At 35.9% G+C, this 144,179-nt stretch overlaps 5 protein-coding genes and 2 long non-coding RNA genes across 8 annotated transcripts in view; 2 read left to right on the forward strand and 5 right to left on the reverse strand.

Moving 5' to 3' along the window:
- Positions 1–9,789: 9,789 nt before the first annotated feature.
- Positions 9,790–45,517, reverse strand: LOC129256675 (dual serine/threonine and tyrosine protein kinase). Its single transcript, XM_054894839.2, has 7 exons — positions 45,512–45,517; positions 38,640–38,765; positions 35,002–35,185; positions 34,370–34,526; positions 26,940–27,189; positions 24,200–24,449; positions 9,790–21,016 (listed from the first exon to the last, which is right to left on the reverse strand). The coding sequence occupies exons 1-7, from the start codon at positions 45,515–45,517 to the stop codon at positions 20,805–20,807; spliced, it is 1,185 nt and encodes a 394-aa protein (XP_054750814.2). The 3' UTR covers positions 9,790–20,804.
- A 7,438-nt stretch (positions 45,518–52,955) lies between these two features.
- On the reverse strand, positions 52,956–62,342 carry LOC135153700 (uncharacterized). Its single transcript, XM_064097746.1, has one exon. The coding sequence runs from the start codon at positions 60,102–60,104 to the stop codon at positions 57,507–57,509; it is 2,598 nt and encodes an 865-aa protein (XP_063953816.1). The 5' UTR covers positions 60,105–62,342; the 3' UTR covers positions 52,956–57,506.
- A 46,597-nt stretch (positions 62,343–108,939) lies between these two features.
- Positions 108,940–114,669, forward strand: LOC135153701 (uncharacterized). Its single transcript, XM_064097747.1, has 2 exons — positions 108,940–110,257; positions 110,663–114,669. The coding sequence occupies exon 2, from the start codon at positions 110,928–110,930 to the stop codon at positions 111,705–111,707; it is 780 nt and encodes a 259-aa protein (XP_063953817.1). The 5' UTR covers positions 108,940–110,257; positions 110,663–110,927; the 3' UTR covers positions 111,708–114,669.
- Positions 114,670–115,144: 475 nt separating this feature from the next.
- LOC135153783 (uncharacterized) lies at positions 115,145–119,103 on the reverse strand. Its single transcript, XR_010293290.1, has 3 exons — positions 118,692–119,103; positions 118,173–118,282; positions 115,145–116,820 (listed from the first exon to the last, which is right to left on the reverse strand). It is a non-coding gene; the product is annotated as an uncharacterized LOC135153783 (long non-coding RNA).
- A 3,978-nt stretch (positions 119,104–123,081) lies between these two features.
- On the forward strand, positions 123,082–128,351 carry LOC135153702 (trichohyalin-like). Of its 2 annotated transcripts, XM_064097749.1 has the most exons (4): positions 123,085–123,396; positions 125,067–125,559; positions 125,927–125,995; positions 126,331–128,351. In XM_064097749.1, the coding sequence occupies exons 2-4, from the start codon at positions 125,073–125,075 to the stop codon at positions 126,726–126,728; spliced, it is 954 nt and encodes a 317-aa protein (XP_063953819.1). In that variant the 5' UTR covers positions 123,085–123,396; positions 125,067–125,072; the 3' UTR covers positions 126,729–128,351. The 2 variants fall into 2 exon arrangements, with proteins under 2 accessions (XP_063953820.1, XP_063953819.1); XM_064097750.1 differs by having other exon boundaries at positions 123,082–125,559.
- Positions 128,352–129,306: 955 nt separating this feature from the next.
- On the reverse strand, positions 129,307–132,692 carry LOC135153703 (uncharacterized). Its single transcript, XR_010293213.1, has 2 exons — positions 131,818–132,692; positions 129,307–131,185 (listed from the first exon to the last, which is right to left on the reverse strand). It is a non-coding gene; the product is annotated as an uncharacterized LOC135153703 (long non-coding RNA).
- Positions 132,693–142,620: 9,928 nt separating this feature from the next.
- The window catches only part of LOC129258040 (dual serine/threonine and tyrosine protein kinase-like), a 15,130-nt gene continuing 13,571 nt past the window's right edge, over positions 142,621–144,179 (reverse strand). The window contains exon 2 of the mRNA XM_054896494.1: positions 142,621–142,625. Coding sequence (XP_054752469.1) covers positions 142,621–142,625 — 5 coding nt within the window. The remainder of the gene's footprint in view (positions 142,626–144,179) is intronic.

Here is a 144,179-nt window from a genome sequence, read left to right on the forward strand (position 1 = left end):
ACTTAGCCATGAAGGCGTTACATATTTCAACAATAAAAAAATGCGAGTGCGAAGCGCGAGCTGAAAAATTTAGAACTTTCTAAAGAAAGAATGGAAAATTTTAATAATCAGTTTTTGTAATCGTGAACAGGATAGCTATATAATTTAATAATTGATGCGAGCGCGAAGCGCGAGCAGAACAAAATCGAGATTTAGACCTAAAAATGGGCCACTCTGTTCATGAAAAGGATGAGTAATATGAGGTCTTCCTACATTAATAATGCGAGCAGAAAAATGTTGATATTGTGATCTGAAACTGGATAATGATTTAAATAGAGAACAAGTCGAGTATCTGAATAAACATGCGCGCGCGTGTTTCATATTTAGACCTAGAATCTAGGCATTCTAAATACATCTTTAATCATGAAATCATGAAACTTTTATATTCCGTTCTGAAAAGAGTCAATTTCAAGCACTTTGTAGAAAAATTGTAAGGTGGATATGGATCGCGCTTAAAAGAGCTGATATTTTCATTATTATTACTCTGAGTTTTGACATTGGACCGACATGTCATCATATGAAAATGATGACTATCTTCCTTGCTAAGCGAAATGAAACAAAAGGGAAAATTTGATTATTAAATTAATATATTTATTAATGCCTAATAAGGGCGCGAAATATGATGATATTATAGCATGAAAACTGGACATTTCACTTTGTAATTATGAGTAGGATGCATCAGTTAATATATTTTTAACCATTAATGCGAGCGCAAATCGCGAGCTAAAATTTTTGATAAACTGTCATGAAAAGGGGATTTTAAGTAGTTCGTTGTATAATCAATATTGAAAAATAAACAACTCGCCAATCAAAATGCGAGCGTGCAGTGCGCTAGCTGATACGTCTTAACAATCAGACCTGAAAAGGGATATTTTGAAAACTTGAAATACACGAAAATAATAGGTACCTGATAAATCAAAATTTGCGAGCGCACAGCGCAAGCAGCAAATGTTAATATTCAGACCATAAAACTGACATTTTTACAGAGCACTTTTAAAAATATATTTGTTAATTAATCTATTTAATCTATTCATGTTTCGCTACCAAGATGCTTCATTTTAATCACGTAGTCTTGGAATGTATGCCCAAAAATGATCAAGAAGTTTTCTGCTACAACACACGTTGCCCATAAACAAAACGATTACAATTCTGCACGCTATCACGTTTTGCTTCAAAACTTTACTTTTTTCCCCATACACACACTCATGATTGTTCTTCCAAAATTCATGCAATATTTTATAAAAGGCATTTGTTTCAAAACTAATTTTTCAGCACTAAAACAAATTGGACTCCTTGATAATTTACAGTGGCCATGTCCGCACTCCATCAGTCCGAAAGCTTCATGCTGATGTATCATAATTTAAACAAGAATGCAAATCAAGCTTTCCTGAAACGACTTATTATTTTTCTTTTATGAAGGAAACTTTCGTCGATCCAGGGAATTTCGAAAACAACAATTTCCTCCAAGTCCCTTCCGATATATTTCTGCAATATTGACGATGGTGATGACGATCCTGGATAATGATACATGATGATGTTGGTGTGATGATGATGATACATGATGATGTTGGTGTGATGATGATGATACATGATGATGTTGGTGTGATGATGGTGATACATGATGATGTTGGTGTGATGATGATGATACATGATGTTGGTGTGATGATGATGATACATGATGATGTTGGTGTGATGATGATGATACATGATGATGTTGGTGTGATGATGATGATACATGATGATGTTGGTGTGATGATGATACATGATGATGTTGGTGTGATGATGATGATACATGATGATGTTGGTGTGATGATGATGATACATGATGATGTTGGTGTGATGATGATGATACATGATGATGTTGGTGTGATGATGATGATACATGATGATGTTGGTGTGATGATGATGATACATGATGATGTTGGTGTGATGATGATGATACATGATGATGTTGGTGTGATGATGATGATACATGATGATGTTGGTGTGATGATGATGATACATGATGATGTTGGTGTGATGATGATGATGATGATACATGATGATGTTGGTGTGGTGATGATGATACATGATGATGTTGGTGTGATGATGATACATGATGATGTTGGTGTGATGATGATGATACATGATGATGTTGGTATGATGATGATGATACATGATGATGTTGGTGTGATGATGATACATGATGATGTTGGTGTGATGATGATGATACATGATGATGTTGGTGTGATGATGATGATACATGATGATGTTGGTGTGATGATGATGATACATGATGATGTTGGTGTGATGATGATGATACATGATGATGTTGGTGTGATGATGATACATGATGATGTTGGTGTGATGATGATGATACATGATGATGTTGGTGTGATGATGATGATACATGATGATGTTGGTGTGATGATGATGATACATGATGATGTTGGTGTGATGATGATACATGATGATGTTGGTGTGATGATGATGATACATGATGATGTTGGTGTGATGATGATGATACATGATGATGTTGGTGTGATGATGATGATACATGATGATGTTGGTGTGATGATGATACATGATGATGTTGGTGTGATGATGATGATACATGATGATGTTGGTGTGATGATGATGATACATGATGATGTTGGTGTGATGATGATGATACAATACATGATGATGTTGGTGTGATGATGATGATACATGATGATGTTGGTGTGATGATGATGATACATGATGATGTTGGTGTGATGATGATGATACATGATGATGTTGGTGTGGTGATGATGATACATGATGATGTTGGTGTGATGATGATACATGATGATGTTGGTGTGATGATGATGATACATGATGATGTTGGTGTGATGATGATGATACATGATGATGTTGGTGTGATGATGATACATGATAATGTTGGTGTGATGATGATACATGATGATGTTGGTGTGATGATGATGATACATGATGATGTTGGTGTGATGATGATGATACATGATGATGTTGGTGTGATGATGATGATACATGATGATGTTGGTGTGATGATGATGATACATGATGATGTTGGTGTGATGATGATGATACATGATGATGTTGGTGTGGTGATGATGATACATGATGATGTTGGTGTGATGATGATACATGATGATGTTGGTGTGATGATGATGATACATGATGATGTTGGTATGATGATGATGATACATGATGATGTTGGTGTGATGATGATACATGATGATGTTGGTGTGATGATGATGATACATGATGATGTTGGTGTGATGATGATGATACATGATGATGTTGGTGTGATGATGATGATACATGATGATGTTGGTGTGATGATGATGATACATGATGATGTTGGTGTGATGATGATGATACATGATGATGTTGGTGTGATGATGATGATACATGATGATGTTGGTGTGATGATGATGATACATGATGATGTTGGTGTGATGATGATGATACATGATGATGTTGGTGTGATGATGATGATACATGATGATGTTGGTGTGATGATGATACATGATGATGTTGGTGTGATGATGATGATACATGATGATGTTGGTGTGATGATGATGATACATGATGATGTTGGTGTGATGATGATGATACATGATGATGTTGGTGTGATGATGATACATGATGATGTTGGTGTGATGATGATGATACATGATGATGTTGGTGTGATGATGATGATACATGATGATGTTGGTGTGATGATGATGATACATGATGATGTTGGTGTGATGATGATACATGATGATGTTGGTGTGATGATGATGATACATGATGATGTTGGTGTGATGATGATGATACATGATGATGTTGGTGTGATGATGATACATGATGATGTTGGTGTGATGATGATGATACATGATGATGTTGGTGTGATGATGATGATACATGATGATGTTGGTGTGATGATGATGATACATGATGATGTTGGTGTGATGATGATGATACATGATGATGTTGGTGTGATGATGATACATGATGATGTTGGTGTGATGATGATGATACCTGATGATGTTGGTGTGATGATGATGATACATGATGATGTTGGTGTGATGATGATACATGATGATGTTGGTGTGATGATGATGATACATGATGATGTTGGTGTGATGATGATGATACATGATGATGTTGGTGTGATGATGATGATACATGATGATGTTGGTGTGATGATGATGATACATGATGATGTTGGTGTGATGATGATGATACATGATGATGTTGGTGTGATGATGATGATACATGATGATGTTGGTGTGATGATGATACATGATGATGTTGGTGTGATGATGATGATGATACAGATACGTAATGCAGTATAGAGTCATTAACACAATGCTGACTGTATAAATGTTATCTTTTAAAATTAGTTCTCAATATGCAAACAAAATTAATGTTTAAATATCATGTGATAATCTTGAATATTGAAACTCGATACAATAGGCCTAAAAAGTCATGTTACAGTCATAAAGTAATGTAGATTTAGCAACTATGTATCATCAACAAAAATCAACGATACAAATGCTAATATGATGATGATGATGATGATAATAATTACTCCATTTTTATATAGCGCAAATTAAAGTCAAGTTACTTGGTGCTCTAAAAGTGGAATGAGAAAGAACGAAAAACAATATTGAAACTAAATACCTCATTATCTGATTATACAAAAATTAAGACCGAATTCGGAGAATTTGGAACTATATACATTGTAATGCATCAGTATGAGGAAAAAATAAATTTATCTTTAGAAAAGCTAACATTGACAGAGACTTAAATAGATAAAGAGGAGGACATAGTATAAGTTAACAATGCAATTATACTGTTGATGATAAAAATTCACAACAAAAATAATCGAAATACTTACCTCCTCCCCCGAGACCAGCATCAGCAGAATAAGAAGAGACAACAATTTGACTGATTTATTGCCAAACCATTCCTAAAAATAAAAACCTAATCAAGTCATACAATGAATAACCACTGAGGAGCAATTCCGAAATCTTCAAATGTAAAAAAAAAGAGAGTAGATCTTTTTATAGCGAGTCACGAATCGACGAGGATAACTGATAGATTAGCAAATTTTGACACGTAGCACGCCATGAGTTGAGAATGCAGTCATCGTGACAGTGATGATACTCGTCTAAAGGGTATGAGACATGAAGATTCGAGACGTTGAACAACCATCGTCTGGGTAAGTCTTTATTGGATGAGAGTTTATTTTCCCGCCATCAGACATGGGCAGATGGTTCGCGCGGGATGGTCCGGCGAACACACAGATCTATTCGTCTGGCTTATTATGGAGCGAAGCAGAAGCGAGAGATAACTTCAGATAAGGCAGTTTTCTGGGATAGATCTAATTATTATCAGGAGATGAGATGGGGCATCGCCATAGTGAGAAAGGTACAATGCATTGTCCGAAATAACAAAGCAAAACGAAACACACTGAAAACAATTGTGTAAGGTTGATACCTTTGATTTGTTATAGAATCGGTTGTATCTTACCGTGAATAAAAATTCTTTTACTTTAAGAACTTTTATTTTCCTTCTCTTTCCGACAGTGAAAATCAACATGTTCGTAGGTATCACAGGCCTAATTCATTTCCCATAGACTCGTGTGATAAAGTGGTACTTAAAAAGAATTCATAAAAAATAAGGAGGAAATTCGAGGGTTGAATGTTTACTACCAGTGGATTGGATAAATGTCTGACATTCCATATCTGACCAGAAAAGGGTACCTCGACAGGCTCATTTAAAAATAAATCAGCATTTATGAAGACTACATCTGACGGGATAAAATTCATCACTTGAGAGAGTAAATGGCCCTAAATCTTCTGCCAGTAAAAATATAGTTCCATAGTGGTGATATATCTTTCCAATTTGGAAAAAGTTCAGTAGGTACCCTCCCTAGAATCAGTGTTAGATTGTCAGTCATATTCATTCACTTTTGTCAATCAGCAATATCAAATTTAAAAATTGAGCTATGTTGGGTAGGCTCGAATGAATATATTTTGCCTGCCAGTAATGTAGTTAGGCCCATGTAACCCATACTGTATATATCTACACAATTCCTTCTAATTACTAGTTTGAGAAATCAATTTTACTGCTTTATCCATTTTCAAGAATTATTTTCATCTTATCTTTCAAGTAGCTTAAAGGAGAATGAAACCCTTGAAACCAGCTGAATCCATATCAAAGAGAAAAATCAAAGAAACATATTGTTGAAAGTTTGAGGAAGATTGAATGAATAATAAGAAAGTTATGAGCATTCGAATATTGAGATCACTAGTGCCATGTAGATCCTCCCAACGGCAATGCGACCAAGATCTGTGATATCACACACGTACAACTCCCTCATTACTTTAGTACTTATTTCACTTATATTCTCACTTTTATAGAGTCTATCACAAGGTGAGGTGTTCTCTCTATGAGATGACAAGTACAGAGGTTTCACAACATTATATCATTGATGAATCGTTTGTCATATGATTAGAATGAGCAAAAAGATATGTTTTGGGGTATATTTTCAGTGTCCAAATGGGAGAGTTGTACGTGTGTGACATCACAGATCTTGGTCGCATTGCCAATGGGAGGATCTCCATAGCATTAGTGATCTCGACATTCAAATGCTCATAACTCTTTTATTGCTAGTCCTATTTTTCTCAAAGTTTTGTTGATCTTATTCTTTGATTTTTCTGCTTTCACAAAAGCTAACTTGCTCCAAGAGTTTCATTCTCCTTTAATAAAAAGTAAATAGTCATGCCTTAAATAGTCTGACCTGTATTGGGATATCCGCATTAGAGCAGGTTGGCCTTCCCAATTTTTTCCCCTTTTCAACGACAATCAAAGATTATATTCATCAGCCTGCAGCACAGACAATATACTATAATAAAATCTTCAGTATGTTGCGCGAAGACTTTTCATTATTATCAAGAAGAGTTTAACAAGCCGTTGTAGATTCACAAAATCCTCTTAAAATTAGAAAGGTAGAATTGAAGAGGTCAGAAAGATGTCATTAGAATGGAGAGAAACCAAGCGACTGTTAAATCCGATATTATTAATTTCAAGAAGACAAATAATGACCAATTATAAATGAAAAGGGCAGCTCACCTCTGCCTCAATTAAACTTCTATTATATAAAAGAACTAAATAGGCATATACACTGGTAGATTATCTTACCCCCTTCTCCCTCCCTGCCGTGTTTCGTTTAATTCAATTTTTTATTTAGTAGGCACCTTTTTATATCATATTTTCCCATTCATTTCTCTTTAAAAAGTTTTGTTGGGTTTTCATGATTTTGTGTAACAAACAACATGTAATCAATACAAATATTTGAGAAAAAATAAGAGAAAATAAAGAAAAAGAAAAGCAGCATACACATTATTAGCATACATGTACATTGGAAACAATACATAATATATGTTTCTGTATCATTAAGTCAGCAAAATACCAAGATTGGCACATAACTTGAAGAGCTCACTCCATGTGGAATGGATCGAAGTATTAATAAAATATGTAATTTATTTTTGAAAGAGTCCAAGGATAATGAATTTACTATGTCTGCAGGGCGTTAATTCCAGTCGAGTATCATGGTTGATAGTTGAAGAGTACTGGAAGGCACTTGCTTTGTGACGGATCCGTTTGACTTTTTTGGCATTGTGTCTTGTAAAGTCTAGAAGTGCTACATCAACCATCTTATTATCATTATTTAACCCTTTTTTTATACTGATTTCATGAATTGTGAGAATTAGCCGAGTTTCAGTAGATTTCTGAACTCTAAAGCCATGTTGGTAGTCAGACAAAATATTTTGGTTCTCGAAGTGCTTCATAACGTGACTATATGTTCATAACAGATAACGTCAGGGAGACTGGTCTGTAATTAGCTGCATCTTTTCTACTGCCTTTTTTTAAGATAGCGGCTAATTGTCGTTCTTCCAATCCATAGGAACATTAACTAGAGTCAATGAAAGATTGAAACAGGTCTTGCAAGGGTGATACTAGTTCCTTCGGACCTATCTTTATGAACCAGGGAGGAATACCATCGGGCCTCTGTGACTTATCTCTTTAAGTTTCTTATTAGCTTCTCAATGCCTTCTTTGGTTATGGAGAGTTTACTAATCTGCTGGTGTGGACTCTGTCCACTGGTTGGGATTTCAGCTGGTTCTACTGTCAACACACTTTGAAATTGTTTATTTTATATATCCGCCTTAAGTTTGTCGTCTCCAAGGTAATTTGGCTATGGTAATTCAAAATGGCTTACACCATTATTTTCTTTGTTTAATTGCTTTATAAATGTCCAAAATATCTTAGGTGATTCCACTATTGCTGTCCCAAGATAAGAGCAAGCTTTGAGAATTTTGTGTGTGTGTTTCTTAAAAACAAGTGGAATGCCTCTGGCCGTCTCACCTGCATCACGCGATTCAATATAGCAGCAGTGCTGATTTTGAAAACTACTATAACTCGCACAAGATGTTCAGTGATACTTGGTTACTCTTATTTCCACGTTTTATGAACTAGACCAATACACTTATAGAGATATGATGGCAATTCAACAAATACCCCCAACGTGGCCAAAGTTCTTTGACCTTACATGACCTTTGACCTTGATCATGTGACCTGAAACTCGCACAGGATGTTCAGTGATACTTGATTACTATTATGTCCAAGTTTTATGAACAAGACCAACACACTTTCAAATTTATGGCTGTAATTCAACAAATACCCCAATTTGGCCAAAGTTCATTGACCCTAAATGACCTTTGACCTTGATCATGTGACCTGAAACTTGCACAGGATGTTCAGTAATACTTGATTACTATTATGTCCAAGTTTCATGAATCAGATCCAAAAACTTTCAAAGTTATGATGGTAATTCAACAGATACCCCCAATTCGGCCAAAGTTCATTGACCCTAAATGACCTTTGACCTTGGTCATGTGACGTGAAACTCATGCAGGATGTTCAGTGATACTTGATTAACCTTATGTATAAGTTTCATGAACTAGGTCCATATATTTTCTAAGTTATGATGACATTTCAAAAACTTAACCTTAGGTTAAGATTTTGATGTTGATTCCCCCAACATGGTCTAAGTTCATTGACCCTAAATGACCTTTGACCTTGGTCATGTGACATGAAACTCAGGCAGGATGTTCAGTAATACTTGATTAACCTTATGGCCAAGTTTCATGAACTAGGTCCATATACTTTCTAAGTTATGCTGTCATTTCAAAAACTTAACCTCAGGTTAAGATTTGGTGTTGACGCCGCCGTCGCCGCCGCCGCCGTCGCCGTCGGAAAAGCGGCGCCTATAGTCTCACTCTGCTATGCAGGTGAGACAAAAACCCTGAACGATTCCCAATCTGCAGGTTTCCTTGTGAAGAGAGCCTTGTTGTACAGCCTCTATTTCCTCTTCACTATCCTGTGAAGGGACCGATCAAACCATGGGAGGTTGAAGCAGCTTGAAGTGAGCTTGTGTGGTACAAATTCATCCATGACCTCTAAGATTTTAGTTTTTATTAGATCCCACTTTTCATCAACAGATTTATTTGATGCAATTTGATTAATAATCAAATTAGCTCTTTCTCAGTACACACTATGGATGTTTTCTCTGTAGAATTTCTATGCATCCATTGACTACTATAGGATCTCACATTATTACGAAAAGATAACCCTTCAAATAAAATAATCAAGAATCCAAATAACATCAATTTATAACAACACATTCACCACTTTATAACACACAAGAAATATTGCATAATATTTTATTACTGACAAAGATTGCTGGCTTGACCATTGACAATTAGAGATGGCTATACAGTCTTGCATTTCCAGATGAATCATTGACATTTGAATATAACATAACATCTTGAAATTTATATATTAGGAAATTGATGGAAATATCATATTCCACTTGATAGGTAAAATAAATGAAAAAATGAATAAAAAAAGACAAAATCAATAATAAAAATAATAAAGGTAATAATAATAATAATTAATATAATAATGATACTAATAATGATAATGATTATTATGATACTGATGTCAACAAATTTAAAAACTGAAACAAAAAATAAGTTTGGGTTCCATCAACAATACAAGATGAACATTTTGTAATTAGTAATCATGTTACCCTACTTAACATAACTATTTACTAGTTGCATTTAAGTGAAGAGATAATAATAATAATAAAGGTATATTTACCCAGGGTAGCCACTTCAGTTCCGAAAACTGTTCTCCCAGCGGGCCCTGCTATTATTACCCGGCTAAGCTAGGCTACCTATTCGGTGTACACAGCTTTTTTGAGGAATTACTTCCTGCCGGTAGCCATTTACCTCACCTGGGTCGAGTGCAGCACTGTGGATGAATTCCTTGCTGAAGGAAATTACCCATGGCTGGGATTTGAAACCACGACCCTCCGTTTCAAAGTCCTCAGTTATACAGTTATACAGAGATACAGTTATGAATCCAATATCAATGGGGTCAAGCATGAAAACAATTATTAGAGTTAGTATTGAATGAGGATTAATGCCAAATTGAAAGGGATACCATGAAATCAACTGTTTATTGCTCACCATAGCCTACGCATCATAACTGGATGACAATTGATCACACATAGAAAGGAGATACAAGTAAAAAATAAAACAACAAAGATACACATTAATCTCCTAATACTGCACCCAACAGCCATAAAGGAATTCAATCATGCTGGTATCCAATTTACACCTGGGTGAAGAGTGGTCAATTGAGATTAGTACAGATTGAAACAATTAAATGCTTTTATCTATGCAAGGAAATTTTAGAAAAAAAATCAAATTCTTCAAAAGGGAAGTGTTAAATGCCCCATGGGTATTAAAACAAATTCATTTAGTCAATGCCAAGCTATTCAACAAACACAAATGACAAACCAAAAGAAAATAAAACAATACTATTCACATATGAATTACAATGGTATATAGATGATTTCTTAACATGATTTTAGAAATAAAAAAAAAATAGTAATTTTCTGTATACACCATCTCATGTAGAGATTCTAATAAATATTCAAAAGTCCACATCAAAAGTAGAAATATGTGCTTGGACTAGCACCTTAATGCATTTGGTATTTTGCAATATATATATACATACATACATTATTTAACACCATTTTACAACAAGATAGAGTCTCATGCACATTGCTTTAAATTTATAAGGCAAACATTTTGGACAAAAATTCGAGAGTGCTAGAGCAAGAGCGAGAGAAAGAGAAAGATGGAAAAATAATGTAACCCTATCTAGCCTGGGTACATGGTTACAAAGTTACCGTACGCAACATTTCGTAAATGCATCTCAGACCCAAAATTGCTCAGAAGAGTGATTTCGTGTACAAATTCTCTATTTAGCCAAAATTTATAGATGTGTATTGTTATTTTTACTTTTACTGATCAATTTTTCAACAATTCTTTAGATAAAGAAATGTTGATATCACCATCTTTCAATTATACATTTGATAATAATCATACAAAGAGTATCCAGACCACAATTTACCAGTATTGGAGCTATATTTAAAAATATAGAGCCAAATTAAGATTTCATGCATTAATTAGCATAATTGATAAATTAAAAATAATTTAAATCATTTTGGTAAAATCAACTATTCAATTTGGAGATTATGTCCTAAGTGATGTGCATGCCAATTTTTTTCACGATCAACAACCAATATCTCGGAGGGGGTTCAAAAAGCCCCCCCCCCCCCCGCTATGAGTTTTTAAATAGCCATATTGTCATATATATAGAGTCAAATATAGAGATAAACAATAAAAGTTTTATTACTGAAACATGTATAACAAAAAAGAGAGTGTATTGAAAAAAAAGTGGAGCTGTGGCAGTTATAGTGGCATAAAGAGTACAACTAAATTTATATCTAACAAGAGAAAAATATTGCATCTACAGTGAAAACAACATATGTTACCATTTCAAAATTGAAACAATGTTTTTTGAGTTACTAATTTACATTGCCAGTGCAAAGGAGAGTGAGATAAATATAAGATAATGAAACAATCAATAAGTTAGAAATGGGATATTAGTAGAAAAAAAAATATATACATATAAATAGGCCAAAAGAGAATGGAAGATACTGTATATTCTACAATACATCATTTATTTCAATATATATTGCCATATGAAGATTGGGCATACACAGCCACAGCCAAATGAATTTCAAGCTCAAGTTTATATCTACAATATCTATTGTATACACAACAAAAAAAGTAAGTCCCCCCTAAATCAAATTGCTGTAACTTTTGAACAGAATTATTTTGAGATATGATATTCCGTAGGTGGTTTTCTACACTCATTAAGCAACTCCTGGGGAAAAATAAGATTGATCGGCTGAGTCATGCATGAGTAATTAAAGATTGAATTAAAAATGACAATTTTTTAAAGTAACATGAGTCGTTTTTCAGATTGTGCAAATACAAAGTTGGGCAAATGTTGTCTTTAGGTGAATTTTATGGTATTATGCTGTTTTACTATCCATCATTTAGCCACTCCACACACAATTTTGATATCAATGTTCATGGTTGAGTGAGCACAATGTATTGCAGGGGCCGCGGAAGCGGGGGGGGGGGGGGGGGGGGCGGGGGGTGGGGGCTGGGAGCTTCAGTCCCCCCCACTTTTTTTCAAAAGCATGTAAAAAATGTAAAAATAACCATACGATTGTGATTTTTTGCATGGTCAGCCCCCCCCCCCCCACTTTGAAAACCCTTCCCCGGCGCTTGTATTGTGACGTATCATCATAGGGGTTTATGGTAGTATCCTCTGCAACTTGTTAGATCATGTTAGAATTTGAAAATGTTGGTGGCTCCCCCGATTATAGGCCCCTCCCCCATTTTAAAATTCTGGACCCACCACTGATTTGTCCATAAATTAAACTGATCATGAGAAATTGTTAGGAAAAGAATACATTTATGCAGTATAAAGAGTATTCATTCCTAAGTTTTCGAATGTGCTCGCTCAACCATGAAAATGTTTAAAGTTCGGAAAGTGTGTGTTGATAGAAATGATGGATGATAAAAACAATAGCAATTAAAGTCTTATTTGAAACCGAATTTGCCCCCAATATTCACTTTATTACCCTTTAAATTGAGTCTGTGACATTGAAAATACAAATTTTCCCACTTTGATGTGTGCTCACTCATCCATAAATAAACAAATCGATTTCATTTTTGCACAGAATTCTGCCCATAGGTTGATAAACATTACTGCCAAATGACATTGCTAAAGACAGCCGTGAAAAAAAGTTCCACCATATTGAATAAGGGGTTACTTATTCTTAAACATGTGCACCCATAATGTACACAAGTCTATGAGAGACGAAGTCAAAATTTTAACAAATATGAAATGAGGGTTTGTTTCATGGACGGTTTTTGCTACTTCTGCCAATAGTTATTTCATGAAACTTCGTACATGGCTTCAGAGTAACACTATCCAAAAGGCGCGCACACCAAAATAACCATTCGATACTACACAGAGTGGGGCCAAGGCCTTGAACTTTCTTCTCATTTGCATAATTTTCGAATATTGTGTGCTCAATGATGCATTAAACATTGGGATTTTCATAAAAATCAAATCAAATGAACTATGCAAGGAGGTTTGTGACAGATATCCATAGTAACAAATTGCATTTTTTCCAATAACGTAAAAAAGAGCTAATCGCATTCCACATGTTCATTCAAGCGTGGATATTTAATTAAACGCCTTTGAATCATTGAAGCATGTTAATTGGTCATGAACATAGCGAAAAAGTTGAGAAAAGATCATTTTCAGTTCCCAATATGAACCAATACTTGCCTATTATATTTGAAAATCGTATTTTTGTTTTCAATAAATGTTCATTGAACCGTGAAACGATGAATATTGTTGAAAAAACTCTTCCAAAAATAACTGTCATCATATTCTATCATTTTTATTGAAATAAATGTGTAAAAAATCCAATTATAGCAAATTTGAACTTGTGTTTATTCAACCGTGAAATTTAGCCAAAAAAGTTGTATCGTCTTTTAGAGAGTACCTTTTACAAGCCTTCTGACTATTTTTTATGATGAGAATGTGGAATTAGTTCCAATAAAATGGAATCAAAGTCATGATATTTGGCTTGTGACTTTTGAAAAGTGACATTTTTGCCTTCTGACGGTGCTCACTGAAGCATGAAGTGAAATACGTCCATAACGTTTACTCAGAGGGTAGCTTATAAAATTACCTACAGGCTCATGTAAAAATATATTAAAAACTTGCATTGGTTCGGAAATTATTGATGTTTGTTTAAGGGGGGACTTACTTTTTTTGTTGTGTATAGATCCACAAACATGAAAAACTATTAAAATCTGGATAAAATGTCAGGAATCTCATGATCTGATTCAGCTATGCATGTATTTCAAAATATTTATATGGGCGATTCCAATAATCTTAATTATTTTATGTTTGAGAAAATTTATGTATATATATGTTTACTCAAATATCTGAAAAGTTTTGATTGAAAATCTATTAAAACTCAACAATTGTAGAATTCATGCAAAAATGAAATTCATAATAGGGTACAACCTTTCTCAGTCATGACAACAAGTGGAGCGCCTCTGGGACTCTCACCTGCATCACGCGGTTCAATATAGCAGCAGTGCTGACTATGAAAACTCTATAAATAATTATTCACAAAAAACACCATTCATATGATACAATACTACGTTCATTGACAATAAATGACATTTGACCTTGATCATGCGACCTAAGACTTGTCAGTGATACTTAATTACCCCTATATCCACATTTTATAAACTATATCTATAAACTTTGAAAGTTATGACAGCAATCTAATAATTACCTCTAAATTGGCCAAAGTTCAATGACCTTAAATGACCTTTGACTTTGGTCATGTGACCTGAAACTTGCATGAGATGTTCAGTGATACTTGATTACTCTTATGTCCAAATTTTATGAACTAGATCCATACATTTTCAGAGTTATGATGGTTATTCAACAAATACCCCCAACATGGCCAAAGTCCATTGACCTTTGTCATGTGACCTGACACTTGCACAGGATGTTCAGTGATACTTGATTACTCTTACATTGTATGTCCAAGTTTTATGAACTAGACCAATAAACTTTCATAGATATGATGGTAATTCAACAGATACCCCCATCTTGGCCAAAGTTCATTGACCCTAAATGGCCTTTGACCTTGGTCATATGACTTGAAACTCAGGCAGGATGTTCAGTAATATTTGATTAACCTTATGTCCAAGTTTTATGAAGCATGTCCATATATATTTCTAAGTTATGATGACATTTCAAACTTAACCTTAGGTTAAGATTTTGATGTTGATTCCCAACATGGTCTAAGTTCATTGACCCTAAATGACCTTTGACCTTGGTCATGTGACTTGAAACTCAGGCAAGATGTTCAGTAATACTTGATTAAAGTTATTTTCCAAGTTTCATGAACTAGGTCCACATACTCTGTAAGTTATGCTGTCATTTCAAAAACTTAACCTTCGTTAACAAAAAGTTGATTTGAATAAAAAGAGAAAAATCCAACAAGCATGACACTAAAAATTTCATCAAAATCGGTTGTAAAATAAGAAAGTTATGACATTTTAAAGTTTTGCTTAATTTCACAAAACAGTTATATGCACATCCTGGTCGGTATGCAAATGAGGAGACTGATGACGTCATTCACTCACTATTTCTTTTTTATTTTATTATATGAAATATTATAATTTTCTCCTTATTGTCAAGTGAAACAACGATTGATTTCTCCCTGAACATGTGGAATTAGCATTGTTTAATACAATATTGTTCAGTCAAGTTGGTCCTTATTGTCAAATCTGTAAAAATTTGAATATTGTATAATTCAAACAACTAAAAACGAAAGAAATAGTGAGTGATAGACATCATCGACTGTCTCATTTGCATGTCACTGAGTTGTGCATATCACTCTTTTTTGAAAAAATAAGCGAAACTTTAAAATGTCACAACTTTCTTATTTTACATCCAATTTTGATGAAATTTTCAGTGTTATGCTAGTTTGATTTTTCTCTATTTATTAAAATAAACATTATCTTGGGGTGGACTTGACCTTTAAGATTTGGTGTTGACGCTGCCGTTGCCGTCGGAAAAGCGGCGCCTATAGTCTCACTCTGCTATGCAGGTGAGACAAAAAGGGTTCAGGGATTTAATATTATCGGAAGCGCAAGACAGATGAAAAATCTATGAAAAGAAGTTACACAAATAAGGTTGGAAAATTAAACATTATCACACATATGAACTTCAATGGCAGCCTTGATCCATACACACCTTTGCATCATGTAATAAAATCATATAAATTGTTTCATTATGCTATGATAAAATATGTCATTGTTGTAAGTACACTGTGTGTCTCAAAATTCATGTACATTATTATTTCACTTATTGCCACTTCACGTTTTCTCACATGCCATTCTTTAATTCTTGGCAATGAGGCAATGAGGCAATGAAACAAAAATAACAACCTTTACTCAAATTCACCATAAAAATAAAAGAAATGTAGAAATCACTTCTTCATTACTCCGAAAATGAAAAGTTAATAATAATTTGCTTTTACTAGATATCAAATATTTGAAAAAGAAACCTGCAATCATAATTTCGTCCTTGATTAACATTGCATCTTTTTCAAGGGATTTTATTTATTTCATTCTGCATTTCAATAAAAGGCACATACTAGCAGTATGCATGAAATAACATATGAGCATGATCGGTTAAGGGTTAGCATTGAGGTGAAATTTTTTTTTATAAATATTTCTATCAAAATTGCTTTTAAGACAATCTTTGATATCTCAGGTTTCAAAGAACTCAGTTTCATGAAGATTGATAAATCCGAAAGTACTGGAATAGTCCATTTTATTTGTGGGGGTGCTATTACCTCTCATCACGGACGGACATTTTTACTCAAATTAATTTCTCTCTAGTTTTATTGTTTTTCAAGTTATTCTAATTTGGTTTGGATGTTCTTGCACTCTGAACATTAATCTATTATCAAACATAAATTAGTAGAAAAAAAATATTGGGAACTAATTCTTTTTGGTAGGTGTGAACATTTCCATTTTGAAATTTCCGTCCGTGATGAAAAAAAATATAAAAAGTTTTTTTACTTTTTATCAGAATAGAAATAAAAAATAAAAAGGTGTAGAGGTATCTCACTAAACACTGTACATCATTTTATTTGAACATAGCTGAAATCCATACATTTTATTCATATCATAAACTCGATCAAAAATGATCACGGACGGACATTAATTTCATCACGGACGGACAATGTAAATTCACTCAAATTCAATTCACTCTAGTTTTATTGTTTTCAAAGTTACTCCAATTTGGTTTGGATTTTCTTGCACTCTGAACATTAATCTATCATCAAACATAAATTAGTAGAAAAAATATGGGAAGTAAATTTTTCTGCTAGATGTTAACATTCCATTTTGAAATTTCCGTCCGTGATGAAATTAATGTCCGTCCGTAATTATTTTTATTGAGTTTATGATATGGATAATATGTATGGATTCAGCTTTTTATTCTTTATCAGAATAGAAACAAAAATAAAAGTGTGTAGAAGCATCTCACTAGACTCTGTACATCATTTCATTTGAAAATAGCTAAAATCCATACATTTTATCCATATCATAAATCAATCAAAATAATCGCAGACGGACATTAATTTCATCACGGACAGACAATGAGCAAATACTGAGCAGATTATGAATTTAATTTTAGTTCCAATTTGCAGTGAAAATGGCACTGAGAATTATTCAGAACTCAAATGGATGGAAACCTACAACTCTTCACAATTTTTTGTGAAATCTTTCTTTGGCTGTTATTGGGGTTTAATTGTTGTCAGGAATTTTTTAAAATCATAATTGGAATGCAGATAGAGTTGGAAGCTACATGTATGCCAAAAAGCAGGAAATGAAATATAGCAAGAATAAGTCAAAAGCTGTATATTTCATCAATTGAAGCTTGCAGAAAGTGATGGAAAAGAAGAAAGGAGAATGCATATTCTGATAAGCAGAGGCTTGTGAAAAGTACAAGAATTCCTTTTTTTTAAAGTCCATTTTGGAGCTAATTTTGAGCAAATTGCTGATCTAGAAATCTGTGAAAATGCATACAATTCATATAAAGCTTGCACTGCAGTGTTTAGAAGTTTAATTGGTATCTGATTTCAATTTTGGATTCAGTCAGGGCCTAAATACATGAGGGCTGTTGATGTGAAGGGGTGTCTCCACTTTCGCATACATTCGTAATTCCGAAGCTTCGTTATTCCAAAGGTTCAGTTATTCCGAAGGTTCGTTATTCCGAAGGTTCGTATTTCCGAAGGTTCGTAATTCCGAAAGTTCGTTAGTCCGAAAAAGAAATGAAGTACGTAATTCCGAAGGTTCGTTAGTCTGAAAACGAAGTGAGGTTCGTAATTCCGAAGGTTCGTTAATCCGAAAAAGAAATGAGGTTCGTTAGTCCGAAAACTAAATGATTAACTAACCTTATTTCGTTTTCGGAATGACGAACCTTCAGAACAACGAACCTTATTTCGTTTTCGGATTAAGGAACCTTCAGAACATCGAACCTTATTTCGTTTTCGGATTATCGAACCTTCGGAATAACGCCACAAATGTTCGGACTAACGAACCCTTTTACGTTTTCGGATTAACAAACATCGAGGTATAGGCAATTTGCGTGTTTTGAAATTACGAACCTTCGGAATCAAGAACCTTCGGAATTACGAAGTGTAACCCTCCACTTTAATATGGACAAAAGATGAATTTGAAGAGAGCCTAGACAAGTGTCGTGGTCATACTTGATCCACCAAACAAGCATAATGATAAGCAACCTGTGAATCTTCTGGATTTAGTTACTGGACATAAAAAAATCTGTGCTCTTCAAAAATTAATGCCTAAAAATGTATGAACATGTATCATCATGATATATCATGAAAAGTATCAACATGATCATTGATCCACTGGATGCTGATTTGGTACCAACTACAGTATTCTCTAAATTGAAAAGAAGACAATGTGCATTAGGATATTTGATTTTGAAAAGAACTGTGTTTAAAAGCAATCATATGGCTAGATTATTTTGTGTGTCTAGCATAGAAATCATGTTGCTACAACTTAAATCAAGTTGTAGCAACTTGATTGAAGTTGTAGAAACTTGATTGTGCAACTAATATTGTTTAATCATATAAAGAATGTACAAATCATCAATACAATAGCATTTGTTCCCCCAAACAAGTAATAAGAACTTCTTACAAGGTACTTCCAATGTATTTTAATTGTGTCCGTCCGAGATGTCCGTCCGTGATGGAAAATATTTGCAATTCTCTCGGAAGTTTGATATTGGTTAAGAATTCAATATGCTAAACATAGAAGCTAACATACCCGAGTGTAAGTTGCATTAACAATTATTGGTCAAAGTTAAGCTATTTAGATAGAAACAATAAAAATGTTCAAAAATTCTGAAAACCACATTTCTATCATGTCCGTCCGTGATATGGCACATTTAGTGGCTACCTATGTTTGTAGGTAACCATGGCAACAAATTTTTTTCATCATTCAACATACTTTGCCCTACCCTTCACTACATGTATAAAACACAAAGGAACCATGTTCATCTTATTCCTAATTTGTTACAAGCCTTCAAAGTTTTCAAAATCTATCAAATGTCCGTCCGTGATGAACCGATCACGCTCACATACATTTATAGCACATTGATTGGTAAAATGAACTTAACACTTAGCCTAGTAAGAGATCTCTCTTCATAGTGAACAAATGAAACCACCACCTATTAGCTCCATCAACATTGTAATGGTAACACTTAACCTTGGTAATAGATCTCCTTCAGAGTGACTAAGTGAAATCAATACCTATTAGCTCTATCAACCTTGTAATAGTAACACTTAACCTTGGTAATAACACTTAACCTTGGTAATAGATCTCCCTTCATAGTGACTAAGTGAAACCACTACCTACATGTATCAACTCCATCAAACTTGTCATGATAACCATATAGTGACAATGAAAAGCTTTGAGTGGTGCTCTTTTACAAGAAAAAAGAAGAAGAAATATTGACTTTCTTTCATGTCTTGAGCTTCAACTTGGTGTTTGAAGAGTTGTCTAGCTTATAGTTCTTATTAGAGGATGTAACTTTTTGGCTTCTATCTGAAGACTAGCCCTCATCAAACACACTGAATTGGATTTTTGAACGATTCTTACTTCATACACTTCACACTAAAGTAACATAGCTGGTTTGATAAGCAAACCCTTTTGCTAGATGAAAGTGGTCTGAATTTGCAACCTAAAGGCCTTAACTGGAACTTGTGTTTGAAATTGAAACAAGTTCTACTTCTGTTTATAGTCTTGTCTCAAGAACCACTTGTTGATTAGACTTTCAATCATGGTCTAAGCTTTGAGACTAGGCAATAGCAAGGATCATCCCGGTTACAATCTTCTGTTCAATGCAATAGGTTTACAGTCAAACACGATGTCTCTCCATAGCCTTTCTTTCAAGAGTTTATCAGACCTATGACTCTGCTGTGTTGGTCTTCCTCCCTCAGTGTCTGCCCATATCCTTTCTTTCTAGAGTGAATGAGACATTCCCCCCTCAGCGTCTCTTTTAGCCTTTCTTTCTAGAGTGTATCAGACCTATGATTCTGCTGTGTTGGCCCCCCCCCCCCCCTCAGCGTCTCTTCTTAGCCTTTCTTTCTAGAGTGTATCAGACCTACATGTATGATTCTGCTGTGTTGGTCCTCCTCCCTCAGCGTCTCTCTTAACCTTTGCTTTGGTATAAATATCTTGTAGTTTAGATTGCACCTCTCCTAGTAGAGGTCTCTCACATGGTTCTCCTGCCCAACATGATTTCATTAGATTCCAGCTAGCATCATCAAACTGAGGGCGCAGCCTCTCTGGTCTCACACCTGACAAATAATAAAGTAAAAACATTTTTAAATGGCACTTTTGCCCATTTTTACCATTTCATTCTAAAGCTATGTTATTGCACAGCACTACGAATCCCATGTAATAGATTATAGATACCAACATGCACCAATTCAATTTTTTTGCCTATGTCAGATCTGCTATATATTACACAATAAACTTCTCAGATTTGTAGATATTTGGACCCCCCCCATAAAAGAAAAACTATTTTTTTTTGCAATAGTTTTTTTTTAATGTGTTATGTGTCATTGGCATAATTTTGTTTGCCAGAGTTTTTTTTATGGCAATAGTTTTACACAATAGGTCCCAGGTTGTCACTCCCATGAACAAAGCTTGAATTCTATTGATTGATCTAATTAAAAATGCTGGGAATCAGAGTTCCTCTCAATCATAAAATGTCTGATTGCTGGAAAATTTTGGAATGACATTAAAGCAGCTGAAAAGATTGTTGCTCTGTCATTTTGTATTTCATTACATTATGCCAATGAGATACATGTATTTCCATTTACTTATTTCCATCACATTAGGTGTTTTGATGCCAAATCTTTTGCCAAAAATTGGTGGAAAGCATTTCAAGAATTACCGTTTATGAAAAAAAATGTCAAATGGGTTACTATTTATTTTGTTTTTTGGGGGTCAATTTATAATGTATTTTACTGTTTATGCTTTTATTAATCTATAACATATTTTACTGTTTTTTAAATCAATTTATGACATATTTTGCACTTTTTATGTAAAGTCCTATATAATTTGTTTTTTATGACAGGAAGTGTTCCAGAATTTATTTTTTTATTAACTTTACATGGAAAGTATCATTCACATAACTTAGCATGCAAATGAACAGGCAGGCAATTTGATTACATAATGAACAATGTCGATATGACCCTCCAACTACCTACCCCATCCCCTAAGGGTTAAGATAGTATCTAAAAGAATACGGATAAACTACTCTATAATCATTATCTTTCTTAATTTTCTATAACAAGTGGAATGCCTTTGGCAGTCTCACCTGCATTATGCGATTCAATATAACAGGGCTGACTTTAAAAACAAGTGGAATACCTCTGGCGGTCTCACCTGCATCACACGATTCAATATAGTAGCAGTGCTGACTTTGAAAACTACTATAACTCGCACAAGATGTTCAATGGTACTCTTATGTCTACTTTTATGAACTAGACCAATACACTTACAGAGATATGATGGTAATTCAACAAATACCCCCAACATGGCCAAAGTTCATTGACCTTACATGACCTTTGACCTTGAGCATGTGACCTAAAACTCGCACAGGATTTTCAGTGATACTTAATTACTCTTATGTCCAAGTTTCATGAGTCAGATCCATAAACTTTCAAAGTTATGATGGTAATTCAACAGATACCCCCATTATGGCCAAAGTTCATTGACCTTTGACCTTGGTCATGTGACCTGAAATGTGCATAGGATGTTCAGTGATACTTGATTACTCTTTTCTCCAAGTTTTATGAACTAGACTAATACACTTTCAAAGTTATGATGGTAATTCAACAAATACCCCCAATTTGGCCAAAGTTCATTGACCCTAAATGACCTTTGACCTTAATCATGTGACCTGAAACTTGCACAGGATGTTCAGTGATATTTGATTACTATTATGTCCAGGTTTCATGAATCAGATCCATAAACTATCAAAGTTATGATGGTAATTCAACAGATACCCCCATTCGACCAAAGTTCATTGACCCTAAATGACCTTTTACCTTGGTCATGTGACGTGAAACTCATGCAGGATGTTCAGTGATACTTGATTAACCTTATGTCCAAGTTTCATGAACTAGGTCCATATATTTTCTAAGTTATGATGACATTATAAAAACTTAACCTTAGGTTAAGATTTTGATGTTGATTCCCCCAATATGGTCTAAGTTCATTGACCCTAAATGACCTTTGACCTTGGTCATGTGACATGAAACTCAGGCAGGATGTTCAGTAATACTTGACTAACCTTATGGCCAAGTTTCATGAACTAGGTCCATATACTTTCTAAGTTATGCTGTCATTTTAAAAACTTAACCTTCGGTTAAGATTTGGTGTTGACGCCGCCGCCGCCGTCGGAAAAGCGGCGCCTATAGTCTCACTCTGCTATGCAGGTGAGACAAAAACTACCAGTATTGATTAATTATTCACAAAAACACCATTCATATGATAATAAAATATGTTCACTGACTTGTAATGACCTTGATCATGCAACCTGAAACTCATGCAAGATGTTCAATGATGCTTGATTACTCTTATGTCTTAAGTTTCATGAGCAAGATCTATGAACTATCAAATCTATGATGACAATTCAACAAATATACCCCCAACATGGCAAATGTTTGTTGACCATAAAGGACCTTTGACCTTGGTGGTTGACCTGAATTTTGCATGGGATGTTTAGTGATACGTGACACTTAATTACTCTTATGTCTAATTTTCATACACTAGATCCATAAACTTTCAAAGTTATGATGGCAATTCAACGAATTCCCCCAACATGGCCTTAGTTTGATGACACTAAATGACCTTTGACCCTGGTCATGTGACCTTAATCTTTCACAGGGTGTGCAGTGATACTTGATTGCTCTTAAGTCTAAGTTTCATGAACTAGATTGAAAACATTTCAAACTTATCAGGGCAATTCAACAAACATGGCATAAGTTCGTTTACCCTAGATGACTTTGACCTTGGTAATGTGACCTGAAACTCAGGCGGGATCTTAAGTGATACATCAATACCTTTATGTCAAAGATTAATGAGCTAGATCCATAAACAATGAAGGTTATGACGATATTTCAAAAAATTGAACCTTGGTTAAGATTTGGATGTCGATTACCCCAGCATGTTCTAAGTTCATTGACCCTAAATGACCTTTGACCTTGATCATATGACCTCAAACTCAGGCAAGATATATTTAGTGATACTTGATTACCCTTACATGTATGTCCAAGTTTCATGAACTAGGGCTGCATACTTACTAAGTTATGACATTTCAAAACTTAACCTTGGTTCAGATTTTAATTTTGACGCTGCCGCTGTCAGAAAAGTGGCGCCTCTAGCCTCGCTCTGCTATGCAGGTGAGACAAAAATGCATAAAAAAGAAAGCATCCCTAAAGATTAAATGGCTATCATGATCACTTTACCTTTCTTGACAGATGTCCATAGATGATCTTTATTGGCACACTGTTCAAAGGCCTGAGGAAGCTTGACATGACCTGCACACACATACCACAGTAAGATACCAAATGCATATGTATCTACACTGTTGTCATATTTGCCAGAAAAGAGTTCTGGAGCCATGTGAATGGGTGTTCCAACGATACTACCGCTCATCATTGCTTCAGGCTTGCAGAATCCAAGATCTGTGATCTTTCCTCTATCATGCTTGTCCAACTGAAAGGGATGGAATAGAAATACAAGTAGAAATATTCATCTCTCATTATAATGGAATAATACAGTAGCATGGCGTATCAGAGGTCATTAATGCAAACCAACAGCATAAACTGACGGTACTTCACATATCTTTGATTAAAAATACAACATATATCAAAATGTTCTGACAAGCACACCATTAATCTTGGTTGCAAGGAATCAAAAGTCCTCCTAAGCTAAAGAAAAATAGATCATCCAAATGGTCTCATGTCATAAGGTGGTCCAATATCGCGAACAGGATAAAAATGGTCAAATTTTTTTTTTTTCCATGTTATAGGTATTACCATTCTTCAAATAATGGAGGAGGATTTTATCCTAAAATACCTTTATTTTTTCTTAAGATTACTAATTCATATCTAATTAATACATTGATGTCAATGTAGATTTTGATTTTCAAATGCGTTTTTCTCAAATTGGACCTTTTGCACATAAAATGGTGTAAAAAATTAATGCTACATTGAATCACCCTTGTATTTTGCATTTGTATTATTTGAACATCAATGCACATCCATAAAAAAAAAATGGTAATCTGTTATTGCATGCATATTAATTACATCTAATTTTAATGATGTTTAATATCGCAATTTTTTCCAAAAAAGTGACTCTCAGCTTTAAATGCCTTGCAAATTCACTACACCATGAATATAAAAAAGGTTTTTTTTTGCAATGATACAAGACATAGTATAAATGAAGTTTACAAATTAAATAATTAACAATTATTTTCCTAAAATTTACTACTTAGATAGGTTGCAGAATAGAGCTAACATGCACATGTAGCTAATTCTTGAATATTTTCGAGGTTGTCAAATTTGAATAAAACTATTTACTTAGTTGTTCTTTGCATTTAAGCTGACTAGAAATATGAGACTGACAGTCAGTATACATGTACATGTACATATTATGACATAATAATACATGTTTTAATTGTTATTTAAGTTAATTAACTTTACATAATTTACCTGCATGCCTATATCTTTTTTATGAATGTACATCAACTTAAACAAGGCACAAGCGATTTTGTGTCTCGCCCACTTATGAATATAACCAGAAATATCATGATTTGCGAGGGCATGCAACAGAATTGTATAAAAACTTCATTGTGAAATGACTGGGATGGAATAAACACTTGTCATAAGAGCCTTGCACGTAAACTTTAATGTTGACCTAACAATAACCTTTGACCTTACCGTGTGACCTCCGACTGCAGCATAACATGCATGTCACGTAAGTACATCTACCATCCAAGTTTTGTTGAAAAGTGACTTACGGTTGCGGAGTTAGGTGTCATAAGAGAGTCTTGCATGTAAATTATAACATTGACCTGAAAATGACCTTTGACCTTACCATGTGACCTCCGAGTGCAGCATAACATGCAGATCCCCAAGTCCATCTACCATCCAAGTTTGGTTGAAAAGCGACTTACGGTTGCGGAGTTAGGTGTCATAAGAGAGTCTTGCATGTAAACTTTAACGTTGACCTGAAAATGACCTTTGACCTTACCATGTGACCTCTGACTGTAGCATAATATGCAGGTCCCCCAAGTCCATCTACCATCCAAGTTTGGTTGAAAAGCAACTTACGGTTGCGGAGTTAGGTGTCATAAGAGATTCTTGCATGTAAACTTTAACGTTGACCTGAAAATGTCCTTTGACCTTATCATGTGACCTCTGACTGCAGCATAACATGCAGGTCCCCCAAGTCCATCTACCATCCAAGTTTAGTTGAAAAGCGACTTACGGTTGTGGAGTTACATGTATGTGTCATTAGGTTTGTGACGGACGGACGCCGGACGACATTTGGATCCCTAAGTCTCGCCTTCACCTCTGGTGGGTGAGACAAAAAGTGATGCCTACATTGTAGAGTCTTTAAATAATTCTATTAAAGTGAAATTAGACCCAATCTATATTGAAATTTAAAGAATTTTGAAAAAAAAGTTGTTGAATGTGTGTATTGGCTAACCTTTTCCTACTTAATCGAGTATATCAATTAGGTAGATAATTAATAATTTAACTGTATAGGGACATTGCAATAGTTTCAAAAGTTTGTTTTTGACAACAAATGAACTTCATTTTGTTTAAGTAGTGAAATTTAACTCAACAAATGCTTTAAATGAACAAAAATCATGAGTTAAGCATCACATTTCAACATTTTTTCATTTTCTGCTTCAAACTGAATGTGCTGTAGTTTTTGTTGCTGATATTGTATTTATCTAATTTATAGTAATATATATAGCCTATAGTTCTAGCTTCAAAATGAGACCTTATACAACAAATTTGGCCATGGGGCTGTGATGTAGCTACAATTTATCCACAGCACTGTGTGGAAATTTGTTCATACGCCACCCTTTTTGCATACCCAACTTATGAAATGCGACCAAATACCCTTGGTAAAGACAGAGTTCAGTAGCAAAAGGCTCATAAGAACATGGCTAACATAAAGGATATTCCTTACCAATACATTCTTGAGCTTGATATCCCTATGAACCAGACCAAGACTATGAAGATACCGTACACCCTCAGCTACATCTAAAGCTACTTGTAATCTCTCAGGTAGTTCCATATTTGCCTTGATAGCAGTATGAAGATCTCGCTGCATTCGCTCCATCAGAAGTAATACTGCTGGAGAACAGCCCATTCCACCGTATCCATGATCAATCACAGAACCAATCAATGCCACGATACGATCATGTTCAGCAATGGATCTAGTTAGAAACAAGTACACTTTATTAGTAAGGAGTGCTAATTAATACAATTCATGTTATTCACATTGATCTTATAGTTCCTTAGAACAGATGACATATATTATTGTATATAATTCTTAATAAAGTGTAGAATTCTACAATGAAAGCAATCATGAAAAAATCCTGAATGAGGAGATTAGGGTACCTGTACCCTAATGAGGACTTTTTTTTGCTTTTCAAATTTTACATGGACGAAATAACATTTTTCCTTGGGAAAATGTGCCCCCCCCCCTTTTGGAAAATCCTTGATCCGCCCCTGCTATAACATATACATGTATATGCTGAGCTCATTTTGCAATGTTTTTCATCTTATAAATTTTGAACTTGAACAAAGGATTATTGCACGTTATATGAAAGATGCGTGTAAAGAGTGAATATGATTTTGTGCAAATTACTGTATTCTAAATACCTGATTTCCATATTTCAAATGAATTCTACATGTACATTGGCCAACATACTTCTTTTACTGTAGTGACAAACAAGTGGAGAGCCTCTGGCAGTCTTGCCTGCCGTACACCATTCAATAGAGCAGCAGTGCTGACTTTGAAAAAACTATTAATATAGTTATTTAAAAAACACAATTTATATGATAATAAAATACTAGGTACATTGACCCTAGATGACCTTTGACATTGGTCATGCGACCTGATCTCAAGCAGGATCGATGTTCAATGATACTAGATTACTCTAATGTCTAAGTTTCATGAACTACATGTAGATCTATAAACTTTCAAATTTACACGTATGATGGCAATTCAGCAAATACCTCCAACATGCCTGGCCAAAGTTTGTTGACCCTTAATGACCTTTGACCTTAGTCATGTGACCTGAAACTTGCACAGGATGTTTGCTGATACTTGATTGCTCTTATATCCAAGTTTCAATAACTCGATCTATAAACTTTCAAAGTTATGATGGCAATTCAACAAATACCCCCAATATATAATCTAAATTCATTGACCCTAAAATGACCTTTGACCTTGGTTATGTGACCTGAAACTCACAAAGGATATTCAGTGATACTTGATTACTCTTATGTCCAAGTTTCATGAACCAGATCCATAAACTTTCAAAGTTATGATGGAAATCAACAAATACCCCCAACATGGCCAAAGTACATGTATGTTGACCCTAAATGACCTTTGACTTTGGTCATGTGACTTAAAACTCAGGCAGGGTGTTCAGTAATACTTGATAACCATTAGGTCCAAGTTTCATGAACTATGCCCACACACTTTCCAAGTTATGACATTTCAAAAACTTAACCTTCGATTAAGATTTGGTTTTGACGACGCCGCCGCCGCTGCCGTCGGAAAAGCGGCGCCTATAGTCTCGCTCTGCTATGCATGTATATAAAGACAAAAAACTAACCTCCAAATACACATTTATGATTTAATTTCACTTTCACTTGTACAAAAAATAATTCAATTATTTGTATAAACCTACATGTAAGTTGTACATAAAAAGGTACAAAATAAAGCACACTTAAAAAGCTTTAAAAAACTCAAATATTAAAAAGGGATTATCTCAGGTATTAACAGCAATTATTTGTTTTTCCAGTCTCCTTGCGAGGCTAAAAAATAAAAGTAATATGTTAAACATAGTTAAAAGAAACCTGCATTAATTTATCTTGATACCCTCAAATAATTTTATGTCTATTGATATACCTCTAGTTTTTTTTACAACTTCTTGTTTAGGTTCAGATACAGTCATAAATTACATATTAATCAGGATATGTTTCTGTACATGAAATGTCTGTAATGGAGATGACAGCAGTGTTTATATTAAGCGAAGGGCATATAATTTTGTTGCCTTTCATAGAATAGGCTCAATGCCAAACACATGGACTTTAAACCAACAATCATATTGTCCTCTGTTCTTTCTGAGCATATATGTGTTGCTTGTTGTCATTGTCAGAAGAATTTACAGTACTGACTGACTAATGTAATTTTAATAATAACATCAATATGAAGAAATATTACTTTATCAAAGCTCATGTCAAAATAATTTTTTAAGTATTTCTCAAAGTATAGTTAACTGACTTTTTAATGAAAATTTTGAACAAAAGAAAAATTTATATCAACATAACAAGTGGAACGCCTCTGGCAGTCTCGCCTGCATTACGCAATTCAATATAGCAGCAGTGCGGCCTTTGAAAACAGCTAATGAATAATTATTCACACAAGAAAACACTGATATGATGATACAATATTATGTCCATTGACCCAAAATGGCCTGTGACCATGATCATGTGACCTAAGACATGTGCAAAACAATCATTCATACTTGTTTTATGTCGATGTTTCATGAGCTAGATGCATAAACTTTCTAAGATATGATGCCAATTCAACACATGCTCCCAACACGGCCAGAGTTCATTGACATTTAAATGACTTTTGATCTTGGTCATGTTCCTGAAACACGCACAGGGTATTCAGGGATACATTGCTGCTCTTGTGTCCAAGTTTCATGAACTACATGTAGATCCATAAACTTTTAAAGTTATGATGACAGTTCCACGAATACATGTATCCACAACATTACAAAAGTTTGTTGACCCTAAATGACATTTGACCTTGGTCATGTGACCTGACACTCCCACAGGATGTTCAAGGATACTTGATTGGTCATATGTCCAAGTTTCATGAACTACATGTAGATCCATAAAATTTTTAAGTTATGACAATTCCTCAACTACCCCCAACATGGTCAAAGTTTGCTGACCATAGGCATAAGTGACCTTTGACCTTGGTCACGTGACCTGAAACTCGCACATGATATTCACTGATGCATGGTTGCTCTTATGTCCATGTTTCATAAACTAGATCAATAAACTTTTAAAGTTATGACGATTCTTCAAATAACCCCAACATGGACAAAGTTCGTTAACCCTGAGTGACCTCTCACATTAATCACGTGACCCGAAACTCAGGCAGACTGTTCAGTAATATTGATTACTCTAATATGTCCAAGTGTCATGAACTCGGTCCATATACTCTCAAAGTTATGACGACATTTCAAAAACTTAACCTTGGTTAAGATTTCAATGTTGATGATGCCGCTGCCGTTAACCCCAATAAAGCCAAGTTATTTGGAGGGGGGGGGGGGGGGTTGAATGGTTCCATCCCAAAGATCTCGGCCGCCGACCATGCGAGCGCCACAAAAATTTGCACAGGGGTAGTGTGCGATGAAATCTACAGGGCTGTATGGTTAATTTGTCCTTAATGATAAAATTGATAGGATTTTTTTTAATGAATTAATGTATGCTAGTCATATCTAAGCGTAGAAAGCATTTTTGTAATTTTTAAAATAAATTTTGTATAAATTAGAATAATTAATTTTCTATAATAATTAAATTCTGTGTAGAACCTTGGTGAACCTCATGTAGCTCTCAGAAGAAGAAAAAAAAATCTAAATCAGTCAACAAATAAATATTTTTTGTGAGTTTTGAAAAATATGCATAAATTAGCATAGTTAATGAGTTTCAAAATTCTGTGTTGAAATTTTGTATCCCCACCTAGATCTATCATATATAGCAAACAAAATTAAAATTGGTCAACAAATAAAGAAGAAGCATTTTTTTTGTGTGATTATGGACAAATATTGCATAAATTAGCATTTATAATTTTCTAGTCAATGTGTCAAAATTCTGTGTTAGTGTTTGGTGAACCTCATGCAGCTCTACCAGATGGTAGAAATAAACTAGAAATTTGACGTGTCCAAAGGACACAGATGCCCCCGCTTAACACGATCAGAAATTCATTCAATATGATTAAACTTAATATTGTGCAGAAACCAATAATGAACAAATTTAGACCTTTGAACCAACTCGCATATATAATGAGCTGTGATCTTAGACCTTTGACCTGCGGACTCCAAATTCAAACTTAGTCTGTATTTTGGTGTCATCTACCTAAACACCCCAATTTTTTTAATCTGTTGAATATTTCATAAGTTATCATGCAGAAACCAACTCGCATATTCAATGAGCTGTGACCTTTGACCAGCGGACTACGAATTCGAACATAGCCTGTATTTTGGTGCCATCTACCTACACACCCACATTTTTGTAAATCTGTTGAACATTTTATAAGTTATAATGTGGAAACCAACTCGCATATTTAATGAGCTGTGACCTTTGACTTTTGGACTCCGAATTCAAACTCAGCCTGTATTTTTGTGTCATCTACCTACACACCAAAAAGTTTTAAAATCCATTAAGTATTTTTTGAGTTATTGTGCGGAAACCAACTCGCATATTCAATGTGCTGTGACCTTTGACATGCGGACTCCAAATTCAAACTCAGCCTGTATTTTTGTGTCATCTACCTACACACCAAAAAGTTTTAAAATCCATTAAATATTTTTTGAGTTATTGTGCGGAAACCAACTCGCATATTCAATGTGCTGTGACCTTTGACATGCGGACTCCAAATTCAAACTCAGCCTGTATTTTGGTGTCATCTACCTACACACCAAAAAGTTTTAAAATCCATTAAATATTTTTTGAGTTATTGTGCGGAAACCAACTCGCATATTCAATGTGCTGTGACCTTTGACCTGCGGACTCCAAATTCGAAATTAGCCTGTATTTTGGTGTCATCTACCTACACACCAAAATTTTTAAAATCTTTTAAATATTTTTTCGAGTTATTGCGCGGAAACCAAGTGGGGGGACGGACGAACAGGGGCAACGCTTAATGCCCCCTCCGGACTTCGTCTGCAAGGGGGCATAAAAATCAAAATCGGTCAACAAATAAAGAAGAATCATTTTGAAAATTTTGAAAAATAAGCATAAATTAATTTGCATAAATTAGCATAACAATATTTCTACTCAAATTCTGTGTAGATGTTTTGAATCCCCTACCTAGTGCTATCATATAAAGGAAACAGAACTGAAATGACGAAGAAGAAGCATTTTGAAATTGTGGACGGATGAAGGACGCCACACTCTGCTATGCAGGCGAGACAAAAATTGGTATTGCAATTTTTTCCTCATGTCTTTTGGTTTTTTTAATTTCTTAAGTATGTTATTTGACTTTTTTTCGATTTTAAGGCGAGACAAAAAAAAAACCTACATTTTTATACAAATTTCACTTTCATCACTTCTTTCACTAAAAATAAACATAACTGTCTTATATTATCATTATTAATATTGTCATCTCTTCGTCATTCTCTTTTTGATTTTTTGGGTTTTTACATGAATTCCCTTCTATTTGTTTCCTCAAAGGCAAAAGAACTAGAGTAAGAGCATGCAGGTACCAGGGTAATTTCACATTAATCAGAATAATTTTTTTTAGCAAAATGTACATATACTGAACCTATAAAAAGCAAACATTGAATGATATCAATATGACATAGCAATGGTGCAACCACAGGATAGCTATAAATTGAGTAACCCTTCATAATTTATTGAACCACATTGTAAACCAGATATCATTTCCTATATATCTCATGGTAGACTACTTCACTGGACAGATTACTCATCAGTAGTCAGTTCCAAAAATAGAAAGAGACAAAATAGTTTATGCCACCTGATATTCTAGAGATATAGACATCGTTCTCACTACCTTCCTAAAACTAATACTGGAAACTAGTTTAGTTTAACGTGTAATGAGAACGGTCGAAGCGATCTTGGAAGCGATCTTCCAAACCGGTTCATAAAATCACCTCGCGATGTAGTTTTCAAGATAGCTTTGCCTCGTTTAACTGGTTTTAGCGAAAGTGAGGACACAACTATTCTTTAGGAAGTGATCTTCGCACATTTTGAGCGCACTTCACACGACAGGTGTAGAATGCCTATGGTGTGGTGTCGATTATCGCCAAAAACGTGGCACCCCACTAAAAGCGTTTTCATAGCAACAAGATCGCTTTACGTGAAGTGATTTTGAAAACCACTCTCGTGTGATCAAATGGGAACGCTAGCAAAGTAGGGACAGTGATTTTCCGCGATCGTGGAAAACGGACGGAATTCACGGAAATGGCCTTTTGAAACGGAAAGTGGCATTTCAAATGGAAAATCACGGAAAACATATTTTTCCTCAAAATACACAGAACAGCAACATAAATTACTCTAAAATCTCAACAAATATGAATATTAAATGGCCACAAAACACGATCTCACTTCACTACAAAGTATGACAATCCACACATCGTGACTGCTCTTGACTCCATCACTCTCGATCGTACCCCGCGCCGCGCCCCGGCCTGTGGCCAGCGGCGGGGTCGGCTGTATCGAAAACATTCACATGCACACATCGTTTGATTTAACAACACGGCCGTGTGTTGCTGCCCTCTACGTTTGAAGATGTGACAGCACGATCTTCCGGTCTTGAAATCCAAAATGGCGGATAGGCTGAAGTCGTTGAATGCTCAAAACGATGTCCAAAACCCCCCAAAATTAACGATAACATTTCATTCAACCGTATAATAATGCTAATAATGTGAAAGGTGAGGATGTATTCATGTTAAATGGTTTGTCAAAATATTTTGTGTACCTGCATAGATCCGATTAGAGCAGATTCTACTGCGTTGTTGGTACAGTGGCAGATACAAATTTTGACCAGCGCGAGTGATGTGATATTGCTACTGTATGGGTAGACGGAATTGTCAATTTTCCGTGTACACAAAGTCTATGGGGAAACGGAATTTCCGTTTTCTGACAAGCTGAAATGGAATTTACAATTTTCTGAAACGGAAAAGGCAATTTTTTAAAACGGAAAATCACTGTCCCTAGCAAAGCGATCTTCTAAACTGGTTTCCTGAACCGGTTTCCACTAAACTAGTTTTAGAAAACGTAATGAGAATGGTGTCATATTCACCCTTTCCTGACTGAAATGGCAAAAACATTGCTCACAGGAAATGAATCCTAAATACAGATAATCATAACATTTAACGAAAACACCCTTCTCCCTCTCAAGATAGGAATATTGAGCATTTTAAATGTCTCCACTTTGGGTATAAAGAATAAAATAATATGTGACATGTTGATTCAAATGGCAGATGAACTTAATGGTCATATTAGAAAGAAAACAATGTATTACAACAAATAATACTGACAATTATATGAATCAGTGGATGAAATTATTGAACATCTAGCATAAAACTATTATAAAAGCAAAAGACCTGAACAAAGATTTACCTTGTGTAGTGGAACTCCATGGCCAAGTCATTCCAATGTTTATCATCTGGAGGTACAACAGATTTGACAGCACAGTGGGTCACACCACCCCAAGAACGACATGAGTATACCACCCCATATTGACCACGCCCAATCTCTCGCTCAAGTTTTGGCATTCCTGTCAAAAACAAAGTAATCATGGATATCATCTGTCAAGAAATAAATGTCAATATAAGTATATAATATTTGTACCATGTAACTGATATTAATACTATTTATGTATTCTGTTATTCCTGTTATCAAAGCTAAATGTAGCACTCAGCAAACAATGGTTTCATGGGAAATTCTTTAATATCAAGTTAATTGTCAGTATACAATTGTAGATCAGGTACATTTACATCAACTCAACTTTGTGAAATCATGACATCTTAACTGGCCAACACAGATAATCACATATGGGAAATTGTCATGCTCATTTTTCTCATATTTCTCAACTACTAGAACTTTTTCCATAATTATTTGGCTCATATTCCTCATTCACAAATAAAACACTGAAGTGGTTATTGGATTCTGTTTGAAATCATTTGGATGTCTATCATTAATACAACTGGCATTCATTTTCAACATGCTACATTGAAGGAATAACACCTTACCATAGAGCACCATATCCCTGAGTGAAGTACTCTCTAGAGCAAGACGGGCTAACCGAGGAGCATAGACCTTCCTTACTTTCATTCTCTGTTCTTCAGTTTTCTCTAACCTACCAGAATGCTTTTGTTCAAGTTGACGAAGAGACGTTGAGAAAGACTCATGAGAGTTGTTGAGTCGAGCTCGAAACTGCATATGAACAGATAATAAAATGAGTTATTAATATGAAATAAAAACAAGTGGAACGCCTCTGGCAGTCTCGCCTGCATTACGCGATTTAATATAGCAGCAGTGCTAACTTTGAAAACTACAATAAAATAATCATTCACAAAAACACCATTCATATAATGACATAATACCACGTTCATTGACCATGAATGACATTTGAACGGTGACTTAAGACTTGTCAACTACACCCATGTCCATATTTCATTCACTCTATCCATAAACTTTCAAAGTTATGATGGCAATTCAACACTTACCCCAGAGCTGCCAAGTTGTATTTTGCATTTTCAGTATTCTTATCTCCCAAAATCAGTATTTTGACAAAAAAATCAGTATTTTTACCGTGTGAGATAAATATTTTGTATTTTTCCCCAAAAAAGTGTATTTCATAATAAAATGCTTGGCGCACTCGCCCATCACGGCACTCAAGCTGCATGCAAGCTAAACTGTGCACTACTCTTGAAGATGAAAAAAAAAAAACATTGAAACTTGTGTATATCTCACCCTGGTTTTTACAAAATGATTGAAAAAAAACAAGTTACCTGAAATTACATTGATCTAATAACCATATTTGTGTACGTTTCATGAAATAGAGACATATAGAGATGATTTTTCTCAATAAATTTCGATTTTGTAAAAAAAAAAAAAAAAAAAAAAAAAATGATTTTTTTTTTTTTTTTTTTTTTTTTTTTAAATACAAAAAACGTATTTTTTAAAGAAAAAACGTACTGCCGTATTTTGGTTGCAAAAACGTACTAAATACGGAAAAATCGTACTACTTGGCAGCTCTGTTACCCCAACATGGCCTAAGTTTATTGACCTTAACTGACCTTTGACCTTGGTTTTGTGACCTGAAACTCACAGGGGATGTTCAGTGATACTTGATTACTCTTATATCCCAAGTTTTGTGAACTAGATCTATAAATTTTCAAAGTTATGATGGTAATTCAACAAATACCCCCAACTTGGCCAAAGTTCATTGACCCTAAATGACCTTTGACCTTGGTCATGTGACCTGATACTCAGGCAGGATGTTCACTCATACTTGATTAACCTTATGTCCAAGTATCATGAACTAGATCTATAAATTTTCAAAGTTATGATAGTAATTTAACAAATACACCCAACTTGACCAAAGTTCATTGACCCTAAATGACCTTTGACCTTGGTCACGTGACCTGAAACTCGAGCAGGATGTTCACTAATACTTGATTAACCTTATGCCCAAGTTTCATGAACTAGGTCCATATACTTTCTAAGTTATGATGTCATTTCAAAAACTTAACCTTCGGTTAAGATTTTGAAAATAATTCTCCAAACATGGTCTGAGTTCATTGACCCTAAATGACCTTTGACCTTGGTCATGTGACCTGAAACTCAGGTAGGATGTTCAGTAATACTTGATTATCCTTATGGCCAAGTTTTATGAACTAGGTCAATATACTTTCTAAGTTATGATGTTGACGCCGCCGCCGCCGTCGGAAAAGCGGCGCCTATAGTCTCGCTCTGCAATGCAGGCGAGACAAAAAACCATATCTTTGTTTAAATAACATACCTACGCATTAAATATTTATTAAATATCTTGAGTACAGCATGGCAACATTTGTAAATATTTTCGCTCAGTAGTCACAAAAATAAATCATTGTTTTATGTATTTTGTGGTAAAAATATGAATATCACAATTTTATTCGAAAACTTTAAATCATGACTTGTTATTGTTGTCTCAGTATTAAAGGGTTTAAATCTGATGTTATATTTTATCTCTTAGTGGGCTATATTTTTCATGAATTCTGTAATCTAATTGGTTGATTTGTTAGTGAGACAAGCCCGTATAAATAACCCATTTTACTTGGGCACAATGATCAAACAGGTAATATGAGCCCGTATTACCTGTTGGGAGTCTGGTTTTGTCGTTTTAAATTTGTTTACATTGTAACGCTCATGCCCAGTGCAGATTTCAACCACGTAATATGAGCCTGTATTACGTGCCTATTCGAGCATCCCGCTGCGCACTACTATTTGCGCATCAATTTCAATGGCAAAATGTGCATTCTTTTTAATAGTGTGATCATTGTGATGTCATGAATGACTTTCTTTCCAAAACAACTCTCAAAATGCAGGGTTTCTCTTTTTTTTAGTTCTATTCTATTCATTTTCCCTATTCTGCAATAACATAAGGATACACTTAAAGAGATAAAATCGCTACACCCTGCTTGTTCTTATGAAATATCTATGTGAACAAGCAGGGTGTAACTAATACTATTACATCAGATTTTGGTTTGATGAATATGAAGAAGTGTAATCCCAACCAATACCAAGGGACCAAATCAACATCACATGTTTAACTACTAGTTTAATAGCTTATTTTCATTTTCTCAATGTTTTTGATACCTTGAACTTTGATCTTAAAAACATCATAAATTTAAGAAAAGGCTGAGAAATTTCTCAAATTTCTGCATGGCTATGAATTTAGCCAATACATGGAAGTTTGCACAGAGTTTTACATAAGGCACATGTAAGATGTGCCCCATTGTTATTAATTCAATCATTGTATTTGGACAGTTTTTCAGACTTCTAAATGGTTCATTCAAGAATGAGTGGTTTGGACAAAATTTTGTGCTTTATATGAGACTATAGGAGCAGATGATGTCCTAAAATAAACCACATAGTACACTTTATTGCACTTTCCCTTTCAAAACTTGAGCATTGACAGGAAGTTATGTTGTGATTGCCTCATTAATTTCTAATTCAAAAGAGTAGCAGCTTTTTTCATCACATTTCAATTTCATAATTTAATATTTATAAACTAGATAAATGATTACTTTTGTGGGCAAAATGATTTCTTCATTCAATTCCAACTCTATAAAAAGTATAGGAGTACTTTAAAGCAGTTGTTGTTAAACATGGTCTCTGTGTGTAACAGGTTAAAATAACTTGGTACTAAATAATTTTGAAGATATCTAGTAAGTAGTAAACAGGCCTTTAGTAGAATGCCTTTTTTGTTCTACATTTCAGCAATTGCTTTGGATTACCAAAACTTAATACTACTTCAAAGTGTATTATTTAAAAAGGAACATATTTACAATGATAACAATATGATTAAAAGAATGACTGAATAAAATTTGCCCTAAAGGAAAGTGTTGAAAATTGCCAACTGTTTATGCAAAGAGGTTCAAACGAACATGGGTTAGGGAAATGTGATACATCACTTCCTTGGAAATGGGAGTAAAAATAATGTAGCCGTTGCCTGTGAAACTAATGGCTCCAAACTCAAGATAAATTTGTTGTCAGTCTTAGAACCACTGTTGGAAGTCTGGAGTTTTTAGGGCAGCAAGGTAGTGGCGCACGGCACACCAACTCATGCAGATATTTTGCATTGATCCGCTTCGTTCAAGAGTAAACCTTTGTTATAATTTACCTGAGAGCAGATGCTTTTAGCAAGCTTGGATTCATCAAGATTGTTAATCATAGTCTGTGCAACCTTCCTCTTCCATTCTGTATCAACCCTTGTAGGTGTCTTGAAAGGTTTGATAGACTGAAAGAACTAGAAAGCAGAGGGTAGAAAAAAAGATACAAAGATACATCAATGCAATAGTTTCTCATATTTCTTATACATGTACAGTCTGCATGAAAGTAAATGAAATAAGGTAGTCCATATGTGGGATCAATAATAACACTAGAAATGTGACGGACACAGATGCCCCCACTTAACGTGATCAGAAATTCATTCAATATGATTGAACTTAACCACTTGACTGCGTAGCACGTAATATTACATGCTTGGCGAGCGTGCGGGGCATGTAATATTACGTGCTTGACCTATCTTCTGTTTGAAGCGTCAGCACCGCGCTGCGCTGTTAATACCCCTACGATGAAAACAGCACATGTATATAAAATTTCAGACTATGGACACCAGATGGTGCTATTCCACAAGTTTTCTAAACCTTTGCAGTGATTTATAAATGTTTGTATTCACTTTTCCATAGTGAAAGTGTACTGCGCTCAGTTCAAAATGGCGACTCGCAGTGGAGAAGTGAATCGGAAGGATTTTGACAAAACTTTTGATGATAGGAGTGATAAATTTAGTGAAAGATCCGAGTCAGAAGGGGAGGATAATGTTTTTGTATGGATATTGGAAATAGTGATGAGGAAAGTGATGTGATTATTTATAATTTTTCCCCCAAGTTGCTGTCGGTTGTAGTCCCAGATAGAGCTAAGTTGTTAGTCCCATTCAGTAGCACCAGGGGGTCAGTGCGCATTACAGTCTATAGCTGTCAAGTGGTTAATATCGTGCAGAAACCAATATGCATATACAATGAACAAATTTAGACCTTTAAACCAACTCACATATATAATGAGCTGTAACCTTAGACCTTTGACCTGCGGACTCCAAATTCAAACTTAGCCTGTATTTTGGTGTCATCTACATACACACCAACAAATTTTAAAATCAATTAAATATTTTTTGAGTTATTGCACGGAAACCAACTCTCATATTTAATGAGCTGAGACCTTTGACCTGCAGACTCCGAATTCAAACTTAGCCTGTATTTTGGTGTCATCTACCTACACACCCAATTTTTTTAAAAATCCATTCCATATTTTTTTAGTTATTGAGCGGAAACCAACTCGCATATCTAATGAGCTGCGACCTTTGACCTTTGAAGGGCGGAGACAGAATTCAAACGTAGCCTGTATTTTGGTGTCATCTACCTACACATAAAATTTTTCTTAAATCCATTAAATATTTTTTGAGTTATTGCGTGGAAACCAAGGCTGCGTTTATGCGACCTCAAGCCAGAATCATGATTTGAATCATGATTCAAAACACAAACATGAATCACAATATCACAGAATCAGCGTTTAGACGACCTTCATTCCAATGCTGTTTCTCCTCAAATTCGGGCCAATCCAGTGCGCATCACTAGTGCGCAGTTTGACAGAGGAAGTTTTTCGCACGTGTTTCGGCTCTCAAAAAATCTTTTGCTTCCAGAATTCAGTTTATACCTCACTTTGTTTACTTCTATCATATAGGGTACATATGCTTCTATTCATCTTGTTAGTTTATCCAAAATGGTGTTCGGAAGTGAATTTCAGCGTAGATCCAATTTAATATTGATACTGTATACTCAACAACAACTGAGATCATTGTCTGTCCAGTTAATTCATTTACTAGAACTTGAAGTTGAAGACGTGACCAAAAAATGAAAAGTAGTGGACGATGCGATGACCAACGCAGAACTTGAACATGACAAGAAATGCATGCGTAGTACATAATCATGTACATGTACAATGAGCATATAGAGCGCCTTGAGCTTGGCAAGAGTCAAACCGAAAGTAGCCCGACACAACAGTGAGGTCATAGAATCATGATTGTAATCACGATATCATTTATTCAAACATTTTCGTACGTGATTCTGCAGAAACGTCTTTCCAAACACCCCTTTTTTCGTGTTTCATGTTTGTGATTCTAATCATGATTATATTCAATTTCGACTAAACGCAATCGTGATTCTGCAGAATCATGATTTGAATCATGATTCAGATCATGATTCTAGGGTAAAAAAGTGGCGGATAAACGCACCCCAAGTGGGGGGACGGACAGAAGGACAGGGGTTTAAGGGTTTAATGCCCCCTCCGGACTTGGTCTGCGGGGGCATAAAAATAAGTTTGACATGTTCATGCTTTATTCCAATACATAAGTTAATTTGATGCACAATAAACTTACTAGTATATGTTGGAATAAAGTGTGAACCTGTCTATCTATATATATATATATGCATACATCCTACGTAAGGGCGAAGTCTATGAATGGGTTTATTCCGTTATAATACCCATCGTTTATTATTTATTTTAGGCGCATTTCGAACAATGAAAGAAGACAAAAAAAATTTCCTCAAATGCAGATGTACAGGTAGAAAGATATATAGATAAATATATATATATATATGAAGAGCTCACTTGCAAAAGGGGTTAGGTCCATTTTTCATCAAATTTGATTTTTTTTTTGTCTCAATGTGTAGATTTTTAGTAGCTCTATAAGATGATACCAAAGAAAAGTTGGAATTCCCATTCCCATTAAAATTGAACTAAAATGGCAAAAAAATATCACTTTTTTTCAAAAGGGGTTAGGTCCATTTCAGTTTGGTTGCAAAAGGGGTTAGGTTCACACATAATTTTTTTTTAAAGAATATTTAAAAAAAATATGAAGACAGGTAGATTTCTTTTATACCAAATTTTAAGTTCTCATGATAGAGTATCATGAAAATTTACTTTCGCATAAGAATATTGCAATATGGGAGAAATTGAAAAATGAACCCCTTTGGCAACCAAACTCTTCTGAAGAGCTCATTTGTCAAAAGAGGTTAGGTCCATTTTTCATTAATTTTATTGTTTTCTGTCTCAAAAACTCTAAATTTTTAGTTGCTCTGATGATCATATACCAAATAAAATTTGAACTTCAAATGAAAACGTGAATAAAAGTGGCAAAGAAAAAAAATCACTTTTTTAATCAAAAGAGATTGGATTCATTTCATTTTGTTAGCAAAAGGGGTTAGGTCCACAATAATAATTTTTTTTAAATACATAGAAAAAATGAAAACAGGTAGACTCTTTCATACCCAATTTTATGTTCAGTTTCTCATAAGAATATTGCAATAAGTGAGAATAAAAAACATGGTTTTTCTCAGAATGGTCCAAAGTGGATCTTACCCCTTTTCGAACTACTCTTAATATATATACATATACATACATACATACATATATTAAGCCCGAGTCGAATCGATTTTAAAATCAGGGTTCAAGGAAGTCATCGAGCGCCAGTGTAGATTTTGCAAAATCGGTGCATCGAAGAAAAAAAAAAAAATTAGTCGGCTGGCCAATTCGTTTGGTTCACACAATCATCAAAATAAACAGTAATGTCCAACTTGACTACTACTCACTTGATTTACCGTATTCCCCCAAAATGAAACCGATTGTGCAATTATGATGCCTATATAGTCACCATTAATTTGAAGTTTATTTCGATGATTTCAATCATAGTTTGACTCTTACTCGTCTGCTCGTGCAGAGATAATTTATGCACGATGAATTCATGAATGGAAGTCATCGCCATCGATCGTGCATGCGCAGTACTGTGCTATGATCAAACCAGAAAAATTGCCGGGAAATTGACGCGATCAACATAAATATACCTTGCATTCATGAACAATATTAATATGACCATAGAATATTATCTAATCGTAATATTTAACAATAATTTGCATGATAATCATTAATATGCATTTAGAGCTTGATATGAAACGTTTGTATTTTGTTTCAATTTTCAATGATGGACATCACATGACGATCTAATTGAGTGAGTGCACTTGTCTAAAAAAAATTATCACGTCAGGATTGATTCTCGAACATTGTCAACATGCAGAAACTTTTTCAAGATCGTAATATCACCATATAATAACATTTTACATGACAAAACAGAGAAAATTGCGTATGATATTTTTTTTCCATCAATTCGAAGCTAGTTTGTGCCCAACTTTGGGATCTGATTTCATGAATGGAAAATATGTCATACAGTACGTCATCGAACGCATGCGCATTGTGCTTTTCTCGGAGACGTCTTGATGACAGTTTTGATATTTCCATATGAACATAACATACTTTGCTGACATTGTCAATATTTTTAGTATGGCCATAAAATCTTATTAAATCGTAATTATTTAACATCCAATAATAATTTATATGAATTCAGAGCTCGATCAGAGACATTCGTATTTATGTCGATCGCATGCTCTTGTGTCTAAAATAAAAAATGGATTATCATATCAGGATTAATTCTCGAACATCGTCATAACTCATATTCCACAATCTTTCCTCACAATCGTTATATCAGCATTAAATTTACGTATTATATTTATTCTCATCAATTTGGAGCTCATTTTGGATCCAACTACACGATCTTGGTGACAGCCCGCGAGACCGATTTTTTTTCCCTTCATTGGTTGCCGCGGTCGAGTGGTATAAGGCGCCTCGTTGCAGCGGCGTAACAGGTGCCTGTTATATCAGGGGGGGAGGGGGGGGGGGGGGCAGAGCCAAATATTACGGGAAGCGCGTTCCGGGGGGAGAGTGTACTTACCCCCCCCGCGAGAAGCGTGGAAGGTCCGACGTTCCTTTGAATTGTTCCTTATCTGTTCTCGCTCATCTTGATACGTCCTCTGCCTGTTATCGGAGGGGGGGGGCAGAGCTAAAAAAATTACCGGTAACTAAATCCAGAATCGGTGGCTTTGCTAGGATTTCATTTAGGGGGCGGTGGTGAACACGCAAAGCGTGTGAAACACTTGATGAGCGCGCAAAACGCGTTGCCGGGGGAAATCATGCATGGAGGGAGAAGCTGTGACGATCCCTTGAACTATTCCTTGTCTGCTCTTTGCGTCTTACGTTCTCCTATATCTTTTTATTTTCTCGCTCACGTTTCTCCCTTTTTTGGGGGGGGTTAGCATTTTTTTTTTTTTTTTTGCTACGAGGGTGTAATCAATTAATAGATATAATTGTTCATTTTTTTATTTATTCATTCAACTATTCATCAATAGATTCCTTTTTTAATATCAATTTTTTAGATAACATTTCAGCTTCTGCCGGAGTATTATTAGACTGGGAATGCTTTTCATAATACTACGAAATCGGACACCCCATCCCTCTCTCACTTCATCGTCTAACGAAATCATACCATACAGTCAGGGGGGGGGGGGGGCAAGTGACAAGGATGAGCAAGGGGGGGGGGGTGTAGGCATAGACATATATAGGCACAATTTTTTCAAGGGGGGGCTGCTGATAATCATTGCCCAAATATCAATTTCACAGTTTTTAATTTTCGAGCGAGCGAAGCGAGTGAACATTTTTTCAATTATTATTTAGCCTTTTCACATGATGTGAAACGTTCAGAAATTATACATTCAGTCATAAAATTACCAATACACGAGGATATTTGGGCACCTCGCAGTCCTCGTTGCCCTGCATTTTGCAGCCCACCCCCTTACACGTTTGGATGTGTAGGTCTGGCAGTGGCACTGAAGATGGGAAAGGTTACCCAGGGGGTGCCCAATAAAACAGTTGGGATCTTGCTACTACTGATATTTGCTATTGGGCGATTGCAGTTTATTGTCGAAATTAATTCTTTTTTTTTGTATATCATTCCAGAAATGAAATGTATTGGATCGTGATCGATATATTTCTAATCAAGTGGTAATTGCAATGTTTATACACTCCGCAAAACAAGTTCTTGCGGAGTTAGGTGCCATAAGAGAGTCTTGCATGTAAACTTTAACGTTGACCTGAAAATGACCTTTGACCTTACCATGTGACCTCTGACTGCAGCATAACATGCAGGTCCCCCAAGTCCATCTACCATCCAAGTTTGGTTGAAAAGCGACTTACGGTTGCGGAGTTAGGTGTCATAAGACAGTCTTGCATGTAAACTTTAACGTTGACCTGAAAATGACCTTTGACCTTACCATGTGAACTCTGACTGCAGCATAACATGCAGGTCCCCCAAGTTCATCTACCATCCAAGTTTGGTTGAAAAGCGACTTACGGTTGCGGAGTTAGGTGTCATAAGAGAGTCTTGCATGTAAACTTTAACGTTGACCTGAAAATGACCTTTGACCTTACCATGTGACCTCCGACTGCAGCATAACATGCAAGTCCCCCAAGTCCATCTACCATCCAAGTTTGGTTGAAAAGCGACTTACGGTTGCGGAGTTAGGTGTCATAAGAGAGTCTTGCATGTAAACTTTAACGTTGACCTGAAAATGACCTTTGACCTTAGAATGTGACCTCCGACTGCAGCATAACATGCAGGTCCTCCAAGTCCATCTACCATCCAAGTTTGGTTGAAAATCGACTTACGGTTGTGGAGTTATGTGTCATTAGGTTTGTGACAGACGGACGACGGACGGACGACATTTGGATCCCTAAGTCTCGCCTTCACCTCCGGTGGGCGAGACAAAAATGAGACAAAATGAAACAAAGCAAAACAAAAATGCCGAATAATGTTAACGACTTAAATGATAGTATTTTTATGATTCAATTCAATTCATTTATTTCCATATTCAAATGATGATAAAAACAACCATAATAATATATTACTACTACTACTACTACTACGACTACTACTACAACAACTACTACTACTACTACGACTTCTAATTCTACTACTGCTGCAGCTGCTGATATCATGATAACAAAAATAGTAACAACAACAATAAACAAGTGGAATGCCTCTGGCTGTCTCACCTGCATCACGAGATTCAATATAGCAGCAGTGCTGACTTTGAAAACTACTATAAAATAATTTTTCACAAAAAACACCATTTATATATGATACAATACTACGTTCATTGACATTTGACCTTGATCATGTGACCTAAAACTTGTCAGTGATACTTGATTACCCCTATATCCACATTTTATGCACTATACAGTGCGTCCCACAAAAAACGAAACCGAGATTTATCGATGATTTATAATAATTTAATCACAAATACAATAGACAAATGACCTACCATTGTAAAGCTTAGAATCTCCTCTTTCATCTGAAATTACTTAGATTATTTCTCATTCACGCATGAGTGAGCAAAAACAATTTGAAGAGGGGATACCAAAAAGTCATTTGGCGGGCTGTATCTGGGTTTCAAAAAGAAAACCACATTTCTAAAAAGTTCAATATCTGCTCTTTAATTTGATACCTCAATTACAGAAAACGGTCAAGAAATAAGAAAGTTCTGGTTATTTGAAATAAGGCTTGAATTTCAATAATTTCATAAAATGAAGAGGTTTTACAGGCTTGCGTTCAAACTCACTCGACACCCCGTTTTGTTGACGATCAGCCAGGCATGAAGTCTTTTGTTAACCATGCGATAACTTCTGTGGGAAACCGGTGAAAACATGTTTATTTAATGAAATGATGGAAATACAAGCATTGTTTCGAGGGAACGTAACTTTTTTACTTCTTGACCATTTTTTGTGATTAAGGTATCAAATTAAAGAGCAGATATTGAACTTTTTAGGCATGTGATTTTCTTTTTAAAATTCAGATACCCCCCGCCAAATGAGTTTTTGGTATCCTTTCTTCAAATGTTTTTTGCTCACTCATGCGTGAATGAGGAATAATCTAAGTCATATTCAATTCAAATAAACATTTATTTTCTTCCATTTCAAAACATTTTTCATAAACATTAGTTCATACAAAAATCAAATTGTTATGAGGAATATAAATATGTACATGTTTGGTATAAAGAAGAAGGCGTATACCCTAAAAGCCGAGGCTTGTGACGGGATACGCCTATAGACAGAAATACAATACAAAAGAAAGGGCAGAGAAAAGAAGAGAAGGAAAGGGAACGAGAGAGGGAGACGTGAGCGGGAGGCGGGCATGAATTACTGTATAAAATAAAATGCTCAACAAATGTATCAGTGGGGGCAAAATATAAATGCCGCAACAACAATTGTCCATGGTTCATGTTAACTTAAAGTCAAAAGGAAACGTATTACCCTTTTTACACAGGATTTTCTTAACCCCGGACTATCGCTAACCCCGTACTATCCTTAACCCCGTACTATTTTTTTTCCTTTTTACACATGCCAAATTGTTATTGCTAACCCCGGATAAGGAATGCTTGCTTTTCACACACGAAACTCGCTAACCCCGGACTAGTGGTTTTTGTCGATCATTCGTAGTACAAGTACTTCACTCGTACCATTTTACACACGCTACAATTTCCTTAACCCCGTACTATAGGTGGGGCCAAATTGCCATTTAGCCCCACCTATAGTACGGGGTTAAGCTTAGCCCACTTTCGTTTTACACTAGCGATCTTAACCCCGTACTATCGCTCTTAGCACCGCAATTGCTGGGATAACCCTGCTTTTTTGCAGGGCCAAATAATCCCGTACTAAAGGTGGGGTTATCCCACTTTGCAAAAATGCTGTGTAAAAAGAAAGTGGGCTAAGCTTAACCCCGTACTATAGGTGGGGCTAAATGGCAATTTAGCCCCACCTATAGTACGGGGTTAAGGACATTTTAGCGTGTGTAAAAAGGGTATAAGTTGGAAAATATTCATATATAAAATGACAGAAGTTTTTTCATTTTATACTTAAAGCTAGTTGACGATAGAGATTGTTTTATGTAATCCGGTATTTTGTTCCATATTTTGGGGCCAGTATAACGAATGTTGTGTTGAAAGATTATTTTTCTATGTTTGGGAATGAATATTTGATTATTTGAGCGGGTATCAAAATTATGTATGTTGGAAACATGCGTAAACAAATCACGAAATTTGTGTGGAATTTGAGAATTTAAACACCTGTAGAGAAACTGACATTGTTGAAGTTTATTGATGTCGTCTAATTTCAACTATTTTAGGGAATGAAACAAATTTTTAGTATTTGCTAGTGGTATATTGTAATCTGGAGAAATAATACGCACAATGTTATTTTGAAGGGAACATAATTTCTTAAGATGGGTTTGGTATGTGTTCGCCCAGACCAAATTACAGTAATAAAAATATGGCAAGATTAAAGAGCAATATAATGTACGCAATACAGTTTTAGGCAAGTAAAAACTTAGGCGATGTATTATTCCAATATTTTTTGCAACTTTGTTCTCAATTTCATTTATGTGATGTATCCATGTTAAATTACTATCAATAATAACGCCAAGAAACCTTGTATTTTCAACTCTGGGAATAATTTGGTTGTTAAGTTTCACCACTACATGATTAAAATCAATACGCCTTGTGGAGTTACGGAATATAATGTAATTGCATTTTTTATAGTTAATGGTAAGCTTGTTTGCACAAAACCATTTACAAACATTTGTTAGTTCAGTATTTACAGTTTCACACAAGTGATGAAGATTTCTATCAGAATAAACAAAATTGGTATCGTCGGCGTACATGATAAAGGAAAGGAGATTTGACGAACGATAAATGTCATTAATAAATAGAATAAACAAAAGTGGGCCAAGCAATGACCCTTGTGGTACTCCACATTTAATTGTCTTAAATTCAGACTGAACGGAGTTATAAACGGTGCATTGTTTACAATTTGAGAGGTAACTAGAAAAAAGGTCGAGGGCAGTTCCACGAATACCATACCATGCTAAAAAAGGATCAAAATGTAAATGAGAAATTCTATCAAAATTGTCTTCTAAGGGTTCATCAGCCGATATTACATCATCGAGCTCGTTATCATTCAACTGGTTGAAAGGAAATAAGTGTTCAAGACAGTGATTACAACAAGAAAAATATTTGTTCCAGTCATGGTTCCGACACATTTGCTTACACAATATATGCGATTTAGGTCACTGAATTCTTGTATAGGTTCACTCGTCATCAAAGAAAAAATTTGTCGCTTTATCATGTAGGAATTTCAATCCAGACTGATACCTAATTTGACAAATGTCTTTAAAATATATTAGGTTACATACTATGTGTATTGTAGCTTTGGCTTTGGAAAAGATAACAAAACCTATGCAAATTGTTGTTGCAAATTGAATGAGTGCGAACAAAATAAATACATATTGAACGTTAATTGCACATCGTTTGGTATACACGGTAAAGTCATGCCCACAAGAAGGTTGGAGGAAGAGAATAAAGTTAGTAGAAAAGGAAATATGTGAAGAAGAAGAAGAATTTGCCCTTATAATTAAGCTAATTTGGTACAAAATTATAAACATCGTGGATATAAAATCGGTAGAAAAATTCATCGTATAACCACTAATAACCACTATAAGGAGCCAATTATAAGGCAAAAGAATGATTAAGTGGATGCGTCTGCATCAAAAAGTAATATGCATTACGACATGAATTATTCAAAATCAATTGCTATGAATGCTATCATATCTCTTTCCTTATACACATTTTGTGAGTAAAAATAAATACCATAAATCTGATTTTTTTTTTTTTTTTTAAATACATTTTTCGTGGTCTTGTCATAGATAAAGACATGAGTTCTTCTTGAGAAATTAAGAATAGTTGGACAAGATAAACTTCAGACAATCAAAACTATAAAAATAGATTGAATCAAAAGACGAGACTACCTGCATACACCATACTTTGATGATTTTTTTATATATAAAGACAATGAGACAAGTATAAAATGCAAATACATGCAGTTACCTTTCCATCCATATCTTTTTTACATATGTGTATCTATATTCTGTAATCAAGTAAATTTCCTAAAATCTTGACAGTGCAATGTTGCAATATAAAATTAAATACTTCATATTCTTCAAAATTGTGATAAAGAAACTTCGTCTAACAGTAAAATGACCCTTCAGCAGATTCTCGTTTTATCTTATTCTTTTTGTTTACAAGCTATAGGTACATCAATTTGTTTACAATAGTTTTGTTTCATAGATCAAAGTTGCACATCTGAGCAGAAAAAAGAAAATCATTAAACTCTGTTTAGTCAGGTGTGTTTACATAAGCCTTTATATATATATATATATATACATAATTATGTAAATCATTCAAAAACTCATTAGGCCTGAATATTGCTCAAAAACAATATTAGAATACATGGGCATTAAATATCAGTCAGTACAGTCAATTAAATATCATTATTAAAGTGGATTGATATGTATTTACAAAAAATGAACCTATAGAAACCATGATAAGGGATGCGCATGCCCAATAAAATCTTGAACATGGGAATGCATATAGGCCTTTTTATAATAATGTAAATATTTTCATTCAGAGTGATGTAACAAAATTTCTTACATCTAAAAGACAGGGCACACATTGTACATACAATATCTCACTATCTGAGATCAAAGCCAACATCATGATTCGAGACACCCTCAATCTCAATCCTGACATAATAACAAATAGAGGCCAATGTTCATCACTCGCCAGAATGGAAAGGATACTCCAAGTGTCCAAGGTTTACTTAGATGATGTTGTTATGATTATTATCAGCAAGAAATAAATAAACATTGTACAAAGAGGCAGAACCATGGGTACAATTACTGATCACCGTGATTACTTAACCCTTTGCGTGCGACGGGCTTCCACAGAAGCCCAGCGAGTCGTTCACTTAGCTACGACGGGCTTCTACAGAAGCCGAGAAATGTTTGGTTTAATTCAATTAAGTTTTTCAGCTTTTTCGTAATTGTTATGTACTAAAACCTCTGCCACTATTTCGTTCATAAACCTATTTCGATAACAGATTGAAAAAAATATACAGCTACGTGGGGAAAAATCCCGAAAATAGGAAATCATTTCAACTTTACACGATTTTGTGACGAGCACGTACGCACGCGCATAAGGCCTGATCACATGATTTGATCCATATTGTTGTTCTGATAGATATACCCTAACATCTTTTCTGCAAGATCGACACGTAATAAGCTACGCGTTTATTCACCATTTTCGTTTTATTTGTTTAATCAAGAAGATATCACTCTAGATAGAATGATATCTCCTTGGTTTCATCGATCGATTGCATTTTCAGAAAAGCAAAAAGCTTGTAATGTCTTAGTACTTTGAGCTGATCTCGGTGCACTTTTGAACTTTTTCCCTCCCCATCATCCCTCTTCTTCTCATTATTTTTGTCTACTATTCTGAAAAAAGGAGAAAAGAAAGCAGTTTAGCACACCATTCATCTTCTGCTCTTTTCAAAAGGGGAACGTCCATGTAGTTCATGATATCGGCACTACCCGAACAAAAGAATGTCTGGGCGGCCACTCAAACGAATTCCTTCCGAAAAGAGCAGGATACAGATGGTCAACGCCCCGAACAAAAGGAAGATTACTGTTTATCGGCAGGATGACCCATCGAACGCTTTTCGTACTTAGCAATACAAAAAGCTTTTATGAATCCTTTTTTTCGACCAACATACCGTATCTAGTGTAGTAGGTTTCACGGTACACCATGTATCTTTCTTGGGCATATGTTGGTCCTGAAAAGGACCACCCAATCTCGACGTTTCGACAAGTGTGTTCTTGTCGTCATCAGGAGAATGAGCAAAGTTTGTAAAAGCAGGCCTTATATACTCTGTCGAAGTGCCGTATGCACGGTATCTCGCAGGGTACATGTCTCTGATAGGCTAGATAGGTCACATGACATCCACATATGCGGACGTGGGTGACAACACACAAATTGGGCGTGCAAAACCAGCGACGACCGGAAATTGCTGTCAGTTATCATTCCCGCTAGGATTAGCATGAATGACAAAAGTCACCACTTCCGCCCATACACTGCAGTGCTCACACGTGTGTGGAACGTCCGGGTAGGCTAATTAGGCAAATTAGCCTCTTTGTCTAGAACGGTAAGCCAGATATTGCTGAGTTGGAGGCCGCTGTCTTGAGGAACAGTGTTATGTTCCTCAATCTCCAACGCTTCTCTGACTCTCCGTTGATACCAGTAGGGGACACGGGTGACCAGTCTACTCTCATCCCAAATGATCACCGGATTCTTTGGGATGAGAGTAGACTGGTCACCCGTGTCCCCTACTGGTATCAACGGAGAGTCAGAGAAGCGTTAGCATCTAAACCAAAATGTTTGGGAAAAGATGTTATACAGGGACAGCAATGTTTTTTATGGTGCAGGTGTTGAGCTGTGGGACGGGGATGAAGCGGCTAAAAAAATACAATTTGTTAATTCATGTTATTTTACAGAATGAATTTATAATAGGTTAGGTTTTAGAAGCTCTTCATCTTATTTCCTTTTCTCACCCAGATGAAAACTTTTGCATTGAAAAGTTGACGGAAACATAATTACTTCAAATGATAAAACCAATAATGAACTAAAAGTTTCCTCGCGCGAAATGGATTGATTGATTGATAAAAATTTAACGACACTATCAACACATGCGTGTCATATAAGTGTCGGTCAGTTAATCTGGAAAGGTTACTATAATACAGTACAAATTACCCTAATGCAACTTTACAAAGGAACAGGATTATAAATAAGTGATTATCAGTAATAAATTAATACGTTAACTACTTCCCCGGGATAACTTCCCTACTCTTTACGAAAAGAGGAGTAGGTTTTTTAACGTGCAAATGGTGTGACTCTCCCTTACACGGGACCGACGGCTTAGAGTCTCCTCCGAAAGACTAGACAATTGGAATAAAATACCTTGCCCAAGGGTATACCTGTTGTGATTGGGCGCGAAATGGAGGAAATAGAATGATACAGGATGATAAATTACGCTATAAGGCACCCCCTATAAAGAAAACACGTTTGTATAGCGTGTCACCCGATAGAATCCTCTCAATCCTACAAACTTTTATTCATGTGTAACCTACACCCCCCCCCCAAAAAAAAAAAAAAAATGTTGATACAGACCCAAATTTTATTGATTTTCCTACTTTTTTGCCAATTTCTTTCTCATTTTTTTAACTGGCAAATAGCGTGGTAGAAAAGATTCATAGAGGAAAAAAATTGTTTCCGTGACTGAATGTGGGAGGGAGTGGACCGGCCGAAAAAAAAATCAGAAATTTATATAGACTTCGTATTTTTTGTACATGTTTGCTGAAAGGGGTGAGGACGGTGATGACTGAAACTTCCTACCAACTCCGCCGCCTCTGTACTATTAGATTGAACGATTAAAACGATAGAGACAATAATGAATTCTAACTATTGTGAATGTTTTTTTAATGATATATTATCGGTTGTGAAATGAAGGAGACGACAGAACAAAACGAAAGAACAAATAAAAAAAAACACTTATGATTGCGGATGCTATAATTTATTCAAGAAAAAATACTTTCTTTTACTTTCAGTAATTGCTTTGCTCTTTTTGAGGGAATAGTAAGATAAAGAAACGTAGAAAGTGACAAGAAGAGAGTTGGGAGGTATGATTTCAGACTTACAATTTTAGTCACTTTTATTCGTTTAACTCTTTGAAATAATTTCAGGATATTACAAATCGAATACCGATGCGCAAACTTCAGGAACAAAATTATTTTATTACTATAATGTCTGCGTGGGAAATCAAATTAAATGAAACATATAATTTATGAAAAAATCTAAAAAAGAAAATTACTTTTAGTGAAAGATTGAGGCCTCTGTCTTGCCATAACCCTAAGCCCCAGGTTCACAAAAAAATAGTTTAGTCGTGCATTTTTATACGATGATGATGATGATCATCATCATATTGTCTTTTGCGAAAGACATCTACCCACGTTATCAATATAGAAAATGGAAGATGATATAGAATTTATTGTGAAATGACAGTTACAATAGTAATTTTAGAAGGATTTTCGGGACATTATTTGAGAAACGGGGAAAAAACCCCAAAATTTTTGACATGATGACCACGATGCAATAGGACGAGAGGCCCACAAATGCAACCATCTCCGATCAATACAAGTTGGCAAAAACGAGGCATTCTCTCGGAACGGTTACCGATGAAAAGAGAGGGGGGGGAGATGTTAGATGTAATATAAAATGACAGGTACTGAGAAGAAAAAATCAGAAAGAAAGGATTGAGGGGGGGGGGGGGGTGGGGGCGGGTATATACCTCGTAATCCAAATCGGGAAGAAAGAAGACGATACAGATATAATTCAAATGAGAAGAACTCAGAGAAAAAAGGTGTAGAAGGGAGGGGATATAGAAAGACGATAGATATAAGGGAATGAAAGCAGTAGATAATACATTCAGTTACAGGTTAGAAACCAGAGAAAGGGAAAACGAGGAAATCCCTAATTGGTACCGTTTTATAAATACATTATACATGCACATGTTATATTGAAAAATGCGCAATAATTTAAACAAATTTACCATCAGCCAGTCAAATAGAATGATATAGCTTTCAAGTGTTATTGAAAATTTGTAAACAAATTTTATATAAAACGGGCCACTGGAAAACTTTTGAACCCCCCCCCCTTTCTCTCGTTCTCTCATCCGATATTGCTCTTATTTTTGTCTTCTATTTCAAAGGAAACAAACAGAAAATAAAGGAATTAAGAACACCGTTTATCCTCTGCTCTTTTAAAAATGAACAAAAGAAAGTCATGGCGGACGCTCAAACAAATTCCTTATAAAAAAAGAGCAGGGGACTAATAGCCAACGCCCTGAATAAAAGGAAGATTAGTGTATTTCGTCAGGATGACCTAGTAAATGCTTCTCGTATTTAGCGATACAAAAAGCTCTTAGGAATACTGCTTTTCATATTACGACAGTAACAATAAAAAAAGTAAATGTTTACTTATTTAAAACATGCAGGCGCTTAACCCTAAATCTCCCGGGGTATTTTGATTCAAATAAAACACTTAGATGCTAAAATTTCAATAGATAAAAATAATTTACTTTTTCTCTCATTGTGACGAACAGTAATCGGTAGCATGGTTATTTTGGAGGGAAAAGGGAGATAGAAAAATGAAACATAGAACGAGACGAGGAGAGCGTTGGGAGGTATGATTTCAGATTTGAGTCACATTTACCCCCTTCGCTCTTTGAAATTGCAACAGGAAAACAAATCGAACACTGGTATGCAATCTTCAGCAACAAAATTATTTTTTATTACAAACTGTAATTTAAGAAAAGAAGAAACCAAAGGCGATTTTTAGTGAAACATTGAGGCCACCGTCTTGAAGCCCAGAAGCCAAAAATCAAAAAATAGTTTCGGACTTTCGTTGCGCAGCATCATCATCGTACTTGCAAGGGAATATATTCACCCTTTTTTATTCATTCTGGAAAATAAAGGTATTTGGTATGCTGTGATTTCACCCAAAACGGATTATCGTCGTAATTATGGCGCATTCTCCACAAAAGTGCACCAACAGGATTGGACAAACTTTCAAATTTCGACATAAGAAAATTAATTAAACTCATTTGAATTCAGAAACTTTAATACTTCGAGAACACATAACAACAAACGGGTGATTTTTGACCCCAACATATTTTTCAAGAAATAGCATTGAACTTGAACACCTTTTTACATAGTTTTTACCACCCGTCAGATACGTTACCATTAGGCCTTAGACAAGAAAATCGCTAGGGATGTATCATTTGTGGACCAATAGTATCAGTAAATATTTCAAAGTAAACGTAACTAATATACAAACATGATTAAAAAGTAATTCTTGAAATTTGATTGGTCGAGATGTATCAAAATGATAGATGTTTGAAGTCTGTAAGTCAAAATCAGCGCGAAAAAATAGTATATTTTCAGATAAAATACATAACCTAAATTGCAATTCATATATCTAATACAATTTGATCTTATATTGCTTTGAAACATTAATAAAAATCATACATAAATACTGAAATTATTAAAGATATTTCATTGTAAGCACACTTTACAGCAGATTTCATACATTCTGAATTACAAGAAAAGAGAAAATTGGTAACGTATCTGACATACTTCCACAAAATTTCGTTTACTGTGGTTTATATCTCAAGATAACGATAAACTCAATCGTGCAATATATTTTACATCCAAACGAATTATTTTTATTTATTTATTTATTTATTTGGTATTATTATGAAATACGAACATTCAGATTTATAATCCCGATTAAACACTGCTCAGTAATGCAAAGTCATGTATTCATCTATAGCATACGTGCATACAAATAAACAAAATTTACGCAATAACATAATTATGTTCTGTTTGAAATGTATGACCTAAACTTTTGATTTAAAGTGCACGATGTAGTCCATTTCCATCTATAAACTCATTGATAAGATATCTAACATTATTAAGATGGAACAATATCATCAAATGTATTACCTGCAAGTGCAAGGCAAATATATAACTGTAATATGTCAATATGGTAACGTATCTTACAGACATCTATACTACAAAATGTTGTTACTGTGACTTATAATAGTAACATGCAGAAACTCACTCTTGCATTTTGTCTTTCATCAAAATGTTATATCCACCTCGAACATAATTATTATTTAGGATAATCACCTTGACATAGTTCAGTAAATAAAATTATGCATCAATAAACAAACACAGACAAAATTAACCCAAGACATAATTAAAATACTGTTTCAAATATATGACCAAAGCTTTTGATTTCTAATGTGTACAGTCTATTATGTAGCTTTGTTAACTTTTAATGAAATATGTAACATCATGCAGTTTGGAAAAACATGATAAATTTGATTACATCCGAGTGTTTAGACAAATATATAACTGCAACGTAGTGTAACGTATTTGACTGTTGATAATGTAAACTTATAAGTATACAACGTTATTTCACTTGGGCTATACTTGGTGTTTCGGCTCTGCTCCTAAAAAAAAGAACCTTCTTAAATTGTATGAAAGATCTCATTCTTAACAATTAATCACGCTGAATAGTATAAAAAGATTTGTATAAGTTAATGTATTTCCACATGTTCTGTCATAAAATTTGTTTTTAAAATTTAAAAAGAGCCAAGGAGGTATACGGTAGATAATGGTGGTAACGTAGCAGACACAACTCTCAAGTAATTAAAATGTCTTTGTAGCACATCTGATTCATCATCCACTCAAATATTTCGGTATATTAAAGCTTACACTATGTTGACGGATTCTACTTTTTCATATTTTTTGTACATTCAGAGAGAGAGCCAAGACAAAACAATTAGACTACGGAATCGAAATATTCTCCTTCCACGTATCAGTTGACAATAAGTGTAACATTATGTTGCCGCTTGTACGTAATGTGGCAAGTATTAAAGCGAAAATCCGGGTAAAAAAATATTAGCATGATTTAAGAAGGAAGGAAAATACATACCGGATAACAACGGACAACTAGTAAGGAAATATTATAATTCAAAATTTCACATTTTCAGAAAACATATTCTAATGAGCAAGTTGTTAATGTCATCCCCTCATAATTTGTCACGTTGTAATGACATTTTGGATAGTTTTGGCCAGCATAGAGGCAACCATACCCCTTCAAGATATGTCAGAACAAATATTTCAGAACAAATAGCATCTCTCATTCATTTTGTATTAATTTGGGGTTAGTTGAATAGGAAAACTTTACTGTATCATACTTGATAAATGGATTTATTAAAAGGATTTCTGTAAATTAAAAGTGGAGAAAAATTGTAAGGGAATTACATCATTAACTTGCTCATAAAAAAAGAAATGTTTTCCAGAAAAAAATTAATAACGTCATTATTTTCCTTTTTATTAAAATATGCCATTTTCATCATTCTTGCATTACAGGGAAATGATTCCTTTTCTTCGTAAATTGTTGGGAGGATATGGAAAGTGCATAAATACAAGTAATGCTGTCCAAGTATTTGTCACCTGCAAATTCTAATATTGATCCTTTTACTTAATTTGTGCTTCTTTATATTTTTTGGCCAAATCTTCGATTAGTGTGAACTGTTCGATGGTTAACTCAAATTTTCTCTCTGACTTTCCAAGCCCTGTTGGCTGAGCTGTTGTGGTGAGTATATCATCGAATGGAATCCAGATTTTATCTGCTGGATCTGGCCACTTAAAGGTCATGAGGGTTGAGACCTTCTTTGATGTCACGCGAGTCATGAATGTTATCTTGGCATCACGGTCTTCGAGGTCCACTTCTAAGACTTTTCCCAAGTACCACTGACCCGAGTATACGGCAGCCACATACTCATCAACAGCTGGTAGAACTGGTGTATGATTAACCTCTACAGCCTCAACTGTCTGCGCGGCTTCAACGGTCTTCACAGCCTCAACTGACTCCGTGGCTTCAACAGTCTTCACGGCCTCAACTGTCTCCGCGGCTTCAACGGTCTTCACGGCCTCAACTGTCTCCACGGCCTTCACAACCGCTTTTACGACTTCAGCATCACTGGGTTTTGCTCGTTTAGGCTTTAGTGTTCTAATCATCCATCCGTCACACCTATCTTGTCCCTTTACGCAGTTCTCGCAGTAGCAAGAAGTGTGTCTCACAAGCATCTTTGTTTGACTTGTTGGATGCACAGAATGAATTTTCATTGTTCCAGGAATAGGTTGGCAATCAGTGGAAGAGAGCTGCTCTGTCGCTCTGTCGTAGTCCACCTTTGAGTACATAACGTACGTGATTTCTTTCTCATGAGAAGACGCCCACGCGAAGAAATCAGTAGCATCTTGTATGACAGCCTTGCCTTGCTTCACAGCATCAGAAGCTTGTCTCTTTGCTGTCCCGCCAATGCCATCGCAAACACTTTTGCCATGACCACACTCGAAGTAGTCCCAGCTCGCTTTTACACCAAATAAGTCGTTGTGTTGGCAGAGAGTACTGAAGATAAACCGATTCCGATACTGTGAGGATGGACTATCGGTCCAGTAGTGGATCTTTCGCAAATCAGGAATGTGCGTCTTGAGGATTGGGACAAGTTTGTTGAGAATAGCCATCACCGCCTTCGAATTGTGATCACCAAGATCCGAAACAAACACAATGCTTTTGTGTTGCAGTTTCCCATCTTCATCTCTGTAGTATGTCACAGTTGGATGTAGTGTTGTACTCGTTGAATTCCAGTATGCACTCTGTATCTCTTGGGCACTCTGACACACAAAATTCTCGGCAAAATCCATTTGGACTATTGCTTCGCTTTGTGGCAACCTATCCTTTAGCTCGAGAATGGCCTTGTATTGGGCTCGCACCCTGCCAACGTGCTCAAGAAATGAGATGTATTCATTTTGCATTAGTGTGATGAAATCAGCACGGCTTTTCTTTACGTTGTCGATTCTCATTTTCTTCATTCCGTTGACTTCAACCTTCATCCATGCCTCAAAATCTACCTCTTCAGTATCTACTTGAGAGAGAAGTTGTTTCATTTCATCAGCGTTGACAATCTTGGCAGCTGTCTCAGGATTCAACGAAATATCTAAACCCAAATTACGCAAGGCCTTGAGTTTAAAAGCCATGTTCTGATGGCTTGTGCACAGACACGTCGCTCTGGAAAGAAGAGATGTAAGTTTAACATGTGACGGTCTGAGCTTACAAAACTTTGAAAGTGAAACTTGAACATCGGGATTGTCGGAACAAAACTTTGCATGCGTATTTTGGAGGTAATCAGTTAGCACCCGATTCTGAAGCTTCTGAGATCCGGCCTTGGTTGCATCTCGCTTCCCTGGCATGCAGCGACTTACGTCGTCTCTTTCATAGAAAGAGATGATCCTTTTCTGAAGCTCAGATATCTGTCTTGATCGCAGATACCAAGTCTTGACATGGGCTCTTCGGTCGATTCCAGTTTGCCGGTTCATAAGTCTAGCACATTTATATTTCTTGATAACTTTACCGGATACAGTTACCCTCAAACTCTGTTTCTGTTGGGCAGAACCATGTTTTCGCTTCACTGATATATGATGCGTCAGGACATTGGCAAAAAGCAACTTCTTATGCACTGATGGCGGCAAATCCTGCAGATCGAGACCTGCTTCTTGTAGTTCAGCCGACGTCTTACTTTTGGGGGTCATATCTGCTGACAAACGACGAGGAGACGATCTCTTGCGCTTCTTATCAAGCCTCTGGATTCGCTTCTGTACTTTTTTCACTTCTTTATTTAGCTTTTTGTTTTTGGTTTCGAGCTCTTTGATCTTGTTGTTGGCACTTCTCAGAGCTTTTGACCTCTTTCGTGCTGTGTTTTTTTTAGGAAAGGAAAACTGAACTAGCAGTGGCGACGTCGAACGCGAATTTCGTCTTTCGGCAAGAACGGCGGGTTTGGAAGACGGAGATGTCCCATTTCCCGGCGGTTGTTCATTATCCTTTTTCCTCTGTCTGAATTTGCGTTGGTACATTCGATTCTTCTTCCGGATTTTTTTCAGAGCCGACGTCTTTTGGTCAGAAACAGGAACGCGATAATTGATTTGTCTTTTCCGCTCCTTCGCTAGAAACATGGGGTCACTATTTTTCTTTCTCTCTCTGTAGGCCTTCTGGATCTCAGCACGTGTTTTACCCATGTCTTTTTTTTCTATGAAATAAACGAGAGACAGACAGAGAGGAAAAATATCAGCATGGGAGTTTTATATGCACATTATTTAATAATTAATAACAAATAAATATAAAATATTGAGTCGTCGTGTATGTAAAAACATGACATTAATATCTAATAAGATACGTTACCAGTCGGGTAAGATACGTTACCGTGCCTATCTGGTAACATTCTAATGTTCATGCGAGCTATCACACACACTAAACAATCGCATGCATTCGTGTTAGATGTCTTAAGCCTATAACTGTTCCATCAACTTCAAATAACTCTCAAATGTATCATAGTACTCAAACAGATAAATGAACTATATTCTGTCAATATTCAAAAAATGTAAATTCTTACCGACCACGTAGCTGGGATGAATAACAAACGGCGAGAAGCCTTACATCTCCCTCAGACTCTCAGCACGTATAACGCTCGACGTTGCCGCCATGTTTTGAAGGGTGGAGAAGCGCTAAAAGCGTGTGCAAAATTAGAGAATGCGCGGTGAAAAGCGCTTTGTGCCTATCAACGCGCAATGCGGTAACGTATTTGACGGTAACGTATTTGACGGCCTTTAGGGTCAACCTTGTGTTTTCACAAAATAACAACCTTTTCTTTTCGTAACTACCATGTATTACCGTAAGCAATGTAGAGTGCTCTAAAACAAAACACATTATAACTTTGTTAACCAAGTTATTTTTCTGTAATATAGCAAAGTTTCAGTAACGTATCTTATTTTACCTTATCGTAACATACACAATTGAAAACTTTGTGTCTGAATATATTCATTATTATAGAGATTCAGTATACACTATTTGTATTTATATAGTCTTGAAATGGACTTCATTCACTACACCGAAATACAGATCACTGCATTATTGTCTTCGTTCTTTTTAGGGCGTCATACAAAAAGTCACGTATCTTATCCCGATTTGGAGACACCTTCGCTAAGACCGTAGGAAAAAATATACAAAAGTTTTTTCGCTAAGCAATATGCTTTCTTATTTAGGCACCGAAGGCACTATAAATTAGTGGACAAAACATAAAGTTCCGATATTACGGTAAAGAGCGGGAGCATGAAACATAATCACACAGTTCGCTGGAGACATGGGTAAAATGAGCATATATATATTTTGTGCTGTCGTATATAATTTTTTCATGAGGTGGTGTGACCTCAGTTGATTTTAAATTTACTCAACATATTCTGTAATATAAATAAAAGTAAAAAAATTGGTTTCCTGATGAATTAAATTATGGTTTATAGCCTAGAGAAGGTTGGAGACACGAAAATGTCCTTTGGAGCCCCTTTTCGGAGAATGGCCCTTATACACTTTGCAAATGATCTTAATACAAGGGGGTAAAGAGACCATTCATGAGTAGCGTTACAATAGGCAATGAAAAAAGCACTAGAGCAGACAACAAAGCGGTATCGATCGAACCCGACTTGTCGGCGCGTGCTGATTGCCCTTACGCATTTTTGTACACAGTGCCTATTGACTTGGGAAAAAGCGAAGATTTGACAAAATAACACGACTTTTTCCTCGTAAATTTCTTAACTATTCAGTTGATTTGAGAAGCGAGACCTTTAATTCTAGAAAGAAAAATGTCTGATCTTTCATCTTTACATTTACTAAAAATCCTGAAAATACTTCAGTTTGGCGCAATTAGCAATAGATTAGGAAAACACCGCCACAGATCCAAAAACCAGCAATGTACAAAAACGGCTCCGCCGCAGGGAGAGGTATCTGGTTTCGCGAGCCCGCACGCAAAGGATTAATTGACTTAATCAAACAATGGCTTAAGTTATACTTTTTTTGGAGCTATATATTCCTCACAATTGTTAATTAAAAGGTCATTTTACTATATATACAATATAAATCTTACAGGTCAACAATCATGAGAAATAATCACCATATAGCAACGGCCATAGCTGTACAAGTAGTAAGATTCTGTTCAGATATGTGTATAACATGGAGTTCTACCTGAGATGTAGCCTACAGTCTTAGCACAAAAGAAAAATGTTCATCCTTATTTCATATAGATGTGATAAATACTGTAATGGTGGTGATCTCTTTTCCTCTTTAAAAAAAAATCAGAGGTAATTATCAAGATACAGAAGAGTCATGTCAAGGATTGATCTCAATACCAGGTATTATTCAATGTAAATGCCCATGGACAGGATGGAGCTAACGTATCAATCAATAAAAAAGATCTTAGTTAAAAAAAATACTTATTGAAAGACAGTAAAGAGAGCATATAGGCAATGACCTTACATGGTACTTGTTCTATCTTTTCTTGATTATCATATAGAGTCATTAATACAAGACTAAGTAAATATGCGTATTATTATAAAGGTATCATAATATAGGGCAGAGCCCACGCTCTCTGTGCACTTATCTTATTTTTTATTATTTTTAATATAATACTGTGCATTATCGGATCTTACTGAGTAAAGGTTAGAATAAAAATATATCAAAATTGCAAATAGGCAAGTGACAGCCTGACTGATATTGATATGATGAATTACTAGAATGCATTTACTAGCAACAGACTATAGAGATGATAAAGTTAGTAAATTGCATTAGGACAAGTATTCAACATGTTCAATGTAAGGAATATTTGGACGCCAACGTCAGTAACATGGCCAAAGGGGGGGGGGGAATCAATATTGGGATCAAGTTTTAGGCCTATGCTAAAAAGGTACACCTACTGAAGTGAATCAATTGGAAGAAATTGAGTTCTCACTCATTTGTATAAAATAGATTGGTTTAAGGCAAGCTTCATAGAATGTTGAATAATTATGATAGTCATAAAAGCAAAGCCAGTGAGATGTGGTGTAGCTTTTAAATGAAAGAATCTCAATTTGATATACCATTTCACATGCTCAAATGAAAACAAATATTATTGACAACTAAAGTCTAGTTGGTGATGCATAATAATTTTAAAAAGCAAAGGTCTAGTGTATATTAAGGATGTAGGTTTACCCAGCAAAATGTTGAAGTATCAAAAGTTCCAAAATACAAGAGTGATACATAATTATCATAAGTTAGTGACCAACATCCAAAAAAGGCATGGTCACTGGCGGGGTTGTCACGTACGGTATGTGGTGGGCTAAGAGGTAGAAAATGTACATTTTCATATGCCGTTACATTGATTAGTGCGTAAATCTACCTTATTAGCAAATTTCATGTAATAACAAGCTGTAAACATGAATGAGACCATTACTACTCCTGAGTCTAAGGTATATTTAATATAATTGTTTAAAGATGCCTATATAAAGTATGTCAACTAGGAGCTTGTTTCTCTTAGTTTGATTTATATCTTTGCTTATTTAAAGGGTTTTCTCTAAAATGAAGGAAGAGTTTTCTCATGGACCTAGGTCCATGGTGTTACCGTATTAAAGATATTATGCATTGGGTTATTGAAAAAGAAAGCAAAAGCGTATTAATTGGAAAAGACAGATTCAACTCCTGCAATTAGAAAGCCATGACCTTTGACGATCCCATATAGGTGACAGGTCAAGAATCCACCGAATAAATGCAATGCTAATGAGGTTTGTAATTACCACACATATCATGCATACCATGGTTCAAACATTTTTTTTTTAATCAATGCGTTATCCTAAATGGCCAGTATACATCTTTTGAGTTCAGATATTCAGTTTACATAACATCCTATGTTATGAAAAGACTCATCAAAATATAGGCCTAGTGTTTGAAAGTTATCACTTGATTAGCTTATGAGAGACTAAGATTGATGACAAAAGGTATTAAAGAGCACTAAATGCACTGTTATTGAAAATAACGCAAAAGCACTGATTTAGGCCAACTTATGACTCAGAGATATGTGAAGTAGGGATTCATATTCACTAATTTGGCAAAGAGTCATATTACAGAGCAAAGAAAATGCCATCATGGTATAGTTTATGTTCTGTAAGTAATGTTTTATACATAAAGTGTCATACGGAATATGAAAGTAGATACGGAGAGAAAGCGTTGACTTCTCACCAGTTGTTTGTTATTATAAAGCAAAGACAAGTGCCATCATGAAATATTTTTGTACTTTAACTTATAGTTTATACAATTGTAGATGAACACACACGGCATAGTGGTGAGTAAAATACAATATAGTGATTGAAGGCATAGATTTCTCACCAGTTTCACAGAGTTTACTCTGTGTATATGTCCCACGGAGCTCCGGCTTTACCCTTGTCCCGTGTTTCTAGTTGAAGCTTTGTACCGATGAGGCGAACTCTGGTAGATTTACCCTTGTCTTTGCGTAGTGAATAAGCCAATTTCTCAAGTTGAAATCGCTTGGCCTTGAGATGTGGGGGGAGATCCGTGCGGATAGTGAATCCAGGACGAGAATTTTTGTCGCGAACCTTGCTCTCGAAAGCTTGTAGGACTTCGTCGCGGTCAAACATTGATGCAAACCTAGCAATTATCGGGTCCGGCGTTTGGCGTTCTTGGCTGCTTCCTGGGAAGGGCCTGCGTGGGAGCTGATGCGCGTTCACAAAATACATTGCATTCACCTTCTCTGGAGAGAATCCTAGCGTAGAAATGGCGACGCCAATATCATGTAAAGCATTCTTTGATGTCTTGGGCGCTCCGGGTGATGATTTGATTCCGTAGAACAGCAAGTTGAGTTTCCGCTCATGTATTTCAAGACTAGTAATTGCATCTGTTTGCTTGGTCTCCGACTCATGGGCGTTCTCATCCGTTTTAGGTAGCACCACATTCTCCAAATGCGCGATTCGTGCCGTCGTATCCTCTGCAAATTTTTGTAGATCCGTGGTAGTTTTTTGCACAGCTCCTATTTCTGCTCTCAAGTTAGAAATTCCGTCATTCATAATATTCAATTTCTCCATGATTTTATTCATTGACCCGTCAAAGTCGTTACGTAGCTTATCAATGGACTCCTCTGTTGCATACTCACGACGGCCACTTTGTTCGTTGGTTTCATCGTCGGAAGAAGGCTTATTCCGCAAGGAATATGCCTTAGCATTAGTAGATTTGGTGTTATTAGATACTTTGCTCATGATTCTGTTGTGAAAAAGCGTTATTTGAAGAAGATGCAGACGGATTTTGTTGTGTATTTTCTAAGCTCCTAAAATTTCGTGCTACATGCTCAGTGCGCCTTCTCGCATCAAAGAGGAGATTCTAAGCTTTACATTGGTAGGTCATTTGTCTATTGTATTTGTGATTAAGTTATGATAAATCATCGCTAAATCTCGGTTTCGTTTTTTCTGGGACGCACTGTATATATAAACTTTGAAAGTTATGACAGCAATCTAATATTTACCTCAAAATTGGCCAAAGTTCAATGACCTTACATGACCTTTGACTTTGGTCATGTGACCTGAAACTCGCACAAGATGTTCAGTGATACTTGGTTACTCTTATGTCCACGTTTTTTTAAAACTAGACCAATACACTTAAACAGAGATATGATGGTAATTCAACAAATACCTCCAATATGGCCAAAGTTCATTGACCTTAAATGACCTTGGTCATGTGACCTGAAACTTGGACGGGATGTTCAAAGATACTTGATTACTCTTATGGCCAAGTTTCATGAATCATATCCATAAACTTTTAAAGTTATGATGGTAATTGAACAGATACCCCATTATGGCCAAAAATCATTGACCTTTGACGTTTGTCATGTGACCTGAAATTTGCACAGGATGTTCAGTGATACTTGATTACTCTTATAAAAAAATGTCCAAGTTTTATGAACTAGACCAATAAACTTTCAAAGTTATGATGGTAATTCTACAAATACCCCCAATTTGGCCAAAATTCATTGACCCTAAATGACCTTTGACCATGGTCATGTGACGTGAAACTCAAGCAGGATGTTCAGTAATACTTGATTAACCTTATGTTCAAGTTTCATGAACTAGGTCCATATACTTTCTAAGTTATGCTGTCATTTCAAAAACTTAACCTTAGGTTAAGATTTTGATGTTGATTCCCCCAACATGGTCTAAATTCATTGACCCTAAATGACCTTTGACCTTGGTCATGTGACCTGAAACTCAGGCAGGATGTTCAGTAATACTTGATTAACCTTATGGCCAAGTTTCATGAACTAGGTCCATATACTTTCTAAGTTATGCTGTCATTTCAAAAACTTAACCTTAGGTTAAGATTTGGTGTTGACGTCGCCGCCGTCGGAAAAGCGGCGCCTATAGTCTTACTCTGCTATGCAGGTGAGACAAAAATGGGTTTTAGGACAACTCCCCGAGAGGACTACTCCTCCGGAGGGCGACTCCCCCATGACAACTCCCCACTGAAAACTCCCCCGAAGGACCATTCCCCCGAGGACAGGCTTCCCGGAGGAAAACTGATTTAAACCGGCACTTCTAGTTGAGTGACAAATTAATGTACGTTCTTTTCTCGAGAACTTTCACCTTCTTGGTCTTCTACTATTCTGTTTAAATGAAAAAAATATGCTAAGATAGGATTGCCCATAATGAGGGTTCAATGTTCCAGGGCCCCGTCTTACAAAGAGATACGATTGATCCAATCAATCGTAACTCTATGGAAATCCATCAGTGTCATAAATTTTTCTACAGGAAATTTGCAAAATGTCCTTTGTAAACAAAGAAGATAACACCAAATTGTCAAGAAATCAATGAATTTATGTATATACATTCATATCTAGAATATTTTCAAAATAAACATGCATTTTATATGTTGACTGTGCTGGCTTTCCATAGTTGCGATTGATCCACTCTTTGTAAGACGGGGTCCTGGTGTATTTATTTCCATAATATTTCCAATTTTCTAGTTAAACATTAAATGCACAAGATCATGAAGCAGAATTACCATAAAAATAAACGTTAAATGAGTAGAGTTTATGATTAAGTAATGTCAGTGAATAAGGCATCTTAAGTTTATACTGTAAGTAGCGGAAACACCCCTCCCTGCACCCCCCCAGAGACGTTTCGTGCGCGCAGTACGTGTTTCGCACGATTCGCGTGCTCACCACCGCCCCTAAAATGAAATCCTAGCAACGCCACCGATTCTAAATTTAGTTAACGGGAATTATTTGGCCCCCCCGATAACAGGCACCTGTTACGCCGCTGCAACAAGGCGTCTTAAACCACTCGACCGCGGCAACCGATGAAGGGGAAAAAAAATTGGTCTCGCGGGCCTTCGGTCTCACGGACCCTCGGTCTCACAGACCTTCGGCCTCGCGGACCTTTGGTCAAGTGGTCGGACCCCAAGATCTCAGGCAAGTTGCAGTGCTCTCCGCTGGTTGCACTTGTTTGCTGGCTAGCAAGCACGCCTGTCGTTTTGGGAGAGTGAGTGTAGGCCTACGGTACGTGGCTGCGGACGGGGCGGCTAGGTGTGTGCGTGTCTGGACTGCGAATGCTAGTTGACCGAAAATCATTCGGATCGACTCTGCGTGATTCATGTCTTTAATATTGTTTCATTTTAAACTTATATATGTTGTCATCTGCAAATATCATTGCTGAAGATATTTTGGGAAGAATTCTGCTATGGTCCCCGGCCTTTTGTGTTTTGTGATCTTGGAAAATACAAACGAACTTTGCTCTGTCATATGCGCTTGTGCAACGCTCACACGGCCAGCGCATACCGTGCATAGTGCATCGACGCGATGGCCGGAGCAAAATGAAATTGACTCGATTTTCCCGCCTTCAACATTCGATGCATCGATGTTCGATCGAATTAAAAAAGCTGTCGAACACCGATTTTCAAAATAATCGATATGACTCAGGCTTAATATATATATATATATATGCATATATATACATATATATATTTGAGAGGATGCTATAAATGCAGCAAGAATAAGTAATGATACGTAGTTGGGGTTCAGTTCAAGTTTAATCACAAGCTTTCGGGCATAATTGGGCCTTCTTCAGGTATCTGAAGTACAAGAGAAACAAGTGTCCATAATGTACAGACAAATTTGCGGAATATGCAGAAAAAGGTTACTACAACTTAAGTAAGGCTAATTTAAGTCGTTGAAGTAAATCATGATTTGGCAGACGCCTTATGAGAATCTATAAACAGACGTCTTAAAGAATATATATATAATGTTTATCGACATATATATGTGTAGGCAGATTCTATGTGAACGCTTATGGAATTATATTATACAACAGAAAAGAGAATAGGGGAACAAAGCAAAATATTGAAAATTTGATCAAAATTGGATAACAAAAAACAAAGTTATTGAATTTTAAAGATTTCCATTATTCAGGTGAAACAGTTCTAAGCATGTCTTTATGAATATTCATTAGGTGGGCTGATTATGTCATATCCCCACTTGTTCTTTTGCATTTTATATATGAAATTAGGATTATTCAAAAATTTACAACCAAGAACTAAAACAATTGGATTGACAACTGATGCATTACTTATTTATTGCTGCAACTTATTTCATCATAATGGAGACGCATCATTTACAAATGTATGAAACAACAGTGTCGCTAAGGCAAGCACATAATTAATACACTCGCCTGTAACACGGAAAATTGAGTTATTGGTCAAGCAAGAAAAGTGGAAGGTGGCAACTTCACCTTTGACCTTCTAACCTCTGAATCAATAGGCTTCCTGAGATCTATGCTAGTATCATACACATCAATTTATTTGAGCCTAGGTTAAGTTGAACTATAGTTATCACATTTACAAGGACTGCAGAAGGGTATGATAAAAAAAAGTCACTATGATCTTGAAGCTCCATTTTCTGCATTACAGGCGGACGTATCATGTGCTTGCATTAGCAAAACTCTTGTTTAATGTAAGGGAGACATGAAATAATTATGATTTAATGTAATACATATTAAAGACAAGGAAAGTGGGGATATGACATCTTCAGCCCATCTAGTGAATATTCATGATGATATGCAATATAAATGTTTTCATCAAATATTTAAATTTCATCAACTTCGTTATTTGTTATCAGATTTTGATGAAATTTTCAGCATTTTGTTTGGTGAATTTATCTACAGCATTTTGCTTGGTGAATTTAACTATATTCATTTAAATATAATTATCTTCTTCAGCCTGGAGTTCCCTTTTAAGCAAGCATAATTATATCTAGATTACATTTCATGATATATTTTCATTTTGTAAGAATTTACTTCGACTTTTATCCTGGCATCAGTAAAAAATACTTCCTTACATATCATTTTCCTTTACAAGCTGAAAAAATCTTTGCTTTAGTGTGATTTAAGAGTGTTATTTTTTAATGGAATTGTTGCTGATGTAGATTGTTTTTCATGCCATTCATTATAAAGCTATACTAATATCAGCTAATAAGCTGTATAAACCACATAATCTAGTAAGGAAGCCTCTTGTTTAAATCGAGGATCATTTTGCATGATTTTTTTTCAAAACAGAACTATGTTGATTGTGAATTGATGCTCTGTCATTTAATATGCATTATACTTCTTCACACAAAGTCTTAAAGGCCTGCTAGCAAAAGTAGAGACATGTAGGCAAGTTTACAACCGGTATAGTAATTAAAATGTACAGATCTATGCATGTTCTTCTTACAACTTTGAGCACATGTATTAGTCATGTTTAGTTGGCACTTCCCATTTTATGTTTATAATATATGGTCTGGGGATATTATTGCTGATAGATCCTGTCTTAGCTACTCATGTAAAATTTATCCCATTTTACATGCCTGGGAATTATCCTTTATAAAGGCACATGTTTGTTTACTCTGGATAAAGACAGAATTGATTCATCCAATATGGATTTCCAAACAAAAGCAACATTGCAATGTTGATTTTCTGATCATGTCTTTGATAAAGATATCAAATGAATCGGGCATATAATGCAGATTCTTGTCATTATATCAATACCAAAATTCTTTGTTCCATTCCATGTAGACTTTGTCACCATGAATAGATCATGCTGTTACACAGTCATTTAATTGCGACATTTGATAGATGAATTTACTGTTCAACTTTCTATTTGATTTGATGTACTGTATAATAATAATATAGGTCTATTTACCCAGGGTAGCCACTTCAGTTTCGAAAACTGTTCTACCAGCTGGCCCTGCTATTATTATTACCCCGACTGTATCCTGATTCTATCTGTTTTACATGTGGAAGGTTTTATGATAAGCAATAACTTGATTTAGTATAGAACTATTGATTAGCTACTAGGGTATCTGACAACCAGTTAACCTTAGAACCCTAAACTTCATTTTATTCACGGTCTGCTTTTATCATTGATACAATAGAGCGGGCCAACCAAGAATTCTGTGTTTATATTGTTTGCTTTATTCTTACGTGGTCTATCATTTTATGTTCTTGTTTGAATGGATCTGGTCCTTCCAATTGGTCTCAACATTTTACATTGCCGCTTGTTTCAAACTCTTCATCATAAGTCGTACTAGGGTAGCCACTCCAACTTTATGAGCTGCACTCCTGCAGGCCTACATGATTCTTACCCTTCTAACCTTCTTCATTTTAACGTGCCAATCACCTGGCTAGAAGGCAGAATGTACCATTTGAAAAAAGTCATTGATATTGTTGACAACAAACTCCTATTCATAAGGAAGGCACAAGAGCCTGATCAGTTCATCATGGACGGACATTTAACAAATTCTGAAAGTTTGAGACTTGTAAAAATTAAGTAATGGAATTTGTCAATGTGTACTATGGTACATTGCAAAGAGTATAACTGAAATTATTAAATGTTTATAACATTTTGTTGCCATGGTTACCTTCTAAAGACAGAATCCATTAAATATTCAATGTCATGGACGGACAGGATAGAAATGGGTTTCTACACTTCTCATTGATCTTTTGTTGTGTCTATCTAAACGAAGCAATGCTGACAATTTATTTTCATTGCAGATTTTAATCTATTAGTTTGACTTCCCTGACATACACTGTATTATGTATTAAAGCAAGCTGTAACTTTGACTAAAAGGACAAAAAGTTTTGTCACGGATGGACATTAGGCGTCACAGATGGACATTTGGCGTCACGACAGACATTTTGTGTCACAGATGGGCATCATCCCAATTAAAATTGATATTTCATTCCAGCACCCAGTACTCATATCACGAGTAAACTTGTAAAAAATTAATTAACTAGAAAGTTTCAGTGTCGACAGGACAGAGATGTCCCAGCTATAATGCAGTCAGTAAGCATTGTCTTATTGAGTGTGTGGGAAATCATTTAGCCTGAGCTTAGACCTGCAGTCTCCTACTTGAACTTGACTTGTATTTTAGTGTCATCATCTACATACCAAATTTGTTTAAAAAATCTGTTAAATATTCATCAAGTTTTCACCCCAAAACCATTTTGAATATATGAGCAGTGACCTTTGACCTTTTACCAACAGACTCCAAATTCAACCTTGACTTGTATTTCAGTGTCATCTATCTATATACCAAAACATATTTAAATTCCGTCAAATATTTATCAACTTATCAGCCAGAAACCTATCCGCATTTATGAGTTGTGAATTTTGACCTTGGACTTGAGGGCTCCAAATTTGAAAAGTACCTGTACTTTTATAGTGTGATCTACCTACACACTAAAAATATTTTAAAATCTGTGAAATATTTTTAAGATTATCATGCCGAAACAAATTAGGGGGGCGGACGGATGGACTGACAGTGCAACTTTTAATGCCCCCTCGAGACTTCGTCAGCGGGGCATGAAAATACTTGTGTGTTGAAATGATACTGATAACAATATACAATAGTATTGTTCTACCTTATTTGACATATTGTAATGTTGCCTGGGGAAACACTTTCAAGTCTTATCTTGATAAATTGAGAGTATTGCAGAAAAGGGCAATACGACTTATAACAAATTCTAATTATAGACATCCCAGTACTCCGTTATTTCTTCGTCTGAGAATGCTACCACAAAGTGAACTTGTGTCGTTCAATTGTGCATTGTTCATGTTCAAACTACAATCAATGCCTCAAGAATGTACCTTAAAAAAATTATTTCTTCAGAATTCACAAATACATAATACACGTCAAAAGGATCTTATTCGTCAGCCATTTGCGAGAACAAATGTCACTCTGACCTCCTTTCATGTATTAAAGAGTGGAACAATTTACCTGTTGATATAAAAAATAGTAAAACTCTTTTCATGTTCAAAAGATTATTCAAAACTTGCTTTCTTGACAGATTATGATTATTTTCCTCCAATATGTATTTTAAGTTGATGTATTTGCATTTAAGTTGATGACCTACTCAGAATTTATGTTAAAGTTGAATTAAGAAGGGGGTGAGTTTCCATAAATATGGGTTCCACACACAATATATAGTATATATCAGTTGTTCAAACAGATAGCATGTCACAAAAATCCTCTGCCTTCTCGATATTTTGCTTTGAAAGTTTATGAAATTAGCCACCTGTCAGAGCCCGAGAGACGAGTGTACAGAAAAATCACTCTGAGTGTGACGTCACCGGGGGGAATTTAGTATAAGAGGTGTCCAGATATAATACAGAAATGCTATGCAGAGAGAGAAAGATGAATTTCCTTTTTTTTTTCAAAGCAACTCAAATCAAACAAATAAGAATCGTATGTACAAATCTTTACTTTCCCTGTATAAAAAACAGTATGAATAACTATCATGAACTCTTTAATCATGATGTAAGATTGCAAACAGTGAGTTATTGAATTATATTTTCACTATTTCTCATTTATTTTATCACAATGTTCCATCAAGTGAGTAGCTGGAAAGTAATTCCGGCGGCTAGCTCAGCTCTGCGCGCGCTGCACGCCTATACAATACATACACACAACACCCAGGCATTGAGTGTACTGTAGTGGTCTGGTACCGGTATGTCGACCCACAGTTCATGACCATGCAGAGATTATGGCGATAACCTGGCGTCTTTTTCTTCTTTCCTTTTGTCTTTGACTCCATTTTTATATCCTCTGGATCATTTCCACTCATAGCTCATTCCACAGAACGATCTTGAATCAAACGTACTATTCTTCTCGGCCTTCCGAGTTGTTTTCTATATCTAATTACGCTAGAGGTCATCGTCACACATACAAACGCAATTCGCAAGTGAGTTGAAGACAGCAAGAAAGGTATGCGGTATAGTACGGAAGCTCGACAGCTAGCTGTCTGAGCCGGAGCGGGCGGCCGGTCGGCACAAAGCAATTCCGCAACCAACTGTGTTTTTTGCAAGAGCCGCGTCACACGCAGATAAATATGTCATAATAACACGTCTGCTACGTTATCGACTGGTGAGAAGATCTCGATCAAATTTCGTATTATTCGCCTTGAAATTATTCCTTTAGGGTCTATGGTATCATTCTGAGGGAATTTACATATTAGGAATAATAGTACAGCCATGAATATACTTTTAATCATTTCCTCTTTGCAAGTTCTCCGGCTCGCAGATACAACTTCAACTGCAGTTTATTCCATTATGACTTGTTTCGCCACGGACCCAGTCCCGAAAGAAAACAAGGCATTAAAATCGTCTAAAATTGCTACAAAGAAGAACAGTTTTAACAATGTAGGGATATATTATTGACTATATGTCTTTAAACAATTATTACTTCCTTTCAGTATCGTTCACATAAAATCAATAGCGATAAACTGAAGTTTTGACACAAAAGTAAATATGAAGGCGTACGTGCATAGTACACAAAACGGCACTGCCTTGTTTACTACACCGGGACCGAATACCCCCCGGTGACGTCACAGTCAAAGAACACCCGTCTCGGTAGGCATTGCAGGAGCGAACTCAGGGAAAATGGGTAGGGATAAATCGTTCAAATTCACTATTTTGAAAAAAGATAATGGGGGGTCGAATCACCTCTTAGTGTTTGGGGGGTTGTAAGGTTGCTATTAATGTAAATATCTCAATATTTGGAATCGTCTTCTTAATTCAACTTTAAGTATGTGCATATGTGGGTGGATGTGGTTGTGTGTATGTATATATATGTGTGTTTGTAATAGTTTTCCATTCTATTTTTAACATCTTAACCTTATTATATATTTTTGTTCTCTCCTTTTGTATCTTGTAGATTAGTATATCCTATGTTTCATGTTAATAATCATAAGTTTGAAAATTAATGCCGATAAAACACATGTTATGTTGATTTCGACAAGATCCCATTTAAATCCTACTGAATTGAATGTATTCTTAAATGGCACAAAACTTGAACAAGTCAGTTCTACTAGATACCTTGGTGTTAAAATTGATTGTCATTTGACTTGGGATGAGCATGTTAAACAGTTGTGTAAAAACCTTTCTTACAAAGTGTATATGTTGCGGAAGCTTAGTAGTACGTTAAATACCCATTTACTGAATACCCTTTTCAAATTCTCCATCCAACCTGTCATTGATTATGGAAGCTCTGTACGGGGAAATTGCTCATCGAAGAATCGTAATCTTATCAAACGGATTAAAAAAGAGCTCTTTGTGTAGTCACTAAGAATTATGGTGTACGTGATATTAGTGTTTCTAAACTATTTAAAGATTTAAAATGGCAAGACTTTGAGACGCGAAGAGATTATTTCATTAATGTACTTATGTATTGTTGCATACATGGCTCTGCACCACTGAGACTTTGTAATGAAATAGAAATCTTTTATGACAGACATGGTTTTAATACCGGTACTCGTAATGCTGATTCTTTACATGTAGTCCCGCCCAAACCAACTACAGAACTTTTCAAACAATCCTTTAAATACTCTGGTGCAAAATCATGGAATTCTCTCCCAAATGAATTACAAAATCAACAAACCCTCAACTTGTTCAAGAGAAATTATAAACAAAAATATTTTTAAATAAGATTGATATTACTCTTTAATCACATGATTTTTTACAATGACTAGAATAATTATGTTTACTTAGTATTATATTTGATATGTTAGTTATATTCTAAAATGTTTTGAGTTTGTTTCAATGTTCTCCTTCTTAATATTCCTCTTCTCATTACTCTTGCATTTCTTAATTGTTTCATTTCTTTCCGACTCCTATCCCCTCTATTTTCGCTCCATCCCTGGAGTCGACTATTACTCAATCCTCCGTCGTTTCTATTTCTTATCTAATGTTTCTATTTCTCAGACATTCAAACAATTGTTTGTACTTCCAAACTCTACTTGTCACATTTCTCTTGATTTAAACCTTCTTTTTGTCGTACTCCTAAGTTTTGCTATATTGATTGTTTGTATCTTATATTCGCTTTGTTTGCTAGTATATTAATCTTATGAATATTGAATTTATTTTACTGATTAGTTTGTCCTTCAGGACCATGATGTAAAACAGCCATTGTGCTGATACATGTTTTTATCCTGAATAAATATTTTGAAATAAATAATAAATAAATAATAAGTATTCCAGGGGCCTACTCACAAGCTTTGCTTTTAAAGGGGTCCTAAAACCAATTCGTCTATGCTATAATCTAATTGATGTATATTCATGTACTCATTTACGTTGTATGTATATCTATTTTGATTATGATGTGATGTTTTTGGGTTTGAATAAATAAACTTGAACTTGAGGGGTTATTTGGGGGTATATTTATGAATTACAATACCAATTATTAGATTTATATAATAAAATATCTCCCAAACTGATAAAACACAATTACAAAATAATTGAATAAGAAATCCTCTACATATACCATTAAATCATAATGCAAATGTCCGTCCGTGATAAAATTTTGTTCTTCTGTGACAGTATTCCAATTCCACTTTCGCATATGAATATCTATTGATCTGGGTTTTATACATGTTTTAGGTCTTTTGCTAGTGAGATAGCTCAGCATGTTTTTGTTTAAATTTATTGCTCCAGCAATAGAACATAATTTAATTTTCTTTCTGTCACGGACGAACAAATTTGAATAAACATGAATATGAAAATGTGGTATGACCATTCCCGGACAAATATTTTCCAATACTTTTTGTATTTTAGCAAACTAGTGTTTCATCTATAATTACTTGCTAACAAAACTCAAGGCAATCTAATGATTGTCAAAATAAGACCAAAAACAATATTTCTCAATTTAAGCGTTCGTCGGTGACCGCAGTGTTCAACACCCCTATTCGAAAGTGAGTCATTCCAGTCACTTTCCGGACCTTACCAAATAAACAAATATGGGTTTTAGTAACCTTAGATGTCAATGAAATATCTGGCACTGATTACATCATAAGGAGATAAAAATCAAATTTTTACCCCAATGCTCACTTTAACCATTCAGGCTCACAAACCCAATGAGCCAAAATGTCCGGAAAATTGTAGATTTAGGATTTTGTGCTTTGATCATTTTAAAGAGAGAGAGAGGGGGGGATATTTGTGCCCCTCATTTTTAAGGTGCACTTGTCTTTTCATATTAGTATAGGCCTCTACATGATCATCATGTAGTACACTTCCTGGCAATGCATATATACATTACTATAGGGTTAGGGTTAGTAAGTATATGGACCTAGTTCATGAAATTTGGACAGTAATCAAGTATTACTGAACATCCTGCCCGAGTTTCAGGTCACATGACCAAGGTAAAAGGTCATTTAGGGTCAATGAACTTAGACCATGTTGGGGGAAGCAATATCGAAATCTTAACCAAGGTTAAGTTTTTGAAATGTCGTCAGAACTTTGAAATTTTATGGATCTAGTTGATGAAACTTAGACACAAGAGCAATTATGTATCCCTGAACATCCTGTGCAATTTTCAGGTCACATGATCAAGGTCAAAGGTCGTTTAGGGTCAATGAACTTTGGCCATGTTGGGGGTATTTGTTGAATTGGCATCATAACTTAGAAAGTTTATGGATCTATACATGTAGTTCATGAAACATAAGCTTAATCGAGTTGTTTTGCACATGTCTGAGGTCACATGGTCATGGTCATAGTATTTTATTGTCATATGAGTGTTTTCTTTTATGAATAATTATTTAATAGCTGTTTTCAAAGTCAGCACTGCTGGTATATATCAAATCGCGTAATGCAGGCGAGACTGCCAGAGGCATTCCATTTGTTTTGTATTCCTTTTACCTTATCTCAACATGAAATGACAATATTTTTGTCTCGGGTCACAGAAAAAAAGTGTGCTGGGCCAAATTCCAAAATGGACACCAAAACCCCCACAAATCACATTTTAGCCACAACTTCTTTGTTTGGTGGTCTTTTTCTCTGGTTTTGGTGTCTATTCATATGTTTTTGGGGGGCAGGCAATTTGTTTTTCCTAAAATTAGTACTTTTAAAACATTATTTGTAGAGTTAAAAGATGATTTTACTTAGATTTACAAATTTTTAGAGCCTTTTTTTATTCAAAATGAAGGTTTATCATCTTGCGGTTCGTGGATATCAGATGATACCAGTTGAACAGTAGTAAACAGCTTGATATAGCTTTATTACATTTATTCCTCTTAATTGGGTTTGCTGATATTTGCGAAAAATATCTTATCGAATAAAAGAAAATGTTATTCATCTATAGGTGCTATACGGTATACAAATACAATGTACTGTACATACTACACTGCATATATCCATGCATTAACCACCATGACATATACCGTAACCATGCCTACATATCGTCGCCGAATCCACAAAGTGGCACAAGCGACCGTTGATGCGCGAAATCACTTTTCGAGATAAACGCGATTAAAGATTTTTACATTTTCAATTGCCAGTTGCTATAGGATTGTGAAGTTTAACAGAATAAAGAATGCACATACCACTAGCCAGTTATTTACTCCTGCTTCCCATGTAAAAATTTTATCGAATGAACATCAAATCTTGACATAGCAGTGATTCAAACACAAGCATGACAAGTGTCGTTTTGTGGAAAATATTACTTCAGCATGCGTAGAAACGACGTGCATGCGCGTGCCATTTCGTGGATTATTTTACAACGGATTTTGAGGCTAGTGTCGTTTTTTTCACTTTAATTATCTCATTAACTACAGAGAATTTGGTTCTAAAATTTTGGTGAAATGATAGACCATAGCCAAGGCAACCTAAAGCTGAAAGATACTTGAAATTGAATACTAAAACAGAAAGATACTCAAAATTTACTTTTCACGTGATTTTGGGACGTTGTGCCACTTCGTGGATTCAGAGACGTCACAGAATCCACGAAGTGGCACACGCGATAGTTGATGCGCGTAATCACTATTCGAGATAAACGCGAATAAAGATTTTCACATTTTCACAACAGAATGAAGAATGCACATACCAAGGGCCAGGTACATGTATCTACTGCTGCATTCCATGTTAAAAACGTATCGAATGAACATCAAATCTTGACGTAGCAGTGATTCAAACACAAGTGTCGTTTTGTGCGTAGAAACGGCGCGCACCTGTGTGCCACTTCGTGGATTTTTTTACAAAGGATTTCAGGCTCGTGTCGCTTTTTCACTTTAATTATCTCATTACTTAGAGAGAATTGGGTTCTAAATTTCGGTGAAATAATAGGCCATGACTAGAGAATACTAAAACTGAAAGAAACTAAAAATTGACTTTTCACGTGAATTTGGGACGTTGTGCCACTTCGTGGATTCAGTGACGATATAAACTATAGTGTCATAGAAATGAGCCTCTGAGTTTTAGAATTAGATTGTGAATCTGATTGATTTGTCAGCTGATGTACATGATGTAACCCAATTAAACATAAATTGCACATAAACATCTATTGATACATGTACATGTATGTACATCACATTTTTAGCCATATCTTCTTCATCTGGATTTTTTTTCCCACCTGGTTATGGTGTCTAACCCTATGTTTATGGGGTCAGGTAACTACCATGGTAACGCTGATCAACAGCCAATCAGAATCAAAGATTCCATGCAAGTTACCATTGGATGGCAACGTTTATACAACGGGCCCAGAATAGCTACAGAGTAAATGCAATAACGTGGGGTTGACTATAATCCATTGTTAATGATATTTACCTCTCTCCGCCCCCTGAATTAGCATATTTGACAAAACATATCTTCAATTTTTGAGCTAAAATATATCTTCAATTTCTGAGGCATCTAATAGGTATTTCTAAACCTACAAAATCATTTCTATGACACTATTGTTTATATACAGACCCTATTGATAAATTAAATTTTTTTAATTTAAAATTTTAATAAGATATATTTCACATATATTTGTAAAACCCAAAGTAGAGGAAACCAAGCAATATAGCTATATGAAACTGCTTGCTAAATTGTGGAAATCGTATTGTCTAATATCCAAGAACCAAAAGACGATGAAACCTACTTTTTGGCTGAAAAAAGGGTCTAAAATTTGTTAAATTTAGGTAAACTTACCTTTTAACTCTACAAATAATGGTTTAAAAGTACTAATAATTTTAGGAAAAACAAATTGCCTGCCCCAAAATACATATGAATAGACACCTAAGTCAGAGAAAAAGACCACCAAATAAAGAGGTTGTGGCCAAAACTGTGATTTTGGCGGCCATTTTGGATTTTGGCCCGGCACACTTTTTTCTCGGACCCGAGACAAAAAATATTCATGTTGAGATACATTACAGGGAATAAATAAAAACTGTTGCCATATCAAAATGACCAAAAAAAAATATTTTTTTGACCCATGTATAGCCCACTCCTAATTATACATGTATATCACATGAAAGCAGGGTTGTAATAAAAAACATTAAAAAAAATATATAAAAAAAGTTTTTTGCTTTAAAACAATTTTTTTTTTTAACGAATGATGCAATTTTCCGTAAATCAATTAATTTATACAGTCTGATTTAAGCTCTTGATGTTTTAAATACATTTTTGGAGTACCGTCAGTAACGGTCTATTAACCGCACCTTTTTCTCGGCGGGATAGAAGCAAAAGTCGGGGGTGCGGTTTATCCACGGTGACGGGTCTGAGCCAGCCCGTCGTAACCCCTCCCGAACACGTAAGACGTCTGCCAGTTCACAACACTTTGAGTGGCCGGGCGTAGCCGCCCAGGGCAATGTCGTTTAGAGGGGTATGAGCCGCGGGTAATGAGAAGCAATTATTACGATCTTAATCAAATATTGTCCATAATAAACGCACCCACCTTCATGACACTAATTTCGACTTTATTCTCGATTCAAAGCAGCGAAGTTCCCCGGCTAAGTTCAAAGAGACGCCAAGCATACTCAGTAATATTTTGTCACAGCTGAGCGAGAGTTGAGTGAGCTGAGCTAGCTTGCGTTGTATTGTGGTTGTAGTGCGACTTAAGCTGGCGCTATTAATTTTAACCCCTCCCAAAGTCCCGTTTCGCGCCAGCATATTTTTTCTTTCCCGTTTGCTTTTGCTTTTGCTTGAGTGAGTGTGTAAGTGGCCAATATTGTTGGGACCTTTCTTTCTTGCAAACATTTGTAGATGAATTGATCAAGAACAGCAGATTTCCGCATAGGCCTACCGGTAATCTCTTTGGATACTTTGAAATCTTTAACTTAGTTTTTGTTTCTTCGTACCTCAAATATAATGTGAGGATTTATTTATTATTTTTTTTTTTAGTCCAAAGTTGGGGGTGCGGTTAATCCACGGGTGCGGTTTATAGTCCTTTACTTACGTTAAGTAAGAGAAGACTACAATTTTTGTTACTGAATTTCCAACAGAAAAGTTCATATTTCCCGCAAAAATTAATAAATCATGGATATTGAATGCCAAAACCCCCCCCCCCGGGGTATTTTGAGTCTTGCCAATCTGGGGGGGGGGTCAAAAAGAGTTTGCACAATGGAAGAAAATGACATACTGTAATCTATGGCATTTCAAAGCATAATTTCATAAAATCAAGAAATGCTTTATTTCATTTGAATCAATTATGCCAATTTTAATTAAATAAAGCCCTTGAACTGAATTTAGAGCATATAAGAAAACAAGTGGAACGCCTTTGCCACCTGCATTACGCAATGCGATATAGCAGCAGTGCTTCCTTTGAAAAAAGCTAATGAATATTATTCACAGAAGAAAACACTAAAATGATAATAAAATATTATGTCCATTGACCCAAAATGACCTTTGACCATGATCATGTGACCTAAGACATGTGCCAAAAAATCATTCATACTTGACTATCTTTATGTCGATGTTTCATGAGCTAGATCCATAAACTTCCTTAGTTATGATGCCAATTCAACACATACTCTCAACACGGCCAGAGTTCATTGACCTTTAAATGACCTTTGATCATGGCCATGTTCCTAAAATGCACACAGGGTATTCAGGGATACATTGCTGCTCTTATGTCCAAGTTTCATGAACTAGATCCATTGACTTTTAAAGTTATGATGACAATTGCACATATACCCCCGACATTACCAAAGTTTGTTGACCCTACATGACCTTTGACCTTGGTCATGTGACCCGAAACTCGCACAGGATGTTCAAGGATACTTGATTGCTCTTATGTCTAAGTTTCATGAACTAGATCCATAAAATTTCAAAGTTATGATGACAATTCCTCAAATAACCCCAACATGGCCAAAGTTCGTTGACCGTAAGTGACCTTTGACCTTAATCATGTGACCTGAAACTCAGGCAAGATACTCAGTGATACACTATCACCCTTATGTCTACGTTTTATGAACTAGGTCCATATACTTTCAAAGTTATGACAACATTTCAAAAACTTAACCTTGGTTAAGATTTCGATATTAATTCCCCCCAACATGGTCTAAGTTCATTGACCCTAAATGACCTTTGACCTTGGTCATGTGACCTGAAACTCAGGCAGGATGTTCAGTAATACTTGATTACCCTTATGTCCAAGTTTCACAAACTAGGTCCATATACTTTCTAAGTTATGATGAAATTTCAAAAACTTAACCTTGGTTAAGATTTCAATGTTGACGACGCCGCCGCCGCCGTCGGAAGAGCGGCGCCTATAGTCTCGCTCTGCTATGCAGGCGAGACAAAAATCAGTACAAAAAGTTTTTTTTCTTCTTTTTTTTGTTTTGAATGGAAATTATTGACAATAATTTTAATCATTAAACAAAAGTACAAATAATGAAACAGATTTTGGCGAGAATTTACAATTGGCTTTATACATGAATCACGTTTTTGAGCAATTCGGGGTCTGACATGCCCTTGTTGTGTAATATCATAACCACATACCCATGCATGCATCCCAAACTAGTCTTGAATGATATGGCATGGCCCTGTCATGTTTATAGATTTATCATATAAATTTTTGAGGGAGCCATTGAGGTCCCCTGGGATTGTTAGGGCTAAGGTTTGCTAGCTGTTTATCTTATAAAAAGTACTTTTCTCCATCTTTACAAAGCGCAAAGTTTCACCTGCTTTCGTGTGTACCTCAAGAGTACGATGTCAGTTTTACAATCTATTAATCGTCGCCTTCTTGCACAAAGGCCATTAGCCGTTAGCGTGCATTTGACAGTGCGCACTAACGGCCTTTGTGCAAGAAGGCGGCGCGCAGTCTGCGCTTACGGCCCTTATGCGGGAAGGCAACGATTTGTAAAATACCATTATGCTTGTGCAACACTTCCATTTCATTCAAGTACTACTATGTATTTGAGCTTATTTTAAATGGTGTTTCTTTCCCTGTCCATAAAGTGAGCACAACACTCAGATATGTTTGTTGAAATGAGAATATTCTTAATATGGATTGATGTACACAAGTTAACAGGGAGGAAAGGATCATGACAAAGCAATGGAGAAAGGGAGAATAAAGGGGGAAAGAGAAAGAGTGGTGTTGAGAGAGAGTTTTGATTAGAAGAAAATAGTACACCACTTCAGAAATAAAAGTATGAAAAAAAAGCATTCATCTAAAATCACATCCATGCAAATTTACAACACACAAGCCTATGCGGTGTTTTAAAACACGTTTTTTTAATTAAAAAAACACAGGTGTTTTAAAATGCGTTTTACAACATGTTTTAAAACACACCGTTTAAAACGTGCCAACCCTGTATGAAAGATTATGAAGTATGCAATGCAAAAGTGCATTTTTTTATACGCCTGTCTAGACGGGCCGTATTATGGTATCACACTCGGTGTCCATCTGTCCGTCCATTAACTTTTCCTTGTAAACGCGATAACTTAAGTTTAACTTAACCTAGGCTCATATAATTTGGTGTGTATGATACTAGCATGGATCCCAGGAAGCCTATTGATTTTGAGGTCAGAAGGTCAAATGTCAAGGTCACAGTGACATGTTTTCATCTTACCCTTCTGCAGTCCTTGTAAACGTGTTAACTTTAGTTTAACTTAACCTATGCTCATATAATTTGATATGTATGATACTAGCATGGATCCCAGGGAGCCTACTGAATTTGAGGTCACAAGGTCAAAGGTCAAAGTCACACTGACATGCTTTCATTTTACCCTTCTGAAGTCCTTGTAAACACGATTACTTTAGTTTAATTTAACCTAGGCTCATATAATTTGTCGTGTTTGATACAAGCATGAATTCCAAGGATTACATATGAGCCTAGAATAAGTTAAACTTAAGTTATCACGTTTTATACAAAGACTGCGGAAGGGTAAGATGAAAACATGTGTGTGACCTTGACCTTTGACCTCAAAATCATTAGGCTTCCTAGGATCCATGGTAGTATCATACACACCAAGTTGTATGAGCCTAGAAGTTATCTCATTTACAAGGAAAAGTTAACAGACGGACGGACACCGACATGATACCATAATACATCCCGTCTAGGACAGGCGTATAAAAAGTTGGAACAATGAATATCTAATGCAAAATCAGTTGTCAATCCAATGTTTTTTTAATTCTTGAATTACAAAATTTGAATAACTACAATACAAATGAACAAGTGGACGTGACATAACCGATTTGCTCATTGAATGTTCATGAAGGCATGCATAAAACTGTTTCAACAAAATAATGCAAGTCTTTAAAATGTCATAAGTTTGTTATTCCTTATCCAATTTTGATCAAATTTTTAGTATTTTTTGATTGTCTGATTTCTCTTCATCTGTTCAAATTATAATATTTTCAGTATGGAGTACCCTTTAAAGTTCCTTTGCATAAAACCTAGTACTAATGATAACCCTGCAATCCCAATTTAGCATGAATCAACGGCTAATCAAAATCAAGGTTTCCAGAGCAATTATATACACCATCAAAGGTGGAATTAACATCAATGTTTAATATCAATCAATGTGGACTTAGTTTACTGATTAAGAACAATCTTGTTTTCTGAACTTACCTCTTTCATACGCTCCCATATGATTCTAACAACTGATGAGCTGGTACGTACATTAACTTCAACTTGGTAGGCTGCATTTAATATCTGAAACAAATCACATTTATCCTTTTCCATTACAAACTTCATTAATATATAAAACTTCATTACGTAAGTGAATAATCTTAGATAAAAAGCATCATGAACAAAGTCTTCTTTTCATCAGTTCAAAAGGTAAGGTAAAGAGTGTCTTCTCACAGCAGTTTGACACAATACAAGGCAATAAATAGCCTACTTGATTAACTGCTACAGTATGATGTGCAAATGAGAATGTACAACTAATTATTGTTAATGGCATTTTTTATGCTTTTATTAATTATTCCTAACCTTCATGATAGAAACTTAAGCATGACATGAGTATAGCCCCAGTAACAAATAGCCCCCGGACCATCCTGAATCTGATCCGGGGTGGTCCAGGGAGAGATCCGTGTTGGCGCCTTGGGCATCCTTGGAGGTCCATGGTGGCCCGTGTTGGTCCTTGAACGTTCGGGAGGCCAACATGGCAGTTTTTCCAGCGTCATCCGTAGACTGCCGGGTAGACAAGCAATCCGGGACGGTATGTGTAGATGACGTGTTAGTCCGTGTAGCTGACTTGTTGGTTTGTGTTGCTGACATGTAGGTTCGTGTAGTTGCCGTGTAGCTGCCTGGAGTATCCTTAGCAGTCCGTGTTCTTTTTCTCCATCAATGTTATACAACGCTGTTTACTTTATGAACTTTTCAGTAGTTGTTAAACAGTTGACATAAACATATGCTTAATTTATTTAAGATTAAATATTCAAAATTGAATTTGTTGTTTAAGATTTAAGTACTTAACAACTACTGTAAAAACAGTAAACTGTGTTGTATAAAAAAAATAAAACAGCGTTTTTACTGGTTAAGGACGTTTGGAGTTTTGATATTTCTTTTAATTCACTCAGAAAAACAATTACGATGTTGCTACAAGGATGAGAAAAAGAATGAAATAAATAAAACAAGTGGAACGCCTCTGGCAGTCTCGCCTGCATTACGCAATTCAATATAGCAGCAGTGCTTCCTTTGAAAAACAGCTAATGAATAATTATGCACAGAAAAAAACTTTAATAAGATAATAAAGTATTATGTCCATTGACCCAAAATGACATTTGACCATGATCATGTGACCTACGGATTGTGCAAAACTATCATTCATACTTGATTACCCTTACATGTATGTCGATGTTTCGTGAGCAAGTACCATAAACTTCCTAAGTTATGATGACAATTCCTCAAATACCCCAAATATGGCCAAAGGTCGTTGACCCTAAGTGACCTTTGACCTTGGTCATGTGACCTGAAACTTGCACGTGATATTCAGGGATACATGGTTGCTCTTATGTCCAAGTTTCATGAACTAGATCCATAAACTTTTTAAGTTATGATGACAATTCCTCAAATGACCCCAACATGGCCAGTTTGTTGACCCTAAGTGACCTTTGACCTTGATCATGTGACGTGAAACTCAGGCAGGATATTCAGTAATACAGGTCCATATACTTTTGAAGTTATGACATTTCAAAAACTTAACCTTGGTTAAGATTTCGATATTAATTCCCCCAACATGGTCTAAGTTCATTGACCCTAAATGACCTTTGACCTTGGTCATGTGACCTGAAACTCTGGCAGGATATTTAGAAGTCTCGCTCTGCTATGCAGGTGAGACAAAAATCAGCTCATGAGCAGATTTTCATTTGCCGTGCTGGCCAATATAGCTGACGTGTTGGTCCGTGTTGCTGACGTGTTGGTTCGTGTAGCTGACGTGTTGGTCCATGTAGCTGACGTGTTGGTCCGTGTAGCTGACGTGTTGGTCCGTGTTGCTGACGTGTTGGTCCGTGTAGCTGACGTGTTGGTCCGTGTTGCTGACGTGTTGGTCCGTGTAGCTGACGTGTTTGTCCGTGTTGCTGACGTTGTAGGTCTGTGTTGCTGACGTGTTGGTCGGTGTTGACGACCAGATGATCCGTGTAGACGACGTGCTCTGTCGGCATGGTCCATGTAGATCCTTGTGAAGATGCCGTGACTGCTGTCATCAACCCTTGTCAACGCTTAATCCGGGGCAAAACGATCCCGGACCTCCCAAAATCATGCCGGCATTACCATGTTGATCCGTGTCTATATGTGACTAGGGCTTTAAAAACTAGAAATTTGACGTGTCCAAAGGATACAGATGCCCCCGCTTAACGTGATCAGATATTCATTCAATATGATTAACTTAATATTGTGCAGAAACCAATATGCAAATATATAATGAACAAATTAAGACCTTTGAACCAACTTGCATATTTAATGAGTTGTGACCTTTGACCTGCGGACTCCGACTTCGAACTTAGCCTGTATTTTGGTGTCATCTACCTACATACCAAAATTGTAAAAAATCTGTTGAATGTTTCATAAGTTATCATCATGCGGAAACCAACTCGCATATTTAATGAGCTGTGACCTTTGACCTGCGGACTCCGAATTTGAACTTAGCCTTTATTTTGGTGTCATCTACCTACACGCCACAAATTTTTAAAATCCGTAATATATTTCGAGTTATTGCGCGGAAACCAAATGGGGGGATGGACGGACGGACAGGGAAACGCTTAATGCCCTCTCCGACTTCGTCTGCGGGGGCATAAAAAAGGTAGGATTCATGAAGATTGGGACCTTGGTTCGTACCTGCCTAAGTGCTACAGAAGTAGAAGTTTCTAGATCACCATCTATCTTCTCTAGGCTTTCTAGACATCTCTGTAGAGTGCCAAGAAAACTCTCTCTCAGTAGCTCTACCGATCCTATAAGTTTCTCTACCACACACGCATTGAGACGGGCCAAGACCAGGTCCTGGATCTGTTCTGTACATCTCTTAATGTCCTTCTGACTCTGGATCTTACCCTCATGGCTAACCTCAAGATCTGTGACATATTACACATAAAAAAGAACAAACATTCATTTGTTAGTAATTAAAGACTATGAGGTGCTGCATCAAAATTTGCATGATGGTATGACAAAGAGTAATCTTAACTGTTGCATAGCCAAATTTCGGTAAACCTAATGTACATATTTCATTCTATTTTAATCATGCTTATTTCAACATTATGGCCCCCTCCACATACCCTACAACAGGGAAGGCCAAAAGCAAATGTTTGCTAAAATTCTTCCATCTATGATCTGCAAACCGAATTAAGTCTTTTAAAGGTCAAGTCCACTCCAAAAAAATCAAACAAGCATAATGCTGAAAATTTCATCAAATCGGATAGAAAATAAGTAAGTTATGACATGTTATAGCTTTGTTTATTTTTCACAAAACAGTTTTATTCACAACTCAGTGATATTCAAATGAGAGTCGATGATGTTCCTCACTCACTATTTTTTTTTTTTTTGGGGGGGGGGGGGGGCTTGTCAAATTTCAGACCGAAATGGCCTTTATTTTTTTCTGCAGTGAACTTTTTTTGTGTCAAAATAAATTTACATCAGCACCCCCTATAAAAAGCGTTCCCAGCTTTTTAGGGATGCGTTTATACGTCACTTTTTTATCCTAGAACAATGATTTGCAACATATTTAGAAGCACGTTTCTGCAGAATCATGGTTGCATCTATAAAGCTAGAAGTAAACATGTTTCAAATCACAAACATGAAACACGGAAAATGGGGCATTTGGAAAGAAGAAATCTTCTGCATGATCACATTCGAAAAAGGTGAAATATATGTAACAGTGATTTGAATCATGATTCTATGACGTCAATTTTTCGGCCTACTTCCATATTAACGTACTGTCTACATTGAAAATTCAATTCAATTCAGTTCAATTCAATTCTCTGAAGTCTCTGAACTATGATTTGCACTGGCCAGGCAGGTAGTTTCCTGGTACAAACCCTGATTGAAACTTTGATCAACAAGTGGGTATCCACAAAAAGACTAGCACATATAAAACTTGCTCTTTCAATTCAGGGTGAGAGGGCATTCAGTACACAAGGCATTATAACTATAAGCTGCACATTCATCCCTTATACTCGAGTTACGGGTTGGCACCGCTGACTACTGGCTAGGCTGGAATGGGGGGAGGCACTTCCATTGATGAGTGGATACCAGGCGTGACCAAAGAAAGGGTGTCAATAACACTAAAATACTGAAAAAAGGGATATATATTTCGCTAGAGAAGCTATGTGTTTATGGTCAAATTTGTGAGGGTATAAAAAAACAAGTGGAATGCCTCTGGCCGTCTCACCTGCATCACGCGATTCAATATAGCAGCAGTGCTGATTTTGAAAACTACTATAACTCGCACAAGATGTTCAGTGATACTTGGTTACTCTTATTTCCACGTTTTATGAACTAGACCAATACACTTATAGAGATATGATGGCAATTCAACAAATACCCCCCACGTGGCCAAAGTTCTTTGACCTTACATGACCTTTGACCTTGATCATGTGACCTGAAACTCGCACAGGATGTTCAGTGATACTTGATTACTATTATGTCCAAGTTTTATGAACTAGACCAACACACTTTCAAATTTATGGCTGTAATTCAACAAATACCCCAATTTGGCCAAAGTTCATTGACCCTAAATGACCTTTGACCTTGATCATGTGACCTGAAACTTGCACAGGATGTTCAGTAATACTTGATTACTATTATGTCCAAGTTTCATGAAGCAGATCCATAAACGTTCAAAGTTATGATGGTAATTCAACAGATACCCCCATTTCGGCCAAAGTTCATTGACCCTAAATGACCTTTGACCTTGGTCATGTGACGTGAAACTCATGCAGGATGTTCAGTGATACTTGATTAACCTTATGTATAAGTTTCATGAACTAGGTCCATATATTTTCTAAGTTATGATGACATTTCAAAAACTTAACCTTAGGTTAAGATTTTGATGTTGATTCCCCCAACATGGTCTAAGTTCATTGACCCTAAATGACCTTTGACCTTGGTCATGTGACATGAAACTCAGGCAGGATGTTCAGTAATACTTGATTAACCTTATGGCCAAGTTTCATGAACTAGGTCCATATACTTTCTAAGTTATGCTGTCATTTCAAAAACTTAACCTCAGGTTAAGATTTGGTGTTGACGCCGCCGCCGCCGTCGCCGCCGCCGCCGCCGTCGCCGCCGCCGCCGCCGTCGCCGCCGCCGTCGGAAAAGCGGCGCCTATAGTCTCACTCTGCTATGCAGGTGAGACAAAAACTAAAATGCTTTATAAAAAATGTTTTTCCCCAACACAACTGGTTAAGAGTCCGATTTGAGCGAGGTGTGGGAGGTGGGGTGGTACTAAACTAATGTAAGTAAAGGTAAAGCCGACGTCCGTGACATATATTGCTGTTCTTGTTTAAGGGGTCAATTCAGGGAATACTTGTCAAGAGTACCGTTTTGTTTCCAATACTTGTTAAGGGTAGGTTTTCACATGCCAAATACTTGTTAAGCCTTAAGGGGTGCATTTTCAGAATATGGAAAATACTTGTTTAGGGTGCTTTACGAAACCCCATGGTCTGGCCTGGTATCCACTTGTCAATGGAAGTAAGGGAGAAATGGCATTGGAGAGAGGGTCGAATATACCCTGATACTGTAGGTTAAAGTTTATTTTGACTCGTGATACTTGTTTGTGATTCTAGCTTATGAAGTGGCATAAACACAGTCTTGGTCTAATTGGCGATTGGTCTACAATACACTTGTCTATAGATATTACCCACTTTTTATAGACCAATAGTCTATTGACCAGTGAACTGGTTTTATTTTCACCTCATCTACTTCTAATTAAAGTTAATCTACCCACGTACTGTAAAATGTAGACAAGTACATGTAGTGGCGTTAGACCAAGTGGACATTTATGGGTATAGCCTACCTTGGCTTTAAAACAAGGCCCTGGGTCTGTTAAGAAATTCATATCAAATGCCTACCGACTGGAAAAAACTTTGCGAAAGGCCGGGTGAATGCGAGGATTGCGAGCCAAGTCACAGGGCCTTTAGAAACCTGGGGCATGTCTTACAAAGAGTTGTGATTGATCTGATCAATCGCAACTATGGACAGCCAGCAACACCCGGGGGGGGGGGGCACTTCCATTCACAAGTGGATACCATGTGCGACCACGGGGTCTCGAAAAGCACCCTAAACACGTACTTTCCATAATACCGAAAATGCACCCCTTAACAAGTATTGGCGTGTAAAACCCTACCCTTAACAAGTATTGGAAACAAAACGATACTCTTGGCAAGTATTCCCTGAATTGAACCCCTAAACAAGTACAGCGATATTTCAATTTTTATATAGACGTCGGTCGTTGGTTTTTCCTTTACCTAAGTTGGGTTTTGTACAGCCCCACCTCCCACACCTTGCGCGAATCGTACTCGAAACACGTAGTGTTGACTCTTAAATTGGGGCAAATAGTACATCCTTTAAAACATTTTAGTCTTAATTTATTATACCCTCGCAAATTCGACCCTACACACGTAGCTTTCCTCGCGAAAATAGATACCTTTTTTTCATTATTTTAGTGTTTTTGACACCCTTATTACGTTACGTATGTAACGTGCCCTATCCTGAAAAAGACCTCCTTTTTACGTGTTTTTTTGGTCGCGCATGGTATCCACTCGTCAATGTAAGTGGCCCCCGCGGGCAGCACATCAACATCTATTATGCATGTTTGTTCAAAATATTTTCTAACTATGATTTATATTTATGCATTCAATGTTCTCTTGAAAATTCACTGTGCTCTTTGTTTACCAAGGACATTGTGGAAATTTCCGGTAGAAAAAAATTATGACACTGATTGATTGGATCAATCATAACTCTTTGTAACCTGAGACGGCCCAGATTAGGATTTCTTATGTTAACCATTGTTTCTGACTGACGATTGCTACCTCTCAGGTAGTAGCCAATCAGCAATTGTATTGTTCGCATTCAATAAACCCTGTGAGAAACCATACCACAGTTCCCATGGCGTCATAAACATTGATGGTGCGGATTGGCGCATCGGCATGCTCATGAATAATTTATACATTTACATCTCCAGGTTCCAGAAGGCCTCGCGACTTAAGTCGCTCAATCTTCGCTCACTTGGGTCCCGTCGATTCACTTTTCTTCAGCCACTAGTCTTGTCTCGGTGCTACTTGACGAGGAATATAGCCAAGTTGTTCGGCATTGTCAAAAGGCTAAGCCTAACTGGAGATTAGATATAACATCTAGTCGATGAACTAGTTATAGACAAATAAGGAGACCAAACAGAAAATAGTCGAAGCGGGCATACATGTAGACCAATCGGCAACTTGAATGAGAGTAGGTTCAAAGCATGGAGCTATAAAACACAGAAGAAGATCCTTCTTCCAATTCCTCTGTTAATCCTTTGTTATTGCTTCCTTCTGGGGAAGAACGATATCTAACATCAACCGGCGAGCCGCCAGGTGAAAGTAAGAGCTTGCTTACGTAACGTGATAAGCCCACTCGTAAAATCTGAGGTCATTTATTTCTTGAAGGTCCCTGCGAGGCACCGCTGTAAACGACGATCTTCCATGTAACTCTCCTTCGAGCTCTGTTTTTTTTTCAAAATCGAAACACGACTTGCTGTTCTTCCAACATCCATATCACTTCGTACGGATTCCTGCTGTACGTCTTTGATGTATGGTTAAACTTCTGAGATGATCCCCTTTGCATACGTTACAATCTGATTCAACCCAGCCACCCTACGTACAGAGAAAGTTGGATATTAGTAATTTCTTGCTTTATTTAAACCTCTTTCTGTACGCTCCTGTCTTAGAAATTACAATAAGGGGAAAAAGCATACTTTAAACTTGATTTTGATGCTGAGATTATTTGTTTGGTCGTGTTCGCCTTAACCCTATAGCACCTACAGATTCCTATGCATAATGGCAATTACTCACTGGAGGAAACAATAAAACTGGTAATAAGTAGGCATTGTTTCAAACAAATTGAAATAGTTTTTTATAAATTTACTTTTGTTCATTACAAGTTATATTTATTTTGTAGCATAGGACCTGTTAAATAGAATGGTACATGGCAAAGTTCAATCAGATGTACGAATATTGACCTTTGACAATCGTTTGCAGAGCGAGAAGAAAAAAACCAAAAGTTCGAGTTTCAGCCGCCCCAGTCCCACGCCTTCTAAAAAATGTAAAGTATCACTGACAGAATACTAAAGTTTTCGCCAAATCTTGGATCAAATATGTCAAAAATTAATTCCAACTCACATCTAGATGTCACTCTGTGTGATATCCAACGTTTTGATGAACATATAGCAACGCCCAAGCTTCTTCGGCGAAGTAAGTGGTTTTCCGAGACATGGACGCAGCCATCTTTGCTGAGATCGACTGCGCAACAGTCTGGAACTTGCTACACACCGATGCATGTCAATAGGTTTTTCTCTATTATACTCAATAGGAGCATACACTTTTCTATGCAGATCTATATAGCAGCCAACCTATACGGTATGCACACGCAATATTACCATGGTAAATCATAGACAAGAGATACTATAGCGCAAAGAAAACGTACGGGCGGTTAAGGGCGGTTCAGTGTATAATAGGAAGGGCGGTCTCGGGCGGTTCAGGTGCTATAGGGTTAAAAATATAAAGACGAATCTACGGGGCATTTCTACAGCGATTATTGCATCGTCGAGTATATTCCGGTGCCCCACGTACTCCTAATTGTATAAGTTGAAGGTAAGTGTTCTGCCATAGCTCCGAGCGCATGCGCTCAGCTCATTCACACAGTACAGGCCTCAGCTCTGGACCGTTTCGGAAAAATATTAGAATTGACGCATTTGAAGAGAGAGATCTAGACCTAACTTTTATGATATTTCGTTGATTATGATCTGTAAAATTTATTCACATTAATATTACCCATTGGGTCCGAATATCAGCGTTTTAAATTGCATTCGATCAACTTTCCTATCTGATTTAGGGCTGATTTGCGAGCGGCCTGCGCCTGTAAGTGTGAAAGTGCCATGATGGACCATAATGCTGTGAGGGGATTAGCGGTGCCGCGCATGGGGCAAAGCGTTCGTTCGAGAGACAGACCTCCTTCTTTGTTTTGGGCAGTTCCACGGTTACGGAGTGACATTCAGAAACATTTTTTTGCATTCCAACCAGGCCCCCGAAGTTACCGCCATTTTGTTTAATCCATTAGAAGCTAAAATAAGCCCTCATTAATATTAAAGGAGAATGAAACTCTTGGAGCAAGTTAGCTTTTGTGAAAGCAGAAAAATCAAAGAATAAGATCAACAAAACTTTGAGTAAAATAGGACTAGCAATAAAAGAGTTATGAGCATTTGAATGTCGAGATCACTAATGCTATGGAGATCCTCCCATAGGCAATGCGACCAAGATCTGTGATGTCACACACGTACAACTCTCCCATTTGGACACCGAAAATATACCCCAAAACATCTCTTTTTGCTCATTCTAATCATATGACAAACGATTCATCAATGATATAATGTTGTGAAACCTCTGTACTTGTCATCTCATAAAGAGAACACCTCACCTTGTGATAGAGACTCTATCAAGTGAGAATATAAGTGAAATAAGTACTAAAGTAATGAGGGAGTTGTACGTGTGTGATATCACAGATCTTGGTCGCATTGCCGTTGGGAGGATCTACATGGCACTAGTGATCTCAATATTCGAATGCTCATAACTTTCTTATTATTCATTCAATCTTCCTCAAACTTTCAACAATATGTTTCTTTGATTTTTCTCTTTGATATGGATTCAGCTGGTTTCAAGGGTTTCATTCTCCTTTAATTTCGTACGATGCTCCCTCGTCAACTGGTTTTGTACGTGTATTAGACAATACGCACATCAGCGCAATGACAAAGGTCAACTTGGCAAATTCATTAATGTATTTATTTTGTTACGCGCTCGTGACGCGAAGGATTCAGTGAATCAGCAAGTGCAAATCTGAGACAATATGTTGCGCTCTATAAAGTATCGATATCACAAGCGATATCTCTTAAAAACAAAGCATTTGTTTGTATCGCGTCTTATAGGCCTATGCTAATTCTAAAAGGGAAGATGAAAAGAGTAGATCAAGTCGTGATTAGGTAAAGAGGTCTCCAGTGCTTTTGCCATCCCCAAATTGTCACATGTTAAGATATACAGCAATCTTAGTTTTTAACAAATGTAAAGAATCTCGGCCGCGGAAAGATCAAAGGGGGCTGTTGTACTGACCCAAATGTTTTGTTTTCTTTTTTTGGGGGGCGGGGGTGGGGGCAAAACATGGTTATTACAATTTGATGGTAATTTTCACTGGTTGAGTATGGTTACTGAAAAAAATAACTGTCACCACTATTAAAGAGTACATTTCTTGTTACAAATTTCGAGAAGCAAAAAAAAAAAAAAAAAAAAATCTCCTTCATGGATCCCCGTGCCTGCTTTCTTCATCTGGCGTCCGTTTCATATAGACCGCGGGCCGAGGTGCTTCTTTCTTCCGTTTCGTGCCTCAAATTTTGTATCTACCTACAACTTTGTCGACATGTGTAAAAAATAATTCTAAAATCATATGTCGAACTCGTCAGAGACAAAACTTGCACGTTTTCTGAAAAATTGAAAAATATCATACAAAAACTGCCGAGATTTTCTCATTTCCTCAGTGAAAATAACCAATCACAATACAGCACTCATAGCGTGATTTGCGGACTGACTAGCTTACAACCAATCACACTCTTTGTTTCATACGCACGAACCTCCGGCCCGGCGCACGGTCGCAGATAGCATCGTCTGACACTGATTCCAGTGGCAGTGCTCCGGAGGATTTCGAGTCCATGGAATCAGTTTTTTGTTCCATTCATGTAATAACCACTAGGAGTAAATTTGTATAATTTAGAGGGAAAAAAATCATCGGAAATGTAGAGAGTGTGCGGCCAAGTGGATCAGCGTGGAAGCGAGTAAAGAGAGCAAAGTCGCCAAGATGTTTCTTGACAACTTACACAGAAGTGAAGGCATGGGACAAGGTATTCGTGTCCTTGCTGCACTGGCGATTGCGTGGAGCACTGGAGCTGGAGGAAAGTTGTGAAGATGAAGCTGCATGCAGATTGAGAAATGCCAGGTAAATTCCATGAACTCTGATAATACAACTAATTTCTTTATCAAAAGGAATGTGCATATTGGCTATTGTCCTAAGTAACGGTTAACCTTCCAAGACATGACAGAGATCCCGACTCGCGCGCTGGCTAGACCAAGCCCACTCACACAACATGCGAGGTTAGTATTAGTATACTAACCTCGCACAACGCATGTGATTTCATAGTGCATTTTGACGTTTTCATTCATCACACGAATGTGAGGGACTAAAACACGCCAAACCTTTCAATATTTTTCCACTATGTTAATCTTGATCGTATGATTTAAGTTCATTGTAAAAAGGAATTGGAAATTATTTATAAAAGTGTTTTTATCGCTAAATCTCAACCACGATACTTCGTTCGATCCGTCCTTAGTCATCCTTCATACTGCGGTGGAAATTACGCAAACAATCGAAATGCGAATTTTTCCTATCGAACAGTCTAGATTCAAGTCGCCGGCGCATAATAGGAAATAGTACCAAAAATCAACAGGTTGCATGTCACGTATAATCGCTGATGGCGCTACATCATAAAATAAGGCTGAACAGCGAAAAAAATGCGGAGCGCCTAGAACGCAGCCAGCAGTACAGCTGATCTGACGTAAACAACGTAAACAAGCAAGTTTATTAAATAATATCGCGCGCCCTCTCTGTGCGTGTAGAGAGAACCAGCGAATCGGGGCCATGCCTGCTTCGACATCAAGAAAAATCATCGATATAAAGTACCAGAAAGACAGAGAGGAATTGAAATTGGCTTCATATCGTTTTGTAAGTTTCATATCCAAAGCTTATCTGATCTTAAATCCATATATATTGCTAATTTAAAATATATAGCCCGAAAGGCATTGCAAGTGCCGTGCAAGTGGTTATCCTGTGGACGGCGGCGGTAATGTACCCATAGGTGGACCAAGCCAAGGCACTTTCAGTCTCTGTAGACTAGTATTTGGTTGTTCCGCTGAACTGCGTTGGCTTCACAAATACAGTAAAATGTCAGAAATTGTTAAATAAATCCCCAGAAACGACGGTCATTCATTTACTAAATAAAGAATGCTTACTCTCGACGGAGCTAGGGATTGCGTCCCATTCTCATTCGTGTGTGTGTACCGCGCAAAAAACAGACTTTCGCCCCTGAGATTTCTTCTTCTAAAGGATGTAGCCCTAAATCATGTAGTCTAAACGAGATACAACTTCATTTCCTACGATATTGATTTCATTTTTAAACAAGTATTCATTTAAAAAACGAGAAAAATATGAAAAGATCTTGTTTCTTTTTGTTCTTCATCAATAATACAAGACGCACTGTAGAGTAAGCTTAATGTATCTTTTTGTCATGATATGTTGCCTTTTGTACCATTTATAAAGTGACACAGTTTGTCACTGGTGTTTGAGAGATAATTTTTGTTCCTCGATGGTTCGGATAGGTGCAGCGGAGAGTAGCGGTAGTGAAGTGTAGTGGAACCTATACGAACCATCGCCTGAGGTAATCTAGATCATGCTATGGTAAAAACAACTGGAGTTACCGTAGCATCAATTCCACTCTGAACTCTGCAATATGATGTGATGGGGGGGGGGGGGTTATTACATGAATGTTTATAAAAATTACTATCCTGTACAAATTTGCCATGCAGACTGAGTTTTCCTTGTAAAATAAATAGAGTAATGGTTACAAGAAATGACTTGTACTCTTTCCTGTAAGGCTGTATTTTTACCTTAGACCTTAGACTCATCTTTCCTTTTCCTTTTTTTATACCCCTCAGCATACTCAGATCATGGACCTATTACGAATGGACATTCAACGAATCCCCTCCTTTGACACAAAGACCGTCGCCGCTAATCCTTTTATAAACAGAGCGCTGGCAGCTGACACCCATCAAGCCGGTCGTAAAACATGCTCTCACTGATGGACAGCGGAAATCAATTGTACGCTGCTCCTACCCATTGCGATGTTGTTCGTTCACTTTATCAAAAGCAACGCACAGCAGCGAACGTTAGCGCTATGAAAATGATAGCAGAAACAAGAAAACAGGCGTGCATAAACATATTTTTTACGTACATCGCTAACAACCGGAAATGAAATGCATTGACATCACCTTGCAGATCCGTATATCTACGGCAAAAAAGCAGTTGAAATTCGACGAAAAAATCTGCGGAAAAACGTTAAAATCTCAGCTTTTTCGGACAGTATCGATGTCGATAGTAGCGCTTACCTTCGGTCAGAAGTTGATTTTCATTTGGGCATAAAATTCCACAGGATTGATGAAATTTAACGGGATTTTTTTTGATGGACAGACGACAATCGCACATTATAGAGAGCCTAAAATAATGTACTGAAAAACCGGATATGAATTGCGCATTGCATTCTAGGTAATGTAAGGACTTTCCCTATTGGCAATCGGGGCTACAACATGACCGTCTTTGGTCGAAAGAGGGCCAGTGATCGATCGGTGACGATCATCGGGCGAAAGGAGCTTGTGTAAACAATCACCCCGGGCGGTCGTCGTAAAAACCGCGTAAAGAGAAAGTTAAGGGTTAGACAGCAATTTTGACAGCTGGAAACAGGTGGTGGTCATAAAATGCTCTCGTTGAATGTCCATTCGTAATAGGTCCATGCTCAGATGCAGAGAAGGACCAGTCATTGTCACAGGAGCCCCAGGAAGAGTCGATTGGCAATGATTATGATACCCCTGCCCCTTCACCCATGAGACTCCTATGGCCAGGCTCTAGCAAACATGTGCATCGACCCTCTACTAGCCAAGATAGGTGACACACATTACCTGTAGGATGCATTTTATGACCCACATTTTGCTGGTGATAATAGACTAACATAGAAATCAAATATTTACCAGTTTAGTGATTTTTTTTTAAATTGATGTCAATGTAAGGGTTACATTTTTGGTGTTTGCACTTTGTTTTCAAAAAAATTAAATAATCTGATTTTTTTTATTGGGAAAAATGAATTTGAAAATCGCCAGCCCTGTGTTTGAATAGAAATATTGATGTGTCCTATTTTCCAATGAATATTGTACATCTGCATTCAATGTTACAATTGTTAAGCGGATCATTTGTTACTTTTTTCAAGTTATGAAAATGCAAAATGTTTAAATCTAAATGATTTTTTTTAATATGAACATGTGCAGTGTATTTACATGCTATCAAACTACAGAGTTTTGTAGATCTATTTGTTTACTGCAGAAATTTTATCTGAGCAAATGACTCTGAATCATTTTCATTAAATTTGATTGAGGATTATTCGCACTTAACAATGCCATTACTGTTCCCATAGATTAAAGGAAGAACAGACATTTCTTTCTTTTGACTAACTACAGATGTGAAGTCTCACATAGAATTAAAAAAATGTATACATATTCAATTTCACACTCCTAGTTAGCCATTGCAGTTTGGCTCTGTAAGTCATGAAAGGCAAATGGACAAGGAAGATGGATATTATGTGCTTTAAACAGATTACATGTACATTGTTTTATGTTAGTAACTACAGAGATTCTACCTCTACAAAGGAGACTGAAATCACTAATACAGAATCATAATGGGGAAATTAAAAAGATTTGTGTAATGCACTGGTGTTTTTCCACATTACGTGTTGTTTATTGCAATATTGATTACTATGTTTTTTTATTATTCCTTTCTAATAATGAGTTTTTTTCTTCTCATAAATTGCATAGGCTTATTGCAAACCTTCAGCTATTTTGTATTCCCATTTACCAAAAGTTTCAGTGCAGTGTATCTGACTTATAAAAGACAATAACTATTGATTTAATGTGAAATAATGTTCCTGTCTTTTGACAACCGGTTTGAAAAATATCAATCACTGTGGTGTGAGAATTAAATGCATTGTCTTGATGAATTTTATTTTTTGTAATTTATTAATACACTGTATACATGTACGGTGATTCTAAAAAGTTAGTGAACTCAACCAGAAAAAGCACTCCTGCATGCGGAGTGTTGAGTGGAGACAACAACACTACAGTGTTTGGTGAGCCCAGACAAACAAACTTTATTGAATGTAATATTGTATTACCTGACTTCAGGATAAAATATCAAAACATGGCAGACTTGAACACTTGAAATATATTCATTGTCTGGTGGGGTTTTCTAACTTCTTAGCACAACTGTGATTCATTCCTGATTGTGAGTGTTATATTGCATGTATGTGGCAGTAAGAGTGCAGTGTGGGTCTTTAATTCATGTGTAGTGTCATTCATAAACAGTCAGACCGCAGGTCCCTATGCTAATGAGCAAAAAGGTCAGATTCATCCAAATCATCTCGTGGCTGAATCCTCCTTGCAAAATCTCGTGATTCGTGAGATTTTCATTCTCTAAGAATTTACCTGTTTTAACCTCTATTTAAATGAAATATCATTGCACCATCAGATAGAGTAAATGTTATTCTTTCATACTGGTCATTTATTTTGTATACAATATTTTGATGAATAACTATTAAGTAAATTTTTGGCCTGAAAATGTGCCTCAAAACTGAATTTTCTTCCTCTGTTTTCTTTTGCAAATTGTGCAAAACTTTTTATTTTGAGCCTCAATGATATATAAAGCACCATAAAGCTGAACTTCTGTACTTTCTCACAATGCCACTCTTGATATGCGGCACCTTTTAATTGGGTCAAGATCACACTTCCCACCAAGGTACAAGACAAGATTTCTGAATTTTGTACTGAAATCCAGAGTTCTGATTGGCTGGATAAGGTTCACAGAACAACAGGCGCTGGTAATTTGAGGAGATTACCACATGGGAAGTGTGACCTTCCCATGAACCCAGGCACTGGAACCGTTGGAATTTGCCAGTGTGTGGTCCCTTTGACCAATCAGAGTGCAGTATTCTTGTTTTCAAGCTGCTTTATGTACTTGGACAATGAAAAGTGTGATCTTGACCCGATTAAACCAATTTTTCTTTTGAAACCTATACCATTTTAAAGCATACATATTCAACTTTATCATGATTTAAAAATCATTTGGGCTCAAACAAAAATAAAGTGTGAAAATAGCAGCTTTTGTCAGGTGAAAATAATTATTTTGTAGCATATTTTAGATCAAAACTTTAACCTATATTACAAAATCTTTGAATAAATTCAAACACATGACCTGAAAGAATAATTCTTCTTTACAATGATACCAGAATCATGAAATTCAATGCACAATTACAGCAGCAATGACCGAATGAAAAGAGGTGTTTTGGTCCGCATCAAGCTCATTAAATATGCAAAACTTCTCAAGTCATGAATATCATTTGGATGAAAGAAGCCACTTTTTGGGGACCTGCCTACTGACCTGCCTACTGACTGTAAAAATGTACTGATACATGTATATCCATATAGACCAAGTCTTTGTAGCTGATACATTTCACCATCACTCATTGATCAATCATACAAGAACAAGCCAATTAAATTAACACAATCATAACACATCAAATCAAAAAGACACACAATGGCATACAAACTAACTTACAAATGCATCAAACGTTCACAGATGAGAGATGAAAGCAAAAGACAAAATCGGGGATGAATTTGTTTTTAATTTCATTTTATTGGTGTATACATAAATATTAAGGGGCCAATGTACAAATTCATGAATTACAACATAACAAAGCAAATAAAAAATAATTACAGTATTCTATCAAAACTTAGTGTACTTACTAGATATCACATGACCTGAAAGTTATATAAGAAAAGAGGGATAAGCACTGGAAGAGAGAGAGGGGGGGGGAGAAATATGTGTGAGAGAGAGGGTAGTACCGATAAATGTATAGAGCAGGGCTGGTATAGAGAAAACTGAGTGAAGTACATGTAGAAAGAAAAAAGAAAGTGGTGAAGGAGAGTGAAATTGAAAAAAACAATATAAACTCGAGAACTTAAAGGGGAAGTTCACCCTGACGAAAACTTTGTTGTAAAACTAGCAGAAAAAATAGTAAAAAATATTGGTGAAGGTTTGATGAAAATCCGTTAAAGAGTAAGAAAGTTATTAGAGTTCAAAGTTTTGGATTTGTAACGTCATAAACGAGCAGCTGCCCCATGTGTTATGTAATATAAAATGCATGAATTTCAAATTTTGTATGGTTCCTGATGACTTAATTTTTTTTCTATTCATGATCGGGTGTGAAATGATTTGTCTATTGATATACAAAAGGTACAGTGAAAACCATTTTCAATTTTCTGAGAAAATGACATTTCATTGATTTTTTACCATTCGCTATGTAGGAATGCTGCTCGCACATGACGTCACAAATCAAATAATTGAAATTCTAATAACTTTTTAATTACAGATCCACCGTCAACACAGCAAAGCTGGACACTCCAGTCGGCCGCCATTTTAACCTCCCCAACCACTCCATCACTGACATGATGCTACAGGGCATCGAATCTTTAGGTACCCGTCCTGACTCAGTCCGTACTAGCAGGGAGAAGCTCTGGATGAGACGACTTCGCACCACCCAACCTCATGGCCTGAACATCCAAGAGGGGAACGACTGATTTTTCTTTCCTATCCACTTTCAATTTATATATACATATAATTTTTCCCCTCAGCTCTTTTGAATAGTTACATTATAGTTTCTTACTCTACTTTCCTCCCATATCTCATACAAGCTCAGCTCCAATTTTTCCTTCCTTATTCAGGCGATATAATAATTATTATTATATATATATATATATTTGTTTTTTCTCCACTCACCTCTTTTAGATTTACCACATTTGCTTATTTACATGTATACTATGGTTTCTTCATAATACACCCCCTCTCTTCTATATTTGCTTTTACCTTTTTAGGCAATTTTTTTTTTTTTTTCTTTTTTTTTCTTTTTTTTCCCCCCTACTATATAGTCTTATGTTTTTTTCCCGTCACACCTAGCGGATTACAATATCAGTTACACCATATGTGTATTTATATATTTTTTCATATACATTTCTTTTTGGATATATTTATATACATATCACTTATAGATACATATTTACACTTATAGTCCGGCAGCCCAGGAGGTTTATTCAACCGAAAGCCGGACAAGCAAATGACCCCATAGCTAGATGGCATGGACCCTGAAGTTTACAAAAATGCATTGCTGCCGGGTTCTATCCGTGGTCTTCCCTCCGAAATGACGTAATATATGACGTCACTACAAAATGGCCCTATTTCATCATTTTTTAGACATTCTACACATAGCATGAAGTCAAGGGGTAATATCTCAACCAAACCTTGCTTGTTTTGTATGAAACTTTCAAAATATATTGTTCAAATAATGCACAAGAGATATGCAAAATTTCACGAACAGAAACTATTGTTTACATATGCAAATTTCGTAATAAAATTTGCATATCATTAGTTTGGGAGATTTCTTGCTTCAAAAATTGTCGAAAATCAATTCAGAAATGTATTTTCTTTTTAGTGTACTTTATTTGATATATTTCCTCTCAAGCATAATATCATTCTCTTCATCTATATCTCTACTTTTAGAAAATATATGCCAGTAATTGGAAATGACATTATAGACTGTGATTTCAGCCCCCTTTTCAATATGATGCGCACATAGAAATCGTGCAATTTTTGCCTATTTTTACCATATAGCTGAGGTGTTCGAACGATATGCCTACTGTATTGATGTTTCCTGCATTTTGCATGATATTAAATCTTCCAAACAATATATTTTCATCTTCATTATGTCTCTGCTGATAAATAAATTATTTCAGCAAAGATTGATTGCCCACTGGGAAGTCTATAGGCTACGTTTTCAGCCTAGATTTCAACAACGAACCTATACCATGTATGACTGCATCGTTGTAGTAGAGTCGGATAAGGGGGTTCCTGTGTACCATCAAAATATTCTTCACTCAACGTTTTTGTATTTGCCTGAAGTGTCTAGTTAAAGGTCAAGTCCACCTCAGAAAAATGTTGATTTGAATCAATAGAGAAAAAACAGACAAGCACAATGCTGAAAATTTCATCAAAATCGGATGTAAAATAAGAAAGTTATGACATTTCAAAGTTTCGCTTATTTTTAACAAAATAGTTATATGAACGAGCCAGTTACAGCCAAATGAGAGAGTCGATGATGTCACTCACTCACTATTTCTTTTGTTTTTTATTGTTTGAATTATACAATATTTCAATTTTTACAAATTTGATGATTAAGACCTCCTTGCCTGAAGCACAAAATGTTAAAATAATGGAATTCCATGTGTTCAGGGAGGAATGAAACTTCATTTCACATGAAAATGATGAGAAAATCAAAATATTTCATATTTCATATAATAAAATACAAAAGAAATAGTGAGTGAGTGATGTCATCAGTTCCCTCATTTGCATACCGACCGAGATGTGCATATAACTGTTTTGTGAAATGAAGCGAAACTTTAAAATGTCATAACTTTCTTATTTTACATCCGATTTTGACGAAACTTTCAGTGTTATGTTTGTTGGATTTTTCTCTTTTTAATCAAACCAATTTTTTTGTTGGGGTGGACTTGTCCTTTAATGAATCATGATGTTCCCTTTGCAAAATCGTGTCCAACGGGGTTCAAAATTGATATCTTTGGCGGCCTTCTTGGACCTTTTTTAATGAAAAGTAATTATTTTCATATTTTATTGCACAGATTGTGACGATGGGACAATCTTAAATGAATACGCATTTCACTATGATTTGAATAGTAGAAATCGGTTGAAATTGTTTTCTGAATAGTCCGGTTAATATATTTTGAAGAAAAAAAACAAGAATTTTATCCAAAAAAAATTGAACCAAATTAATCATTTGCATTGACATCTATCTGTTTTATCTTGCATCGCCTTTGTTGATGTGCCTAACATGCAGAAATGCATGTAACGTGCTTAGCGATCGATATATTACTTGTATCATGTGTAATAGGGTAAAAGGCGTTTTCTACACAAAGCAACTTTTATAATAATGAAATCTCTTGAAAAAGATAGAGGATCGAGGCATTGCTCTGCATTTTCATTTTGCATGCAATTACTCTCGGGCACCTTAAAGCATAGTCCCACAAGAGCCAGTAGAAGGTTACATACCACACCCTTATCCGTAGCTTGACTATTATGATATCGTGCTTTTCGGAGCCCCCAATGTGGCCAAATTTTGTTTTGGGTATGTTTTTTTTTCCTTTAAATCACTTAGAGACAAAAGAGTAGGCTTTTCGGCTTTTCTCTATCATCTACATATACAGAAGTTAGGGCATAGAAAAGCCTACCCCTCAGGGGTCTACCAAAGTCAGCCAATCCTTTTTTCGTATTTTGCCAATTTCTCGGAAAATTCGTCATTTTGGAGAACCATTGAGGCAAAAGGTGTTTCTGCCTTGCAGTAAAGCCCTTGTTTTTGTTTTTTATGCACATAAAGATGACAAAGTATGATCTTCTTTATAAGTTACATATAAAGATGTGGTAGCACACTGAAGCCTTCCCCCTTCAGGGGCTGCCGAACTCTTCCAGCTTTTAAGTCTATTTTCCCTCTATATTGAAAAAAATTGCAGTGTTTGAGCCCCCATTCAGGCAAAAGGGCATTTCTGCTATATAGTAATGCTAGTTTTGATTTTGGAAACCACTTGGAAATAAAAGAATAGACTTTTTTCTATCAGCTACATGTAAAAAGAGTGCTGGCATATCGACTTCTACCTTCTTCAGAGGCTCCAAGATTGGCAGATTTTCCCATATATTGGAACAAAATATGGAAAAGGGGTGGGTGACTTTGGAAACCCCCAGACGGAATAGGCTTTGCTGTGCACCACTTATTAGCAGCAGATAGTAGTTTCAAAAGAATAAAACTGGCTTTACTACATAGCAGCAACACTATTTGCCTCAATGGGGGCTCGAAAATAGCATATTTTCCCATAAATAGGTAAAATATGGAAAAGGGGTGGGGGATTTTGGCGACCCCCTAAGGGGGGTATGCTCCAATATGCCAACACTTCTTTATATGTAGCAGATAGAGGAAACTCTACTATTTTGTCTCCATATAGTTTTAAACCAATAAAGGTGGCCTTACTACATAGTAGCAACACTTTTTGCCTCAACGGGGGCTCGAAAATAGCACATTTTCCCATAAATAGGTGAAACATGGAAAAGGGATGGGTAATTTCGACGCCCCCGTAAGGGGGTATGCTTCAATATGCCAGCATTTTTTTATATGTAGCAGATAGAGGAAACTCTACTCTTTCGTATCCATATAGTTTTAAACCAATAAAAGTGGCTTTACTACATAGCAGAAACACTTTTTGCCTCAATGGGGGCTCAAAAATAGCATATTTTCCCATAAATTTGCAAAATACGTAAAAGGGGCGGGTAAATTTGGCAGTCCCCAGAGGGGGTAGGCTTTGCTGTACCAGCACTTCTTAATATGTAGCAGATAGAGAAAACTCTACTCATTCGTCTCCATATAGTTTTAAACCAATAAAGGTGGCCTTACTACATAGTAGCAACACTTTTTGCCTCAATGGGGGCTCGAAAATAGCACATTTTCCCATAAATAGGTGAAACATGAAAAAGGGATGGGTTATTTCGACGCCCCCGTAAGGGGGTATGCTTCAATATGCCAGCATTTTTTTATATGTAGCAGATAGAGGAAACTCTACTCTTTCGTATCCATATAGTTTTAAACCAATAAAAGTGGCTTTACTACATAGCAGAAACACTTTTTGCCTCAATGGGGGCTCAAAAATAGCATATTTTCCCATAAATTTGCAAAATACGTAAAAGGGGCGGGTAAATTTGGCAGTCCCCAGAGGGGGTAGGCTTTGCTGTACCAGCACTTCTTAATATGTAGCAGATAGAGGAAACTCTACTCATTCGTCTCCATATAGTTTTAAACCAATAAAGGTGGCCTTACTACATAGTAGCAACACTTTTTGCCTCAATGGGGGCTCCAAAATAGCACACTTTCCCATAAATAGGTGAAACATGAAAAAGGGATGGGTTATTTCGACGCCCCCGTAAGGGGGTATGCTTCAATATGCCAGCATTTTTTTATATGTAGCAGATAGAGAAAACTCTACTCTTTCGTCTCCATATACTTTAAAAACAATAAAGGTGACCTTACTACATAGCAGCAACACTTTTTGCCTCAATGGGGGCTCGAAAATAGCACATTTTCCCATTAATGGTCAAAATACGTAAAAGGGGCGGGTGACTTCAGTAGTCCCCAGAGGGGGTAGGCTTTGCTGTATCAGCACTTCTTTATATCTAGCAGATAGAGAAAACTCTACTCTTTTGTCTCCATATAGTTTTAAACCAATAAAAGTGGATTTACTACTTAGCAGAAACACTTTTTGCCTTAATGGGGGCTCGAAAATAGCACATTTTCCCACAAATAGGTGAAATGTGTAAAAGGGGTTGGTGATTTCGACACTTCCTTAAGGGGGGATGCTTCAATATGCTAGCACTTTTTTATATGTAGCAGATAGAGGAAACTCTACTCTTTTATCTCCATGTAGTTTCAAAAGAATGAAAGTGGCTTTATTTCATATCAGAATCGTTTTTTGCCTCAATCGGGGCTCCAAATTAGCACATTTTCCCATAAATGGGTAAAATACGTAAAAGGGTGTGTAACTTTGACAGTCCCCAGAGGGGATATAGGCTTTGCTGTACCAGCACTTCTTTATATGTAGCAGATAGAGAAAAATATAATGTTACAGAGGTTGATTTTTGGTGTCATTTTATCGCAAAAATATCGAGTAATATATGGTATTTGCCCTTTAACTAAGCAAATTAAGACATACATACGGTCATGAAGCGTTTCAGTATTATCGGTATATTCTTTCGTGTCGAATGCTGATATTGTGCAATAGTTGTTGATGTTAATGATTGAACAGATAGATATCAATGCACATGCAAATTTTTGACCCAAATCATGGCAATTTCGGGATGAATTTTATTTCAAAATATATTAGCTGTCTAGTAAACGAATTAAATCGATTTCTACTATCCGAATCATAGTGAAATTCGCATTCAATTAAGATTGTCCCATTGTCACACTCTGTGCAATAAAATATGAAAATAATTACTTTTCATTTAAAAACAAATCCAAGAGGGCCGCCAAAGATATCAATTTTGAACCCCGTTGGACACGATTTTGCAAAGGGAACATCAAGATTCATTAACTAGAAACTTCAGGCAGATACAAAAATGTTGAGTGAAAAATATATTATGATGGTGCAAAGGAACTCCCATTTCCGATTCGTCTACATAACGCAGTCATACATGGTATAGGTTCATTGTTGAAAACTAGGCTGAAAACGAAGCCTATAGACTGCCCAGTGGGCAATCAATCTTTGCTGAAATAATTTATTTATCAGCAGAGACATAATGGAGATGAAAATATGTTGTTTGGAAGATTTAATATCATGCAAAATGCAGGAAACATCAATAAAGTAGGCATATCGTTCGCACACCTCAGCTATATGGTGAAAATAGGCCCAAAACGCAGGATTTCTATGTGCGCATCATATTGAAAAGGGGGCTGAAATCACAGTCTATAATGTCATTTCCAATTACTGGCATATATTTTCTAAAAGTAGAGATATAGATGAAGAGAATGATATTATGCTTGAGAGGAAATATATCAAATAAAGTACACTAAAAAAGAAAATAAATTTCTGAATCGATTTTCGACAATTTTTGAAGCAAGAAATCTCCCAAACTAATGATATGCAAATTTTATTACGTAATTTGCATATGTAAACAATAGTTTCTGTTCGTGAAATTTTGCATATCTCTTGTGCATTATTTGAACAATATATTTTGAAAGTTTCATACAAAACAAGCAAGGTTTGGCTGAGATATTACCCCTTGACTTCATGCTATGTGTAGAATGTCTAAAAGATGGTGAAATAGGGCCATTTTGTAGTGACGTCATATATTACGTCATTTCGGAGGGAAGACCACGGATAGAACCCGGCAGCAATGCATTTTTGTAAACTTCAGGGTCCATGCCATCTAGCTATGGGGTCATTTGCTTGTCCGGCTTTCGGTTGAATAAACCTCCTGGGCTGCCGGACTATTACCTTCTTCTCTTAGTTTGTTTAATGCTTTTTCATATATACTTATATGTCTTTTGCACATTATCAGTTGTTCCCCATTCTTTTTCTTTTTTTTTCCCCCCCACTCTTATGCACCAGTTTATTAAGCCTTTCTTTGTAACCTGTTTGACCCACCTCTCACTAATTCTCTTGTTTTTCATCCCATTATCACTGTTTTGTTCCAGATCCTGTTTGATGTTGCCTGCCTCATTATTTTAATCCCTCTTGGCTTGAGGTCTTTTACTGGCCTTACTTACACTAACTTCCCTTTGTGTCTGCCTACTCCTTTTCTTTCATCCCCTTCACTAACCTGATTGGTCTTCTCTACTCACTAATGCCCCTTTTGTCTCCTTGTTTCTAGTGTTGCTGTAGCTTGTTTGTGGTCTATATTATGGTTGTTCCACTTTATATGTTTGTCATTTTGCCTCCGACGAAGATTCTGCTAGGATCGAAAGCTTAGGCCCCCTTTTTGACTTTCTAACTTTTTAATTATTTGATGAATTTTTCTCAAACCTTCGGCAATATTTTTTATTATTTTTTCTGCTATTTTTACAATAAACTTTTTGTCAGGGTGAACTTCCCCTTTAAATTTTTCATATTTTTCTTTTAACTTACCCTTTAATTTTTAGGACATTATACATTCTGCCCATCAGGGGTGGTTACCTTGGGGGAAGGGACAGTGTCCCCACACTTATTGAAGCACTAACAAAGTGCCCCTTTTTCCAAAATGCCCCCCCCCCCTTACAGACGTTCTTAGTGCCATTTTTTTCTTAGAAATAGAAGGACGTGTGTCATGTGTCAATGAGTGCCCTTTTGCCTTTTTATAAGTGCCCATTCTCTATAAGTTGCTTGTGTTAACCGCTCTTCCAACTAGCACACTCGCTTGCTATGCTCGCTCGCTTGATATATGACCCACAAGCATATAATCTTTATATTTAATAATCAGAAATCTCCTCAGTCAAAAAAAAGTTTTGTCCAATTTAAATGACCACGAAAAAACAGCCATTAAAAAAAAAACTGATTGTAAATGTCATCATTTAATTAGAGTGGTGTACGCCCTTTTCAAAAGAAAATGCCATTTTATTACCTACCGCCCCCTCCCCACTTCCACCTTTGCCCCACCGCCCCTGTCATTCATGATGAATGTGTAGAAAACAACTAACATACATAAGAGCAAGTCTAATTAAGTTTTACTACTAGCAACCTATGTAAAAGCAATACAGATATAACTGCTTGAACACAAGAGGGCGCTGTAGATTTTAAAATTTGAATAATTAATTACTGTGCAACTTTTGACCTTGACGAGTTATGAAACAATGTTCAGTGATTTTTCATCTAAAATGTGACAAAAAATCAGGTAGATACAAGAGTTGAGGCACGAAAATGAAAAAGGAGGCATATATCTGATGTATGGCCCGCGGTCTAATAATGAATAACAGCTATTTAAACATCCCTATTATTGTGATTACCGTGGTAACCTTGATTATGATTGGTTGGTTATACCATCGTAGTTTCCATACTTGTAACTCATGATGAAACAGGCCCCAGTTTATCATGTTTAATACGTTTCCTGTCCCCTTTATTCTCCAGCATTTCTTACTCTGTTTTTTTCCATTTAATCATTTTCCCACTCAAGTTCTTTTGTGCCGCCTTTCTCCTACATATGAAGAGCTAACTTTCAAAAGGGGTTAGGTCTATTTTTCATCAAATTTGATTTTTATATCTTAATGTATAGATTTTTAGTAGCTCTATAAGATGATACCATAGAAAAGTTGAAATTCCTATTAAAAAGTGAACAAAAATGGCAAAGAAAAATCACTTTTTTCAAAAAGGGTTAGGTCCATTTCAGTTTAGTTGCAAAGGGGTTAGGTCCACACATAATATTTTTGGGAAATAATATCTTTAAAAATATGAAGACAGGTATATTTCTTTTATACCCAATTTTATGTTCTCATGGTAGGGTATCATGAAAATTCAGTTTCGCATAAGAATATTGCAATATGGGAGAATTAAAAAAAAATGATTTTCTTGGAGTGGACCTACCCCCTTTTGCAACTAAACTCTTCTGAAGAACTCATTTGTCAAAAGGGGTTAGGTTCATTTTTCATAAATTTTATTGTTTTCTGTGTCTTAACCTCTAAATTTTTAGTCACTCTGATGATACCAAAGAAAATTTGAAATTCAAATGAACACGTGAATGGAAGTGGAAAGAAAAATCACTTATTTAATCAAAAGAGATTGGATTCACTTCAGTTTACTTGCAAAAGGGGTTAGGTACACAATGATATTTTTTTTTTAGTATATAGAAAAAAATTGGAGACAGGTAGATTTCTTTTATACCCAATTTTATGTTCACTGTTCACATGATAGCGCCACCTGCTCACGTTTGTGCAAGAACGACGACGACGTAAACCGATTGTGCCTCACAATTTCATCATAATTTTCATCTTTCTGACCTATCGTGATACTACTTATAGTTGCTATAGTGTTTATACACCACTATTAGAACTCCAGTAATCAGCAGGACATATTTGAAACGATGGAAACAAGGAATAAAGTGAAAAACAACTCGGCAAAAGCAACTGGGAAGGCTCAAACTCTGACCAACGATACACCGAAGGAAACCAACCGGGACCAGCAAGGGGTAGAGTCGTCCCACTCTTTGCCTCATACGTCTCGCTCGTCAGGTGCTCAGCCATGTACAACGGAAAGAAAAGACACCACTGAAGACAAAGAAAGACTTTTTGGAGATGATCTTCAGCGGAGAATAGAGGATGCCCTTCAATCAAAAGAGGTGATTTCATCTATTGTGAAGGCGGTTTCCGATGCCATTTTGGAGGACGTCAAGAATGAAGTCTACAAAGCAATCGATTTCGATATGCAAGAGAAAACTAATAAAATCGCAGATCTTGATCATCAACTGCATAACGTGAAGGCACAGATCTCATCTTTTCGTGATGTCATGGAAGAACAGGAACAATATTCCAGGCGAAACTGTCTTCGCTTTCACGGGATCAACGAATCAGCGAACGAAGTAACAGATGACATCGTTATCAAAGTAGTCCGGGAGAAACTTCAAATCAACATTCAGCCATCCGATATCGACCACTCTCATAGGATACCGCTTCGAGCCAAAGGGCCGGCCAACGTCAACGACCACAAAGACGTGGTCAACAAGGAGCTGACAGCCAGGAAGAAGCGGACGGAACCCCAATCAACCCCATCATTGTCAAGTTTGCACGATACAATGCCCGAAACGCAGTGTACAAAGCGAGATCAAAACTCAAAGGATCAAATGTTTACATCCATGAAGACCTGACCAGAATAAGAAGTGAATTGGTATACGAAGCCCGTAAGCATGAACGAATAAGGAGAGTTTGGACAAACGATGGCCGTGTAACTGCACTTACCAAGGATGACAGAAAGGTAAAACTAAGGAAAATCAGTGACTTAGATAAACTTTGACTTTGATCGACCAATTGTTTACATTAACACGCTTCATTATTAACCCATGGGTCTGAAGTTCCCGTGTTTAAAGTGTGATAAGTCGGTAAAATCAAATCAAAATGCTGTTATGTGTGTAAAATGTACCAAATGGATTCACTTGTCATGTTCTACAATAGAGAAATCGTTTTTTTAATCTAATTCTGACTGGATTTGTGAAATATGCTTATTCAGTGAACTTCCTTTCCACCATATAATAGATGTAAATGTTTCAAATGTTAATCGTCCTTTAAGAAATCCAATTGTTTTAAATAAGGAAAATGTATTTGATACGCTCAAAACTTTTTCTGGTATCATTATTGCACATTTAAACGTTTGTTCTTTATTTAAAAACATCGAAGAAATCCGTTCTATTGTAAAGGAAACGAAAATTCATATTTTAACATTATCAGAAACTCGATTAGATGAATCCATACCTGATGAAGAAGTAAACATTGAAAATTATATATCTGTGAGGAAAGATAGGAACAGAAATGGAGGTGGAATAATCACTTTTGTTCACAAATCGTTGAATTATACCTACCCACAAGAATTATGTGTTGAGGGTCTAGAATCAATCTGTATAGAGGTGCATTTACCTAAACAGAAACAATTTATTGCATTTTCATGGTACAGACCTCCCGACTCAAGTGTAACTGTGTTTAATCTCTTTGAGAAAGTTCTTCAAGATATAGAAGTACGAAGACTTGAATTTGTACTGGTTGGAGACCTAAATTGTGACCTCCTCCCAAAAAAGCTTTCAAACAATGCAAAGCGCCTTTTAGAAATCTCGAAAGATTTCAATTTAACACAACTTGTAAATTCTCCAACACGAGTTACTAACTCGTCACAAACACTGATAGATCATATATTTATTTCAAACTGTGATAATGCAAAGAGATGCACCGTTATACCTGTCAGTCTAAGCGATCATTACATGGTCGCGCTTTCTTGGGGAAAGGTCAAACCTCAGATATGTTCAGACCATTGTTATGTATACTCTCGTAATATAAAAAATATTGATATTGAAACCTTTGTTAATGAAATTAATGACATGCCAAATAATGATATACTTTGTGAGAATAACACGGAAAAGGCTTATGAAATGTGGATGAAAATGTTTTAATCAATTTTGAATAAACATGCTCCTATTAAGAGAAAAAGAGTAAGACACAAAAAGTCTCCTTGGATGACGAGTGATATCTTAGAGTTAATGCGTAAAAGGGACAAAGCAAAAGAAAGGGCAAAGATATCTAAAAATATAAGTGACTGGAATGAATATAAGAAAATTCGTAATAATGTAACATCTGCCCAAAGATCAGCCAAGCGAAAATACGTAACGGAAAGTATAAAAAAGAATGTAGGCAACTCAGCTATGATGTGGAAGGTTTTACGTGATATATTGCCAGGTAGAAATAAGAATACAGGAATACGAAAAATTGTTTATAAAAATGAAGAATACGCAAAGAGCAAAGATATTGCAAATGTACTTAATGCCCATTTTTCTTCTTTAGCTATGAATAAGAAGCAACCAATTCAGCAACATGGAGCCAGAGGAAATCCGGTTCAGTTTATGGCTCATGTAAACTCCTTCTTTTCATTTGCTCAGATTACTGGAGAACAAATCAGAAAATGTCTTTTAGAGATACCACGTAACAAAGCGACCGGTCTCGATACAATTCCTTCAAGTATTCTGAAAGACTCGTCTCCCTGTATTGTTAACACACTGGCAAATATCATTAATTCATTGAAAGAAGGGTATGTTCCACTCGAATGGAAAAGGGCAAGAATTACTCCATTATTTAAGGGTGGTGATGCTTCAAATCCATTTAATTACAGACCAATATCTGTATTACCAGTACTCTCCAAAGTCATAGAAAAGATAGTCTTTAAACAAATATATAAATATCTAAATGAAAATGACATACTTATTCCAAACCAATTTGGTTTCCGTCCAAACTTTTCAACAAGCCTTGCTCTATTAAATCTGACTGAAAATATTACTAAATCACTTGATAGAGGTGAGTCAGTTGCCCTTGTTGCATTAGACCTGGAAAAGGCATTTGATATGATTAGCCACGAGATATTGCTTAAAAAATTAAAATGTTATGGATTTGATGAAAATTGTTTACGATGGATTCAAAATTATTTTCAATTTAGAACCCAGAAAACCGTCATAAATGGAAATGAATCCACTGAACAAATTGTACAATGTGGAATAGCTCAAGGGAGTATTCTTGGGCCTTTGTTTTTCATACTATACATGAACGATCTCCCCAAAGTAATAAAATATTGTAACATATCACTTTATGCAGACAATACCTGTCTGTATGTATCATCTAGAGATCCTACTCGAATGCAAGATATGGTAAACGAAGACCTGGCCTCTATTCAAGATTGGTTAATACACAATGAGCTTTTGTTGAATGTTAAAAAGTGTAAGCTGGTCATTATAGGCTCGAAGCGTAAGACCAATTTATTTGCCAATGTCAATGTACGGATTAATGACCAAGTTCTGGAAAGAGTAGAAAACTGCAATTGTTTGGGTATCGTTATTGATAAGGAATTAACTTGGCGACCATACATTGACGGTGTCCGATCCAAAGTCCTACGAAGTTTCTTTATGTTGAGGAGAATCCGACCATATATAGACATATCCACTGCTACTCTTTTGTATAAGACAATGATTCACCCCCATTTCGACTATTGTAACACCGTGTGGATGAAACCTGATTCAACTTCTCTGAAACGGCTTCAAATCCTCCAAAACAGAGCATTGAGGATAATTCTACAGGTGGATTGTCGCTACAGTAGAACACTTCTTTATCAGACTGTTTCTGTTGACTGCTTAAATGTAAAGTTAAAGAAAGACCTCGTCACTTTGCTATTCAAACTATTAAATAATCTGCTTCCAAATGTGCTAGACTCAAAACTTACAATTAAGGACACGCACCATTCACTTAGAAATATCGAACAGTATATTTATCTCCCAAAACCCCACACCAATTATTTGAAAAATAGCTCTTTATATCTTGCCAGTCATTTATTCAATAATCTCCCCCAATCTGTAAGAACACAAACAAATCTACCGGCTTTTAAAAAATGCATCCAAAATATTTTTCCTATTAGTTTTCCATAATTGTTGCTGACTGAAATTCTGACCATTGTATTGTTTTCGTTTTTTTATCATATATATTGATTGTACTTTTGTTAATGTTTTGAATGTGTATATATTTATATATATTTTTTTGCTTTTTTAGTTCTTATTTTCTTATCTCAAATCTTTATTTTTATCATGTACAATGTAACTTATATCTGTTCAAATGTTTGTACATGTATTTATTATTTTGTTCATGATTTATAATTTATTGTTTTATGTTTTTCAACTTTTATGTACGGACTTGCTGAAAAACAGCCTTGCGGCTGATAGCAGGTTTTTTTATCCCGTATTTAAATAAATAAAACATACATACATACATACATAGGGTAGTACATCATGACAATTTAGTTTCTCATAAGAATATTGCAATAAGTGAGAATGAAAACATGGTTTTTCTCGGAATGGCCCTAACCCCTTTTGCAACTAAACTCTTCATATATTTCCTTCTTTTCCCACTTGTTATCTGTCTCCTGGTTTCCATAAATCTTGTCTTATTTCTCTTCCACCCCTTTTGTTCCTACATCCCACATTCTAGCTCTCTTATACCACCCCCCTCTAAATTATCTCTTCATATGTGCCCTCCATTTCTTTCTCATCTCTTTTCAACCCACTTTTCATCACTCTTCCCTCTCTCGATCTCCATCTCATTTTGAATTTTGCCAATTCCAACTCCCTTTCATTTTAGCTCTGTACAAATACTATATTAACACAAATGAAAGACATGAAGGAATTCTCTGGTTAGTGGTGAATTTTATTAATTAGCCAGAAAAAAATATCACATTATCAGAGGATTAAGCTTTACCTTTTTCTTAAGCGTATGTTAATACTTTGAACCAAAAGAAAGTGTTTTTTTTTTTGTATGATGGGGCAGCGATCCTGGGGGGGGGGGGCACAGTTCCCCCTAGGGAATTGTCACAGCACCCCCGGTAAGAATAGCTAATCCTCTGTGGATAGGTCCATGCCTTTCACCTGACGAGAACCTGTTTTAGGTGTTACCAAGTGCTCTTTCTTGTATGCAAATTTTTACCCAAAAATGCCCCCCCCCCCGAATGTGTTCTGCCCTTTCATATGAGGGCCGTTTTATGTGTTAAAAAATGCCCCTCGCCTTCTTGTAATTGCCCTTTCTCGAATCACTGCCCCTTTTTACCCAAGAAAAGTGCTCCTAAAGAACTTATTCTGTGCCCCTTTCACCTGAGAAGGGCCCGTTTTATGTTCACCATGACGAGCACCCTTTGAAACAAGAAAACAATATTATCATTTCTATAATATACTTATGAAGGAAATCCTTTAATAATTCATGTGGGTGGGGGTAGATAAGCAGTTTCGTACAGATGGAGGGGGGGGGGGGGCTTGAAGGACTTGCCCCCCCCAAACAAACAAAAATCACGACCAATAAAAAAAAGAGAAAAGGGTGAAATATATCATTCTGAATATTTTGTCGAAATCTATCACAAAATTTGATTTTCTTTATAAAACTGTCAAAATTTTGCTTGCTCGCAACTTTGTAAAAATTTCACGTAATACAGCATTTTACATGTGCCCCCCTTTCAACTTCGCTCCGCCGCTCCTATTTGTATGTTTATAGCTTCTCCTTTTGCAACCAGTTTTAATGAAAATCAACAAGAAATTTCATACGTCATGAATTTGGGGTTGTGATAATAATTTTGTTTTAAAAAAAAAATGGACTTGAAAAAAAAACCTTTTCCATCTTCATCAAGTGCTTCTTAAGTCAGACTCTTCAATTTTGAATTGTTGGATTTCTTGAATGAAAACATCTGTTACACCAGTCCTGCAGATTGAAAAAATAGAAAGAAAATCAATGAATTTAAATCAAAATTGTCATGATTTGTAAAACATAAACGTTTTAAGTGAGACTATACACATATATATTTGTTCAACACATAACATAGGAAATCTTACTTCTACTAATTATAAACTTGTACTTCTATAAAGCATATCACTTAAACATGTTCTATGCAGTTTACATACCACTCTCCATTATAACTACATTTAAAAAAATGTCAGTGATTTCTCATAAATATATAAAGTAACATCTATATATAATAGTCAGAATTAAAGGAGAATGAAACCCTTGAAACCAGCTGAATCCATATCAAAGAGAAAAATCAAAGAAACATATTGTTGAAAGTTTGAGGAAGATTGAATGAATAATAAGAAAGTTATGAGCATTTGAATATTAAGATCACTAATGCCATGTAGTTCCTCCCATTGGCAATGCGACCAAGATCTGTGATGTCACACACGTACAACTCCCTCATTACTTTAGTAGTTATTTCACTTATATTCTCACTTTTATAGAGTCTATCACAAGGTGAGGTGTTCTCTTTAAGAGAGGACAAGTACAGAGGTTTCACAACATTTTATCATTGATGAATCGTTTGTCATATGATTAGAATGAGCAAAAAGAGATGTTTTGGGGTATATTTTCAGTGTCCAAAAGGGGAGAGTTGTTCATCTGTGACATCATAGATCTTGGTCCCATTGCCAATAGGAGGATCTCCATAGCATTAGCGATCTCGACATTCAAATGCTCATAACTCTTCTATTGCTACTCCTATTTTACTCAAACTTTTGTTGATCTTATTCTTTGATTTTTCTGCTTTCACAAAAGCTAACTTGCTCCAAGAGTTTCATTCTCCTTTAAAGTTGATGGCCCGTATTCTGATAGCAGGTTTAACTTAAACTCAGGTTTAAAGTTGTGGTTTAAGTATGGGAAGCCAAAAGTATCAAAATTTTTATTAAGTGGTATGTTTCTTATGTTTACTGTACTCTTTCCTGATTCATCAATGGTGAAGACAATCATCTATTTATAGACAATTATGAATGATTTGAGAGCCAAATGAGCTATTAAAATTATGATATCTCTACTGTTAGTGATTTATGTAACAATTGGCTCTCCATACTTAAACCACAACTTTAAACCTGGGTTTAAGTTAAACCTGCTATCAGAATATGGGCCGATATGTTTTGTTGCACAGAATATTTTGATCTGCGAATAAAAACAACACTAACTATAATCTAAAAACAAATTGAAATAGGTTTTTCAAAGGCAGGTCTATTTGTTGCCTAAAAAAATTGTGAAAAACCCCCATTATTAAAAATAATCACTTATTAACTCACTCATATGGTTGTATTTCTCTTTGTGGTCCAGTCACTGTTCTATTAGGCCTACTTCACAAATTATTTATCATTACCAATCACCTCCATGGAAATTGTAAAACTGCATCATCCTATTGGACAAAATGTAAAATAATAAAGATTTAAAAAAAAACGTAAATCTACAAATATGAAATATGAATATCACACTAAAGAATGATTAAAATGAATTTTATAAAATATAATATAAAACATTAAAAATAAATATTGCTTTGTTTATAAACAATCAGGAAATAAAAAGGCCATTGAAATACTAGTACATCAAGGACATGACCTTATTTAATAAATTTGCCCATGGTACATAACTTTTGGCATTAGTTCTATTTTAGACTTGAGAGCCTGTATATATATAAGTGTATATTCAGTGTAGATCCTACCTCTTAGTGGCTCAGGTTATCTTTATTTAATGTACTGTAAACATGGTTAACATTCAATGCATGTAATGTAACTGTAGTTTTGTATGGGTTAGTTTAACTTATATACCTGGATGAAAATCTGCAAAATGATGCATGCACTTATGATCATCATGTTTAACCATATAGGTAGACCTCTACTGTTTTTCTTGTTCTTCAAACTCAACCTGTTTGTGAAAGAAAAGAGAGAACAATAATAAGAAGTGATCTTTTTCATGGCCGTATGTACACCGTTAAAAAAAACCTGATTTTACAGAAAAAAATCAAGATTTTGCAGAAAGCAATAACAGAATCATTCTGTAAATTCATAAAACAGGAATTTTTCTACAATTTAACAGAACAGATCTGTTTAAAAAGGGGAAAATGGTGTTTTATTTAAGGAAATTTGTAAGGTTCCATACACTAAATACCAATTTCCTGTAATTTTACATGATATAATGTAAGATTACGTAATCTGGTAAGATTACAGGTGTTCTCGAGACTCTGCTGCAGGAACTTCTTTTATTTTAAGGATAAATTTTCTAACAGTGTAGGGGGAGGGGTTTGGGTGGGAGCTGAAATGTGAAAACCTTCATCAAAAAAAAAGAATTGCATGAAATCCTTCAATTTTACTTTAGAAAATGCAAAAAACGGACCTAGGTAATATTGGTCGCTTCTGGCCCTCGCTTTCTGAATTTCAGGTTTCTCTAAATTTTTCCACATGTCTGCCCCCCCCCCAAAAAAAAAAATCTGCATCTTTATATTTCTGAATCTTATTTCATTTGATTTTAACAACATAATCTCATGCACAAGGTCTAGATCTATTTGTAAGAAAGTATAGATCTAGTCCAACCAGACTCAGTGCTGTGCGACTGCATTCATGTATCTAAATTAGGTCTAGATCTAGACAACGATACACTCTCGATCTATCTGGACCTAGAAAGTAAAGCTTCGGTTCTAAACCTAGATCTATATTGATTTAGAAATTGTTGATGTCAGACTTTTATTCCTGGCTAAACCTTCATTGCCATTATTGACCGAGAGTAGATCTAGATTTGTCCTTGGTCCACTGACACTGACAGTCATACTCGTAAAATGTAAATGGAGAAGTTTAGGCCCAGACCTAGATCTAGGCCTAAATTATAGACCTAGATCCTAAGCACTGGGGGAACGTATCCGGGAAATTATAAGTTAGATGACTAGATTTGAATTAGGTAGGCCTAGATCTACATCGATGGATAAAAGTAAAGTAAGTAGGCCTAATAATAAAGTAAGATTAAGAAATAAGAAGCAAGACTAGATGATCAGTACTACTACTAGATCCTCTGTTAACCAAGTTAGAAATTAGATCGAGATCTATTGATAATAAGACAAACATGCAGAGCAGCATGTATTGTTACTTCTAAGACCGAGTCTAACCATATTTATAAATAACAATAAGACTAAGAGTTAAAATGAGTGGGGGCTAAATGCAGAAGAAGTCTGATGAAGTTATGAAATTATGGCTTAGGCCTAGATTCTACTTTCTGGTCTATGCAAAACAAATTTGATATCTGAATTTCCTGAAAGAAACTGAAAGTGAGGATTGATTGACACAATGACAGGTGTATCTTCTTCCACACTCTGCTTCACCGTTTATTCCTGACTGAGTCTCGATCTACTGAAGATAGATGCAGATCTCCCTCTAGATATAACGTTACAGTGTACAAAAAGAAGCTTCATTCTTCTTGTTTTAATCAATTGTGGGCTCCCGGCCCGATTTTCTCTCGATGCCCAGCCGGCTAGGAGCCCGTACAATTACATGTGGATAACACAGCGACATAACCACAACACTGCATGCAACATACAGGCTGCACTGGGCGACGATGACAATCTAACTTCAATTTTAAAGACCAAATTCTGCTTTTCTTTAACAGAAGAATGATAGCAAACTCTAATTAGTTAAAGAAATAACCTAAGATAACAAAATACAGTGTTAAATGTGTAAATAGTCTACTGAATTCATGTGGTTATATCAATTTATATGTACTCACCGGAGTGTTCGTAGGTCCATTTTTCGTGTGGAAAGAAAAGTTTCAGAATAAATAAATTAGACGACGTAATGAGGTCAAATGAATAATTAATTCTGTAACACGATACCACTAGTATCGATGACAAAGAATCGGGGAAATCACTTATCAATGACGCTCTTAGCCAATGAAAAGGCCGAATTATGAATATCTTCACGCTCATGAATGTCAATGAGGGCTTATTTTTGTCTTCAAATGATCACGGTAGGCGGAGCCTAATCTCATTTGTTTTGTGTTGAACGCACACGCAGCTTTCGGTCTAGTATATTATAAGGTCTTTGATTCAAACAAAGATATCACCCATATTTAAATAGTTATTTGCAAAGAAATGGTACCTGACAGTAGTTGCTAAGAACTCACTTTTCAAAATAATAACATTTGTTATTTTGATCCACTGAATTAATGAGATATGAATATTCATAATCATGGTTACGGAGTGATGTAAAATGGACATGCATATTTGAGGAGAAAACATATTGCTCAAACTCTGAACTTTAAATGGCTATCACAATGTTGAGTTATTGATTGGATTCTATGTTGTTCTAGCTTTAATATGCTGCATTACATTAAAAAATTGGTGTATTTTTTCATTATTTACAACTTAAAACATAAACCCATACCCGGTTACGGAGTGACGGTTACAGAGTGACATCTGAAATATTCACACACAGGCAACGTAAAATGAACTTATATTTTAAAATTTTCTTTTTGATATGATGTAAAATGACGTTCAGATTATCCAAAAGAAAATTTTACAAAACTAGCGATAGTTTTCTGTTAAATTGAAATTCAGTAAAAGACAATATATGTAGTCCCATGTAATGAATTTTTTGTATGGTTTGGATTCTCCTATAATGAGATGCGAAAGAAAAAAAATTTGTGGCTAATTATGTTTCCCTTAAATGAAATCCCATATGAGTTTTAATAGAAAAATTTGATCCAGATTTGAAATAGAGCCAATACAAATTTTTGGAAAATGTCCACTTTTGCTTGGAATTGCCCAGCTCCATGACCCACGTTCAAAGTACATATATAATAATTCAGCACCACATGGGTGCTAAATTGGAAGGGGTCAAAGAACTTAAAAAGTATCAAGCACTGGCACTATGATACCAACACAGACTGTGAAAATAGAATGACACAGTGCAATTTTTAACACTTCATTAGTGTAGTCATGATCCCCAAACTGGCATCTCATTTGCATCCAAGGTATCTTAGGGTGTGTTTATGCTTCCATTGCGGAGACAGAATCAGCGTTTTCAAACGTCATTTCAGAACGCCGATCGTAAACGTGGTTCTGGGAGTGCTGTTTATGCTTCATTTTTCAGAGGCGAATTCGCAATCTGCAGCTGGCTTTGGATCATAATTTTCGTTGAGCAGGAAAGCGAGGTCAAATTGGGTGCGCCCTTTTTCGAAAAAAATTTTCCGAGTGTTGTTATGGTCGACTAGTATTTCAACTTTGAACAATTTCCAATCTTTTAGTATTGCATGGAGCTACTTGACATGGCCATATAATGGTGAGGATAATAGTTAGACAAAATAAAGTACGTACAGTTAGGGCCTACATAAGAAAATAATAATGAGACATCAATTTGTTGTTGCTACTGCAGGGCTTCTGGCTCAGCAATGTCTCCTCATCATAACTCATGTACCGAATCCCTCAACATTCATCGTGATAGTGACAGTACATAATTTAATATTAACTCATGCAAATGTACATTGGTCATTATTAAAACCAGGGAGTTGAGAGGTAATTCGGTGGAGGTACAGAACCATTCAACTGTATTTGCCCGCGGATTTTCATCTCCCCGGGAGCATGTACCAAATGACGTCATTTAAACACGTTTACGATCGTGGTTCTGTTTATACTTCTCCAGAAAGCCTGATTCTGGTCAAACGACGTTTACAAACGCACCTTTTGTGAGTTTCTGATCGGCGTTTTGAAACGTCGTTTAAATAAAATTAAGCATGGACGGAACCGTGTTTTGGACTAATCACGTTCAGGATTCAATATAAAAACAAAATCATTAGATTAGAATGAAAGGATAGGAATAAAGATTGTTATTCAAAAGTTTCAAAACAACACTCCATCCCCCTGTTTATCTTATGTGTAAGTTCTTATTCAACTATATGACACATTAATTTACCCCCCTGCTACAGGTACAGGAAAAGGTCTATTTCTTAATTTCCCCCTTGAAACCAGCTGAAGGGATTTCGAGACTTAAAGTGAACTTTGAGTGACCTACATGATTAAACATGAATCATTCATTTACAAATTCCAAAACATGCTGGATTTTATAATCATGGCCAACAGTATTATCTGCTTAATATTTGATTGTCCATGACACAGGTGTGAAATTTCTCACAAATCCCCATCACTGTCAAAACCTACACACTGTTTTTACAGCCTGAAACTTAGACCCCTGTTACACATACGTTTGCAAGTGGACTGAGGCCGGCCCCGGAGGCGGCTCGACGTATGTGTAACATCAACTTTTTTTGAAAAGCCGGACTGAGGCCGGACTGAGGCCAGGTGGACTCAGTCCACCTCTGGATGTGGTTTGAGGCCGGCCCGAGTCCGGACTCAGTCCCGCAATCGGTAGGTGTAACACCAAAGTGGACTCGGCGCCGGCTTATAAGCGGAAGTGACGCGACCTGTCATCATCAACAATGCATCGGCCGGGCGCGCTTTTGCCATTTGGACCAGGCATGCAGTATATATTATAGGTAAGCCTCGCCCCGAGCGTAAAATTACATTGTTTTTCATCATTTATTGCTTTAAATTTTAATTTCCTCATATCCAGCAGCCTGCACTAAGACACGACATATTCTGTACTGGTGGGCTAAAAGTTTAAACCGTTTATTCCTGGTATTTTCTCCGAACAGAACTGATGAGTGATGGTGACTTGTAATTCAGTCCCATCCCTATATTTCTGTGGGTTTGGGAATTATGATTTTCGATCGTCTGATCATTTCCTGTTTATTTCGATGTTTTTAAATACATCGCTACTGTGATTGCACCATCTGAAGAATGATCATTATTTTTTTGTTGGCGATGATAATTTATCAATACTAATAGACAGACTAAAAACAATAGCCTGGACAGGAGTGCCATACATCATGAGCCGTCATAATTTTTCTCATATGATTATGAAATTATGACTCATCATCATCAGACTCGGAGTCAGACTGTCAGAGTTAATACATCATCTTATGCCTCAAACAAAGTCATCATGATCATGAGGCATGAACTTGATGAAGTATTTAACTTTGATTTTGAAGGCATGGCCAGGGGCAGGCCAGGCCATGAGACATGAAACTAGACAATTGCCATTAATTATTTCAAATGCCAATAATCCACTCAGTCGGAGTCGCACATAGTCAGAAATTGGACATGAAATATGTCGCTAGACATTGAAACAAATGAGTAGGGTCTAGATCTACATATAAAATAGTGTCTGCCTGTAAAATCCCCACAAAAAAGAAGTAGACTAAAATAAGTAGATTCTAGCGGTGAGTGCATAAAACAATGTTAATACAGATTACAGTACAATAATATACACAACTCTAACTTCGAAGTCCTATCCCTAACCAACCAAAGTCATCAGGAGGCCGCGTACTCTAGGATGGACGCCGGGGTCTGCGAACCCTAACCCTAGCTGTAACAGACTCTGCGTACCTTACTATTATAGTATTAACTGTCTCTATAATTAACACTCTAGGCCTACCATCTCTAAATGATCATTAAACCGTCTCTAAAATTATCACTAGAAGCAAATTGTATTAAAAATTGTATACATTAACAGATTAACACGTGATATGATAACAAAAGAAACTTGTAAATAAAGTATGAATAAGTTCTTCTTCCACCGGTATTCAGAGATCAGCGGCTGGCCACGTGTTAGTTGCCGAGCTGTAGGAGTTTATCTTGATGGACTTGATAGATTTTTAGAATATTATTTCCCATATTTTGTATACTATATGGATTTCTAGATAGTTATTTTAGAAAGTGATTTCCCATATTTTGTATACTTTATTTATATTAGTTATGTCATTCTAAGTCATACCCATATTTTTCAATTGTTTTATTCAATTTTAGTGATGGGTACATATGGAACTTTAGCGGAATAATTTGTCCATCGATCATCAAATGTTACATAGCAGGGGGAGAAGGGCCTTCATATATCTAGGTGGTCGATCAATCTGAATCATTAAATTTGAATTTTTGATGATATTCATGTCAACTGTCCCCTGACAAGAGAAGTTGTTGACAAGATCAAAAATCCTAAAAGGTGATTAATAGATGTTACACATAATTTTATATAATAATTTTACCACATCGTAATCTTTGTGGTTACCATTATTAATTTGTATTTGTATTTGTTCTCTCATTTTAGATCAAAATGGCACCAACAGGGAGAGGGAGTCTGTGGGAAGATGTGGAGACGCTGTGCCTCCTGAATATTTGGCGGGAGAAAAACATTCAAGAACAGATGGATGGCACAGTAAGGAACAAAACGGTATTTCGTAAGATATGCCAATTGATGAAAGAAAGGGGGTTCGAAAGGGCAGAGGACCAAATCAAGCGGAAAATTAAACAACTAAGAGCGTCCTTCCGAAAGACGGAGGACAATAACAATCGATCAGGCAGGGGGAGAATTACATGTAAATTCTATAGCGAACTGCAGGAGATCTTTGGGGGCAGACCAGAGACTGCACCAGTTGCCATTCTGGCGTCGCAACCAGAGGAGGAGGATCAATCTGAGTCGCTAGACTCGGTGGACTCTGATTCACTGCCGAGAGAGGAGGAGGAGGATGGAGCCGAAGAAGATAGAAGTATAACGGATGATGAACTGGAGGAAAATGATGTGGAAGCACCAACAGAATTGGGTAAAGGATTCCTCTTCCTTTTTTCATTTGTAATCACATATACATGTTTATTTGTATATACATGTGTAATTATAAAGACTAATCCTTTTTGGCTCTTACCCTCTCAGTGTGAGCATTTAAAATAAACATTATTGGTATCATTATATTGTCTTGATGTATCATTTTATACTGAGTAATATGAAAGGAACTGATTTGAATTTAATAAAATAAAAATGTATTGAAAGTTAGCCTTTGTTTTAAAATGTTTTTACTTCAGTGACACATAACAACATAAAAATTAGTTCCCCTTCATTTTATGCATAAAAATGAAATGTTTATTATTGTAGTCACTTATTGTAATCGCTTTTCTATCCCTCATTTTCTTTAGTTGGCAATTTTCCACCGGAGGATCTAGAGGGACCTTCAACATCATCTGCTAATGGACGTAAGGCAACTGGTAATATAAACAGATTGTTTCCATACATTTGCTTATTTATAGTTCATATGATATTTGAATTCGATTCAGCAAATTTTCAAGAAAAGGGGCCTTTTACATCCCGTTGATGTTGCTTTCATGCAGTATGATTTTTTTTTGCAACTCAAGGTTTTCTCACTTGATTTGTTGTATTAGCTATTAGAAGTGTGATATTGCATGCCTTATGTCAAATACAGAAAAGTATGTGTGTAACAAGTTGAAAGAAATAAAATGATTGTATACCTTTCTTACCGCTATCACATTTGATTGATTTTTTTTTATTTACGATGTATTTTATACTACCTACTTCATAACAGGGGAAAAGCGGAAGAAATCAAAGCTGCAGGAGTCCTTCGGACTGATAGCCAAGGAGATAAAGACACTGGAGGAGGACAGTACAAATGCCTTCAATGCTAGGGAGGATCGGTTCATGCAGCGCCAAATGGAGTGGGAGCGTGAGCTCCTAATGAAGGCACAGCGTACTGAAGAAAAAAAACTAGAGGAGAAGGAGAGGAGGAGAAGAGAAGAGAGGGAGCATAGAGAGCAAGAAAAAGAACGTGATAGACAGCATCAACTCCAAATGCTTCAGGCCTTAATGGCTGGTATGCGGCAGTCGTCAACTTCAATGTGGCAGCAACAGGGAAACAACTCCCAGTCCGGTCCAGAGCGGTCTCCAAATTCCTGGCCCTACAATCACGATTACACTCCACTGTAATTGTTACAAACATAATGCATTCTTCAAGTGGAGGAGTGTGTGTGTTTGGAATTCCCACGGTGGTAAACATGTATTTGTCATATGAGATGACACTTTTCAGGATTTTTGTTCATCACAATTTCTTTCCTCAGTACTTGTTGCTGCATATCATTCACCTGTACTCTTGCCATGCTGAAACCCTTGTTTTTACTTAGCCATCCATCTCAGTGCTGCCAGAATCATTGCCAAGGGCAAGGGAATTTACATGTAAATTGTAGATGTTAGTACTTTTTGTTCTTAGCACTTATAGATTTTTATAAACATATAACTTTGTTTTTATGTAGTTCTTTTTTACATCAAGTAACCATTTACTTGCTATTGGAACTTTTGTACATCTGTATATAAACATTCATTTTTATTTTTTCTTCTATTCTATGCATAACTTTTGAATGGACTATGTTTTATTGTTGTTCTTAAATAAGATCTATATCAACCGCTGCCAACCCTCATTTTGTACCAATTTGATATTGCCAAAGAAAGTTGAGTCACAACTTGAAAGTGTAAAGTATTATATCTTTTTACTGCTCATTTTTGTCAGTACCTGTTATCTTGCAATTACTGTACATGTATAAAACAGGTTATATACATATGCATTCACACAAAGTTACAAAGTCTATTTGCTATTTAAGCACACATTTCTACATGTGAACTTTTGTACATCTACAGTATATATAAACATTCCATTTTTATTTTGTCTTCTATTATATACATACCTTTTCGAATGACTGTTTTATTGTTCTTAAATAAGATCTATATCAAATGCTGCCAGCCCTCATTTTGTACCAATTTGATATTGCCAAAGAAAGTTGAGTCACAACTTGAAAGTGTAAAGTATTATATTTTTTAACTGCTCTTTTTGTTAGTACTTGTTATCTTGCAATTTCTGTACATGTATAAAACAGGTATATGCATTCACACAAAGTTACAAAGTCTGTTTGCTATTTAAGCACACATTTCTACATGTGAACTTTTGTACATATACAGTATATATATATAAACATTCCATTTTTATTTTGATCTTCTATTATATACATACCTTTCAAATGACTATGTTTTATTGTTCTTAAATAAGATCTATATCAAACGCTGCCAACCCTCATTTTGTACCAATGTGATATTGCCAAAGAAAGTTGAGTCACAACTTGAAAGTGTAAAGTATTATATTTTTTAACTGTTTGTTTTTGTCAGTACTTGTTATCTTGCAATTACATGTATAAGATGGGTTATATACATATGCATTCACACAAAGTTTCAAAGTCTATTTGCTATTTTATCACACATGTCTACATTTTTGTTTGTCATCATTGCATTTGCAGTACTTTTCAAAAACTTTTCCCCCCTTTTCTTTGTATTTATTAAGAAAGAAACTGTATATTGGCAATAAAACGTTACCAAAGTCTGCCTTTCGATAGTGCCAACTAATTTAAACTCAGGACATAATTGTGGTATATTTTATAACTTTTCAGTTACTATGTAAAGAAAATTGCACTTTGTGAATGCATTATGCAAATATTGCACTTTTATGTTTTACTTTTTATGTACGTGTTCATTATTCTCTGAATAATAAATAATTTGTTTGGTATATTTCCAGTCTTCTTGCCTGATTGCATGTGTGACCTAACCCTATACCTTTACCTCTGTTAATACATTGTCTACCTAGATCCAGTCAAATGATTGGCTGAGCATGCTTTTCATGGGGATTTGCGAAACAATGCAAACAAAATATGGATGTTATTTTGATCGTTCAAAGCAAATCGGCTCTTTAACAAAAAAGACTATCTTATATATACATGTATTTGCAAAGCTTATAGAGTCAAGGAAAGTGTGATTTAATCCTAAGAGAATATAATAATAGAGGTGCCATATGTCATCTTGCAAGAGTTGAAAGATAACATATCTTGGCATCTCGGGTATTAATTTCTCCTCTTTGGAAAACATCACATTTTCCAAACACTACATGCTTTGCAGAAAAATAGTCCCTCTTGGAATATTTAAGCATTTACAGGCCCAACAAAATTCTATATTACACCCCATGTCAGTCAAAATAATGTTGTAATATAGTGACCTAAATTGCCTTTTTGGTACATGTACTATGAAACTTTTTGTTTAAATTCTGTATCTTTATACTTCATAATTTGTTTAAATTTTTTTTAAATAAAAAATATTACCTTTTGATTCTACAATGTTAAATGGACAATGATACATGTTCCAGCCCCCCCCCCCCAGAAAAAAATGGACATCAACAAGACAAACTATAACACCTGGGGTACCCCCCCCCCCCCAAGATTTCTGTGTCTGCCACTGACATGTACTTAATGTGTTTTCTAAACAAACTAATCAAATATGAATAGGAATCAAATGGGGACATATTAGTTTCTATTCAAATTCTCAGAATTGAAGAGAATCTGAAGGAAAAAGATGAATAGAATCTATTCTAAATAAGAATAGAAACAAATATGTCCCCATTTGATTCCAATTTAGATTGGTTTGCTTTTAGAGTGTTATAATACAGAAATAATAGGATAGACCCTTAGCTGAATTCTTGATGTTTTTTCTTCTTTTTATTCATTATCGGAGGCATGTTGTATTTAACATATACACAGAAAATACCTAACAATTTTGAACTAAAAGTGGTTAGAGAAGAAAAAACGACATATATGTACAAAACAGCTATTTCATAGTGGTTGAATACAATCCAATATAATCACATAGCTAAAGAGATAATGACCACTTGCGCCTGCCCCCAAGCAATTACTACTTATCCACATGGGTTTGAAGATAAATCATGTTTATCTGGTATTGTTTTATATACATTATACATTTACCTCTGTAACCTTTGTTTGAAATTCCTCTCCAAATGAATACTTGTTAGCACATTGAATACAAGAAGCAAATAGTACAAGATATTATGATAAAAGAACTACAAATAGGTAATGTTTCATGTGTATTAACCTCTGTGTCCTTTGACCTACATAACCCTAAACAAAATTAATTCATCTTCCCATGATGAGGCATGCTGGTGTCAAGTTTAAAGTGCATCTTTTAAGATTAATGATTGATATAAATTATCGCATTGATGAAATAGCAAGAAAGTCACATGGACAACAAGAAAAAAAATAATGCTTCTGGCACTATATTTGCTTGAAAAAATAACAATACAACTGCATTTTACCTCAAATGAAATAACATAACACAAAACTGGCTTTTGAATGGGCACAGGATAAGATGGTTAAAATGTGTTCATCACTTGTAGATCATATAGGCAAATGAATTTGAATTTGAATATTCGGTTTTAAAACACTTAAACTTATGTCAGTCATAACAGGGAAGAAACACAAGATGAAAAGAAGATTGCAGTGTGCTATGCTACTGGTCAGATGCATTGCTATGTCAGTGCATACATTAACCTCTGCTATGCATACCTAAAGCCCCCAGCTATGGTTGACAATAACATAAACCCAGTCTTACTGTATCCATGGATTGGGAAAGAGACTGATACAAAGAAGAAAAAAAAATCATTCTAATTAATTGACAATCTTCTGGCCCTGATAATCTTATCTGCCATAGGCCTACCTTAAATTTACTACTTTTTCATCACTCTGTATAGTAAAATATGAAACAAATGACTTGGTGAAATAAAAGCATATTATTAAAAAAAAAAAAGATTATTCATTACAAAAAGGCCAACCATCTACTTTAAAATGGATTATAAAAAAATAACAGATTTGCATTTTCTCAATAGTCTATTATGAATGATTAACATAAATTAATAATTAAAAAGGAAAAACAAAGAGAAATGTCCAAGAGAGAAAACTCTATTCTTGATAACTGTTTTACATTACAAAACAGAGGCTACATAACATTTTCAATCATGAGGGCGGGGGTTGGGGGGGGGGGGGGTCATTGACTAACCGAATGAATGAGTTCATTTGAGGCTCTGTTTACACCTGTGGAATATCATTAACAGTGGTTGAAGAAATGCATAAAAAAAGTTACCTAACATACTGAACAAGAGCATCACGCACTACAGATGCTGATGGTGCAGGCCTTTGATTTGGCAAAGGACAAGGTGGCTGAAACTCTCGTAATTCATGAGCAACATCAAGCCACTCGTCATCTGGCTCATCGGACTGCATCTGACAAAGGTTATGCAAGGTACAACACGCTCCAACAATATTAGTTACGTTCTCAAGAGCGCTGTCATTGCGCTTCAATAAGCATCTCCATCGCCCCTTCAGTCTACCAAAACTACCTTCGATGACCATTCTCGCCCTGCTGAGCCTGTAGTTAAAGTTAGTCTGATCTTCAGTCAGACGACCATTATCGGCAAAACCTTTCATTAGCCATGGCAGCAGTGGGTAGGCAGGGTCCCCAAGTATCATCAGCGGAACATCTTGGCCATTGATGTTTCTTGTCATCTGGTCAAAAACAATGTATTGAAAATGATAATAATGAAATATAATCATTTAATAATATTAATAACATCAATACTAAGTAGAGGTCTATTTTAATATCATGAAGATGTTTAGAAAAATATATATTAAAATTAATTCATTAAAATACACATTGATCATGCTGATGAACATGCAGGCCCGTAGCCAGGGGGGGGGGGGCACGTGCCCCCCCCCCCCAAGATCACACACCCATCCTTATAGACCCCTCCCCAGGACGTTGATCAATTACATGTATGTGCCCCCCAAACATCAAACACTGGCTATGGCCCTGCTGATGAAATATCAAAATCACACAAACCTCAGTGTTTTTAGATGAATAGGTGGAGCAAACTAATGGTAGCCTATTATTACTTATGAAATTTTAAAAGAAGATCTACCCTTATTCTAGGCTTGATTTCTCTAGGTTTATTTATTGTTTTAAATCCTTTGTTTATATTATCCCTTTAAAAAAATGAAATGTGCATGTTACTATTGACTTGTAGATCTATGAGATTTTAAATGATTGTAGTCTATCATAATCTTTTGTGGCTTAAATCTTTAATAATAAAATGAAATTTAATTCAAGTTTTATAAATTAGATTTAAAAGTAAACGTACATTTGGAAGCAGTTCTCCATTTTCCGCTCTTCGGTGAAAAGAAGAGTTTGCCAGCACCCGGGCATCGTGGCAGCGTCCTGGCCATCCTACCATGATATCTGTGAACATGTACTTATGGTCACAAACTGCCTGGAGAATGACAGAGTACCATCCCTTTCGATTATGATAATCAGCATGGTAATTAACAGGTCCAATTATAGGGATATGGGTTCCATCAATGGCACCTGCAACTTGGGGAAACCCCATGTCCTCGAACCCCTGAACAGTTGCCCGTAATCTATCTCCAGAAGGAAAGGTAATATATCTTCTCATTAGTTCTTGTACAATTACAAGGCAGGTGTCGTTGACGATGACATTGGCGGTACATCTCGCTACCCCAAAAAGATGCCCGATTGTTCGATACTCGCAGTTTGTGGATAAACGCCACAGAGTTATGGCAACTCTCTTTCTGACACAAACTGCTTTACGCCATCGTGTGTTTTGGCGACGAATAGCCGGTGCTAGCTCACCACACAGAAAATCAAATGTCGACTTGTTCACACGGAAATTTTCACGAAAATCTCTTGCCGTGAATCTCCCTTCCACTATCCTCTCCCAGAAATGTCCAGATCGCTCCTTCATCCACACACTCCTTTCCACGGTGCAGGCAAACGTTATAGCACATAACAAAAAATAGTACCGTACTCGCCGACGACGTGCTTCAAACTCCCGGAATCGCCTTTTTTGAGCACGTCGAAATTCCCTCCTTCGATCAGAAATAATAGTTACGATATTCTTAACCTTCATAATGCAATTATATAAACAAAATATGGAGGTAAGATATGTGTACGGATCGGTCGCGATGTCGATGAGATCCAATGCAATTAAAAAGACCTGCAAACCGCGCGAAAATATTAAGCGTTTGTTTACATGAAGTGCGCCCCAACGTCAGCTCGTGAAAAGGCGACGTGAGGCCGGCCTATGTGTAGACGCAAAATTGCGGGCCCGAGACTATGTGTAACAGGGGTTTGATGATTTTGAGGCGGCTTCAAATTGCAGGCGTGAGGCCGCCTCCGGGGCCGGCTTTGAAAGCCGACGCATGTGTAACAGGGGTCTTATAGTCCAGGATAGGCCCCATAGAAAATTGACCAAACCTTGTTTTTTCATATATAGTCAGGTCCAGGGGGGTGTTTCACAAAGATTTAAGTATGACTTAGAGTCGCACTTAAATGCCTGTAGTTGCGTGCGTTATAAAAGACATCACCTCATTGGTCAGATCATGCAAAGAGGGCGCGCCCTACTGCGTACTGATCACTTAGATTGCGCGTTGTATTTCAGATACGCGTCGGCATTTAAGTGCGATTTAAGTCATACTTAAATCTTTGTGAAACACCCCCCTGATTTTATAAAATGTGCTCAGAAAAAGTTCTTTAGGCATTTTGTGTTAATGCTGATTTATCAATCGTTGTAAGGTAATTCAGGGGTGCTGAATCCAAAAATGCTGTTTGCCAAACTTGATTCCGACGTGTTCATCGTCAAATTGGCAAAAAACAAAATGGCAGCATTTTGAATGCGGTTTCCCCTATTAAACAATTTTTAAAGGTGATTGTATTTCAGAAATTAGGGTCTATGCTATATTTTTGATACCCAGGGTTGCAAACATAAAGCATCTGATTGATTCGTCAGCCATCTTTGATTCCAAGATGGCTGCCGTGATTCACAGCTGCTGATTGAAAAATAATTTGGCCAAATGTTTGATAATTTTTGGGCGATGCTGGCAAAATCACATCATAAATTTAACTCAATGTTCGCCGTTTTTTTCCTCGCCTGCATAGCAAAAGCAAGATATATGGACGTCGCCTTTCCGACGGCGGCAATAAGTTTGACGCGGCGAAGTCAACATCAAATCTTAACCCAAGGATAAGTTTTTGAAATGTCATAACTTTTAGGGTATAAGTATCTATTTCATGAACATTTCAGGGTTAAACAAAATCTATTGAGACAGGTTATAGTTAAACAAAAAAAAAGTCGCCCAGGGTACCTGGAAATCCAAGATGGCGTCCCAAACGGCAGTTGTTGTACTATCAACTCCAAAAATTGAAGAAAATAATCTATTGCTTGCTGCAGCTTCAGCAAATTAGTTTATATTAAAAAGCTTTCAAGGCAAAAATGCATCAGGACACGTTTACAAGATAGTCAGTGAGTGTGTCAGAGAATCAAGAGGACCTTACAAAATGGCATCTATAAGGACATTGTAACTTTGAAATAGTCAAAATTGATATAATATCCACCTGATAAACATAATTTTGGGGTCTTCGAAAAAAAAAAAAAATGGTTCCAAGGGAAAAAAATATACATTGAAAAGTTTCAAGGTTTGTCAGTGGTGCAGATTGACAAAAAATTCATCATTTCAAAAATGGTTGCTGTTTCTTTAAAAAAATGGATGCAAAGTGCATTATGCTGTCTACCTAAAGATATCTTTCCCATGATTTCAAGGGTCAAATCATTTCGGTTAATAGGCTGTTGTCCATTTTGTCAAAAATTGAAGAAGGCTCGCATAATTGCATTCAAATTGGCCACCAGTGATACAAAAATGGCAATAAGTATGTTATCCCATGTAGAACCATTATTTTTGGTGTCTGTGCTATGTTTTAAGGCTCATAAAAATGAGTGTTACTAGTTACAAAATTAGACGGTGGTGCAAACAATATGTAAAAACCAGAAAAAAAACTAAACAGAAACCTTTTTTACCTAAAAGTACCGTTAAAAAGCTGATAAGTACTTCAGGACACATCATTTTTGACGCATTTTTTAATCTATCTTTGAGGTTTAAGGCAAAATGGACTGCTTCATACCATTGTAACTAATCATAAAGTATCATTTAACCCTTGAAAACATAGTGTACAGGTGTAGACACCAAAATCACATCTCCCAGGTGGATCCTAAACATAGAGATATATACTAATAACGCTAGAGGGCGTACTTCGTCAAATCGCTGTGATTACGCGGAGACCGGCCGCCATTACTCGATAGGTCTTCGAAGCCTGCCATGCGCGTACAGTATATGGGGCATGTACAGTGATAGCACAGAAACGGAACAAAATGATGACATATGAGCGCGAAAGCAAATTGAAAATTTAAATAGTTTTGAATATACTGAATTAAAGTTTAAATTAACAAAAAATCTAACAAAACCAGAACAAAAATGCCTATAATAGGAATATCAATAGCGCATATACAGGCCAATGATACATCCCCAATTGTTTTTTGCTTTGGTCATATTAAACATTTCAATAGGTCGCTACATTAATTTTTATGACTTTTATTTTCTAATGATTTGGAAGGGATATTAAAAAGAACATGTAGGCCTATAGGCATAACCATGATGCTGATAATTTATTTCTTCATTTTTTAATATAATTGTTACTAGATCGACACATAGAAATCAGAATAGGGCATAACTCCTTTTCCCCATGGGTTTAAACGTCGATGTAACCGTCATCTCAATAACTCGTGAGTCATAAAAAATGACTTTTTATTGATAATATTTGAAAATGATTTACGCATTGGTCCAGTTAATTGATGAATCTATAAGTTATATGATTTAGATTTCCAATGTTGGCAACCATCCGATCATTTTAATTACTTTCTTACGTCAATGTAGAAAAGTTTGTTGACAGCAAAAAACGCGCATGCAGTTGTACAATTTTGTAATGTACAGAAGGTCTAATGGGGGAAATTATGTTTACAGTATTGCCTTGCAAATAACATGATAAACAAATTACAATGCGTGTTTAACGCAACATAAAAGAGTTTCTCTTTGATTTTCTGGAAAATCTAGACTTGATCCCCCCGGCTGAAATAATATGCTGATCGGCTGAAATACTCTGTTGACATATCGCTGGTGTTTATGATCCTTTGATTGGACAAATTATGTGAATAAATCAAGGATCGAATAATAATTAAGGAGAGCTGGGAAGGAGAGGAGAAGAAACAGAGCGGGAGTGGGATTACTACAACTGAGTGTATAAAACCAATTGATAACAATATCCTGAAAGAGATACATCTATTGCAAACTTAATAAAACTTAAAATAAAAAAAAGTTTTGCAAAATTGTGAGTACAAAAGCCAAACATATTAAGCAATAATAGGCCTATTGTAAAACTGACAAATACTTGAAATAAGATATTACAATTATTGTCGGCTGTTGAGTGATCCTAATTTTAACCTCAAGTGATACCTGTCAGGGAGGGGTCCAGTCGAGCCCCCTGTACTTGTATACTTTTATTTTGATTGTGAATTTTCTTGGGTGCGTATGTCACTTTAATTACACCCCACCCCCTAAAAAGCAAATAAAATAAACCGATTCTAACTTAAAGAGAAGGGTATTAAAAGCAAAACTTTTTAAACAATAAAAAGACATTCTAGATATTTTCTAAATCACTTCAATTTCGGTGCGATATAGGCCTGCAGATTTAGGGAATTTATCATGTTCCTATGAGAAAGAAAATTAACAAGAGCACTGAAAACCCATGCAATATAGTTTTACCATTGATGGTGTAACGGGAGGCTCACCATGATGTAAAAATCAGTAAAATTAATAAGATGCCCTTTAAATACTCTATACTTGCTAATAAAATAGTAATCAAAGATCAAAACACTTATACAAATTATTGTATACCCAGTTGTTGTGTGTCCGGACAGGTTGTGTGTCCGGACGATCAATTTTAAAAAGTCACTTTTTTTTTTTTTTAATTACAAGCGAAGTTTCATCAATTTTTAGTACAAAATGTTAGGAAATATTATAAAGAACAAAACAGAAGATGATTACAACTATTGAATTTATATTTTTTGTGTAATCCAAAGACAAAAAAGAAGGCTTCAAAAATATAAAGTGTCCGGACACCCGACCCCCCATCCTACATTAAAAAAACTAGTATATACTTCATACAAATTAATGCAAGTTTCATGCAGTTGGTCATTTATGCTCAATTTTATAGGCCTACTGGGTTTTTTTACGAGATAAGAATGTTCATCTGTAAAATTGTAGGGCCTATCCGATATTTTTGTATAATGTTTGAATGAAAAAAAAATTAATTGAAGTGAAGTGAAACGAATAGAGTTGAAATGAATTAAAATTACAAAAATTATATCCATCATAAACAATTTGGTCATGAGAACACGGAATCATGTGGACGAAGGAATGTGCCAAGAGAAGATGGGCTAATCCACTGTCTTTTGAAATGATTGTCAAAATTTACTTTTAATGTTGTATGTTTTTTTTTTCTACTTATTTATGTCATATTATCAATATGGTTATCTATTATTATCTATAGGCCTAATAGGCATGTGGCAGGTAATCGTAAATGCACTGTATAGAGAATTTCATCCCGAGAATCCAGATAAAAAGACAAATTAATAGCAGAATCCCCATGTAATCACACTAATAGTTTATTAAGATGCAATTTGTCATTCATATTTTCAATTGTAATGAGGTTGGATTCCTTTCTTCAAGATAAAAGCCGGAGACAGCATCCCTTTTCTCAGCGTTACAACGTACGAGCTATGGGTACATCCGGGTACTTTTGCGAATCTAGACCTATCGAGCAATGGCCGACCATGCTCCGCGCAATCACAGACGTTAAGTACGCGCGCCTTTGGCGACTCCGCACTCTAGCGTGATTAGTATACATCTCTATGATCCTAAATGAACTATGTCCATTATTAACAGCAGCCATCTTTGACTCATTTTTATGAAACTATCTTGAATTTTTGGACATAAAGGACATTATTGACTGCCCCTGTATTAAACTTATCCTATTCTATTGCTGGACCCTTTATAAACAAAGGGTTAGACAACATAATCATATACCCCAGGCAGATATTAACAAACTATGTCAGTTTTTAGGTAACAACAACCATATCAGACTCCATTTTTTTGGAAACCATCTTTAATTTTTGGACATTGGTGGACCATTGACTGTCCTTGCAAATTGCCCTAATGTATTACTTGACCCTTTAAACCATGGGTTAAACATAAAAATCATATACCCCAGGTGGATATTAAACAAACTATGTCAGTTATTTGGTAACAAAAGTCATTGTAAACTCCAAGTTTGGAAGCCATCTTGGATTTTTGGACATACTGGAACCACTGACTGTCCTTGTAACTTGTCCCAATGTAATATTTGACCCTTCGAACCACAGGTTATACACCAAAATCATATTCTCTAGGCGGTTATTAAACAAACTGTGTCGGTTTGAACTTAACGACAGACACTTCAGACTCCATGTTTGCAAATCATCTTGGATTTTTGGACATACAGGACCACTGACTGTCCTTGTAAATTGTCCCAACGAATTACTTGAGCATTTAAACCATTGCTTAGACACAATATCATATTTTCCAGGGGGATATTTTAGGGCTTTAGATAACAACAGCCATTTTAGACTCGGATTTTGAAAGCCATCTTGGATTTTTGGACATAGTGGATCGCCGACTCTCCTTGTAACTTGCCCCAATTTACTACTCGACCCTTTATAAAACCACCATTGAATAAAACCCAAATAAAAGACAATGAAATAGGTAATCTTTAGATAAATTGTGAGTTTTAGGCTATAGCAGCCATTTTGGACGCCATCTTGGATTTCCAGGTACCCTGGCGTGCTTATGCTCACTCTACCTGTATCAGTAGATCTTGGTTAAATGTTAAGTAATATGGCCAGGGGCAGATCCAACTTTTATTTTCATCAGGGCTATTCCACAGTTACTTACGTTACATTTGGAGACACCTTGACTCATACTTGGAGCTGTAACTCCATTATTATTGATAGGAACTTAACATCTCTTTATCACAACAAAGTACGCAGTCTGACTATCCTTTGTATAAAAACAAAACTTGGGAAATTTTATTAAGCTCCTGGCAAATCTTTGAAATGTGTCGGTTACTCATGTTACATGATTTGGACATATATGCATAAAATGAAAAGTCGACATAAGTGAAAAGTGTCATCATACAAGGCTTTTATGAAAGTTGATTATTTCCATTTCAAAGAAGTATATTAGGGAGACAAACTTTGTATATAATTCAAAAATAAAGAACACATGGTTTTTACTAGGGGTGCAGATAAAGTGGTTACTCACGTTACGGTTCAGATGGGCTATACAGTACAAAGACACATTGAGCTCATGTCCACCAACCTATGGAATTGCCATCAACATTTTTCTCGATTGGCCGCTATAATCTGATTTTTTTTTTTTTTTTGGGGAGGGGGTTTCAGGGGGAAGTCCGAACTAAAGACTGAAGTTTTCAAGGTCAAGTCCACCCCAGGAAAAGGCAGACTTGAATAAATTTATAGAAAAAATCAAACTAGCATAGTGCTGAAAATTTCATCAAAATCGGATGTAAAATAAGAAAGTTACGACATTTTAAAGTTTCGTTTTTTTTTCCACAAAACAGTGATATGCACAACTAGGTGAGTCAGTCGATGATGTCCATCACTCACTATTTCTTTTGTTTTTTATTGTTTGAATTATACAATATTTCATTTTTTGTAGATTTGACAATAAGGAGCAACATGACTAAAACATTGTATTAAACAATGATAATGCCACATGTTCAGGGAGGAATTAATCGTTGTATCACTTGCCAATGAGGAGAAAATCAGAATATTTCATATTTGACATAATAAAATACAAAAGAAATAGTGAGTGGATGACGTCATAGTTTCCTCATTTGTATACCAGCCAGGATGTGCATATAACTGTTTTGTGAAATTAAGCGAAAATTTGAAATGTCATAACTTTCTTATTTTACATCCGATTTTGATGAAATTTTCAGTGTTATGCTTGTTGGATTTTTCTCTTTTTATTCAAATCAACTCTTTGTTGGGGTGGACTTGTCCTTTAATTTAATTTTTATTGTTATAAACAAGATATCTCATGTGGTCTTAATATATAATGCGAGCGCAAAGCGCGAGCTCAAATTCTTTGATATCTTATGTCCTTAGACCTGAAGATTCTGAGCAGTTTTTGTTATCATGAACAAAGAAATGTATCCAACTAAACAATGCGAGTGCAAAGCGCGAGCCGAAATTTTATTATAGTAATGTGAAAAGGGACTCAATTGTTTTCAGTGATTAATGAAGAGATACAAGTATCACCAATTAAATAATGAGAGTGCGAAGCGCGAGCTCAAAATTTTTGATATTCCGACCTGAAAACTGGACAGTCTAAGCGCGTTTTTATTTAAATAAAGAACAAGCTGTGTGTCTAAAACAATTAAATGCAAGCGCGAAGCACAAGCTTAATTTTTTGATATACTGACATGATAAAGGAGCATTTTGACAAATTTTGGTAGGAATTTCCAAAGAGGATAGGTATCTCACAAAGCAAACAATGCAAGCGCGCAGCGCAAGCTGAAAATTTTGATATATATTAACAATTTGTGTAAATCAAGCAAAATAATGAAAGCTTATTGTGCGAGCTGAAATATTGTGTGCAAATTGATTTCAGAACTGGATATATTAAGTGCCATTTTATCTTCTTGAATGGGATTCATTATGCAGGCAATGCGAGCGCGAAGCAAAATTTTTTATATAAAGTCTATTTTCCAATTCTTCCCCTCACCTTTTTCGTTTCCTTTTGGGGTCGGGCCGGCTGTTACGAGGCTGTAAATTACACATGGGTATAATACCTCTTTCTTACTTTTCTTTTCTGTTTTTCATAGTTTCTATCAAGTTAAAGACTTCACTTTTTTCTGCAGGTTGTCAAAAAATAGGGGGGGGGGCCGGGGCCGGCTCGGCCCCCTCCTGGATCCGTGCCTGATGGCGGCATAGGTGTAAAGACGTGTGCAGAGACCTCGTAATTTATTTTGAACTCGAACCTCTCAAATTCTTGGATTTACTTGAACTTCAAGTGATTTTTCATTCTACTATGTTCTGCAGTTGATTATGAGTAATTATAATCTCCGGAAAAACCCAACACTAAAAGGCTAAACAAGTGGAATGCCTCTGGCAGTCTCACCTGCATCACACGATTCAATACAGCAGCAGTGCTGACTTTGAAAAACACCATTTAAATAATTATTCACAAAAAACAACATTTAAATAATTATTCACAAAAAACACCATTCATATAATGATACAATACTACGTTCATTGACATTGGACCTTGATCATGTGACCTAAAACTTGTCAGTGATACTTGATTACCCCTATATCCAAATTTTATACACTATATCTATAAACTTTGAAAGTTATGACAGCAATCTAATAATTACCTCTCAAATGACCAAAGTTCAATGACCTTAAATGTGTTCATGTGACCTGAAACTCGCATGATGACTCTTATGTCCAAGTTTTATGAACTAGACCAATATACTTAGAGTTATGATGGTAATTCAACAAATACCCCCAACATGGCCAATATCCATTGACCTTTGACCTTTGTCATGTGACCTGAAACTCGCACAGGATGTTCAGTGATACTTGATTACTCTTATGTCCAAGTTTCATGAGTCAGATCCATAAACTTTCAAAGTTATGATGGTAATTCGACAGATACCCCCATTACGGCCAAAGTTCATTGACCTTTGACCTTGGTCATGTGACCTGAAATGCACACAGGATGTTCAGTGATACTTGATTACTCTTATGTCCAAGTTTTATGAACTAGACCAATATACTTTCAAAGTTATGATGGTAATTCAACAAATACCCCCAATTTGGCCAAAGTTCATTGACCCTAAATGACCTTTGACCTTGGTCATGTGATGTGAAACTCATGCAGGATGTTCAGTAATACTTGATGAACTTTATGTCCAAGTTTCATGAACTAGGTCCATATACTTTCTAAGTTATGATGACATTTCAAAAACTTAACCTTAGGTAAAGATTTTGATGTTGATTCCCCCAACATGGTCTATAAAGTTCATTGACTCTAAATGACCTTTGACCTTGGTCATGTGATATGAAACTCAGGCAGGATGTTCAGTATCACTTGATTAACTTTACGGCTAAGTTTCATGAACTAGGTCCATATACTTTCTAGGTTATGCTGTCATTTCAAAAACTTAACCTTCGGTTAAGATTTGGTGTTGACGCAGCCGCCGCCGTCGGAAAAGCGGCGCCTATAGTCTCACTCTGCTATGCAGGTGAGACAAAAACAAGGAAAATCTCCAGAAAAAGTAAGTGATTTGAAAGCTAAAATGCTATCGGCAGGTGAAGCGACCACACCCAACAATGAAGGCGCCACGGCGCCAGCTGATAGACCCGATTCAGGTGATGGTATCCCACAAGCAGCCAAAGCCACTATGGATGATTACTTTCGACAGACTACCGCCCGTTCTGAGTCTATGATTCAAAATGCCATGGATAGCCTACTCGAGAATATCCAGAGAGTAGAAACTGAACTAGGAAAAGTAATTGAGTTTGGGAGCAAAAGAAAAGATGATTTGGAAAGGAAGAATGTAAGTCTTGAGATGAAGGTAGGAAACTTGGAGAGAGAAGTCAATGTCCTACGCGACAAGGTTGTACATCTGGAAGGAGATATCAACAAGGGAGAAAGATTTTCGCGCCGAAATAATTTTCGACTTGTGGGGATCAAGGAAGCTGATAATTTGTCTCAGGAAGATTGCGTGTCCCTCGTCCAGTCCTCCCAACATTTCAACAACAAAAATCCTAAAATAATTGCAACTGTACAAGGGAGCATAGCATCAGAGCGGTAAGGGAATTTTGGCCCCCAAATGGTTCCATCTGGTGCATACACTTGCATAAAATATATGCGTTTGTTATACAAGCAGATTTCTCATGTATATCCTTACCTTAAACTAGTAAACAAAACCAAATTGAAAAAAGGTGAAAAGAGTGCAATAAAAAAAATTCAAAACCAGTTGAACAAACTCAAGTCTAGTCCTTTGCCAGGACTGTTCTACTTTTCAGTTGATCAATGACACAATCCTCGACCTCTACGCCCGAAATGAAAACAGCCACACGATTTCCTACCCTCATCACAGTCCTTTCAACTCTGTCAATTTTACGACCGTCCCCCAAAAACTCCGGAAACTGACCACACCTCCGAGCTAACTTGATCTCCGCTCATTGGACGGTTGAATGTGACAATCACTTACGAACATTACGTCATTTTTGACGGAGGGTTGAAAGTGTTAGCTTTTTTAAAATTCTGTTTGAATTATTATTTAACTGATAACTAATCATATTTGCATTTTATGCATAATAATGTTTTAAATGATGAAGCTAGTATTTATTATTATTATTATATGAATGTACAAAGGTTATATTGGTCACGAAAATGAAATAAAGCGAAAGTTGAATTAATCAAAATATTTTTGACGTCTCGGATCGAGGTTATACGAATTTCGCTTATTTGGCTTGTTCGTTGTTTTTTCGATTTCGCCCTCGCTTTGACATATTATCATCTGAAAATCATTATTCAATCATATTTTCTGTTTATTGCAATTTATCGGAACGTGTTAGAATTATGTCCGCCACTTATCCAACTTGAGTGCCTCCCGCTCATTGCCTTCATGATGCCATTTACTATTGATTTCCATCATTATTATTTTTTTACTACTAGAAATAATTATTTGCATTCTCCTTCAGGTTCTAATTCAAATTTGTTGCTTTTACACTGTCTTGACTCATTATTTACAAGTATGTATTCCTGTATCCCACTTTTTTGTTTACTTTCTCGTTTACTCTTACTTTTTCTTGTTGTATTGATGTTTTATGGGACTCTCACTGTATATTCTTGAGCCTTCAACCAACAAGCTTTGCTTCTACTTTTAGTTCCCTCATATCCACATCTCATTTTCTTTCTTTGTCATTATTTTAGAACCAATTACAAGAATACATTCTAGTACTTTTTCTATTGTTATATTATGTATACATTTCATATTTTGACAATATTTATTTATGCTTGTCTATGAAAACTTGTATTGTATAATATTATTGTTTGTATTGAATTGTTGATTTTTTTGAAAATGTGAAATGTTGATGTGAATAAACCTTGAACCCTGAACTCCGATAATATTTTTGTGGGGATTCCCTATTACTGACTTTTATATTAAAAAAAAGCTCATCTTGAAAATCAACAATAAATATTTAATCACCTCGATGGTTTAAGTTCATATTCGAACTCCCCTCAATGTAGATAGGAGAGGGGGAAATAATAAAGGCACTCAAGAAAATTCGTTTTGTTCAAAATAAATTGGTCAATGTAAACCCTGTTCCGTTTTCAAACAAAACATGACAAAGTTTCATCTATTCAAATCAATCAGGAAACTGCTGACCGAGTTCAAAAGGCCTATATAGGCCCATTAGTGGGAAAATCTTTATTTAAATTCTTCATTTTATTTAGATTT

The sequence above is a fragment of the Lytechinus pictus genome, chromosome 3, assembly GCF_037042905.1.
Source record: "Lytechinus pictus isolate F3 Inbred chromosome 3, Lp3.0, whole genome shotgun sequence".
Lineage (NCBI taxonomy): Eukaryota > Metazoa > Echinodermata > Echinoidea > Temnopleuroida > Toxopneustidae > Lytechinus > Lytechinus pictus.

Coding starts and splice junctions, on each gene's coding strand:
- LOC135153701 (XM_064097747.1), top strand. CDS start 110,928: ATGGAAACAAGGAATAAAGTGAAAAACAACTCGGCAAAAGCAACTGGG.
- LOC135153702 (XM_064097750.1), top strand. CDS start 125,073: ATGGCACCAACAGGGAGAGGGAGTCTGTGGGAAGATGTGGAGACGCTG. Junction 125,560..125,926: donor GGAAGCACCAACAGAATTGG/GTAAAGGATTCC, acceptor CATTTTCTTTAG/TTGGCAATTTTCCACCGGAG. Junction 125,996..126,330: donor TAATGGACGTAAGGCAACTG/GTAATATAAACA, acceptor ACTTCATAACAG/GGGAAAAGCGGAAGAAATCA.
- LOC129256675 (XM_054894839.2), bottom strand. Junction 34,527..35,001: donor CAGGGATATGGTGCTCTATG/GTAAGGTGTTAT, acceptor TGTTTTTGACAG/GAATGCCAAAACTTGAGCGA. Junction 24,450..26,939: donor TCAAGCTCAAGAATGTATTG/GTAAGGAATATC, acceptor CATCCCTTTCAG/TTGGACAAGCATGATAGAGG.
- LOC135153700 (XM_064097746.1), bottom strand. CDS start 60,104: ATGGGTAAAACACGTGCTGAGATCCAGAAGGCCTACAGAGAGAGAAAG.